The sequence below is a fragment of the Zingiber officinale genome, chromosome 11A (assembly GCF_018446385.1).
Source record: "Zingiber officinale cultivar Zhangliang chromosome 11A, Zo_v1.1, whole genome shotgun sequence".
In the NCBI taxonomy this organism is placed as follows: domain Eukaryota; kingdom Viridiplantae; phylum Streptophyta; class Magnoliopsida; order Zingiberales; family Zingiberaceae; genus Zingiber; species Zingiber officinale.
The window spans coordinates 96,654,275-96,793,300 of NC_056006.1; the positions used below are offsets into that span (position 1 = coordinate 96,654,275).

Here is a 139,026-nt window from a genome sequence, read left to right on the forward strand (position 1 = left end):
AAATGCTTTATGGAATTGGGAAGAAAACAAAGTTGAGAAGAAAGACATTTTGATCAGTACTGACAAAGAAGATGAAATTGAGCCAAGCACACCAGATTCAAGCTCATCTCAACCCAATGACGAAAGCTCAACTGATCCAACTTCATCAAACTCCTCATCCCCGAGCACAACTCCAAAAAGGTACAGATCATTAGATGATATATATGCTACATGCAATTATTGCTCCATTGAGCCTGAGAACTTTGATGAAGCAATCAAAGAAGAATTGTGGAAAAAAGCAATGGAGGAGGAAGTCCGTGTGATTGAAAAAAATCAGACATGGGAGCTTGTTGATAAACCGACAAATAAAGAAGTCATAGGTGTTAAATGGATCTACAAAGTCAAGCACAACCCAGACGGATCCATTCAAAAACACAAAGCAAGACTAGTTGCCAAAGGTTATTCTCAACAGCCTGGAATTGACTATGGGGAGACATTTGCCCCAGTAGCTCGGCTTGACACAATCCGAGCTATAATTGCATTTGCCGCCAGCAAAGGGTGGAAACTTTATCAGCTTGATGTCAAGTCAGCGTTTCTCAATGGTGAATTGAAGGAAGAAGTGTATGTAGATCAACCTCAGGGTTTCATCCTAAAAGGAAAAGAAGGAAAAGTCTACAAACTTAAGAAAGCGCTATATGGACTTAAACAATCTCCTCGCGCTTGGTACAGTGAGATCGACAACTATTTCAACCAAACAAAATTCGAGAAGAGCAAGAGTGAACCAACTTTGTATGTCAAGCAGCAAGGTAATGATGTTCTTATAGTCACTCTTTATGTTGATGATCTAATTTTCACTGGAAGCAACAAGAAGATGATCGAAGAGTTCAAAAATGACATGACTCAAAAGTATGAAATGAGCGATATGGGTCTACTTCGACATTTCTTGGGCATGGAGATCTACCAAGAAGAAGAGATAGTATTTATTTGCCAAAAGATATATGCAGAAAAGATTCTGAAGAAATTCAACATGCTGGGATGCAATCCTGTCTCTACACCACTTATTATGGGGGAGAAATTGAAAAAGGAAGATGGAGGAAAAGCAGCGGATGTCACTCATTACCGTAGCCTCATTGGTAATTTGTTATACCTCACAGCAACTAGACCTGATCTCATGTATGCTGCAAGTCTACTCTCAAGATTTATGCAGAGTCCGAGCCATTTTCATCTCGGTGTAGCAAAGCGCGTCTTACGATATGTTCAAGGGACAACCGACCTCGGTCTAAGCTTTCAAAAGAATCATGCACTTAACCTTGTCGGTTATTGTGACAGTGATCTTGGTGGATCCTTAGACTACATGAAAAGCACCTCGGGGTACTGTTTCTCTTTTGGTTCAGCAATATTCTCATGGTTGTCCAAGAAACAACAAAGTGTTGCACAATCGTCTGCGGAAGCCGAGTACATCTCAGCATCAGTAGCCACTTCACAAGCAATTTGGCTTCGAAGAATCTTAGCTGATCTCGGTCATCATCAAATTGAAGGAACCGTGCTATACTGCGATAACAAATCTGCAATCGCTATGGCTAAGAACCCAGTTCACCACAGCCGAACTCGACATATAGCACTCAAGCATCATTTCATTCGACAGACAATTGAAGATAAAGAAATTCAACTTGAGTTCTGTCGATCTGAGGAGCAATTGTCTGACATCTTCACAAAAGTACTTCCGAGAGAAAGATTTGAACAGCTCCGAGCCAAACTTGGAATCCGACAACACATTAAGGGGGAGTGTTAAAGTTAATGTGTTGACCATCATTATGAGGAAGTTGGACCATCACTCTTCCATCGTGCATGCAATTGTTGTATGAATCAAAGAGTCACCTTGATAAGCTAAACAGTTACTTAGCGTTTAAGCTTACTTACCCTCTAAGTTTCTTTCAAGTCTATATAAAGGCTTTGTAATCAAAAGTTTAATATACAGAAAACAAAATATCTCTTTCTCCTCAAGAGTTCTACCAAAATTCTTCAATACTCTCCAAATCAATCATCTTCTTTGTTGACAAGTCCTGTAAAAGACAAAAAATCAAGAAATAAATTGATCAAATAATTTAAAGACTTAGTTATCTTACTAACGGATAATATCTGTCCTTTGTGATAGTAAGATTTTAACTAAGTTTTGCAGATGCAATGGAAGTAACTTACTTTATTTCCATTAGGTAATGCAACAGATGAATATAAAGGTATGTTTGTATCTAGTAATAACTTAGATGATAGCACCACTATCAACAAACCAATTCCTAGGAGTTTTCAAATTAATATAGCATGAAGAACAAAAGGGAATGATTGAACCTATAACATTTGCCTTGGCTTGAGTTTCACCATTGTTTAAGAGAGTAAAGAGTTATTGATTTTGTTCATGTGTGAAGCTTGGAGTATCTGACTGACAATTATTTGCAAAAGATTTTTTTCACTGCATTCTTCTTATATCTGACAGAGAAATCATGTAAGCACTAAAAATAATAATAATCCTAGATAACTTCACTCATTATTTTTGGGATAATCAATCTGATCCCATAGAAATTTTTAATTGACCATCAAGATAAATCAAAAAGTGCAAGTCAACCTAGAAGTCCAGCATCCTTTGGTTGCACCCCGCATTTAGAGGAAAAATTCATACAAATACGCCATAGCTGGGGATCAAACCGCAGATACCTATATGACAACTTGGATGTCTTACCGTCGTGTCATAGCCTCGAGGAAAAAAAATTGATAAATCCAGTTAGTCTCATTGACTATCCCTGGGTTACCGGCCCTGTCTCACGGGAATTTTCCACCGACCAGTAGGGTAAATCGGAAAACATTTGCAGCGAGCAACCAAGAAATTTGACATGATCCTTGCTTGCCCGTCCTATTTGGAGGAAAAATTACTATAAATTTACCATAACTGAGGATCAAACTATGAATATTTGGATAATAACTTAGATACCCTAATGCTGTACCATAATCTTGGGGATAAAATCATGCAAGTAGTAGCTGCTGGGTTCGGAGCGCAGCGGAAGATATATATTGAATCATGGATCTTTCGTGGTACATATAGTTTTACACAAAATAATATAAAAATATACCTCGAGTTCTCGATAGGTGTGGATAATATCACAGACAGATAAGACAGATAAGAGCCCCACGTGTGACTCCTCTAGTGGTATCCACGCGCACTAGATCACGAACTTGACACGATCCGTTAGGTGCTAGCCTCTTGGATCGACAAAGTCTTGGAAATACTATGATCTCTTTCGAACGAACAAGAAGTTAACGAGGGAAACTCAGAGAGAATCAATTCCTTTCTCGCATCTTTCCGAGGATGGCTACTTATAGCCTCCAAGGAATACGAAGAGTCAAGTTATCAATAAATTCATCATTTATGAACTTCATTAATTAGGAAGATGAAGAGTTATATGCTCAATAATTAAATTCTTCATTTATAACCTTCATTATGATAACTCTTCAAATTCTTCATTAATTATCATTATTATGACTCTTCGAATTATCCATTAATCATCATGATTATGGCTATTCGAATTCTCTCTTCTTTGTATCAAATAAATCCATATTTGATCTTTATCTCGACTAGCTTCCGATACCATTGTTCATGTCTACGTGCTATGCGTGGGACCCTCTAGGTTTTATACACGAAGGTAGTGTAAATCCATACACAGACTAAGGTAACCGTCTAACAACAATTTTTAGTCACCCAACACGATAAAATTAATATTAGTTATAAACTGTAAACCACTATGAATCAATTACTGTGTAATTCAATCTCTTCATATAAGCCTACATCCCAATTAATTCGATACATTATGCATCATTACCAAATTAATTGTTTTACTTGATTTCTAAGATATAATAGACTCCTCTTGAATGATAAATCATTCCTCCCATAGCCATGGATTTTGAGTCACTAATATCTCTATCAAGCGGCCAGGATGTTAACTCCTAATCCAAGAGAGCGATGAATCCTCTATTGACTCAACATTATTCTCTCTACGCTTTGTCATACACCTAACTACCGTATTAATCACAATCCGATTAAAGACTACTTTTAACGATGTCAAAGCACAAAACTCCACGCATAGAATAAATGAAGGTCTCAAGTTAAAAGATCAGTTACACTCATTCATAAGAAGAATAACCAATAATGCTTAATATGTGGTCTTCTCTTGAGCGGGTCGTACCCAGTGTACCTCTAAACTCAAGGCACCCCAAGTACAACTTGGATATCCATCCCTCCAGTCTATCTCGACCTAGTCATATTCAGCGTTGATCTAGATATCCATGCCCCCTCTAGATATCTGTCCGATCGAGAACTATTTTCAGATTAGTATACCCATTAATATGTGGGACTTTATCATTAATTATATACGTATAGAAAAGTAAATAATTAATGATAAATACTTATCTTTATTAAATAATTATCCATAAAATATATAAAAAGTGTCTTGACATATAAGTGCACACACTAATAACAGCATCTATCAATGTACTACCGTATCACTTGGTTTTACTTTATTTGATGAATGAATTCGATAATGAGTTTTACATGCGTCTATCAGCATGACCTCATTAGAGACCATCTAAGTTTCTTTGTTTCTCTTCATTTAAAATCATGGAATAAACTCTCCCAATAGTAGAGAGTGGTTGCATAAAAAGTATTTGATCACGAATTGAAAGATAAGATTGATTCAGTCTCATAAAAAATTGCATTACCTTACCTCTTTGATATGATTTCCTCTGCTTTCTTCGCAAGTGTCAATAGGAAAATCATTATAAAAAAAAAGTTAATCCCACACGTTTTTTAATTTAGTGAAATAGACTATAATAGACGTGGAATCTTGGGGTAGCAAGGCGATGTCTCTCTCTATTTAAAATACTTTAGGCGCATTATTTTTTAGTTCTGATAAAAAATGTCATAATTGAACGATTTATTTGTTAACGTTGAGAGTTATACTCATTGAACGATTTCAAATGTCATAATTGTCACCATTCAAATGTTTGTAACTAAAACGATTCCGAGATGATCAAAGTGTTGAAGAAGAAATGAATAGAAATATCAACAATGTTTCTTTCGACTTTGTTTAATAAGAAGTCGAATCCAACGTATTAGACAAATAAACTTCCTAGAAATATATTGATTGGATACCATATAAAAACAAATATAGAATAACGAGTAAATAATAGAAATCTGAAAAAATATTTTTTAATATCTTACTACTTTATTAAAAATTTCCTCCTTTACTAACTAATTTTGGTGAAGCCTAAAATGCATTTACGTTAATGTCCTTTTTTCTATTTACACTAAAAATAATTCCAAAGTTTATTAGTAATTCCACAAGCGAAACAATCAGTGATCTAGAGTTCGAGACTCAGCTACAGCGTATTATTATGAATTTTTCTCATCATTAATTTTCTCTGGTTGTTTTATATAAAAAACAAATATAGTTCTGTTTAATCTCATATTTTAGAATTGACAACACTATGATCAAAGAAGTTTCTATAAATATTTTAGGCCGAAAATGTTAAAAAATATATTTTTCTTAGTTTTTTTTACTAATACAAGTATAATATTAAATTAAAATAATTTTTTTACATAGGGAAGCCCGTTCAGTACATGGGTCTGACGAATAATTAATTCTTGATTTATAAGGGTGACACTAGAAAATTCAAACAATTCGAATTTTCAAAGACCTAAATAATTTATATATTATTATATTACACTCGTATATATATATATATATATATATATATATATATATCGGCTGAAAAGGAAAAATAAAAGACAATATTTACATTTATCACAGTAAGATAAATAAGGAAAATAATAAGCGGATAATTTTTTCCGAATAACATATTTCAATATCTTTCTCAAATAGCATATTGTAACATGAAACCACTATTTCTAATAATAAGAACCCACAACAACGGCACGGCCAAAAAAAAAAAAGCATATGAGCAATGATATGTATAATTTTTTTTAAAGAAAATACTTAAAAATAGATATATAAATTTAGGGTCTATTATTTTATTTTTTTAGATCCTATCATTTTATGTATTTATCTTTAAATATTTCTTAAAGATTCTTTCTTTAAATATATCATTTTTTTCAAAAAAATATATCATACACGAGAAAAGAGGACCGACGGTCTCATTCAAAATCGTGATATTTTCTCAGAAAAATTATACCAATGGACAATAACTCAGTCTATCAAAGTGAGACTATTTTGAAAAAGAAATATCATGATAAATGGATATGAATCAGATTTTTTATTATTTTAATTATGACTAAATTTTTTTAAAAATATATTATATATATAATGTTAATTAAAAAAAAATCGGTGCGGTGGCATCCGTCCCCAGCTGAAGACGCCACTGCATGCAGCCACGCCACCCGCGCTTACACGCGCCGCGAACGAGGTATCGCGCGCCACGGCGCGTGTCCAACCGCATCGTCCACCCGCAATAATTTATTCATCTTCCCACGCCGGGACCTACGATAATTGTGAGAGGAATGGCCCACAATACACAAGGCCCCACAAGTCATTTTTAATTCCGGATCATAAATAATGAATCCAAAATCCAATAGCACCCTCAGAACATGCGCCCTCGTACTTAACCCCAATCCTAATGTCTGTCTATGTTCTCTCGTAGCTTCCTTTCCCAACCCCTGGGCGAAAGCTAAAATCCAATATGTATCCTCCCCTTTACATAAACATACCAAACCCGGGTGCCGTTTGTCTCGAACGTAATTAATTAGCTCCGTTAGCAGTCCCTTTCTCTGTGTGACATTGTGGATAAGAACCATCCGCCGAGAATGAATATTAAAAAATAAAAGCTGATGAATGTATCTTAAATATGATGTGTCATTGAGGTATATTTTATAACTCTATAATTCTGCCTCATGATGCACAATTATCGTTATAGCGTCCTACGGATTCATGGAGTTGGTACTGATATAGATAAGTATTTCAATAGATGTCGAACTCAATTTTTAATAAATATAAAATACCTTGTTATGTATTTAATTTTTTCATATAAAGGATCGTTATGTTTTTCCCCTTTCTAAAAGTCTAAGGGAGCTCTGAAACGGCCGTTAAGGTGACAGTGTCATCTTTGCTCCAACCATTGTTATTAACGTAGCAAAAGATGATAATCTTTACTTCTTGGGCTCATCGAGAATTGCTCTATGTGATCTGATAAATCATGGAGGATTTTGTCAAGCACAGTGGCCCACGATGTATTTTACCCACATTAAAAATTGGTCTATGATCTATTGGAAAAATATCATGATCTTACTCAGATGTTCTCCAAAAAGACTCATCAGTGTGTTAACAAAAGAATTGACGCGATTGAGTAATATTTTTTTTTATTACTTTCCTTTAATACAATTTTCTCTCAAACCTTTAACATTTCTGGTTAATGAGATTGTATTTATTAAACAGAGTAATGAACCAATTATTGATTCATTAATTATAGGAGATTTTTTGTCTCCTTCCAAACTTTTAACAAGACTATGATTGATGACATAATAAATACACATGACTATTAATTTGCTTCTTCCGCCTAACCTTCTTTCTCACATATCTATGAGCGCATAATAAACACTAAATATAAGCGGCGTAGGTCACAATAATATATTGAGTTAATATAGTAATTTCATCAATCAGTGATTCGATAATTTACCTCACGAGTAACCGGATATCCGAATTATAACATGATTTTCTCAAAATTTAAAAAGGATATCTGAGCGTCGAACGATGACTTTACCTTAAATCTGTTCGATAAGACTTAAAAATGATAAGAACGTTTCTGATAAAATGAATTACCCATTCTTCGTTATCTGAACGATTTATCTCCTCTTTTCGATCTTGACTTTGATTGTCATTCACTTATTACATTGACTTTTGGAGCGACGTGAAACCTCCTATGAATCGTCACGTCATATCATCAACAACTGTGTCAATCCAGGGAAGGCAACACATAATTGTTATCACTGATTTTAATAAAATATAGATAAATAAATAGAGAGTTTAATCTTGTCATAACAATAACACAGGTAGAGGATAAGATAATCCGCAGAACCTTTGCACGCTGTCCATCACCGTGAATGGATGAATTGTCTACTCGGATAAGATTTAGGTGCGATTTGTTCATATTTGTCGGGAATCAGAATGAATGTCCTTCGTTGATGGTCTTATGATTTTAATTAAAATTAGGATTTTGTAAAAATATTAATATAATATGTATATAAATTCGTGAGTAGCAATGTAAGAATATAGGACAAGAAAATGACCCCTTTATTTTCTAAAATAAGAAGCCCCTTAAATATTATAAAAGGTAGCGTCTCATATTATATTATATTATATTATATTATATTATATTATATTATATTATATTTTATTTTACCCGTGAAACATTGTGCATGAAAAGTTTACGATATGATAATGAGTTGGATTTAACATGCATGCATGTTGACTCCGGAACCATAGTGACAAGGCGTCTGTTCAATTTTTTAAAGTATTTAAGGATTACATTTTAGTTTTAATTAATTAATGGATAATTTTTTTTTAATAGATGATTGACTAAGATGTTAAATTGATAAGTCATTAATACTTTTAATCTATTTGGTAGCTGATAGTAAATTTTAATTAGACTGAGTCAATCACTTTTAAAATTAATTGATATATGTAAACTCGCCAAAAATGAGTAAATCATGATTACTTTTTTTATAAATACATTATTGTTTATTCTTATTGATAGAACTAGCGCCAATGGATAAGATCTCAATCCAAATAATTAATTGTCCATTGAAAGAGATAGCTTAATATACTCATTAAGTCTGAATGTCTCACAATGCCATAGCTATCTCAATGTGCACCAATTGAATCACTTGTATTCCTTATGCACAACAGATCTTCAGATTTTGTGGATGGACTAATTTTTGGAGTGCCCTGAAAATGACGAAAATTAAGGAGATTATTTGCAATAACAATTGATTGGATTTTATTTTTTATTTTTTGTATAATTCTAAAATTGTGGAAGATGTATAGTGCTTTAAATACAGATGAAGTAGGAAAGAGATCTTATTTATTTGGTTGGAGAATTTTGTTTTTTTTCACTATAGAAGTTAATTCGTAGCATCAGTATTATCATACATTTAAGATAAATTACTTTAGTGTTTTTAATTATATTCGTATTTAAAAAATTATTAAAACAACATCCTACATGGAATAACTCTGAGCTTTCCCTTAATTTTAGAATAATCTTCACTAAAACTGCATAATTTTAGATACAATTGTTTAAAAGTAGTGCAATTTTAATCAAAACTGATATGCTTTTAACAAAAAATTGATCCATCCTTAAAATAATATATCTAAAGATGAAATAATTTCAGTTAAAGTTGTATCACTTTGGATTAATTTGACCAGTTTTGATCAATTTTAATCAAAATTACTCAAAAATATTATAATTTTAATCAAAACTATTCTAAAATAGTACAATTTTGATTAAAATTGATCAAAGTTGACATAATTTTGATCAAAATTATATTAAAATATTACTCTAATCAAAGTTGTGCTATTTGAGATATTAAATTATGGGTGGAATACTAATTTAATAATTTATAAAAAAAGGGTATATTTTAACCATATAAATAATTAGGGGTGTCTTGTTAATTTTTTTTTTAAAAACACATGTTTTCACAAAGATGGAAAACCAGAGGTGCATTTTGATAAATCTTGCCATACGAAAAATTAGGCGGTGAGATAACCGACACCACAGCCAGAAACGCATAACGTAGAAGATATTCCCTTTAGGTGCGATGCGGTGACGCTACACGCTCGATACCGGAAGCATATTCTATGAATCCTAATCTCGTCTGTACTAATCAGTTTACCAAACAGGAAAAACAGACTTCTCATTTGCCAGCGACCCGGGTCCCAATTCTGCTTTGTTTGACCGGGTCTACATTCCCCGAGCTGGTGTCTGTTAAGAGATAGAGACAAACGTGGAAAGTGGGTGAGAAATAGAGAGAAGGCAGAGCGGATAAGGGAGGCAACAATTCTTGAGGCGGAGACGCTGACGTGGATCCGCGTTGTGATTTATACCTTGTTCATCCGGCCGGGGACCACAGGCCAAACCAGGCCAACCAAACCTCGCCACGTGGACAATCGAGCTGTCCAGACATGTTCGCGGCGTCCCGTTCGTCCGCTGAGTCGTTGTCGGGCTTCCTCCGTCGCCCGGTATTTAAGAAGCGACGAGCAGGGCCGTCAATGCCAGCGGAGAGAGGCGGAGCGGCCACCCAAATTCAAAAGGGCGTGGAGAAGGTCGACATGGGCGTGGAGGCGGGGGATGGCTGGATGAGCCTGTCGGAGACGGTTTTCAGCTTCTTGGAGGAGGGCGGGAGCTCCGACGGGAGCTCTCACGGCGACCGGGGCGGTGACGACGCCTTCGAAAGCGGCGACGAGGAGGGGGGTCGCGAGAGCAGCGCCGCGGAGAACAAGGCGTTTTGGGAGTCGCAGCAACAGCTTCTTCACGTAAGTTTTTTCGTCGATTAATTCCCAGCCAGAAAAATCTGTGGATCTCTTTCGCTCTGTCCCCTTCTTTTCCAATGGGGGAAAAAAATCACTTTTTTATTAAAAAATTACAGATTTTTTTTACATGTTTTTGTAGTTACGTTAGATGATCCTAATCAATTCTGAAAAATAATATGTTACAGGAAGCCTTATCACGGATTAGCTCTGCAGAGGTTAAATTACTGCAGCGAACAAAGGATGCAGTAGAGAAGATGCAAGCGAAGGGTATCGTGTGCTCATGCTCCAATAGAATGGCCAAAGAATGCCGGAATTGCGCATTGGCATACATCGCCAAGGAGCTCCGTGAGATAGGATATGACAGCAGTCTGTGCAAGTCCAAATGGAAGAGATCGCCGGACATTCCTTCAGGTAGTCAACCCCCCCTCGACTTGTCTTGCGAGTCCAACTTTTTATTGCTAAATCTCTCGACTACCAGCAAAAAGCATCGCAATCTAAATATTGTTGTTCTTTGTCGCCTCTGCGTTACTGATTTTATGTGGAGCAATAGTTGATATCGCTCTGTTTTGATGTCTAACAGGGGAGCACACGTACATCGACGTGAAGATGGAAACTAAGAGCGGCAAAAAAGGGCCCGTGAGGCTCGTGATCGAGCAAAATTTTCGGGCGGAATTCGAGATGGCGAGAAGCAGCCAGGAATACAACCGCCTGGTGATGTCCCTGCCGGAGATCTTCGTCGGCAAGGCGGAGAAACTCCGCGGCGTCGTGAAGATCGTCTGCGCGGCTGCGAAGAAGTGCATGAAGGATAACAAGATGCACTTGGCGCCGTGGAGAAAACACAAGTATATGCAGTCGAAATGGCTCGGGACGTCGGAGAGGATCGTCGGGCCGGCTATGGATTTCCCCACGGCGACCGTCTCCGATCAGCGGCAGCCGCCCAAGCTCCGGGCGTCCATGCTGACGTTCGACCTGCACCGCATGGTGGTGGAGGTGGTGTGAGTCGAGAGGAGGGACGTGTGGATGTTTGGGAAACTTGCTGCGGCTTTCTACTCTGCTTCAGTTTTGCTTCACGACTTTCGATTGACTATTAGAGTGTAATCTAGCGATAAATTTTATCTAATTGAGTGAAGATATAAAAGAAACGAGATTTAGAAAAGCAAAAAAAAAAAGAAAAAAAGGATTTCGTCTGTTTTCGCTTTCTAAATGTTGGAAGCGGCGGGTGGAATAAATGCGGACACTTGTTCATCTTCCACAATATTCTTCCGTTGTCTGTAGAAGAATAGGAGGAGAATATTGCTTGTCTTGTGAATGATTGGAGAAGCGGTAAAGCTTCGTTTTCTGTAAATCTTCTCAATATCAGTTATTAAATATATCGTCTGCAATAATTCAGTGGACAAGGAATTGTCAGTAGCAGCTACCAAGTGAACAGGGAAGTCAAAATCCAGGAGAAAAGACTGGACTCTCCCCTAATTTGAATGGGATAAGGAATGTTCATTAATGAATTGGGAGGTGAAGTAAGGAATGTTCATTTAGAGGGAAGTGAGGAAAATAAAAATTAAATATATAAAATTATAAAAATACTCTCTTTTTTTTTAAAATGAATCTATATATCAAATGAAAAAATAAGTATAAAATTAGAATAAGCACAGATAATCTTTATCCTTCTCTTCTTTCCCTCCATAACCCATTCCCCCCAAATAAAAATAAACATTCTATTTTACCCTGTATATCCTTTTCTTCCCTTCACTTACCTTCTCCACAAGGGCAAGACTCATTAGGTAAATGTCAATTTTGTTTCCTTTCGATGAGCTGTTCAATTCAAATGGATAAATTAAATTTAGGAATGAGTTAATTTTGTTATTATTATTATTATTTTAAAAGATTTAGAAAAGATTATAGATTTAAAAGGATATATGATATCTTCATTGGCATAAGATCTTTTAGGTAGTGATGTGGCGATAAGGGAGAGTCCACCTGTCATGGGTCAAGCGGCACGGTGTCAGCCAAATCTCCAAGAGGATGTCGCTCGGACGATAGCCACATGCATGTCCTGCCAAAAGTATCATAATATTTCGCACCGACCGACCAAAGAAATGAAGTCATCCATGGTATTTTGCCCGTTCGACCAATGAGGCATGGACATCGTGAGATCATTTCTCAAGGTGACAGGCCAGCGAAAGTTCCTGCTCATTGCTGTAAACTACTTTTCAAAATGGGTGGAGACTGAGCCCCTGACAAAGATAAGTGAGCAGATGGTCATCAAGTTCATCTGGTAGAACATCCTTTGTCAGTTTAGCATCCCCCGTCGGCTCATCTCGGATAATGGAAGACAGTTCGCGGGTCAGAAGCTGAGGAAGCGTTGCGAAGGCTATGGCATCCAGCAGTCCTTCACCTCAGTCGCCTACCCCCAGAGCAACGACCAGGCGGAGGTCACTAACCGGGAGATCCTCCGAGGCTTACGAACTCGGCTCGACCACATAGGAGGTAGCTGGGTCGTTGAGCTCTCAAGCGTCTTGTGGGCACTTCACATGACTCAAAAGGAGGTGACCAGCGTAACACCATTCCAGCTGGTGTACGGAGGAGAAGCGGTGGTTCTTGTAGAAGTTGGAGTAGAATCCGATCGGGTGCGACTCTACGATGAAAGAAATAGCGAGCGAAGGTTAATGGAGCTTGACTTGGTGGATGAAACGAGGGATAAAGCGGTTGTTTGGCTAATGACTTACCGATAGCAGATGAGGCAGAACTACAACAGGAGGGTGATCCCGAGGTCCTTCCATGTCGGTGATCTGGTGTAGAAGAAAATCAAGCCGGTCGGTGACGTCACCAAACTTGAGGCACTATGGGTGGGACCGTACAAAGTTGTACAGAAACTCCACTCGGGAGTCTATTACTTGGAAGACGAAAATGGGAGACGACTCAAGCGGTCGTGGAACGCTAATCATCTCCAATCCTATAGGCCTGGGTGAGGTGCGTGAGCAAATATAAATATACTTATGTATATGCCTTCTGGATGCATGGCTGACATGAATAAAAACCAAAAACTTTTAAGACTCTTGTGCCGATCAGGCCAAGTTAAAAGTCGAGCGGCGACTATAAACCCTTATCTTCATCAACAATCGAGCAGGAACCTTAAACTCTTGTCTTCACCAACGGTCGAGCAGCAACCTTAAACCCTTGTCTCCATCAACGGTAGAGTGGCGACCTTAAACCCTTGTCCCCATTAACGATCGAGTGGTGACCTTAAATCCTTGTCTCCATCAACGACCGAGTGGCGAATTGTTAGAGTGTATACTAAAAGTCTAGTTTTTTGTAAACATTTATTTTGAAATAAAGAATCACATTGGTCAAATGTCTACATTTGTATGCTAAGTGTAGTTGTTCAATTAATTTATATTGTAGATAACATGGTGTGTGGTGTCACACACAGAAGATCATGTTATCAATTCTTTATAAATTATAAACGGCAGCTCACGACTATGATGGAAAGGAACAAACCATTGGAATAGTCGTAGTGTAATTTGGTGTTAGTTTATCTTAACTATAAAATTACACTAGTACACTCTGAGTGTATTGAGCAGGATCATTTAAGGTAAGTTTTTTTTATCTTAATTGAATAAAAGAACAAGACTTTTTGGTATTATGGAAGTGTGTGCTTTTAATCTGGATATAATAACAAACACATATATCTAATATTTATTTATTTGACTTATCAATGGGTGAGATTTAGTTCGATAAATCAAGAGGCCCGATAAGTTGGGAAATGATATTATTTATAGTATGTGTTGTTGATTATAGAAGGAAACTGTGTCCTAGTAATTTAGGTTGATAATGTCCCCAAGAGGAGCTCATAAGGATTGTCATGTAAACCCTGCAGGTGGACTCGATCTGACATGATGATAAGGTTGAGTGGTACTACTCTTGGAGCTAAATATTAATTAAGTGAGTTGTTAGTAACTCATTTAATTAGTGGGCATTCGATATCTTAAACACAGGGAGATTAACACACTCATGATAAGAAGGAGCCTAAAATGTAATTTGAGATTGATGCGATAATTCAATAATAATTCTTTAGTGGTATCAATTATTATTGATGAAATTAAGTTAGGTGTTCAGGGCGAACACGGAAAGCTTAATTTCATCGGGAGACCAAAACAAATTCCTCCTCTCAGTCCCTATCGTAGCCTCTTATTTATAAAGTATTATACCCACTCATACCCATACCTACCTTCTTACCCACCTTAAGGTGGCCGGCCAAGCCATGCTTGGAGCCCAAGCTAGGGTCGTCCAAACCAAGGTGAGTTGGTTTCATTAGGTGGCCAGCCCTAGCTTGAACCCAAGCTTGGTGTGGCCGACCACATTAAATTAAAAAGGATTTTATTTTTTAAAAATCTTTCTTATGTGGAAGCCATGGTTTTAAAAGAGAGTTTAAAATTTAAATATTTTTTTATAGCTTTCTACAAAATATTAAGTGAAAGGTTTGATATCTTTCCTTATTTGTAGTTAAAAGGAAGATTTTAATTTTTGATAAAACTTTCTTTTTTTTTAAACCATCCTCGGATTTAAAAGAGAGTTTTAAAATTAAATCTTTCCTTTTATAGTTTCTACAACAGATTAAGAAAAGATTTGATATCTTTCCCTATATGTAGATTGAAAGGAGGTTTTAAAGATAAATTTTTATTTAAAAATTTCTGAAAACAAATTAGAAAGTTTTAATTTTGTGTTTAAAACTTTTCTTGTTTGGAGGGATTAAGGTGGCCGACCATATAAAGTTTGAAAGGGAAATTTTATTAAACTTTCCTTTCATTGGCAAAGAGAATAAGGAAGTTTTAATAAAACTTTCCTTATTTGCCAAGACCAAGGAATATAAAAGAGAGGGTAGAAGTGTCTCACCTCATAACAATATCTCTTCTATTAGTTCCTCTCTTCCTTGGTTGTTGGTCGGCCCCTCTCTTCCTCTCCATCTCCTATTCTTCTTCCTTGGCCGGCGACATCTTCATCTCAAGGAGTTTTTGTTGGTGGTCGGATATTGTTAGAGGAAGGAGAGATAGGAGGCTTTGTTTCTAGCATCCCTTGGAGTTTGGTGGTGGCGGCCGAACCTCATCTTCTCTTGGAGTTCTTATTGTTGGTTGCTACTCGGAAGATTGTACCGGTTCCTCTATACAAAAATTTTGTACAAGTGTCGAACATTTCTAACAACCTATTGTGTTCTTTAGAAATTAAACTTGGATCGCAAACGGAACTTAACATTATTGATTCTAAGTTTAACTTATTTGTTCTTTTAGATTTAGACTTGGATCTCAAACGATGCTTAACATTATTGATCCAAATCCACCCATGTTACAAATTCAATTGAATATTAATTTCGAAAATCGGTTCCCAGGAGAAACATGGCGAGACACTTGGCATTCTTGGATATGAGAACATCCACTACTGCCTCGACAAAACCTCTTAACAAAATTTAATATTTAATTTCCTTATATAACCGTAGGTTTTACCAAAAGGAACAATCGAATCACAAATTCGAAAAATAAAAAAAATACAAACTCGAATCACAAATTCGAAACCTAGAATCATATGTCTCTTGTGTTTGGTATTTCAAAAACTATACAAAGAAAACTAGTATGATGCGAAAAATAATTACTAGTTATACCTTTATTTGTACGTAACAACCTTTTGATCTTCTATCGTATTCCTCTTCTTATCTCGGACGTTGTGTGGGCAACGATCTACCAAGATGAGAACCACCAAGACAACTTCCTTCTTTTATGTTTCGACCGCCAACCTTCAAGCTCCAAGGGATGCAAGAGCAAAGCCTCCTTTCTCTTATTCTCCAAGCAAAATCCGGTCACCACAAGAGCTCCAAGAGATGTTGAGGTTCAACCACAAGAAGAAGAAGTGAGAAGAGAATAGGGCCGGCCACACCAAGGAAGAAAAGAGAGAGGAATAATAGAATATGTGTTGTGAGGTGAGACACCTCTGCCTTCTCTTTTATATTACTTGGTCTTGGAAAATAAAGAAATTTAATTATAATTAAAATCTCCTTATATTCCTTGCCATAGGTTAATAAGGAAATTTAATTAAAAATTCCTTTTAACCCATGCTATGGCCGGCCATATCACATGCTCCAAATAAGGCAAGTTTTAAACACAAATTTAAAACTTCCTTATTTGTTTACGAAAATTTTTAAAATTAAAATTTCTCTATTAATTTTTCCTTCATGGTTGGTTATAAAAGGAAATTTTATAAATTAAAATCTCTCTATTAAAGCATGTAGATAATTTCCAAAAATGAAATTTATCTTTATTTCCTTATGAGCTCCTGCATTGTTTACATGACAATCCTTATGAGCTGCTCTTGGGGACATTATCAACTTAGATTACTAGGGCACAGTTTCCTTCTATAATCAACAACACACACTATAAATAATATCATTTCTCAACTTATCAGGCCTCTTAATTTATCGAACTAAATCTTACCCATTGATAAGTCAAATAAATAAATATTAGATATATGTGTTTGTTATTATATCCAGATTAAGAGCATACACTTCCATAATATCAAAAGGTCTTGTTCTTTTATTCAGTCATTATAAAAAGAACTTACTTTAAATGGTTCTGCTCAATACACTCAGAGGGTACTAGTGTAATTTTATAGTTAAGATAAACTAATATCAAATTACACTAAGACTATTCCAACAGTTTGTTCCTTTCTATCTTAGTCGTGATCCACTGTTTATAATTTATAAGGAATTGATAACATGATCTTCTGTGTGTGACACCACACACCATGTTCTCTACAATATAAATTAATTAAACAACTACACTTAGTATATAAATGTATGTTGGGACTGAAAAGTAGCTAGAGGGGGGGTGAATAGCTCATCGCGTGCTCGTGTGCTTCGTTGCTTGTTTCTTCAAGGATATGCAGCAGAAATACAAAGAAACAAAAGCATACAACGTTAACAAATGGATTTTACTTGGTATCCACCTCACAAGAGGTGACTAGTCCAAGGATCCACGCACACACACACACCCTCCACTATGAATAACACTCCTTTATGGTAACTACCAAAGGCGGGGAAGCCCTACAACACTCTCAATACAAGAAGAAGGAAAGGGAAACAAAACACAAGCAAAAGCTTACAAGTTATGCAGCAAAAATCCTAACCCTAACTTCTTGTTGTTGCCCGCCTCTTGATCTTGGATCACTAGCAAACCTTGCTCCAAGAACTCTTCAAGAACTGGCGGTAGAGTGGAGAAGAAGTGTGGAGAGCTGCTGGAGAGGATCGGAGATGAATCGTAAAGTCTCTACCGAAAGAAACGCTCGCCTGCAGCTAAATATAACGCCAATAGTCGGATCCCGATCGATTGGATTGCTCCCAATCGATCGGGGAGGCTTTGGATCGATCAACCGATCGATCCAGAGCGCCTCTGTGCTTTCTGGAATAGCCTGGATCGATCCAAGGCTTATCACGCACAAACAGCAGCTCCCAATCGATCCACTGATCGATTGGGACCTCTGGATCGATCCACCGATCGATCCAGAGAGGTTCTGTTCGCGGGGACACACCCGATCGATCGGCCGATCGATTGGGCATGATCCAATCGATCGGCTGATCGATCCAGATCTGCTGGATCAATCGGCTGATCAATCCAGATCTTGGTTTTCGCCCAAAACCAAGTCCAAAGCCCCCTAAACCAACATCCAGTCAACCATGACTTGTTGGTACATAAAACCTAGCATCCGGTCACCTTGACCTGCTAGGACTCCATCACCAAGTGTCCGGTCAATCTCTTTGACCCACTTGGACTTTTCTCCTTCTGCCAAGTATCCGGTCAATTCCTTTGACCTACTTGGACTTTCCAACACCAGATGTCTGATTAACCTTGACCCATCTGGATTTCCCTTGCCTAGCTTCACTCACTAGGACTTTCCAACTGCCTGGCTTCACTCACCAGGACTTTCACCTAGCTTCACTCACTAGGTTTTTCACCTGGCTTCACTCACCAAGATTTCCTTCTGCCTGGCTTCACTCACCAGGACTTTCCTTCTACCTAGCTTCACTCACTAGGACTTTCTTCTGCCTGGCTTCACTCACCAGGACTTTCACCTAACTTCACTCACTAGGTTTTTCACCTGGCTTCACTCACCAGGATTTCCTTCTACCTGGCTTCACTCACCAGGACTTTCCTTCACATCTCAAGTGGTCAACCTTGACCAAACGGGAATTGTATCAACAATCTACACAAATGAACACCTGCACCTGCATTGCCCATATCATCGAAGTCTTGTATTGTCAAACGTCGAAACCCAAACCAAGACTCAAGGTTGGTCAACCAGGTCAACCTTAACCTGAGGGATATTGCACCAACAATCTCTCCCTTTTTGATGTTTGACAATACCACATTTAAGTTAGGCTAATCTCATAGCCTCAACCTCCTTCATGCCACTAGATAATGAAAGCATAAGATAAACCCTTCATTCTCCTCCTAAGAGGGCAAACTCCCTCTAGGTAATGAAGTCCTAACTTAAACCCTTCATTCTCCCCCTATTGACACACATCAACAAATGTCCCATCTTTGAAAAACTCTCCCCCTGAAGAGTTGCTCATCGTTGTTCACAACTTCACTCGTTGTGATCAACATGATAATGAAAGTCTCATACCCTTCATTATCCTTAACCCTACATTCTCCCATTAATGTAGTCAAATGCTCATCCTTGAGCATTTTTAACTGAAATCACTTGAACAATGAGGATATCCACTCCCCATTAAAGTTCAAACGTTCCACCTTGAGCATGTTCTGAAAAGAAGGTTAATCACCTTCCAAGGTTCAAGAAAAAAAATAGTTTTCATGTCTTTAAAGAGTCCCTCCCCCTAAAGACATAGTGGTAACTTTTGTCATTGCACCAACAATGACTTGGAATCCCTAAACCTTTAGGAAACCCAAATTTAGAAGTTTTGAGGTTCATAAATTCAATAATGAAATCAAACCTCAACCTAAACTTCAATTTAGTCTTCCTCAACCAATTCATCCTTATCTTCAACATGAAAACACCCTTTTGATGTATACAAATGTATTTTGAGGGGTTAGGAATGGTTTCCTAGACTAAACTTGGTTTGGAATGCTGAAATCAAGCTTTCCCAGCCAAAATCAGCATCTTCAATCGATTGGAGTTAGGTCCCAATCGATTGAACTGTCTTGAATCGATCCACTGATCGATTCAGCCAGTCTGGATTGATCCATTGATCGATTCAACCAGTCTCGATCAATCCACTGATCGATCCAACGAGCTTCTGCTCACGAGATTTGCCTTCTCAATCGATCGCCCGATCGATTGAGGCACTCCAATCGATCGGGTGATCGATTGGAGTTCTAATAGTTGCTGAAATTTCATTTCAGTCAACTTCAGAAACCCCTAGAAAATTCTACAAAAATCCAAAAATTGTGAAAATTTGTGTAGACACTATTTAGGGCATATATTATCATGAAAAAATAGTTTTCTAAGAAAATATTTCATATTTTTAAAGATTGACACAAACTAAAGAACTTGCAAAAACTTTAGTGTTTTTCTCTAGTTTGTGCTCAACTATTCAATGATGGTCACTATCAAAAGATAGTCTTCATCAAGGTTTTCCAAAAACATTTTAAAATGATTTTCAAAACCAATATCCCACCATGTTCCTTGGGCTTAATGCACATGACTTGTACATTAGCTTTCCCAATGATGGGAAAACACATAGATATGTGTTTTGATGAACTTAAAACTCAAAAGAATGCACTAAATCAACATCTTGATTGTTGTTCATCATCCTAACATCTCACTTATATCTAATGTGCACTAAAACACATACAAGTCACCTTATTGATCTTTGTGAGATGTAAAGTTTGGTTTTGCCCTAATCTAGGGATCATGCATATCTATCTAGGCATTTTCGAATAATAAACATCCACCAAGGATTTTACTTGTTAATTAATGTCATTTGTCCTTAAATGTAAGGAATTAAAAATTAATGCATGAAATGATATGACATACATCAAAATGAAATATTTTTCAAAAGAAATTTTCTATAACTATATGATGTATGGATGACATGACATTGTATTTTTGTGTTTTTCATAATAAACCATGAATGCAAAAGCAAATAAATATGATGTCATGACATTTGATGGGCAAGCAAAGCGTGACAAGTTAACATAGATAAAATACCTAGATTACCTACCTAAGTATACTTAACTCTTAGCTAACTTAAAAATTTAAGCCTTAGATTGCCCACTATTTTCCAATAAAATGTCAAAAACCAAATTTGACATTTCTTTTGCTTTTCCTAATTTGTGCCAATTTAAATTAAGCATATTCCTCAAATTTTGGCACGCTTTACTCTTTTGAAAAGTAATCAATTGAGTTAAGGCTTAAATTTGTCTTTAACTTCCTAAAAACATACCAAAAACTCAACTTGGTAGTTCTTATGATTTTCTCAAGTTGTGTCATTTAAAATTTCATTCAATTTCTCAAAATATGACACATGTTACTCTTTCCAAGAGTGAACCCTTTATCCTTCTCATTTCAAAGGTTAATAATAACCTTAAAAATACTCCTTGAGTGTCAACTTCATCATGATTGGGTTAACTACCCTTCCACTTAGAGTTGACACTCTCTAACCCATCTATGGGGTAGAGAAGATGCTCTTAGGAACCCAAAACCTATTGGTGCTCCTTGGATGCTCTAGGTACTCACTAGGGATAACTTCCCTAGATACCTTCCTAGAGACCTTGTTTAGCTTCTTAGAAGCATTGGTCACACTTTCTAAGTCAACCCTAGGGATTGCCTCCCTTGTGACCTTCTTTGTGACTTTCTTGGACTTCTTAGAAGTCTTACTCACATTTGTTGTAAAAATACTCTTAGGGATGACCTCCCTAGTATTTTTGGCTTGTCCACTAGGCCTAGAGTCGGTTCCATAGCTGTATGGAATCCTATGGTAAGTAGGTACATCCTTTTTAATTTTAGGTTTGTATCCCAAACCTCTATGACCCTTGAATAACCCTTGTTGTCCTAAACCTAGATTTTGCTCATTTTGCCCTTTAAGGATATTTTCCATCATTTTTAGTGTCTTTTCCATTTTATCAAGTCTTGACCTCAAGACTTGATTTTCTTCCCATAAATCCCTAGATTTTGGTTTTCTATTTAATCCTTGAGTGTTTTTATTTCTAGGCATATAGTTATTGATCTTAGTGTTCTTGCCTAGATTTTTATCTACATTCCTAGCCCTAGGTTGAGAGGTTTTAGCATGAAAAGCTACATGATTTTTCTTAACTTTATCATGCCTCCTATTTTCATGGTAAATAGCATTAAAATGATATAAGTTAGAACTAGCATGCTTTTTACCATAATTTAAAGGGGTAGGCTCAATAAAGGTTACCTTTCTTTTTACCTTGGAGGCTCCCCCTTGAGTTGAGCTTCCTCCTTGAGCCTTGACCACCTTCTTCCCCTTAGGACATTGACTCCGGTAATGCCTCTTTTGATTGCATAAAAAGCACACAATGTGCTTTTTGTTCCGGGGATGGTCTCCTTGGGCTTCTCCTTGCCCTTAGGTGCCACTTGGCTCTTTTTCTTGGCCAAGTTGGGACACTTGCTCTTGTAGTGCCCATTCTCCCTACACTCAAAACATATAATATGATTTTTGTTATTTATTGAACTATTTATACCTTCTTGTGTAGGGATGACACTTGGTCCTCCATGTGATGTGGATGTAGAGGCTTCCTCTTGATCCGATAGTGATGCTCCTCCATTAGATTTATCTTGACTTGTGGAGGTGGAAGCTTCTTCATCCCTTCTTGACCCGGATGTGGAGACTTCTCCTTCTTCTTGATCCGGTGTCACCAAAAATTGTTCCCCCTCAATCCTAGAGGTGGAGGCTTCATCATCTTGTACATGGAACAAGGAGTATGCTCCCTCCTTGTTCTCTTCATTGCATTCCCTCGAAGATGAAGCTTCTTCTTGGACTTCTTCTTCGGAAGTTGAGCATCTCTCAACTTCGGAATCCTCCTCTTGGTCTTGATCCAATGAGTCGCCCTCTTTGGAATCCTCTTGATTCGGTACAGTGGAGGGGATCTCATGGATTGATGCCAATTTGCTCCAAAGCTCCTTGACATCCTTGAACTCTCAAATTTTTCCAAGAATGTGGCTAGGCAATAGATTGACCAAAAGTTTGGTCACTTTATCATTGGCCTCACATCTTTGGATTTGCTCTTGGCTCCAATTGCTTTTCTTGAGGACTTTGCCCTTTGAATTTCTTAGAACCTCGAAGCCTTTCATTAGAGCAAACCATTGCTCTATCTCCACCATTAAGAAGTTTTCGATCCTTGATTTCCAAAGATCGAAGCTAGTAGATGTGTACGGTGGAGCCACCATTGTGTCAAATCCAAGTCCATCTTGGAATTGCATCTTGAAGTTGAGCTTCTTGAATTCTTTAACTTTGATGAATTTGCTCCAACTTCTTCACCCTCTAGCTTTGCTTGTTTTGTTTGCCCCTTCCGGCGATGATTCCGGTGAAGAGCGGCCTCGCTCTGATACCACTTGTTGGCAACGAAAAATAGCTAGAGGGGAGGGGGGGTGAATAGCTCGTCGCGTGCTCGTGTACTTCGTTGCTTGTTTCTTCAAGGATGTGCAGCAGAAATACAAAGAAACAAAAGCATACAATGCTAACAAATGGATTTTACTTGGTATCCACCTCACAAGAGGTGACTAGTCCAAGGATCAACGCACACACACACACCCTCCACTATGAATAACTCTCCTTTATGGTAACTACCAAAGGCGGAGAAGCCCTACAACACTCTCAATACAAGAAAAAGGAAAGGGAAACAAAACACAAGCAAAAGCTTACAAGTTATACAGCAAAAACCCTATCCCTAACTTCTTGTTGTTGCCCGCCTCTTGATCTTGGATCACTAGCAAACCTTGCTCCAAGAACTCTTCAAGAACTGGCGGTAGAGTGGAGAAGAAGTGTGGAGAGTTGCTGGAGAGGATCGGAGATGAATCGTAAAGTCTCTACCGAAGGAAACGCTCGCCTGCAGCTAAATATAACTCCAACGGTCGGATCCCGATCGATTGGATTGCTCCCAATCGATCGGGGAGGCTTTGGATCGATCAACTGATCGATCCAGAGCGCCTCTGTGCTTTCTGGAATAGGCTGGATCGATCGACTGATCGATCCAAGGCTTATCGCGCACAAACAGCAGCTCTCAATCGATCCACTGATCGATTGGGACCTCTGGATCGATCCACCGATCGATCCAGAGAGGTTCTGTTCGCGGGGACTCACCCGATCGATCGGTCGATCGATTGGGCATGATCCAATCGATCGGCTGATCGATCCAGATCTGCTGGATCAATCGGCTGATCAATCCAGATCTTGGTTTTCGCCTAAAACCAAGTCCAAAGTCCCCTAAACCAACATCCAGTCAACCATGACTTGTTGGTACATAAAACCTAGCATCCGGTCACCCTTAACCTGCTAGGACTCCATCACCAAGTGTCCGGTCAATCCCTTTGACTCACTTGGACTTTTCTCCTTCTGCCAAGTATCCGGTCAATTCCTTTGACCTACTTGGACTTTCCAACACCAGATGTCTGATTAACCTTGACCCATCTGGATTTCCCTTGCCTAGCTTCACTCACTAGGACTTTCCAACTGCTTGGCTTCACTCACCAGGACTTTCACCTAGCTTCACTCACTAGGTTTTTCACCTGGCTTCACTCACCAGGATTTCCTTCTGCCTGGTTTCATTCACCAGGACTTTCCTTCTACCTAGCTTCACTTACTAGGACTTTCTTCTGTCTGGTTTCACTCACCAGGACTTTCACCTAGCTTCACTCACTAGATTTTTCACCTTGCTTCACTCACCAGGATTTCCTTCTGCCTGGCTTCACTCACCAGAACTTTCCTTCACATCTCAAGTGATCAACCTTGACCAAACGGGAATTGTATCAACAATCTACCCAAATGAACACCTGCATCTGCATTGTCCATATCATCGAAGTCTTGTATTATCAAACGTCGAAACCCAAACCAAGACTCAAGCTTGGTCAACTAGGTCAACCTTAACCTGAGGGATATTGCACCAACAATGTAGACATTTGACCAATGTGATTCTTTATTTCAAAATAAAATGTTTACAAAAGGCTAGACTTTTAGTATACACTCTAACACTTGTGGTGGCTGAAACTTATTGGAGAAGAAGGAAGCTTGGGTGGTTCTCGTCTCGATAGATCATCGCCCACATGACGTCCGAGATAAGAAGAGGAATACGATAGAAGATCAAGAGGTTGTTGCTTACAAAGAAAGGTATAACTAGTAATTCTATTCCACATCATACTAGTTTTCTTTGTATAGTTTTTGAAATACCAAACACAAGAGGCATATGATTCTAGGTTTCGAATTTGTGATTCGAGTTTGTGTTCTTTTATTTTTTTTTCGATCTTGTGTTTCGATTGTTCCTTTTGGTTAAACCTAGGGTTACTATAAGGAAATTAAATATTAAATTTCGTTGAAAGGCTTTGTCTAGGAAGTGGTAGATGCTCTCATACCCAAGAAGGCCTAGTGTCTCGCCATATTTAACTTGAAAGCCAATCTATGAAATTAATATTTAATTGAATTTGTAACATGGGTGGATTTGGATCAATAATGTTAAGTATTGTTTGCGATCCAAGTCTAAACCTCTAAGAACAGATAAGTTAAATTTGAAATCAATAATGTTAAGTTCTGCTTGCGATTCCTAATTTAATTTCTAAAGAACACAATAGGTAGTTAGGAATGGTTCAGGACTTGAACAAAATTTTTGTACAGGGGAACCAGTACGATATTCCGAGTATCAACCAACAATTGGTATCTATAATAATTGTGCTACATACTCACCCATTCTGCCTCAGTTGTAAATAAAACAACACAATACTTTTTTCTACTAAACTAGCTGATAAGTGATAGTCCAAGGAATTGACATCCACAACTTGTATTTTTTCTATCTAATTTATAGCAAGCATAATCTGAGTAAGAATATCTTAAAAGGTCAAAGTTAGTTGTTCTAGGGTACTACATTCTTATATTTTGTGTACCTTTTATATATTTGAAAATAATTTTAACAATTTTTAGATGGATCCCTTAGTATAAGTTTGATATCTAACATGCATACTAACTGCAAATAGTATGTCAGGTCGGCATGAGGCCTTTTGAGTAAAGCTCATAAGCAAAGTCATGAGAGCTTAGGTCCAAAGTGGACATTATCATGTTATTATGGAAATATGTGAATATTCTTCGGAAAAAACAAATGACCTGCTTTGAGCCTCCCCACGAGCATTCGGTCAAGCTGACCTGCTCCAGGTCTCCTCACAAGCATCCAGTCACCTTGACTTTCTCCGAGCCTCCCCGCGAGCATCCAGTCACCCTGACCTGCTTCGGGCCTCGCCACGATCCTATTACCTTAACCTACTCCGGGCCTCCCTATAACTTCGTTCAAGGTCACCCCACATGACATTTGATTTGGATCATGACTCTGATACTATTTGTTGTATCCAAAGGATATTCACATATTTTCATAATGACATGATATTATCCAAAGGATGTTGCATCACAGAATGCTTGCGGGGAGGCTTGGAGCAAGTTAAGAGTGATCGACCGTGAATGCTTGTGGGGAAGGCCCGAAGTAAGTCAAGAGTGGTCGGATGTTCGCGGGAAAGAATGTAAGATATCTCCATTGACATGAAACCTTTTGGGTAAATTAAAGGTCAAGAGCAAAGTCATAAGAGCTTAGGCCCAAAGTGGATTAATATCTTATCATTGTGGGGGTATGTAAATATCCTTTGGGCATAACAAATGACCTGCTTCGGACCTCCCCACGAGCATCCGGTCACCTTGACATGCTCAAGGTCTCCCCGAGAGCATCCGGTCACCTTGACCTGCTCCGGACCTCCTCGCAACTTCGTTCAAGGTCGCCCCACATGACATCTGATCTGGACCATGACTCTAATACCATTTATTGTGTCCAAAAGATATTCACATATCTTTACAATGACATGATATTATCCAAAGGATGTTGTATCATCGAATGCTTACAGGAAAGCCTGGAGCGGATCAAGAGTGAACGGACGCGGATGCTTGCAAGGAAGGCCCTAAGCAGATCAAAAGTGATCGGATACTCGTGAGAAAGTCCGGACCATGAGAGTAATGATGATGATTCATTTGAGAGGAGGATTGTTAGGATTCAATTAAAATCTAACATTAAAAAGATTTTAAAAAAATCATAAATTTAAAAGGAGGTATAATATCTTTATTAATACGTTATCTTTTAGATAGCATGTAAGTGTAAATCACGAGGATTTAGATTAAAATAATAATATTATATTATTATAAAAATATAAAATTACTATTATTATTATTTTAATTTCACCCTCCTAACGTCCGTGGACCTTGGAGTCTCTTTAATCCCACGTTAATTAGCGTTTACATCACTTTATAAAACCAACCAAACCGCTCGTTTTCTTCATCTCCCCGACAACTTCTCCGCGTTCGAAGCTTCCCCAATTTCCTCGTCTCTGCGGTCCTCGCCGAGATCGGCCATCCAATTCCTTGCTCGCTTCCTCTTCCTCTGCCTTCGTGCTCCTCGCCGAAGCGTCTCCTTCACAATTCCGTTACGCCTCATATTTTGTAAGTTGTTGGATCTACCCTTTTTTGAGGTTTTCCGGGTGGTGGTAGCTGAACGTGTCGCCCTATTTCACTGGAAAGGTGTGTTTTTTTGTGGTTTATGATCCAACAAGCATCGCTCTTCCTCGGATCTGGATTCGGTTTCCAGTTTTTTTTTCTCCCGTTTTTCTTGAAGGGCAAACGATGTAGATCGAGTCGCGATCTTCAGATTTGTCGTCGATGTTCCATATTCGACGAATTGCTCGACTGTCATGTGTAATGCAGTGATCTAATTTGTCGCCCGGGTAACCCTTTTGACTATAATACTTGTGGTTCTAGTTACATTTGTACTGATCAACTCTATAGGGTTTTCCCCCACAATTTCATATTTAGATGATCGTTCCTGGTTCCTAGATGTGCGTTAATTGACCTTTTGCTTCGGATCTATAAATTGGTGCATACTTCCGCCTTTGTTATTAAATGATTGAGAGAAAGCCAAAAAGATACGATTTTCATCCTTTCACTAAAATATTTTGCAACGCTGTTGGCTGATCTGCAGGCGATCTTGTCTGGGATTTTTATTATTCGTGTGTTGCTAGTCCTTGCTTATGGCTGTAAATTGTGCATTGAAATTAACGATATGACTTGCTTGGATTTTGTGCAGAATTTGGGTTACAAATGACGGAATACAAACCTAAGAACATCCTCATTACTGGGGCCGCAGGCTTCATTGCATCCCATGTCGCAAACCGCCTAGTCCGAAACTATCCTGACTACAAGATTGTGGTGCTTGACAAGCTTGATTATTGCTCCAACTTGAAGAACTTGAACCCGTCGCGATCATCTGCTAACTTCAAGTTTGTGAAGGGTGACATTGGGAGTGTGGACCTCGTCAATTACCTCCTGATCACGGAGTCCATTGATACCATCATGCATTTTGCAGCCCAGACCCATGTTGACAATTCTTTCGGTAACTCCTTTGAGTTCACTAAGAACAACATCTATGGCACTCACGTCCTCCTCGAGGCCTGCAAGGTGACTGGTCAGATCAGGAGGTTTATCCATGTTAGCACCGATGAGGTCTATGGAGAGACTGATGAGGATGCTGTGGTTGGAAATCATGAGGCATCTCAGTTGCTGCCGACGAACCCATACTCAGCAACAAAAGCTGGTGCTGAGATGCTCGTTATGGCTTATGGAAGATCATATGGCCTACCAGTGATTACTACCCGAGGAAACAATGTGTATGGGCCAAATCAATTTCCAGAGAAACTGATTCCAAAGTTTATCCTTTTGGCCATGAGGGGGCAACCATTGCCTATTCATGGAGATGGCTCTAATGTCAGAAGCTATCTATACTGTGAGGATGTTGCTGAGGCCTTTGAGGTTGTTCTTCACAAAGGTGAGGTCGGCCATGTATATAACATTGGAACGAAGAGAGAAAGGAGAGTGATTGATGTGGCAAAGGATATTTGCAAACTCTGCTCATTAGATTCCGATAAGGTCATTAAGTTTGTGGAGAATAGACCCTTCAATGATCAGAGATACTTTTTGGATGACCAGAAGCTGAAGAACCTAGGATGGTCAGAGAGGACTGTCTGGGAGGAGGGACTCAAGAAGACGATGGAGTGGTACATGAACAATCCAGATTGGTGGGGAGATGTTTCGGGAGCATTATTGCCTCATCCACGAATGCTAATGATGCCTGGTATGTTTGAGGGTTCTGAAGAAACAAAGTTCTTGGTTTCTCAGTCTATGAACACTAATACACAGAACAAAATGTTGGTTCCCACTCCAAGGAGCAGTGTGTCCTCTCCTAAGAAACCACAATTGAAATTCCTGATATATGGTAGAACAGGATGGCTTGGGGGCATTCTGGGGAAGCTATGTGAGAAACAAGGCATACAATATGAGTATGGACGGGGGCGGCTGGAAGACCGTTCCCAGCTCATATTGGATATTCAAAATGTGAAGCCAACTCATGTTTTCAATGCTGCTGGTGTGACTGGCAGGCCTAATGTCGACTGGTGTGAATCACATAAGCAGGAAACAATTCGCACTAATGTTGTGGGAACTTTGACTCTTGCAGATGTCTGTAGGGAGCATGAGTTGCTATTGATGAATTATGCTACTGGTTGTATATTTGAGTATGATGTTGAACACCCTGAAGGATCTGGCATCGGATTCAAGGAAGAAGACAAACCCAATTTTTTTGGTTCCTTCTATTCAAAGACTAAAGCAATGGTAAGTTTCCATTACTCATTCAATCTGTTTACACCCCATCAATTATGCTGCATATACCTTAAGCTAACAAGGGAATTCTCTTTGGTCTAATGAAGGTTGAAGAGCTTTTGAAAGAATATGAAAATGTATGCACACTTCGAGTCAGGATGCCCATATCGTCTGATCTGAGCAACCCTCGGAACTTCATCACAAAAATCAGTCGTTATAACAAGGTTGTGAACATTCCCAATAGCATGACGATCTTAGATGAACTTTTGCCTATTTCAATAGAGATGGCAAAAAGAAACTGCAAGGGCATATGGAACTTTACAAATCCTGGTGTGGTGAGCCACAATGAAATCTTAGAGATGTACAAGAGCTACATTGACCCCAGCTTCAAGTGGGTCAATTTCACATTGGAAGAACAGGCCAGAGTCATAGTTGCAGCTCGAAGCAATAACGAACTGGATGCTACAAAGTTGAAGAATGAGTTCCCGGAGCTGTTGTCCATTAAAGAATCCCTTATCAAGTATGTGTTTGAGCCAAATAAGGTCATTTCTAACTGAGAAGCTCACTCGAGATCATTTCATTACATTTGTTCTAAGAATTAGTGCCATAGACTTTATTATTCTCTCTCACTGCTATTCAGTATAGTCATGGAGGGATGATTATTACGCTAAGCTCTGTGTTAGTGTCAGAAGAGTTTTATATAATCAGATGAGCTATATAAGCTGATTTTGTGTTGGGAAGACTTTTCTAGACGAGAAGAAGCACGTTGATCAATATCTTTTTTGTTTTTTAAGTTGTAAGCTTCATTGATAGTCCAAACGATGTGCCGTTATTCAATACATTTGATCAATGCACTCAACTTATTGTTTTGAACATCTACAGTTAAATTTGTTCACTCGTACCCTTTATATAGATGATGCCTTTATACCTATCAATCACTCATTGCGCTTGCTGTCATGGAGATCATGATATTGAATATTCAATTGTTTAAAACTGTGTAGATTAAGGTTAAGAACAAGAACCAATTTGTGCTTAAAGACTAAAGTTAATCAATTTATATTAAGCTAATGAAATAACTAAATCATGCTAATGCAAATGTTTAGACTATATTTGATAATGATCCGCCTAGTTACTTGTAATGTTATTAATCAAGTAAGAACTTATTAAATTAGCTTTTCTTTATGACAGGATAATTAGGTCGATCTATGTGATTCAAGAGTTAATCAACGTTTTCAATTCACCATTAAGAATTCTAGCAACTTGATTAAAACTTCTTTGATCATTGTTAAGGTATCGTTTCAAATAAATCAAGATAAACGTCATGGTAAATTAATACGAACCCCTGGCTATAACGTGGGAGTCGAAGTCCTCCAAAGTAGTCTTTGGATGCCAAATACGAGAGAATTTCTTTTCAACTGGGTTTATCCGATATTTTTTTATTTTACCGAGATATATCTTAGTTATTAGTTTTAAGTTGCAAACAAGTTAAATTCCAAAGCTTGCAATTTAAATGAGATAACACCATCAAAAGCATAATTTGGATCATTGCTCATTTTTGGGTTGTGAAACTGCACAGCAACAGCAGATACAGTCATCAAATTCTACAAAATAAAGTTTACATTTGATATGTAATTTGTTCACAGCTATGCAGAATTTGCAATGCAGACCGTACAATTTTCACTGCCTAAAAACCTACAAGGAGTAGATAGAAGTTCGATCTAAACATAAAAATAGGCGATAAAAAACTGAAGTTGAATGTGTGATGAAAGAAGAAATTCCAGGTGTACATAGCAAGCACATATTCCAGTTGACTACGACTGCTTACATTCTAAAAGAACTTTGATACTTCCATGAAATGATATGCTTGAAATATTGAAATTTGAGAAGAACGAACCCCCCCAAATTTCTGCAGCTTAGATGAACGGAGGAAGTATTACCCAACGTCGTGGATACCTAGGCCGCCCCTCTTTTCCATCAAATAGCTGCAATAAAAGTAAATCAGACATAGGCATAAACAATTAAAGGCTTGCTTGCATGTTAAATATGCTTTAGTAGGATACAATTTGGGAAGCTATGAAATATGAAACCATAGGAAAAATAAGCAAAAGATACATGTATTGAATCAAGCATAGTGATACCTTCTTGAGTCGCCGGTGCTTTGCAAGGGCCCAGTTAGTCATAATGAGTGTAGCCACTACGAGGAACACATAACCTGCTATTGTTTGAGTAGCAATATTGAAACCAAGCCACTGGTATATCTCTGTGGTGTAGTTTGCACAAGTTACTATGTTGAACAAAAACCCACCAGGAATCTGGTAACCACCATTACCACTAGGGCTTCTGAGGTTCCTCAAAATGAGATGGCAGTACAAGTTTGAAATTTGGCAAATCAACCCAAATGTGAAGCCAATCTTCATTTGCAGATCACTGACAGGTGTATACAGTGGATGATTCACATGGTAGGCAATGTATGTTCCAAAAGTCCAGTAATAGGCACAGTTTCTGAATACATTGGAGAGAGGTGAAGTTGCATGGCTGAATCTATGAATGAAGAAAGTCTCCATGATACGCTTGAAATAATGGAAGCACCAATAGTACAAAGCATATGTCTGGACTGGGTAAACAACTCGCTCACCCTCATAACCAAAGTACTTGTACACTGGAAAGTAGTAGCAGATGGGGTAGATAATTAGTGGGCCCAAATACTCCCAGAAGAAAAGAGTGCTGTAAGAAACTTGTACGCCTAAATCCTTGAAAACAACAGTTAGGTTGTTGGTATTCCCATCGCAATAGTCTGCCAATTTATTCTTTGGAATAAGCACAGTTGGTTTTCCTTTACTTCCAGCGAGAAATGGAAGGGTAAGGCGCTGTCTCGAAGGATAGTATTTTTTAACTGCAAATGGAGAGGAATCATATGGATGATTAATGTTAAAGACGTAGCTCAAAATTTTAAGAAAACATACATATCTCAAGGTAAGAAATTGAATAGAACCAGCAAATTAATATATCATATTTCATAACATTATATATTAATAACAATGGTAAAAGCGCTTAAGTTCAGTCTCTTAGTTGCTATTTAAATGTGTTAAGTTGGTTATGCTGCTTACAGAGGCAAGAAAATAGGATCTTCATACTCTAGTCAGTTCTCAGATGCATTTTGAAAAAAAATGACAGAAGTGCTTCTACGGTATGCTAACTTAAGGTAACTTCAATATGCATTATTATATACATGAGGATAAAGTAAATCATAATTTCATAAAGAACAAAAATGAATCACGTCTATTTAAGATTGAATTTTCTGATCACCAAGCATGATACAAAGTCATGTTATAAAATATTATGTCACTGACATTAATATCTTCTAGTATGCTGAGTTCCATTTAATATCAATCTATCACTTGCACCTAAACTATAATTAATCAAATTCAGAATCTACCAATCATCAAACCTGATTTTTCCATATTAACCTAATTCCTCTTTTCAATTTTATAATCTACTAGAGATACACCTACTACCAGTCAATAACATACTTTAGAATCTGCTTCCTAGTAATCTCACTTGTCGCTCTCATTATTCTCATTTCTACTACATAAATTATTTGTATGTGTTGCTTGCTGAGCTTATAGCTTAGCTTTTCTGAACAAGTCAACCTGTAACATTTTAGCAAAGTGATAGCTAGGACAAGCTTTGTTTTGTGCTCCTGCCACAATAGCGATCAATTCAAGCTCTATGTTGACAACCAATTATATTTAATCTTAATTATAAGTTGTAGTTCATAACAATTGCATTTAGTTCTAGTATGCAACGATCCACAATGGACAAACGCATCAGAAACCATTTACTTTAATAATGGGTAGGTTCTTATTACATTGCTCTTATAGAGCAACTCTAGGAGTTAGCCATATATGTAATGTTCACATAAAGGGCAGTCAGGTGCACGGAACTCCCGCCAATGCAGGGTCCCGAAGTTGGGTCTATTGTATGCAGTCTTATCCTGCATTATAAGAGTCTATTTCCATGACTCGAACCCGTCATTTCCAGATCACACGACAACAACATTACCTAGCATATGTAATGTTCACATACAACAATGAAAATCAACTAAGTATAATCACAAAAAAAAATTACCATCTATTCCCTCTTTTGCTTTAGCCCTCTTCCAAGAAGATTAGTGTGCTCTTCTAACACTATCTTTCCTTGATTGTGGCACTCGATTCTTGTTGTTCTTAACAAGATTGCATAGTGTGTTCTTTTGTTTAACATATGATTTCAAGCGAATTATTTACAATAATTTCTTTACACTCTTTGTGAAGCTATAATCTATTATCTTCTTTTATGGAGTTTGGGGGAGGCACGATACAAAAGTAAAGATTGGACTCTTACCTATGACTTCATGTTTCAGGATAAGTGATCACTTAATTGAATTTAACATTTTATTGATTTGGTACATAACATTCAAATCTTGCCAATACACATAACTAAGGAGAACTGCCCCAACTAAGTAATTCCATGTGATGGGAATATGCTAAAGGAAAGGAGCTCAATCATGTGAGGTAAGGTAATGAAAAATACAAAAGGATAAGTTGGGATTTTTCCCAATATCTTTTGCAGTAAATAATCACTTGAACAATTTAGCAAATACTAAAGTCACATCTTTGAACTTAGTCAAAGTTGCTATGCTAATGAATTTCAATACAAACATTAAACAAAAATAAACATTTTTCTAGATCCATCTTTCATTTCCTAAAGGTGTTTCACATTCACTAGATGAGCAAAATATAAGTGCAGCCAGTCCTCAGAATATACATAAATAACAATTTGTTTGTTTAAGAAATCAAATGAATAAAGAGACGGAAACTAGAGCAAAATTTAAAATGTGACCACTTAAATAGTAAAGGCATAAATATTATAACCTAATTTTACATATATAACAGGAACATTTGGAATAAAATTACAGTTACAATTTTAGAACTATTAGATTTGAGGTATTCTGAATTACCTTATTTTGCACATACTTATAATTGATTAAAACACTTGGAGATAAACCAAGCCCATTTATTATTATTTTTTACATAGGCACAATGTCAAATTACTACCTAAATAAAAATTATATATGAATGAGACGGGCTGGATGGGCATGCCAAATTACCAAGTTTATAAGCATAATTTTTAGGTGTTGTGTTCTAGCCATTCTACTCATCATCATTGCAAAATAGTTTAGCAAGTTCAAATATAACCATCTCACTTTTTCCATTTGGTACATAATGGGTGCTACTACATTTTTTTTTTTTTGGCTGTAGTGGGTTTTGCAATCTATGTGATGATTTATACTAATTACTCTACTCTTTTTGTTATTTCAACGGGATTGATCTGGGAACATGAATATAATAGCGAAGAAATTAAGCCATGAAGAGACTTACTTCGAGCATGTATAGCTTCCTGTAGATCGTTCACAGTAGCCTGAAAACGCACGCCAAGAAACAAATTTTTAAACTCAAATCTACAAACAAAACAATTAAATAAGGGGGAAAAAAGGGATCTGAACACTTCTAGTGAGCACATCGAACAATTAAACAAGATAAAGAGCAACAAACTGGAAATACAAAACACTGAAACAACCACAAAGAAAGACCTTAAGAATGACTCTTTGACCGGTTGCAGAGGACGATAAATCCCTCCGACAAATCATAAGAAACATGAATTTTGCTTATCAGACAGAGAGAAGAGAGGGGAAAAAAAACCTCATCGGCGAGTTCAATCCCACCCTTGATGACCTCCCTCCCACTGCGAGACACAAGGGTTACCTTCATCCTTCTCTGCCTCCGACCGTGCCCACAGACGTGAGACGAGGAAGAAAAGAAGTTGGCAAGGCAGGAGGCCAGGAGCAGATCACAAGCCGGGCATGACGACCCATCCGTGGCATTTATTCCGAGGCATTTCGACTTGGATCATCCAACGGCGTTGATCGGATCATGGAAGATAAAATGACAAAAAAAAAAACAATCTTTTTTCTGCTACTTCGAATTCCACGCCCTGAGATCTATTAGGACCGTTGGATGGGAGATCTCCCTCCGCATCCGCAGTTCATCGCTCGCGTCGCAGGTCGATGTACGGATAGGGAGGCAAGTTTATGGTTGGGAGTGGGAGATCGAACTAACCAAATTTATCCGAGAATTGAATAAGGAACATCTAAATTAAAAGAGGCAGTTGGATGAACCACCTACTTTCATAAAACACATACGCGTATTAATATCGTACTTATTTCCATGAGAAAAAAAAAGAAATTAAAATATTTTTCTATCTTTAATTTCATTAACATCCGTATGTCTATGTCAACAATCCATTTTCATCTATCATGCATTTTATTTTTAATACTGATAGAGAAAAAGTAAAAGAAAATATTAAAAAATGCACTTTGCTTTCAAATCTACCACCAAAGAATGAGTTTCCTGAGTACTTTGCATGACCCAAATAAAGTAATTCTGATTTTTTTTCCCGTAAAATATGAATAAGTGGATGAATTGATGACCTCACATGTAAAATAAATAAGGATCATCATTTTCCATCAATGATGGAAAGTAACACATCTTTTGATCCGCGTTTTACGGATCAAAGGATCCGTGTTTTAAAACAACTTAGATCCTCTAGTCCATAAAGCGCGGACTAAAGGATGGGTCACTCTCCATCATTGGTGGAGAATGATGACCTCATGTGTAAAATAAATGGGTTCACCACTTTCCATTAATAGTGGAGAGTAACTCATCCTTGGTCCGTGTTTTGCGGACTAGAAGATTCGCGCTCTAAAGCAGTTCAGATCCTCTAGTCCGTAAAACATGAACCAGAGGATGGGCCACTCTCCGCTATTGTTGGAGAGAGTGATGGTCTCACATATAAAATAAGTGGGGGTCATCACTTGCCATCAATAGTGGAGAGTGACTCATCCTTTGGTCCACTTTTTGCGGACCAGAGAATCTGCGCTCTAAACAGCTCAGATTTTTTGGTCCGTAAAATGTGGATCAGAGGATAGGTCACTCTCCATCATTAGTGGAGAGTCATGGTCTCACATGTAAAATAAGTGAGGGTCATCACTTGCCATCAATGGTGGAGAGTGGCCCATCCTATGGTCCGCATTTTGCGGACCATAGGATCCACGCTCTAAAATAGCTCAGAGCTCAAATTTTCTAGTCTGTAAAATGCGGACCAGAGAATGGGCCACTCTCCACCATTGATGGAGAGTTATGGTCTCACATGTAAAATAAGTGGGGGTCATCACTTTCTATCAATGGTGGAGAGTGATTCATTCTCTAATCCGTGTTTTGCGGACCAGAGGATCCGCGCTCTAAAACAGCTCAGATCCTCTAGTCCGTAAAACGTGGACCAGAGGATGGGCCACTTTCCACCATTGGTGGAGAAAGTGATGGTCTCACATATAAAATAAGTGAGGGTCGTCATTTTCTATTAATGATGGAGAGTGACTCATCTTTTGGTCCACGTTTTGTGGACCAAAAGATTCGTGCTCTAAAACAGCTCAGATCCTCTTGTCCATCAAAATACGGACTAGAGAATGAGTTACTCTCCATCATTAGTGGATAATAATGATCTCACATGTAAAATAAATCAAGGTCATCATTTTCCATCACTGATGGAAAATAATCCAATTCTCTAATCCGTATTTGAACTACAAGAAGATCTGCGCTCGAAATAAAGGACATTTCAGAAGACCAGTGTGGAAGTTAACATACGTGCTGTAAGATGACTTGGGATAACTGGGCCATCGGCCCTTCTTTAGCCAGTCTCCTAGAGTGCTATTTAATGAATGGGAGGTTGATCAAACGTGTGAGTTATCTGTCCTCAATTTATGAATCTTTGAGTGGTTAAAAGGATATTAGCAAACTTCGTCTGGCCACCTGCACTTCGCCTGGTTAGCTACTTTTCGAATTTCAGTAATTTGTAATCTTCATCTCCATCTAACCGCGATATTAATGTGACATCTCCAGTTGACCAAATCCCTCCTAAGATGCTAATATTCCCTCAAGCTTTATCCGTTTCAATAACAATTCAATCACTCTGGATAACTTAGTCTCTTCCAGTTGACTGAACGCTCTTCGATCGCTGAAATCCAATCACTTGGAGTTCTCTCGGTCGGAAGTCCTCTTGATATATCGTCTTTTAAATGTTTTCTTTTTCACAATTTCTCATACTTCATTTTCAGTATCATCTTTCTATTAGAATTGATATGCTCCTTAGTCATTATATACTCCTTGGTCATCAGATACATGTATATTTTTCTAAATTCCTGAATATTTATACCCATTAAAACACCATGAGGACTTTACCTCAAAATATCACTAAGAATTTAACATGCTGGTGCAATGCACTTGGCTTCTTGTCATAAGTAACAAGGAGGGTTCTCGTTGATGTCGAAGAACACAAACGAGGACGCCCCTGGATTTGAGAACTAACATTCATCGAGCTTATTCTCATATTAATCAGACTTGAGAATGATATATAGCAGCTGGAAAATTAAACGAGATAGGACTTCATTTTAGACTGATGCATGCTAATTCCTCTCATCGACTTCAAAATTAGAGCACGGGCTTGATCTAGCTACTTGTGAGTTCGCCCTTCATTTCTCGACTTGGGCTTCCTTGGCACGCATCGACCACGTACCTCTTCGTTCTCCTTCGCAAGATCATCCATCTCCGAGCCCCTGTTTTGATCTTGTTCTAGTAATCAAAGTGTGTAGTAATGGAATGTTTAGCCAAGCAGACAGAATTGGAGCAGAGCAGAAGCTTACCTATCAGCGTTGTAAGATGAGGACCTCTTCAAGCTTGGCATCTCGTCGCCGTTCCCGCCCGCCGCCGGCTTGTTGGTCTCCACCAAGCTCCCACTGAAGCACACCTCCTCCACTCTCATGGCTCGAAAGCTCGGGAAGTGTCCCATGGACTCCGCTCGGTCCAGCCCTCCGCTGTACTGCGGCATCAACGACAACCCGCTGGTCCTCACCGAGGCCGAACCGCACGAGATCAGATGCATCAGCACCTCCGTGGCCTTCACTCTTCCGCTTAAGCAGCCGCCCTCCGCCCTCCCCTTCTGCTCCGGCTCTGCCGCCACGATTCGGTAGTTGTCCGCCTTGATAAGCGCTTCTAGAGTCTCCGGGCTCGACGACGACAGTGGCGGCGGCGAGATCTCGTCTTGGCTAAGTTCGGTGGCGGGGTTCTCTACCGTTGTCAATGTCTTTGGCTTCTCGTCGGTCGGAGTAGCTCGCCGGCGATGCCGCCTGTGCTCGTCCGTCTGGGTGGACGCGTCACTCGACTTGACGGTGGAAGAGACAAAGGTGTCATCTTGCGCGCGTTTCGAGGCTTCGACAGACTTCCCGGAACTGATGGAGGAAGAGGCGGAGCTTTCCACGGAGGCCGAGGGAATAGAAGAGAAGTAGAAGTCCAGAATCCGTGTTCCTTTGAGCACGTACTCATTCCGATGAACAGGGTGGATGAAATCATCTTCCAACAGATCATGCCACACATAGCCATTTCTGTAGCTCCTGACGTGCAACAGAAAAGGATTGAGAAGATGCAGATCATCGAGATCAACTCACACTCCTTCAGCGATCTCACCTCTTGCAAGACCAGGAGTACATGTCCGCCATGGCCCGGCCTCTGAGAACATGGAGACGGCTGATGACGTCTGCAAACAAGTCGCTCGATGAAATGCTCGCAAGGAATTTAGATGAACCAGTTACGCTTGTTTCGCTCGATGTCTACATAAAGCGTTACCTCTGAGGTAGAGCCCTTCTACGGTAGAGAAAGGAACCTCCACGAAATGAGGTTGCTCGAGGTTGCCATTCCTCGAGAGGTAGTAAACCACTTGAGCTTTTGCTCTCCGCTTCGGCTCAGTCCACACCATTGTCCTCTCTGGGCTCGTCTTCGACGTAAGCTCAGCTCTCCCTCTGGAAGCAACTGCCATTGCTCAATCGCCCCAAAGGTTTGACAGGGTTCCTCCAAGAAAGCTAGCTAGGAGTTGAAAAGTGGCAGCATTTGCCGAACGCAAAGCGTATTTCATTTTGCATCTCTATTTTGTTTCTATAGTTTGCATAATAATACTAAAACCCTTTGATATTTTGTTCTTGCACATCTTGGTCATGTGACATTAAACTGAGGGTAATTTTTAAAATACCATTTAAATTTTTATAGCACAGACTGCAGCCTGCAGGTGGCGCCTCGAGTTTCCCGCGGGTCCACTCGGATTAGGTGCACTTTTGAAATAACCTGTTTGTTTTGTGAACAGTTAGAAAGTGAGATTTTAAATTTTCATGGGTAAAAAATAAAAGGATGTTTTCTTTTAATTTAATCTTAATTTATTATTAAAAAGATGCTTTTTTCTATTTTTAATGTAAAAGAGTTGCAAGAATCTTACTGCTCTGCCTCTGACGACAAAGACAAACAGGAACAATTTGAAAGAAAGGAAGCTAGCGACTGCATTCCGTGCCAATTCTATTTTAAAATGCATTAGAGGATTCGAATTCCAGCGGGAAAAAGCGGAGCATGAGAGCCGTGTAACGTGGCTTGTCACCGTTAGATCATGCACAATCATTGCAAAATAACAAAGTCGAAAATATAATTTAAGGTCCTAGTTAGGTCGTTTCTTTGGCTGTATCATCAACCTCATCCATGATGTGGGGGAGAGCCAGCACTTGATCTGTCTCCAGGGAACAACAGACAAATTTGTGCCGAAAGTGTCCGCCATGTGACCTTAATCTGGAAATGAGAGCTTACGAGTGGGGTGAGTCATCAACTCAGCGAGCTGGCCGTGTCCTTTTGCCAACAGCAAGCTGCGTGGTTCGTCACTTCGTCACAACATGGAAGAAGATGACAACTAGTGACTGAAAAGGTGGTTTATATATACACTTCAATTTTTATCTAGTATTTTTTTTTTTTTCAAATTTCTTCTACAAATATTTGTGGTCACACCGGATTAAGAATCTTGGTGGAATCGACCACTAAAAGAGTTGATCATCCACTAAAAGCAAATATTACCTTTAATTAATACAAATTAAGGAGTTTCTCTTCGAAATCTACTTACAAGTTTTTGCACTGATTAAGCTATCTTGTGGCCTTGGCAGGGGCTGCCAACCTGCACAAATCTGGACAACTTCTTTGAGGCAATCTGATGCAGCTTCCATTGTCCATGCTTCATAGCATTCATGTGCCTCGAACACGTTATCAGCACCGTCATCTACTACTATCAAACAAGGTTTTGCGCCATTAAGAAACAGATCGCCCACGGACCTTACACTCCCACTAGCCCCTTCTTCCTTATCTCCTGCCTGCTCAAACACCACAAAATTAAAAATTTAATTCAATGTGGAGCCTGCCTGTTTAGTTTTTCGACAGTAATATCAAAGGTGTTTGGATCACTGGTACCTTCTCTGTCAGATATTTGAAGACCGTCTTCTTTTCCCCTGCTTCGTATATATTGCACTGAGATAGAATCTGAAGTGAAGAGAACAAGAGGTGGCCATCAAGTTCAACAAAGGGCACACATTTGCCTTGTAAGATTTATCAGACCTGTGACTCTACACTGGCACAGACAGCGTATATGCCCCAATTTCTTGTGTAATTGTTGTACAGGTGAACCTTGCCGAATCGAACACGAGGATGCCGCTGCCGCGTTCCGTCAAAGAAGCAGTGATGGATCGTCACGCCGATGCACCTGTCGGCGATGTTGCAGCTGTTTCCCCCAATTAGAATCGTTTTGTTGTGCTCTGAGAAGTGGCATCTGCCATTGAGAAATAAGAGCTATCAACTTTAAGGTGCCGGTAAATTGCCGAGGGGAAGTACCTTGAAATGGTTATGTCTGTGCTTTCGCAAGTAATGTCGATGAGTCCATCAGTGTAATCGCGAAAACTGCAACGGTCGATCCAGATGTGCCTTGACTCGGGCTTGATCTGAATGGCATCGACATCGTGCCCCCTTCCACCTTCAAATTCCAAATTGCAAACGATGACATGCTCACAGGCTTTCAACTGCAGCCCCTTCCCTGTCACCTTAACCTTCTGACCCCTTCCGTCGATGGTTTTGTAGGATGATACTCTCAAGAAGGAAGACAGGTGAATAGTTCCCGATACCTCAAAAACGATCCACAGAGGCTTATGGGAACGGCATCCTTCTCGAAGTGAACCGCAACCATCATCTGCATGGAATTAGCCGGCAGAAGATGAGGAATTAAGTGTTACTTATTCGAAATGATCGATGAAAATTACTGTGAAAATTGATCATAAAAGAGTAGAAAACCAAAAGGTGGGATGTGCAAGACATACCTTCCAAGCTGGTGACAAGATAAAGGTCTCCATTTAGTCCTCCTATGGCAAACCGGCCAAAGCCCTCGGCTCGACCGGCAAGGGCGCGGAGGCTGTCATCAGCCTCGGCGTACGGCAGGGTTGGTGTTCCCTGAGCAATGCGTGGTTGGCAGATCAGGACGTCCATGGCGTAGATGAATTGAAAGGAAGAAGGCCCGGCGGGAGTGCAATTCGTACACCAAAATCATCCAATAAGAGTAGTTTACACGGTAGAGGAAATGATGTAAATATAGATTTGAGAACTGTCGCCGTTGAAGAGTAACCGCATGGCGTTCAGTATCCCATAATTCGGATGTTACGCGCTCTCTTATAATAACCCGAGAGAGTTTCTAATTAGAGAGGGTTTAACGGCCTGGTGGCCAACGATTTTCTTTTTAATTGTTTGTCTTTTAAGAGATTAGAATTTTTGAGTGAGCAGTAGACCTTTTCCTTTTATATCTATTAAACTTTGCGATATCAATATGATGCACGAACATTGATGTCTCATATACGGAGGTTTGCATGAACTTCACAAATTACTTACATGACATTGCTAGCTGGGCTGAAATCCACACATTCAGACGCAGAGCGTTGGACATAAAAGAGAATTGTTTAAGGATATTGTATAGCTAATACATAACTGCAAGCGAACATACGTAGGTGGGTGATATATACAGGTTAACAAGCTCATAAAATTCAACATACTGTCTACCAGCATAGTCCCAACATTATCAGACTAAGTCATGGAGGTAATTGATGTCTGCCAAATGAATTTCAGTTTAGAAATAAAGTTGCATTAGACCATAGAAAATTCTTAAAGTCAAATAGTAGGGTTTTTTTTTCGATTTAATGTCCCGTGATCTTTACTCGGTATCTTTATTATTATTTTTAGGGAATTAATAATTTTTGATATTTTTGATAATTTCTTCTTTTATATTTTTTTAGATTTTGAATTCGTTTAAAAATTTTAGGATTGTGAGTGTTATAATTTTTTCTTTCTTTACAAATTAGAAAGTATAATCTATATATTAGAATTTCTTTCTTTTATTTAAGTTTTGAGATTTTGAATTTATATAGGTGATTTTTTAGCTATTTGAGGGTAGATCCTCGAATATTTTTTTTTTTGAAAAAATTTAAAGGACGACGATTATCTCTTCTTACCTTCTCCTTAAATCCCCTTCTTGGCAGCCCTCAGAATATCGCTATCATGTCTTGTGTTAACATTGGTGCTAGATTTTACAAATTAATTATGTTGAAAACTGAATTAATAGATATTTTATTAGTTCAATTTGTTTGATTTTTATTGGAAAGTTCGGTTAGTTCGACTAGTTTGAAATTTTTTAAATTTGTTCAGTTCGGTTTCGAATTGATTGCGTTAGTGCAATTAACCTCTAAGGTTTCAATGTTTGACAATGTACCTAAGTTTGGTTCGTTTTGACTAAGAGTTGATTCATATAGGATTTCATGTTTGAAGAGAGAAGTCTAGTTTGGATGACTAGCAAGGGCACCTCCTAACTGCAGGTTAGGAAAGACAAACTCCAGGTAGGTTTGTAGGATCGGATGTCTGGCAAGAGTCAGTCTTAACTGGAGGTTAGGCAAGGCAAAGTTCAGACAGATTTGTAGAACTAGATGTTTAGCAAGGATAAATCCTAACTGGAGGTTAGACAAGGTAAAATCCAGAAAGGTTTGTAGAACCGGATGTCTGTTAAGAGTAAGTCCAACAAGGTCAAAGGTGACTAAAGGCTTGGCAAAAGGAAATCCTGAAGGAATGAACCTTGGGTGGTGAGATCCTAAGGAGTAAGCTTTAGGTGGTAAAGTTTTAGATGTAACCCAAGCATGAAGCCTAGTAAGTCGGGTAGACTTACAAGAGTGCAGCTTGAAACTAAGGGATTGACCCTTAGGTGGTAGACTTGGAGGTGGAACCTTCAAACAAAAAGTAAGCCTAATAGAATGTCAGGTAAATTTATAGGAGTGTGGTTTGACCCTTAGAGATTGACATTTAGGCGGTAGACTTGAAAGAGGGACATCCGAGCAAAAGGTAAGTCTAGTAGATCAAGTAGACTTACAGATATAGGCCGGGTTGCTTTTTATGTTCTGTATGATTGTTTTGCAAGAACTTAGAGCTAGAAGCAAAATAAAAAATAGACAAACACAAATGGGTGAACCGGACTTGACTCGGGTTGAACCAAACCTAAATTGATTCAATAGACCAAACCAACAGTTTGATAGACCGACTAAGTTCGATTTTAAATTGCTGAGTTGTTAGAAATGTTGATATAGAAGCTGATGTGGAAAAAGATCAGGTTTAACTTGATGATTTGGACGAGAATAAGGATAAGTTAGATGATGTGGATAAAGATGAGACTTCATCTAGATATGCTTTCATCTAGATGAAAGTTGATCCAGATAAGATTTGATCCAACCAGGGGCGGGCCACCCTTGGGCTAGGGTGGGCTCCAGCCCCACCCAATTAAAACAAAAAAAAAAATAGCCCTATGCTAGTATGCTTTCATCAAATTAAACCTATTTTTTTACCTTCATCTCACGTCGTCGCCGCCGCAACACCAACGTATGCTTCATCTCACGATACCGCCTCCACAACGACTCCTTCATCTCACGATACCGCCTCCACAACGACGCTGCTACAGACCCACAACGACTGCTTCATCTCACGCCGCCGCCTCCACAACGACGTTGCCACAGCCACAGGCCCACAACTACAACACACACAACTCTCTACTTGCCGCGTGACAACCTACACCAACGTCGACGTCGCTTTCCTTGTCCCATCTCATACGCATCCTCCCTTCTCCCTAAACGCGCAAAATATCTGGGAAAGGAATTGGCTCAGAATTTGCTTGAATTGCGTTTTGCAAATTGGTTGTTTTGGGCTCTTTGGGATCGTGATATACATATTGTATTGAGGAAAGATTTTAGAACTGAGGTACAAGAAAGATACTTTGATGAATATGAAATTATTCGAGAATCGATATATCATTTAAAATCATTTGTTGCAGGAATTTTGTTTGGTTGCTATAGAGTAACATATTTCAAGTCTGAATATGTTTGGGATGAGAAAGTGAAGCCCCAATCCTACTGCCGAGAACTACAGCCAAATCAGGTAATTGAATTTATTTTAATTAATTAGTTAATTAATTAAAGATAATTTAATTAGATAATTAAATATTAATCAGTTTAATTGATTTTTAAGTAATACTTAGTTTAATCGGTTAGATAAAATGATTCGATGACATATAGATTAGATCATTAAGTTGGTTACTTTTATTTATATACTTGGTTATTTTAGTTATTAATGTTTTGATATTAGCAACATATGACTTCGTATTATGTTGTATCTGATTTGTTATTAAGGGATATTTTCTTATTATTGGACAATGATAATTTCTATATTTATTCACTTTAATACAGAAAACTCAAGGAACGAAGAAAAGAAAAACTATTAATTCTTTTTTTAAAGCACAAGAGGAGATATTGACAAGTTAAGAGAATTCTTCATCCAATATTGATATATCAAATTCAAGTGATCAACAATCTAACAAATCTCCTATAACAGATATTGATATCAGTTCTCTTGAACCTGATCCAGGATTACGTACTCCGATATGGAAATATCCTGTTAATCAAAGGGATGAAATTAGACGAGCTTATATTAAGATGGGGTCATATCAGCCTATTAAGAATGAGTATCCACCGACCAAATTCGGAAGTCAAAATCGACGATTTCAAAGTCATTGGTTTAAAAAATTTACTTGGTTAGACTATTCTCCTTCAAAAGATGCTGCATTTTGTTTTCCATGCTTCTTGTTTGATCATAAGCATCCTCGTAATCCTGCATTTACGACGGATGAATTCAAATATTGGAAGCGAGTTAATGATGGTGATAGATGTGCATTTTTGATGCATATAGGATGCAATACTTCACCACATAATAATGCTATAGAACATCTTGATAATTTGATGAATATACCTCGTCATATTGATAAAATGATGAATGCACAATCTTCAGAAGAAAAGCAGAAGAACAGATTGCGGCTTATAGCAACTATTGAAAGCATTCGATGACTTACTTTACAAGCATGCGCATTTAGAGGGCTTGATGAATCTCCATCTTCTAATAATCATGGAAATTTTATTGAGATGATAAAATTTATGGGAAAAATGAATGAGAATATTGGGGACATCGTCTTAGAGAAAGCTCCAAAAAATGTAAAGTATACTTCACCAGATATTCAGAAAGATATTTTGAATATTTTTGCCAATCAAGTGAGAACTAAGATTCGTAAAGAAGTCGGGGATGCAAAATTTTGTATTTTAGTTGATGAAGCAACAGATACATCTAACAAAGAGCAGATGGCTATTGTATTAAGATTTGTGGATATTGATGGTTTTTTACGAGAGCGGTTCTTTGCTATTGTACATGTGACTGACACAACTGCTGCAACACTTAAGAAAAAAATATCTGATACTCTTGGCTGTTATGACTTGCATATCCACAACATGCGGGGACAAGGATATGATGGTGCTAGCAATATGCGTGGCTCTTGGAATGGATTAGAAGCTCTATTCTTGAAAGATTGTTCATGTGCATATTATGTACATTATTTCGCTCATCGACTTCAACTAGCATTAACTGCAGCTGCTGAAAAAGAGGTATCCATTTGGTTATTCTTTTCAAAACTGAATTCCATTTGTAATCTCTTTAATGCGTCTCCTAAACGTCATGCTAAGTTACTTTCTGCTCAAAAAGCTGAAGTTGCGCATATGGTAGCTATTGGTGAACGTGATACTGGTAGAGGATGTAATCAAATTGAAAATTTACTACGGCCTGGAAAGACTCGCTGGAGTTCTAATTTTGACTCAATTTGTAACATGATTGATATGTATAGTTATGTGATTACCGTATTAGAAAACATGGTGTACGATGGGTCCTCTAACTCCATCCGTGGTGAAGCTAGTGGTTTGCTGATAGCGATGAAGTCTTTTGATTTCATATTCATATTACATTTGATGCAAAAGATAATGGGGTTAACAAATCTGCTTTGTCGAGCATTGCAAGAGAAATCTTTAGATATTTTAAATGCAATGGACTATGTTATAAATCTGCTACAGGTCGTTCTTGTCAACAAAATGATTCAATCACAGTTGAGTGTTAGGATCTACGGTCGCGGCTAGAGAGGGGGGGTGTGAATAGCCGACCCCAAATCTTCGTTTCTTTCTACAAGTTGACGTTAGCGCAGCGGAAAATAAAACAAAGAAACAAAGACAAGAAGATCAAACCTCAAGCACAGCGATGTAACGAGGTTCGGAGATGAAACTCCTACTCCTCGGCGTGTCCGTAAGGTGGACAAATCCTCTCAATCCGTCGGTGGATGAGACCCCGGAAAACCGGCTAATAATCACTCATTCTGGGTGGAGAAACCTCGCCACAATGTCTTGCAACAGCAAGATAAACAGGAGTACAAAAATACAGCAAGAAACTAAGTACAATACAAAAATGTAATAACCCTAGCTTGCCTTCTTGTCGACTGGATGAAGCAGCAACTTCACGGGAATCCAACCACAGCACCAACTGTCCAGTTGAAGTCCCAGCCGAGGGAAGCTCACGCGAAGCTTCAGCGAAGAAGAGCTCAACAAAGCTCAAGCAGAAATACTTCAGCAGTCAGTAGAAAGAAGAGGAAGAAGAAGATATTCTGTAGTGCCTCTCGATCCTTTTATAACCTCTGATATCCTGAGCCAACCTGCGAACCTGCAAGGCAAAAAGGCCAGAACATAGAAGTCCGAAATAGCCTAGCCGTTGAGTCACAACGGCTAGGCCTGGACCGATCAGGCTCCACCCTGATCGGTCCAGGGTGCTGCTGATCGGTCATGGGGACCGATCAGGCTCTATGCTGATCGGTCCCTAGACCGATAAGCTGTTCTTTCCCAGCTCTGTTGCCTCTTCTGATCGGCCTCCTGATCGGTCTTCAGTCCGATCAGATAACACACAGAAGCTCACTGTGTGGTTACTGATCAGTCTGCAGACCGATCAGCCGTATCACTGGATCGGTCTGCTGACCGATCAGGAATCCATGGTATCAATGGATCGATCCACTGATCGATCCAGAGCTTGGTTTTCCTCAACACCAAGTCCCAAATCTCTCGAACCAACATCCGGTCAACCTTGACCTGTTGGCACATCATGCCTAGCATCTGGTCACTCCTTTAACCTGCTAAGACTCCCCACCAAGTGTCCGGTCAATCCCTTTGACCCACTTGGACTTTTCTCTTCGTGCTAAGTATCCGGTCACTCCCTTGACCTACTTGACCTTCTCAATACCAGATGTCCGATCAGCCTTGATCCATCTGGATTTTTCCTTGCCCGGCTTCACTCACCAGGACTTTCACCTAGCTTCACTCACTAGGGTTTTCACCTGGCTTCACTCACCAGAATTTCCAATTTGCCTGGCTTCACTCACCAGGACTTCCAAACTGCCTAGCTTCACTCACTAGGACTTTTACCTGGCTTCACTCACCAGGATTTCTCCGTCTGCCTGGCTTCACTCACCAGGACTTTCACATCCGGTCCAGAGAACGAGCTACCGAGCCCTCTCTGACTACAGTTCGGGGAACGAGCTACCGAGCCCTCCGACTTCCATCCGGTCCAGAGAACGAGCTCCCGAGCCCTCTCTGACCACAGTCCGGGGAACGAGCTACCGAGCCCTCTCCGACTTCCCATGTGCCAAGCTTCCATACTTGGACTTCTCCGTGCCAAGTCCCTGCTTGGACTTTTCGCATGCCAAGCTCCCTGCTTGGACTTTTCTGTGCCAAGTCTCCATACTTGGACTTTTCTCGTGCCAAGCTCCTTGCTTGGACTTCTCGAAATAGATCAACTCAAGTCGGGTCCACCAGGTCAACCTTGACCAAAGATTGCACCCGCAATCTCCCAAGTTTGTATTCTGTCAAACATCAGAATACAACTCTTCTATTCTCGTCAAACATCAGAATAGAACTTTTCTATTCTCGTCAAACATCAGAATAGAACTTTTCTATTCTCGTCAAACATCAAAATACAACTCGAGTCAGGTCAACCAGGTCAACCTTGACCTAAGGTTGCACCAACAAGCATCACTATCGATTTGATGTATTTACTGCTGCAATAGATTTTCAAGTTGAAGAGCTTAATAGTAGATTCAAGGATGAGGCAGTGGAACTTCTTAAGCTTAGTTGTGCTTTGGAACCTAAAGAAAACTTTAAGCTTTTTAATGTTGATCACATCTATCGACTTGCTGAGAAATTCTATCCTCTTGATTTTGATACACAAGATTTACACCACTTGAGAATGCAATTGGAGCACTATAAGATTGATATTGTTGGTCATGAAAGATTTCAAAATTTATCAACTATTTCTGAATTATGTCGAAGATTAATTGAAACAAACAAATCAGGAAGTTACAATTTGATTGACAGGTAATTTTTTTCTCATTTATTAGTTTATATATATTATAATTATATCATTTACTTATATATTGAATGCAGTATATTATTTAATTGGCAGGTTGATTCGTCTTGTTTTAACTCTTCCCGTCTCTACAGCAACAACGGAACGAGCATTTTCAGCTATGAAACTTGTTAAAACAGCTCTTCGTAACAAGATGGAAGAAGAGTTTTTAACAGATTCTATGGTCATCTATATTGAACGGGAGTTAGCGGAAACTATTGATAATGATATAATAATTAATGAGTTTGATTCTAAGAAAAATCGAAGAACACAACTTCAATAATATTTTTATTCTATGCTTTTGAATGTACTGAATATTAAATATTTTATGTCATGTTTTTGAAAAATTAATATTCACATACTTTTATTTGTATTTTTGAATTGATTAATTTTTTATATCAATTATAGTCAGCCCCAAGTATCTTTGAATCCTGGCTACGCCCCTGGATCCAACTATATAAAAGGAGACGAAGACTCTATGTTTATAAATATTAATTCTCTACTCTATGGTCTTCAACTCTGCAATCAAAATTAGGGATGTAATGAACAAAGTGTTCGTGAACAATCTTGGTGTTCGGCTTGATAAAAGTTTGTTTATGTTCATTCAATATACACAAGATCAATTAAATAAACAAGCTTAAATAACTCGTTAAATTAAACAAACAAGCTTGAACACGTATGTGTTCAGCTTGTTAACGTTCATGAATAATGTTCACGAACCATATTTATTAATAAAACTCTTATCAATATACTAAATAAATAATAAAATAAAATAAATAAATATATTTGAATTATCAAACTCAATAACCAATCAAACAACTAAAAGTTTCAAACAATCAAACAAGCTTGAATTGAGAGCTCGATAACATCTAAACGAACCAAGCTCAAGCCAAGCTTGAATTTAGAGCTCGATAACATCTAAATGAACCAAGCTCAAGCCAAGTTTAAACAGGCTCAAGCTTATAAAAAAATAAACCAAATAAAGCTTGACAATCATTTCAAAGGTTTGGTTCGGCTTGGCTCAGCTCGGTTACCTTATCAAATAAGCTTGAACACTCGAAAGCTCGACTAGGCTCAGCTCATTTATAGCCCTACTCAAAATACGACAAGGCTCTACTCATGTGACCGATGAAGCGCTAGGAAGAGTGTGAGATACTCAGGACTTTCGGACCGATCGATGACACTTTGTTTGTATTTTTCATTACAATTTGTGCTTTGTTTTATATCTCCTGTGCTTGGGCTTAAACTGTTAGATTGTTTTCTCTACCTCCGAAAAACTTATGAAAAAGAGACCACTAATGGATGGTTGCTTTCCGTGATTAGACCTTGGACGTACTGACCTTGAGGGTTGGGAACCAAGTAAATCCGTAAGTCTTTCTTTCTGGTTTTGTTGATTATTATTCCGTTGCGTACTAACTCTGATAGAAAGACGAGCAAACAAATGAAGAAATTGAAAAGAAAGATGATCGATATTCATCCCCCCCTCTCTCGACGCACACCCATCCTACAATTGGTATCATAATCTGGACTGCCCAATCACCAATTGTGTATAAAAGGTATGGTCTAATTGAGTCATGTGAATACAATATTAACCTCTAACAAAGGAAAGCTCCCGTGTTTGGATCAAGAGGGTCAAACACCAAGCACGAAGTCCTGGTAGACAACCAAACAGAAAAGTTATAATTGCAGCTAGGTAAGGAAGATCTAGTAAGTCAGTTGGACTGAGGGCAAGGAAGTTCTATTGGGTCGGGTGGACCGAGGGGCAGAAAGACCTAATAGGTCGGTTGAACCGAGGGACAAAAAGATCTTGTGGGTCGAGGATCAGACGTCCGCTTGAGGGGGGTCCTGTGGTCCTTCATTTAAGGGGAGATTGTTAGGGTTGTAAGACTACAAACAAAGTCACACTTTAAAAATACATGGGAAAGATCATGAGCTTTTATAAGGAAAAGATAGTCTCAAAGTAAAGATAATATTATATCATTATGGAGATATGTAAATTGTTTAATTCTTTTAGTAGATTTCTCTAATGTCAAAGTGATTTTCGATATAAATAATATTGTGAAATGATATTATATTAAATTTTTGATATAAATAATATAAAATTTATATCAAATTTTTAGTACAGTTTGAGTATAATTTCTTTTATATTAAAATTTTCTATAGGATATTATATGCAAAGTTTTAATATACAGTGCCGGTCTGGTAAAGATGGAGGTATGTTATTTGGCCATTCGATGGAATCTCTACCACTAGATATTTTCACGTAGTCCTCGACCAATTTTTGTCATGAATCTTGACAATAGATCATCTAAATTTACTATTCAAAACTGACAAGAATTCAGGCTTTGTTTCTTTAGCCCATGGGTCTTTAAATCTTTACCGTCGAAAGCATTGAGCTTAGCACAAATCCAAGACCAACATTGGTTACTGAGAAACAACTCCTATTGAAAAAAAAAAACTCTTATGCATGTTGCTCGCTGAAGTTTATCTTTTCAATTTTTGAAAGGTTTATCTATTTTTCTATAATTTAAGGACGGAATTACTTTTTTTCACTATAATTACTGAAGTTTATCTGTAATTCAATCAGAAAGGACAGCAACACCATCACGTTGCTTGAACAGAATGGCTTAGAGGGTGATTTGTAAACTCGTTGACATATTTGCGATGGTCACTCAGTAGTCAGGTCAGTTTTACTTCCTAGATTGTAGTGAGTAGCGGTTGGTGGAAAGAAAGCATCAATCAGACTCGCTAATGGGGAAGCCAAAGCTAAAGCTGCCACTGAGGACTTCATGTGGAAATCCCTTTCTCCATGGCAAAAGTGGTAGCACCGCAATCCTCTAGCCAAATGCGAGTTGAACACTTCAGCTTCAAACAAAAAACTAGTGCAAGTTGAATTCTTTTTCAACTGCCACTCTGTCAGGAAACAATTCGCTCGATCAATGTGGACCCGAACATTGCACTGCTTGACAGTCAGTGATCCACTTGTTCTGAGTTGTTTTATAGTTAGTAGATTGTGAATGGAGCAGAGTCTCGTGCCTTTTGAAGAGCTTGCGCATGATTTGGAGATAAGATATGTTTTAATTCACACTATGATTTATGATATAATTACATAAAATATATAAATATATATAATGAATATAATTTTGCTATAGGTATAAAATAAAATATTATTATTCCTGTCCGAAAGCTGAATTGATGGACGCTGGGGATGTGGTGTTCCCGTTGACTGGTTGAAGACTCTGCAAGCGTAGATCTTCCGTCGACGTGGACCTGCAAGCACAATACCGAGCCGGGGAGGGGTTCCCGGGCGATGGTCCTCCGATGCTCAAGTAAGATCTCCGGTAGAAAAAAGTAGAGCAAAGGGGAAACGAGAACTGTAGCTACAGTAAAAAAATGAGCATACCTCCGTCAAAATCTGGAGATCCTTATATAGGGCTCACCAGAGGCATGCACGTCCCCCGAGACGTACACGCTCCTCAAAACATACCTGGAATGGATGTGTTAGAAAAGCGTGTCTGACATTATACCTTAATAACACGAGCATATCTCTGACGTGACAGTGGAAGTTTCCACTGTACGATTTTCTGTCTAACCATGCCACCAACCAGACCTCTTGTCGGTGGTACTGGTTCCTAGGAATATATCACCAACTACTCCCTTTGTCCTTTACCGTGTCGAGCGAAGGAACCGCTCGGCTAGCACATTCCCCCGGCCGAGCGGAGGAGCCAGTCGGCTAACGCCCTCGAGGCGACACCAAGGTCGAACCGATTTGGCTGTCCGCTCGGTCAATGATTTGATGTCCGACTCCACTTTGTCGAGCAAGGGATCCTTAACTGTCAGGTTGATACCGTGTCCTTTGTTAGCCGAGCAGGATGGCCGCTCGGCCTTCGTATCTTCTCGTTTTGTCTTATAAGCGTCGGAAGCTCGGTGTCAGGCCGAGCTGTCGAGGTGTTGGGCCGACTACTCTTCCTATTGATCGGGAAGGTAGCTCGTCCGATCGAACATGTACTCTAGATGTTGACCACTTTAACTTCCTACCGTACGGGTTCTCTTTTACCACTAGATCAATTATATTAATGTTTTAGAATTGTAATAACAAATCAAAATTAGAATAGATCTAGAGGAAAATACTTCTAACGACAAACAACACCGTGATTTTTTATTTTTTATTTTTTTATGAATAAGCAATTTGTATTCCGATACGGATCGAATCTATCTTGTCCCAGATCCACCATAGTCAACGCAATCGCACCTCAATTAATAAGAAGGCGGGCGACGCAAACGTCGTTCACTCTGCTCGCCATGTTCAGTTTCTCCCCTAACCACTCTGTCTTCTTTCATGAGGCGGCGGGGGCGGGGGCGGCCCCTCACGGCCTTCTCCCCGACGGCAGTGGCTCCTCTTTCCAGCTCCCGCAGTCTTACTTCGACGGGAGCAGCAGCGCCCACTCGCTCCTCCTCCACCACCACGTCGCCGAACTCATCTACCCAACCTACTCGTCGTCGCCGACGTCCTCCTCCTCCTGCGACTACCTCGACTTCAACGGCCAACCAGCGAGGCGCGTCCTAGGCACCAGAGACCTCCAGGTCGACCAAGTCGCCAACTTTGTCCTCCCGTATTTCCTACAATCCCATCCTGACTCGTTTTTCACGTTCAAAACCGTATCTTTGTTGGGTTCGTGTATCAGGGAATGAATTGTCCGGACGCGAGCCATCGAATGGCGCGATACAGCGCCGAGGAGAGGAAGGAAAGGATCGAGAGGTATCGGAGCAAGCGCAACCGGAGGAATTTCCACAAGAAGATCGCTGTACGCGCACCGATTCTCTCTCCCGTTTCAATTTTGAAGTATCATGGTAATTGCTCGATCAAATCTTTGTCCTTGTCAGTACGCATGCAGGAAAACATTGGCAGACAGCCGGCCGCGAGTGAAGGGTCGGTTCACGAGGAAGGAAGAGATGGAGATTGAGAAGGCGGAGACCGCGACGGCAATCGTCGTAAACTTATTTAGCCATGATACCGGCGAGAGGAAACAGAGGAACAGTCGCAACGTGGAGGTGGACTGGAGGAGCCAGTTGCAGGCGGCGCTGGCGACAGAGGACGAAGCCGACAGCTGCTACAACGAGGAACTCATTGCCAGCTTCACTGACGCCTTGTCCGTCAATCTCTACTCCTAAATACTCAAGAAGGAAATGTACGACAGATGGTAGATTTAGTTGCAGCTGTTGAAACAGAGTAGATTCTGAAGCTGAGTGTTTGAGTCTGTCAGTTGCTAATGTACACCTTAAGACCATAGGAAATTAAAGATTTTCGTGATCTCTCACTAAAAACGCAGTTCATAATTGTAAAAAGAGAATCCAAGCGAGTAGTTCATAAATGCAGCTGCCTGTTACACGAACAGAAGAAAAAGGAGTAGCATAATCTAGAAAAAATAACTAATCTAACAGCTGCCGCCATTAATTCTCTAGAGTTTTCACTCGCTCTAAGGACATATGTAATTATTTTATTAAACAGAATTTTGTTACTCATACTTGACACTACTTCAATTATTATATGTGGATCAATGCAATTTCAGTGCAATAAAATTGATTCTAACAGCAACTCGTATATTAATTATGGTCAAAATTATTATGTGAATTCAAATTTATATTAGTTTTCTTGTTTAAATCAGCTAAATAAAAATTAAATTTAAATTAATTTCGATTCATGAGACAAGCAAAGGAGAAAGGAACCGAAATGTTCTAAATTTAGATAACTCTATAATTTAGATTGCTATAAGGTTGGAAGATAAAGTTGTAACTTTGAATTTTGGATTGACACAATGTAATTGAATATGTTTTTATCAATTTTCTAAGTAATTTTGGGTCTTAGCTAGTCTAGGGATAGGGGTGGAACCATAATTTCACATAAGTTTAATTAGCTAATTAAATATAGTGATGTTCTAATGAAGTTCATAATGAAAAAAAAAAAAAAAAAAGGAAGTTAAACCGGGTTTTGCATGAGACGCGATTGTGCCCACGCCCTATGCCTGTAGTCCTCTCCCTCTCGGCGACCTTTTTTGCAATAGGAAGATGCAACCGGCCATGCCTTCTCAACCTTTTGTTAGTCGACAGTCGAAGATCAGGGCTCTGATTGAGCGTGTGCGAAGGAAATGTTAAATAGGTAAATTTTAGGATAGAATTTTATTTCAGTCGCTAAAGGAATTCTAGTGCTAGATGTCTTGCAAGAGTTTACAGTTGCATGAGAGACAATGATTTCTAGATTTAAAGGAGTTGAAGACGATAATTGAGCACAAGTCTGACAAAATCAAGAGACATTAATTGTATGATGTGTGTGGAATAGAAATTAGTTATTTTAAATATTTTTAATTTATTTGAAATGTATGATTGTTTCAAATTAATATTTAGATAAGAAATATAAAAATAAAATATAATAAAAATTAGTGATAAATTTTAAAACAAAATTATACGTGGTTTTATAAATAAATTAAAATTATATTTGAATGCTATTTGAGACATGTTAACTATAGATTTAAAATAAAATTAGGGATGAATTTTGTAGTTGAAATTAATTTCATTTGATTAAATTAAAAATAAATTTATAAATGTCTTCTTAATTCATTTTTAAAGTAGAGATAGAATATTTTGGGGCTTTTAATTACTAATAGATTTTAGAGAGAGAATATTTTATATCAGACTTTCTTTATTATAGAAAAATAGCTTTCAGTTTTCATCTTTAAAACACTATTTTCTTGGAGTATATTTTAATAACTATCAATAACTAAAACATAATTATGTCACTCAGCTAATCAAAGATATGTGACCAAAAGGATTATTTAATAAATTGATTTAATTTATGAACAAGGACCTAATTTTTTGGTACTATTTTTCTGCAATTCAATTTTACTACAATTTTTCTCCCAATAGATAGGTATATTCTAAAAGCAACTCAATTCGTATAATAATTATGGTCAAAATTATTATAGTAATTCAAATTTTTTTTAATTTTCTTGTTTAAATCCCAAAGTATAAATTAAATTTGGACCAAAATCACTACTATAAATTCAAATTATTAAAATTTTCCAAATAGAACCTTTAAATTATTTTGACAGTTCTATATTTAAATCAATTTCAATTCATTGGACAATAAAGGAGAAAGGAACTGAATTACTGAAATGTTCTAAATTTACGTATTATACCATAATTGTAACTTTGAATTTTGGATTGACACGAATTAGGTCGGTTAGGGTGTAAGTATAATTTCACATAAGTCTGATTATTTAATAAAACATGGTGGTACTTTAACGAAGTTGATAAAAAAATCCTATTTATATGAAAAAAAACAGAATATTAAATAGGTTTTTGCCTAAGATGTGGCCGCTACCCTCATGTCCTCTGTTTGTCGTCCTCTCTCTCGGTGATTTTCTTTTGCAATTGAAAGCTACAGCTAACCATACCCTCTCAACTTTCTCTCGGGCTGTTGAAGATCAATCGTGGGGCATCGTTGCCGGAGAAATCAGGATTTAGGGCTTCAATCGGTCACGTGCAAAGGAAAAAATGAAGGGGCAAATTTTAAAGATTTTTAATGATGAAATTAAATTTTGTTGATATTTAGTGACCTAAATAAATTTCAATTGTTAATTTAGTGACCGAAATTTATTTAGGTCACTAAAATTAATAACCGAAATAATATTCAGTCATTAAATAGTAACAAAATTTAATCATATTTGATCATATCCGAGAGCTGAGTCAATAGACGCTGGGGATGTGACGCTCTCTGTTGGCTCCGCGTGCACTCCGGGATGAGGTGGGCCTCCGGTGAACCTGCAACAAGGTCGAGCCGGGAGGGGTTTTCCGACGACGACCCTCCGACGCTCAAGTCAGACAGCGAAGAAGAGGGGCAGAGTAACGCTACCGTAGCTACAGTGATGAGAAAATTGCATACCTCCGATGAAGTCTGGGAGTCTTTATATAGGACCCCGGAGAGGCGCGTGCACGCTTTTTGAGGCGTGCACGCTTCTCCAAACACACCTCAAACGTGGATGTCAGAAAAGCATGTCTGACGCCATTCCGCAATCGTCCGAGCGTATCTCTGGCATGACAGTGGAAGCTCCCACCGTACGATCCTCTGTACGGCTTGGCCGCCGACCATGCTGTTTGTCGGCGGCCGGTGTCTCGGGGCTGATATCGTCAAGCTACTCCTTTTGTCTCCTTCTGGGTTTTGTCATCTAATGGTCCGGTCGGGACGACCACTCGGTTCTCCTGGCGTACGGGGATGTGAGTGTATCGGACCGACCGGGAAAGTCCACGGTCACCTGCTCGGATGAGATTGCGCCTTCTTGGTCTGTGATTTTTCCGAGCGCCCTGGCCACTCGGAATGGCATTTCTTTTACCTTGAGCGTCGGAAACCCGACCCGTGATCGAGCCGTCTTCCGTCCGGCCTGGGGGGATTTCCGGCCGGGGATCGGATGACCTATCCGCTCGGCAGGACTTTAGGGTTGACCCTCCTGACCTTTGACCTCCACGCATCCTTACCACCGGATCACGTGCCTCCCTCTCAAGTCTAGTTGAAGGAGGCGCTAAGTCCGACTGACTGGACTGTGAGTCTATCCGAGTGACAGCCGATCTGCCACTTTCGATAATACCCTTCTGTCCGGCCTAAATGGAGTCACGTACTGTCGTTCGGCCGACTACTGATGATTATCCTGCCGACCCGCTGGCGGTCAACCCTGACGCCTCTCGGATCTCTTTGGAATGCGTGCAAATCCTTGCCATTAAGGCGGAGCACGCTACCTCTGCTCCGTAATGGGGCTGATTAAATGCGCTCCTGTGACCAGATGCCACGTGGTGCTGCTGCCGTCATCGTACGGCAACGGCGTCGCATCCGATGGGACATTCGGCGGTTTGAAATGAACGGTCAGATATGGGCCTCGGGTCCCGTGACCTGAATCCGACGGTTCGGCGGGACCGAGCTCAACCTTATAAAGCTCTCGTCGTTCTCCTCCACCGCACTTTCGCCTTCGCGTGTCCAGAAGCCTTCTCTTGCGCTCAGTGCTCCGGCGACTTTGTTCCTCGGCATTCCGGCGACCCCTCGCCCTCTTCTTTAGGCCGCCCTCTTTTCCGTAAGGATTTCTTGCCTCTTGCTCCTCTGTTCTCGTGTTTTTTCCCGCATTCTTCGCTGTGTTTGTGCTCCGTGATTACTGTTCTTATCGTCTTTCCGTCGAGCTCCCTGCTCTTCCTTCTGCCTTTGGTCTTTCCACTATTCCGGCAATGGCCAGCTCTTCCCAGCCCGCAGACTTCACTCCTAGCCCATGGTATACTACCATGGAGTCACGGTTCGATCGGCGTGACGCAGAGAACTTAGTTAACGCCTTTGATCTCCCTTCTGATTTCGAACTTATTTTGCCCTCGCCTTCCGCTCGGTCGTACAAACCGCCGCGTGGCACTATTTGTTTTTTCCGCGATCAGTTTACAGTCGGTCTGCGGTTTCCTCTTCATCCCTTCATCGTCGAAGTCTGTAATTTCTTCGGTATTCCAATCGGCCAGCTGGTGCCAAATTCCTTCCGCCTTTTGTGTGGGGTTGTTGTGTTGTTCAAAATTCACGACATTCCCCTCTATCCGGAGGTTTTTTACTACTTCTATTACCCCAAGCAATCCGAACTAGGCACTTATCTGTTCCAGTCTCGGATCGACTTGGTCTTCTTCGATAAAATGCCCACCTCCAACAAACATTGGAAGGAATACTTTTTCTTCCTCCGTTTTCCCGGACGGCTCCCTTTCTTGACCAAGTGGCAGGTCGGACCACCCACCTCTCCCGAACTGAAGAGATATAAGACCCGACCGGACTACCTTCAAGCGGTGAATATGCTAGCCGGTCTGAAGCTCGACATCAACAAGCTCCTCCCTGAAGGAGTGATGTACATGTTCGGCTTAAGTCCGAGCCGAGCCAAACTCCCGAGCAGCTTTGGTAAGAAATTCACTTGTGCATTTGCCTTGAGTACTAACTGATTTCCTTCTCTTTTCTTTGTAGCGAATATCGTAATGGAATCTGTACTGTTCGGGATTCTGAAGAAAAAGGCGGAGGCGATCGAGGCAGCAGCGACTAAGGAAATGGAGCAGATGGGTATTGCTCCGGTCGGCTCTCACGAGGGTGAGAGTGAGACCAATGTGGGGGAGTCAGCTGCTCAGACTTATCCCGTGGAGGTGACGGGTGGTGCAGCCTCCAGCAGGGAACCAACCGTTCGGGAAGAAAGCTCTTATCCGGAGGATGAGCTCCCACTCAACAAGAAGAGACGGCACACTGAGATACCACTTCGTTCGGCTACCTCCGCGGTGCAAGCGTCCGAGCGGACGGGCCCTCTGTCCCCTCGCGGCCAGGCTCCTTCCGTAGAGTCCTTGTCCTCCGATCGGACTCCGTCACAGCAAGAGCCCACTCAGGACCCCATCGTCGCGCAGCTAGTTAGCTCCCTGCCTCCGGTGTCTCGGAGGCCTCGCTGCTCGGCCATACTTTCCAAGTCGTCCGCCCCCGCATCTGAACCCTCCGCGTCTGCTCACACGACGCCGGGCGGGCGCCGCACCATTAAGACCACTCTGCATCTTCCTACCAAGGACTACCTCGCGGAGTCGGATCGGCCCAAGGCCCCTGAGCACATGATCGCCATCCGGGGGCCGCTCGTCGAGGTATGGGCGGACGCCCGAACCCGCGTCGCCACAATGCCTCCCAGCCTGCTGGCTAACAGTCACATGAAGCATGCCACCGGCGTAAGTTTTCTGTCCCCTCAAACTTCTTTATATCGCCCCCTCCCCCCGTTTGGCATTAAAAAAACTCTTTTTTTGTCAGCGATGGGTGGAAGACGTAGCGGTTGCCGCTCGTCTGGCGCTGTTGGAAGATGAGCTGAAGCATCTCAAGATTTCTAGCGGTCCGTCCTCTTCTCAGGGTCCTTCATATGCCGAGCTGCAAAAGGAGCTGGCCAAAACCAAGGAGCAGCTAGAGGCCGAACGGAAGAAGACGGTCGATCAGGCATACATGCTAGACCAGCTCGAAAAGCAGGTCAAAACTTATGACCGCAAGATAGAACTTGCAACTACTCGGAAGAATACCGCTATCGCCGATTTGGAAGCGAAGAATGTGGAGGCTTGCGCCTTGGAATAGCGGGTAAAGGAGTTGGCGAATCTGCTGGACCGCGAAAAGAAGGGTTGTTCAGTCGAGGCAGCGGCTCTCAAAGACAAGCTGAAGACCTTGTAGGAGGTTCTCGAAGTCTCTCGCTCTACTCTTAAGGAGTATCAAGAGGCTGAGCCAAGCCGGTTCGCCGCACTAAGATAGAAGTACATCCGCTCGGCTGAGTTTGTTCAGAAGGTGTGCGACCGGCTCGTCCTTGCATTCGAGTTGGCCATCACCGCCATTGCGGACCACCTGAAGGCCCAAGGTCACTTGCAGGAGTCCTTTGTCATCCCAGTCCGGGAGCATGCAGCGCTTCTTACCAACATACCGAAGAGCGTTTTTGATTATCTCGAATGAAGTGTCTTTGCCATTTTTGTATTTCTGCTGCTCGGTCGGCCAACTTTTGTTTTAACTTCTACTTTTGAATGCAACTTTTGTTCTGTTAGCTTGTTTTCCCCTATTTGTCATTAGTAACCTTATGGCCCGAGTGGGGTCCATGCTCAAAATGCTTCTATTCGTTGGTCCCTTCTGGGATTTAGGATAGTCGCTCGCCTGCCCTTAAGTGTCGGGCTTTGATGCGGCCGCACGACGGCCTTCCGAGCGGAGTATTTATGGTCGTCACTTCGACCCTAGAGTTTAACGTTGCCGCTCGATGGTCTTATGGCCAGGGGGTTTATAGTCGCCGGTCCGACTCTAGAGTTTAACATCGCCGCTCGACGGTCTTCAAGTCGGGGGGTTTATAGTCGCCGGTCCGACTCTAGAGTTTAACGTCGCCTCTATTCAAGCCGGAGGATTTATAGTCGCCGGTCCGACTCTAGAGTTTAACGTCGCAGCTCGACGGTCTTCCGCTCGGACGTTTATAGACGCCGGCTCGTCTCTCGATATTTAACGTCGGAGCTCGACGGTCTTCCGCTCGGACGTTTATAGACGCCGACTCGTCTCTCGATATTTAACGTCGGAGCTCGACGGTCTTCCGCTCGGACGTTTATAGACGCCGGCTCGTCTCTCGATATTTAACGTCGGAGCTCGACGGTCTTCCGCTCGGACGTTTATAGACGCCGGCTCGTCTCTCGATTTTTAACGTCGGAGCTCGACGGTCTTCCGCTCGGACGTTTATAGACGCCGGCTCGTCTCTCGATTTTTAACGTCGGAGCTCGACGGTCTTCCGCTCGGACGTTTATAGACGCCGGCTCGTCTCTCGATTTTTAACGTCGGAGCTCGACGGTCTTCCGCTCGGACGTTTATAGACGCCGGCTCGTCTCTCGATATTTAACGTCGGAGCTCGACGATCTTCCGCTCGGACGTTTATAGACGCCGGCTCGTCTCTCGATATTTAACGTCGGAGCTCGACGGTCTTCCGCTCGGACGTTTATAGACGCCGGCTCGTCTCTCGATTTTTAACGTCGGAGCTCGACGGTCTTCCGCTCGGATGTCCTCCGCATGATCCTTGATGTACCTCTTGGAGGATGTAAGTCGGGCGGCGGATCATTGGGCCGATCGGAAGGAGTGGCTACAACTATTTCGTGGTCGGGCGGAATTTCGTATGTTCGAATGAGACGCAGTGCATCTTCTTCATCGAATCGGTTCTCCATAGTCGTATACCAGAGACCAGGAGCGCCGACGGTAGGCGTAGAAGTACTCGCCATGGTCGAAACAGAAACGATAATCGACAGAAAAACTAAAAGAAAATGCCGACAGAATGCAAAAGGAAGCAATACAGGAGGCGGGTAGCTGGAAAGGAAGGCTTACGGGTACAAGGAAGATCGAGGAAAGGGAGAAGATGGCGAGCGCACCAAACAGGCGGTGAGTAAGGATCGCCGGAGCAGAAAGAGCAGCGTGAAGGCGAAGGAGGATGAAGCAACAGTGCGGCAGAAAATGAGTCGCGAGCTTTATATCGCCGCCCGGGAGCCACCTCCACCGTCCGATCCAGGTCGTGAAAAACGAGGTCATCATCCAGCCGTTCATTTCAAACGGCGGCTGTCCCATCGGAAGTGACGCCACCGCCATACGCTGACAAACGCACGATCGCCACGTGTCAGTTGGATACTGGTCGCATTTAATGAACGCCCCTTACCATGCGCAGCACACGTGATGGGCAGTAGAGAAGAAGGTTCGGCATAAATTCCAGGCAATACAAGGAACGGGCAAGGTACAGCCGAACGGATGAGCATCCCTAAGTCTAGCCGAGCAGATTAATGTAGCGGTCGTTACTCAGTCAGATCGGCAGTCCAGTCAGTCGGACTTCGCCTCCTTCGACTAGACTTGAAGTGGAGGCAAGTGATCCGGCGGATAGAACAGGGGGCCCCCGTTCTATGGGGTCGCCGCCACGTGGAAATCAGAAGGCCAGGTGGACCGGACGGCTGACCGGAGAAGGTTGGGTCGACCTCCCAGCCAGCCGGATAGAAGTCGGGATACTGGCGCTCGAACGAACAATAATGAGGGGCCGAGCGGAAGTCATGCTTGGCCGAAGATATAAGGTAACATAGCGCTAACAGTCCTTGCATAGCACCCTACTGAAATCTCCCCAGCGTATCGATACCAACGGCAGGTCGGACGTGCCGTCCGGCCGGCGCGTAAGATGAGGGCCGTCCGGACAGCACTCCCCGTCCAGCCTGCCGGACGAACCCACCGGCCTGTGGTAGGTAGAGAAAGACAAGAATATCTTATGACAGCTATCAAGCCCTAGGGCTAGGCCATACTCCTAGTCTGACAGCTAGGTGTTCTCCTGTCCCATCGAAGACGTGCTTGGACTGTAGCAGTATGGCGTCAGGTAAGCTTTATGACAGACACATACCGAGGTATGGGCTGCGGATACGTATGTGCCTCGGTGGACGTGCAGGAGCTCCTTCACCACTCTATATAAAGAGCCTCATACTTCGCCGGAGGTACGCGATATACAACCTTGGAGCCACTTTTTTCACCACTTGCTTGCCTGACTTGAGCGTCGGAGGGTCGCCGCCGGGAACCCCTTCCCGGCCCGACTTCTGTGCAGGTTCGCCGGAGCTTCGTACGACCAGTCGAAGACCCACGTCAGCAACCGGAGAGCGCCACGTGCCCAGCGTCCGTTGAGTCAGCGTTCGAACAGGATCATATAGAAAAAGAAGTTAAATAAGGTTTTGCTTGAGACATAGTTGTCACGTCCATGTCCACACCCGCGTCGTCTGTCTATCGTCCTCTTCTTTCGGCTACTTATTTTGAAATAGTAAGCTAGTGTCGACCATGCCCTTTGACCTTCGTTGAGTCAACAACGGAGATCAGCCGTGGGTGTCACCGTTGGAGAGAAATCGGAATTTAGAGCTTTGCGTATGGGAAAGAAAAATGAAAAGATAAATTTTAAAAGTTTTATTAATAAAATTAAATTATATTACTATTTAGCGATCGGAATAAATTTTGATCTATATTTAGTGATTGAAATAAATTTTTATCATTATTTAGCGATTGAAATAAAATTTGATCATTAATTAATGATAAAATTTAATTTTGTTATTACTCAACGACCGTAATAAAATTTCATCACTAAATAGTAACGGTTAAAAGAATTATTATGGTTTTAAATGTCCATTATTTTTAAATTTAAATTAATTATTTTAAATATTTTAAATTTATGATTCTTTCACACTACTATTTAGATAAAAATATAAATATATAATATAATAAAAAATAATGATAAAACTTAAAACGGAATTATATGTGAATTTATAAATAGATTAAAATTATATTTGATTTGATATGTTACTGATTTCATGGATTTAAAATAAAATTTGGGACAAATAATCAAAATTAATTTCGGTTAAATTTAAAATAAGTTTATAAATGATTTTATAATTCATTTCAAAATTAAAGATTTACATTTTTGTTTCAAAATTAATTACTAGGCTTTCACTAACAGATTTTATATTTCATTTCAAACTTTCTTTTTAAAGATGTAATAATAACTTTCGGATATAATTTTTTTTTTCATCTCTATAACTTTTTTTGTTCTGATAGTGTATTTTACTCAACTCATGGATGAATAAAACTTAATTATGCCACTCATACTCAGCTAATCAAAAGATATGTGAACAAGAGCAGTATTTAAGAAATTGTTTTAACTTATGAATAGAAGGATCTAATTCTTTGTATGGTACTACTTTATACAATTAAATTTGAGTGCAATTTTTGTCCCAATAGACTATAAAGTTGATTGTAAAAGCAATTCAATTCATATATTAATTTTGATTAATTTTATTATATAAATTCAAACTTCTATAATTTCTATTAGTTTTCTTGTTTAAATCCCAACAGGTTAAGTAGAATTTTGGACCAAAATCACTACATGAATCCAAATTATCAAAATTTCACAAATAGAATCTTTAAATTACTTTAATATTTTTAAATTTAAGGAACGAAATGTTCTAAATTTACATAATACTAATTGGTTTAATGTTGGATGATAAAATTATAATTTTGAATTTTAGATTGACACAATGTAATTGAATTTGTTTTTATTAGTTTTCTAACTAATTTAGGATTTTAACTGGTCTGTGGTTAGGGTGGAATCATAATTTCACTTAAGTTTGATTTATTTTTTATTTTTGTAAAATATGGTACTCTAACAAAATTTATAATAAAAATTTGTAATTGTATGAAAAAAAGGAAATTATATAGGGTTTTGCTTGAGATGTGCCCGCCGCACCCTCACTCATCGCCCTCTCCCTATCGTTTCTCAAATTTTTTCACAATCGGAAGCTTTCAGTTGTCAGTCGCAGTCCTAGCCTTCTCCCACTTAGTCGTGGTCTCATAAGCTATAGTCAACAACCCTCTGTCTATCATTCTCTTCCTCTTGCTATCTATTTTGCAATAGTAAGCCACAGATAGTTATGTCCTCTCGACCTTCTTTTAGTCAACAACCGGAGATCAATGGTATGATGTCGATGTTGGAGAGAAATTTGGATTTAGGATTTCAATCGGGCGTATGCGAAGGAAAAGGTGTAGGATAAATTTTAAAAATTTTAGCTACGGAATCAAATTTTATCTCTATCTAGCAATTGAAATAAATTTTGATCTCTATTAGTGATCGAAATAAAGTTTAATCATTATTTAATGACAGAAATAAAATTCGGTCGTTAATTAACAACAAAATTTGATTTCATTAATTTTGTTATTATTTAACGATTCTAATAAAGTTCAACAATAAAATTTAATTCGGTCGCTAATTAAGAGAATTAAGTACTAGATGTCCATTGTTTTTGAAATAGAAATTAGTTATTTAAAATATTTTTGATTTATTTAAAATTTGTAATTATTTCAAACTAATATTTAGATAAGAAATATAAATATAGAATATAATAAAAAATAGTGATAGATTTTAAAATGAAATTATAGGCAAAATTATAAATAAATTAAAATTATATTGATATGTTCTTAGTGTCATAGAGATTTAAAATAAAATTAAAGACTAAATTTATATTTAAAATCATTTTTGGTTAAATTAAAAATAAATTTGTAAATATTATTTTAATATGTTTCTAAATTAGATATGAATATTTTCATTTTAAAATTAGTTATAAGGTTTTCACTAATTGATTTTAAAGATGGAATAAAATCTATTTTTTTTAGAAACATAAAATTAACTAGTATTTAAGAAATTAATTTAACTTATATGAACAGAAAGATTAATTATTTGTATGGTACTACTTTATATAATTAAATTTGAGTGCAATTTTTGTTCCAGACTATAAAGTTGAGTTTATTATATGAATTCAAGCTTCTTGTTTAAATCCCGCTAAGTAGCAATTTGGACCAAAATCACAATATGAATCCAAATTATTAAAATTTCACAAATAGAATCTTTAAATTACTTTAATATTTTTAAATTTAGATTAATTCCTATTCATATGACAAGCAAAAAAAGAAAGGAACTGAAATGTTCTAAATTTACATAACACTATTGGATTGGTGTAACGTTGGAAGATTAAATTATAACTTTTAATTTTGGATTGATACAATGTAAGTGAATTTGTTTTTATTCGTTTTCTAATTAATTTATAATTTTAGCTGTTCTGTAGTTAGGGGTAAAACCATAATTTCACTTAAATTTGATTATTTTTGTAAAATATGGTGATCTAAAAAAAAGTTATAATAAAAAATTAAAGTTGTATGAAAAAGAAAATCACATAGGGTTTTGCGTGGCCGCCCTCGCTCATGCCTCTCCCTATCGTCTCTCGAAAGCTTTCAGCCCCAGCCAGTAGCACCAGCCGACAGTCGCCAACAACCGCAGCCTTCTCCCTCCCCGTCGTGATCTCGTAAGCCACAGTAAGCAGCTTACTATCTCATATTCTAAAAGCAACTCAATTCATATATTAATTTGATCAATTTTATTATATGAATTCAAACTTCTATTAGTTTTCTTATTCAAATCCCAATATGTTAAGTAGAAATTTGGACCAAAATCACTACATGAATCCAAATTATTAAAATTTAACAAATAGGATCTTTAAATTAGTTTAATATTTTTAAATTTAAGGAACGTAAATGTTCTAAATTTACATAACACTATAACTTGAATTGGTGTTATGTTGGATGATAAAATTATAATTTTGAATTTTGGACTGACACAATGTAATTAAATTTGTTTTTATTTGTTTTCTAATTAATTTAGTATTTTAGCTGATGGGCGGAATCACAATTTCACTTAATTATTATTTTTTGTGTAAAAGATGGTGCTCTAACAAAATTTATAATAAAAAATTGTAGTTGTATGAAAAAAAAGAAATTATATAGGATTTTGCTTAAGATGTGGCCGCTCCACCCTCCCTCATCGTCCCCTTCATATCGTTTCTTGAACTTTTTCGTAATCAAAAGCTTTCAGTCGTCAGTTGTAGCCCCAACCTTCTCCCACCCAGTCATAGTCTCATAAGTCACCATCAACAGCCCTCTGTCTATCGTTCTCTTCCTCTTATTATTTATATTTTGCAACAGTAAGCTATTGATGATCATGCCCTCTCGACCTTCTCTCAGTCGGCAACCGGAGATCAATAATGGGGCACCGTTCTTGGAGAGAAATTGGGATTTAGGACTTCAATCGGACGTATGCAAAGGAAGATGTAGGATAAATTTTAAAAATTTTAGCTACAGAATTAAATTTTATCCCTATCTAGCGACTGAAATAAATTTTGATCTCTGTTTAGGGATCGAAATAAAATTTGATCATTTAGCGAAATAAAATTCGGTCACTAATTAACAACGAAATTTAATTTCATTCATTTTGTTAGTATTTAGTGATTTTAATAAAGTTCAGCGATAGAATTTAATTCGGCCGTTAAGTAAGAGAATTCCTAAAGTGCTAGATCTCTATTGTTTTCGAAATAGAAATTAGTTATTTAAAATATTTTTGATTTATTTAAAATTTGTAATTATTTCAAACTAATATTTATATATATAATATAAATTTTAAATGTAATAAAAATTAGTGATAGATTTTAAAAAGAAATTATAGACAGATTTATAAACAAATTAAAATTATATTGATACGTTATTGGTGTCATAGAAATTTAAAATAAAATTATGAACGGAATTTATATTTAAAATCATTTTTGCTTAAATAAAAAATAAATTTATAAATATTTTTTATTGGTGCCATGGGGATTTAAAATAAAATTAGGGATAAAATTTATATTTAAAATTATTTTTGGTTAAATTAAAAATAAATTTATAATTTTTTTAATATGTTTCTAAATTAGAGATGAATATTTTCATTTTAAAATTAGTTATAAGGTTTTCACTAATTGATTTTAGAGATGGAACTTTTTTTAGAAACATAAAATTAACTTTGGGAGATGAATTTTTTACATCTCTAAAATCTAATTTTTTGATAGTGTATTTTACTCGAGTTATAGATGACTAAAACATAATTATGTCACTTGTACTTAGAATTTAACTTATGAATAGAAGGACTAATTCTTTGTATGGTACTACTTTATACAATTTAATTTGAGTGCAATTTTTATCTAGATAGAACTATAAAGTTGATTCTAAAAGCCACTCAATTCATATATTAATTTTGATAAATTTATTATATGAATTTAAGCTTTTATTAATTTTCTTGTTTAAATCCCAATAGGCTAAGTAGCAATTTGGATCAAAATCACAATATGAATCCAAATTATTAAAATTTCACAAATAAAATCTTTAAATTACTTTATTATTTTTAAATTTAAATTAATTTCAATTCATATGACAAGAAAAAAAAGAAAAGAATCCAAATGTTCTAAATTTACATAGCACTATAACTTGGATTGGCGTAACTTTGGAAGATAAAATTATAACTTTGAATTTTGGATTGATATAAGTAATTTGTTTTTATTCGTTCTCATTAATTTATAATTGTAGCTGTTCATGTAGTTAGGGGTGAAATCGTAATTTCACTTAAAATTTATTATTTTTGTAAAATATGGTGATCTAAAAAAAATTTATAATAAAATTTTAAAGTTTTATGAAAAAAGGGAAATTAGGTTATGCGTAACCGCCGCCCTCGCTCACGCCTCTCCCTATCTTCTCTCAGCCCCAGCAGCGCCAGCCGCTAGCCACAGTCTTCTCCCACCCCGTCCCGTCGTAAGACACAGTCAGCAGCTTTCTTCCATCCGCAGACGTGACCTCCGCCCAGTCTGTGCGTACTGTCTCATATTCTTTGTTCTATTTGCTTTTTTTTTTCAAGCCAAAAATTGCTCCATTACTACAAGTTGATGATCTATCTTTCGGTATCAAGAGTTTATCTAAATGCAAATGTTATAAATTTCTTGACTACTAGAATATTTGGCATATGGAAAATTGGAAAAGGAAAGTAGCTTCGTTTATTTGAGATGTTAACACGCTGTATTAACTTCTAATAAAATTATGGATTTGATGGCGATGAACTTTGTATATCCAATTCAGTTAGATTAGTGTGTCAGAGATATGGAATATTACAAAATTCACAACATTAGAAAATAAACTATATGCTAACTCTGTCTTGTATATTGCTTGTTTATTGAGCCTATTCTGAAGTCAACTTGCATATTTGAAATGAAGACATTCTTGGTTATTTTGACTCCCTCCTATTGCATTCATGTAAATATCATGGTACAGGGATACTTCCAAATAGGTAATTAGGTAAAGATCCATGTTTGATGTTTCTATTGAGGAATTCTCCAAATTGGGAAAAACTTGTACATTCATTAAGTCTTTGTAAAGAGTGTTTTATAGTGGACATGGTTGTCTTGTTAAAATTATTTGTATTATGTATGTTGGCGTCTTGCCCAGGAGAAAATTTTGGTTCTATCAGTGTTGATGACTCTTGCCAATTGACAGTGAGAGCCCATTAACTTATTTTAGGGACAAAATTTCACCATAATTATCATGAGCTTTGATTGCCAGTAAGAGCTCACATGTTTCTGTTGTGGATGCGGAAATTCAAAGGCATATGTACTTTGTGTTGCCGCTGTTTTACACAATTTTGACTTTGCAGTGTTTACATTTCGTGTAACATTATATTTTGCTGTATTTGTATGATTTTGATGTTCTGTGGTGATGGATGAAAAAGGTGTATGGAGTGTATGAACAAAGTGAAATTACATGTGATGGATGAGAGGCAATTGTGGTTGTGTACTAGTAGTGTTTGTTGAATCAAGATGAGGAAATGAGAAAACGGATGATGAGGGAAGATATGTTAATAGTGTCTGTGAGACAAGGGATACCTTGTTTGTTTTGTTTTAAATATGGCCTGTTAAAAAAATTAGGATTAGTTAGCTTGTTATGCCCAAAGCTCACTGGTTCAGTGATGCTGCTAGTTATGTGGTGAGTTTGGTGACTGCAAATTTTTTTTCATGATATTACTATGCAAGTCCCAAATCAGTTACCTAGACACATACACCATGGAGAAACAAATAAAAGAGCTATAGAAAATTCCTCATAGCATGTGAACCTCAGAATATCCTAATACAGGCCAATTTGATGAATTTTATTTTCTGGCTTCATTAGATTGCTGAGATTGGATGGATTCCGACACGAATGACGTATTACCACTCCAAGAACTGTCTCTTGATGAAGCAATTACAGAAGTAGAGTTGGAAGAATCATATGAGGAAGATGAAGAGGATGAGTTAGAGGAATATGTAACACTGGGTACTATTGAGAAGCCCAAGCACCCTAAGTTCCTCCTTCGCCATCTATTCCCAAGTAAAACTGGAGGCACTCCTGTACGTGTTATTCTCTGATATCATTACCTTTCTTAAGTAATTTCAGTTACTCATCTAGCTGCATCATTTTAGGCATGGTTGGACCCAGTGGAGTTGCCCACGGGGAAGTTTTCCCGATGTGATTTTTGTGAAGAGCCTCTTCAGTTTCTTCTTCAGGCAAATATATTTCTGTTTCTGTTAGTGTATATCCTACTTAGTTATGGTGATGCCATACTATTTAAGGTTCTATTTATTAAATTATTATTATTATTATTGCAGATTTATGCTCCAATTCCTGAGAAGGAATCTACTTTCCATAGGATGTTATATGTGTTCATTTGCCCATCCATGTCATGCCTTCTTCAGGATCAGCATGAACAATGGAAGCGCAGAGAAGAAGATCCTAGACGGAGGTGTGAACAGTGTTCTTTGTAAAGAAATTGCTTATATATTAACATTATTCAAATTTTGTTGTCTCGCTTCCAACATTCATGTTCCCTTTGTTTTGAGATTATTTGTTTTTGAAATGATTTGAAGTATAAAAGTCTTCCGGTGCCAATTACCACGGTTGAATGCTTTTTACTCAAGTGAGCCACCAAGGAAGGATGGCAATGACAAACCATTGAGTGTTGGAGGTAATTAACTTCGTTTCCCTTATTTTTAGTTTGTCCTGGTTTGTTAATTTGTTTAGATATCCCTTTAGTTGATTGAATTGTTCTGTTGATTGTTTGATACAACAGTTTCATGTTAAAAAGGAGGTATATGAGCCTAGAACTCTATTGCAATGATGTTCTTATTAGTTTTGGACTTCATTTATGATTAAATATTCACCATGGGTTTATGTTGAAAAGTTTTTTTACTTTTGCTTTTATGGTGGATTTTGTAGCTGCACTTTGCTCTTGGTGTGGCACATGGAAAGGGGAGAAAGTTTGTAGTGGTTGTAAGCAAGCACGTTACTGCTGTGAGAAACATCAGGTAGCTTCAAAAAGATATGCTGATTGTGACTTTTCTCAATGATAACTTATTTTGTTCTTGACTATAAGGCTATGCACTGGAAATCGGGGCATAAAAATCGGTGCCATCATATTATACATAACTTGGAATCTATTAGTTCCAGTCTCCCAGGAGAAAAACTAAGTCGCGATAAAGGTGGGATGCATATTTTACATTAACATGCAATCAGGCGCCTATTTTAACTGTCATATTTTGGTGATTTAGTTGCATGTAGTTCACTATGGCCTGAATATGAGATTGCCATAGAGGATGAATGTGCTTATGATGCGGAAGCTTCTGAAGATGCTAGTTATGAAGCATCATCATTGGTGACTCAACATGTAACAGATGACACATATCAGTTCTTGTTGGACAAATTTGAGGTATGGTCTAACTTCTATTTTGATTTTGCCATCTCTATTTGGATGATTTGTTTGGCCTTCGTGTAATAAGGCTGACGACAATAAAAGGAGCTGGGCATCATTTCAAGAAAGAATTTCGAAATGTCCTAGCCAAGTCTTGAGGTGAGGGTTAAATTTGTTGTTCAAGAATTTCCAGATTATTTGTGCTGACTGATGTATGAGTGAGTAGTTCAGTTTAGATTTTCTATCTCCGCTATTCTGATCAATCACATCATGCTAACATGCTTCAGATGTAATTTTGTATCTGTGTTTTTTTTTGGTGCAATTTTTGTTAGTAAAGAGTCCATATTGATTGTGGATGATGTAATTTTCAATAGATATTCTCGAGATTTGATGGCGAATCCACTGTGGCCTTTGTCAATTGGCCGCCCCACCATGACAAATATACCCAAGTGCAAGTACTGCAATGGCTCCCTATGCTATGAATTCCAGGTTTCAAACTAATCTAAATTTTCCTATCACAAGCAAATTGCCTATGTGACTATGTTAGATACTGCTCCAATATCAAATACTTGATTGTTATGGAAGTTGGAAGGGGAATCAAAATTGAAGTTTAACTAATAAATGATATGTAGAATCCACATGTTCTGCTAGATATTTCACCATTGAGATTGTAATAAATGAATGAAAAGCAAGATGGCATTGTTAGCTTGATATTGATAAAATTGAAATGTAAGAGGACATCTATTGGCACAACTGAGCTCTTTTCCCTTTTTATTCTTTTCATAGCAAAAGTTAGAGATTACTCATTCTCGCATAATGCCTATTTATAATGGTAACTCTTATATAGTTTTTGTTTCTATATTCAGATCATGCCTCAGATACTTTATTACCTTGGTGTGAAAAATGATTCCGACTCGCTTGATTGGGGAACCATTGTTATATATACATGTCTAGCCTCCTGTGAAGCAAGTGCAAGATATAAAGAAGAATTCATCTGGGTTCAGCTATATCCTACAACGCCAATCAGCTGAAGGTGTTGCTATGCTTCTCTTGCTCCTGTTTTTTTTTTTGAAGAATGCAATGGACTATTCGGAATAAGAAATATTGTACAAGAATTGGTATTGTAAGTTTAATTTTTTACTATGCGCATGAATCCTTGTTCTCTAGGAATTGGATATAATAGTTATTCTTGTAGATTAAATGTCCCATGAGTGCATGAAATACAGTAAAGATAGAACAAGAAAAAATATTCTTTATTTGAGGAATATTTCCTGTTTAATTAATTCCATTGTCTGGTTTTGTAGATACACTAACATACATTTGCAAGAACAGACATGAAAGTGCAAGATACAAGTGAGAAAAATTCTCTTAATTGTGGCAAAACACTTGATAGTTCCTTGCAATTCCTAAAAGCATTTGTAGCCTGCATTCAAGTGCTAGTATATTTCACCACTGGGCTACTCCAAGCTTGGTGCTACCTCAGTTGGATTAGCTTCAAACACATCAGCATTTGATGCCTCTGATTCTTCTAATAGCTCCTTAGTCTGAACTGACTCCTTGTAGACAGTTGTTTGCCTAAAATCAGTCGCGCCTTCATTGTATGTGGTAACAGCAATACCACAAGCAATCAGCTGTGCAAGTATTTAACCCTGTTAGGTCGACAGATGCAATTCCAAGGTGCATTTTTGATACGCAAGAGAATAATTTGTTTGATAGTAAAGTAAATAGATGAGAAATATATTGGCTAAACAGCTTGATAATTTAGCCGAAACTTATATAGCTCCAAGTTAACTAATGCATAACAAACAACAGGATATAAAAATCATGAACAATTAATGTAATCATAAATAGCCCAAGCCAAGACACAATGAAAACATTACCAGCAGAAATCAGAATGCTAGCAAATATTGCTCACATTACAACTTTGGAAAGTCTACAATTAATAGTTCATAAAGTGGATGATTGTGTAGAGCCCAAACTGTTTAAGGCTGAAGACAAAAAATTGTTGATTTTGTGGTTATGTTTCACAATTTGAACATGGCCTTGAGTGGTGGCTTGATAAAGGTTCTACCAATATTTCCTGGACAACGTAGACACACTTCTTTTATCTCCATCTTCTTGATATGATTCCTAGAGGGACATAGGGAGTAGACTACTGCTTGCAGTTTCTATAAACTGAATTCAGCAGCAGAAAACTGATCGCTATTACTCACACAAAGACAAAAAGAAAAGTGCTTTTGGATGAAGAAAATAAAAGAAAAGAAGAAAAAAAGGGAAAAGACCAGCTGAAGATTCTTAGCAAAGGGTTAAGGGAATAATACAGCGAAGCCGACGCCGAAGGCCCATAGGTATTGGATGAAAAATCCGAAGGCGTTCCACTGCGATCCCTCCCAGAAGTCCTGCTCCTCCCCCGGCAGCACCGGCATCGGCGTGGTCGAAAGCTCGAATCCCTCGATCCCTTCAGTACCGGCGCCGGGACGCTCCAGGTAAGGAGCCCCATCTCCAGAAATCTTATCCTCTTTCTCCGTGGCGACGCCTCCGCCATCGTCCTTCTTGTTCCGGTTGTCGAGACGGCGAGAACGCGACAAGCCCTTCCTCGCACGCGCGACGTGCGTGGCAGAGCGCGAGGCGCGAAGCGGAAGAGAGAGGTAACAAACGGGGAGGGAATGGTAGTGAGGCGCAAGGGCAGCGAACACGCAGCCGGCGCCGGTCATCTTGGGGATGGAGGAGAGTGACATAGTTGGCACTTGGGTCTCCGGATTGGAGTGGTCGGAGACTTGGGACAGCGTGAGGATAAGAGAGGTGAGCGTTTTGTTCTTTGGAGAAATTTACAAAGGACGCCACTGCGGTCTCATACTTCCTGTCCACTTAAAAGTCCGTTGGGCCGGCATAAGTCAGGCCCGAGGGATCCTTTTTCTTTTATTTATTTCGGTCTTAGTAAAAAAATTAATTTAATATTATATTTAATATTAGCAAAAAAAATTAAATAAAATATATTTTTAATATTGTCGATCCATGAGAGTAAAAAGAAAGTGTATATTTTTTATATAAAAAAATTAGAAAAATTATTTATTTTTTATATAAAATAATTAAAAAAATATTAATTCAAAATTATTTTCAGTGTGAAAAAATATATTAATAATTAATGTAATTTAATTTTAGATTTCCACATTCTTAACAAAATAATAAGTAATAAGATATATATTTTTTATATTATTATTTATATAATTTTTTAAAAATTATTCTATTTCTAATTATTTTTTTTAAATTTTTTTTAATTAATGTCATGATCTCATTTTGAATATAAGATATTCTAAACAACATTTAGAACTTTTTATATTTTTAAATTTATAGATATTATTCTTAATGTAGTATATTCCCAAGTTAAATATGTATGCATTAACATTTATTAATTTCGTTTAATAAATTATTTAGATTTATCTATTCAATTAATTTTATGTATATTTGAATATTAATATGGCTATTCATTTATAGTGATGATTACTTACTCTAATTTAAACCTTAAACTCAAGGTCTTCAGGTCAAACTGGAGCTGCAGAAGGTTCTGCTTAGACTCGTAAAATTGATGGTTCTCGACTGCCTACGCTTAGCAACGCAAGTCCAACAGACGTATTTGGGAAATCAAATGAGTCTCGGACATGGTTTTTATCGAAGAAGACCAGAATCCCATTCATCAATTTGGTCGAAATCTTAAACCTATTAATTAGTATTATTTTTTGAAAAAAAATAATACACTACCATATTATTCATCCATCTCTCGGATCCCTCTGATCAATTTTTTATAGATCAAGAGATGGTCTATAATACAATTGTGATATGATCATAATCACAATTTAATTACAGTTAATTGTGATTCTTTTCTAGATTTATTTTCCCAATCAATTTATAGTTTGAGTCGGGATGAATAACTTTAGGCCGCCCTCCTTAGGCACCTGATCATTCGTTCATTGTCAGCGGCCTCCGAACGATTTTGAATTGTTCATCCCAATTTAAATTATAATCTAAATAGAGAGATAAATTTAAAAAAGAATTATAATTATGATCTAATAATAATTATATTACGGAGCATGTCCTGATTTGATAGACAGAATCATCTCTCCTCTTTTCCGGGCTGCAACGTTAATTTTCATGGCCATGCGTCGCATTATTCAAGTGGGCCACGGTGGCCATTATTAGATGACCCATCTGCCATTTGTTGACTCCGTATTGATCGTATGTATAGTCACAGAAGATTTGATTGGCCAAGCCATCTTCTACACCTATTTTTTGCTCAATTTCTTACTGGATATTTAATAGTTTATGTCGCGTTTTAGATTTTTTAAAAAAAAGCGCAGTGGACTTTTTGATAATTTTTTAATGATGATTGCTGTTACATAATTAGGGAAGCAAATGAGGTAGAAAAGGAAACAATCTCAACTACAGCTGGCATTATAATTCATACTGTTGCACAAATGCCGAAAGGTTGCTAGTCAAACCGATCGCGTCGCATCTATTTCATTCCGTTCCGATGGAAAATCAAATCAAATCGAATAGAAAGCGCCGCAACCACCTCAGTCATCAGTTTGTACGCCCACCGCTGACCGCACCACGTGTTTCTTTCCCTCTTTCTACCCTGCGCGACGACCGGCGACCGCCTTGTCCATGTGCTCTGGTCGAAATGCCACCGCCAGCCCACGCCGCGTCGCCTTCTCCGCGTGGAGGGAGGATGAGGATGATGAGGAGGAGGAGGCGCGGCGCGCCAACACGACAACCCCAACACGCAACCCTGCCTCCGTCGCATGCTCCGCGCGTTCCGTTTGACTAATCTATCCCCACGCCGCGTGTCGTCATGCATGAGTCATCCTTTGGCGCAGCCACTTTGTCGCGTTGCGCCCACTATCGTGCTCGGCCATCCGCGTTGGTCTCTCCTGCCAGCCAGCCAGCCTGCCTGCCATACTAGAACCGTCTTCTCGGCGAGGCACGAGGTAGCCTTCCTTGAAACGCCTCCCCAAACAAACCGCGTCCACACGGCTTTCAGTCAGCCCGCGGCGCAGACATATATACCATCCATGTTCACATTTGGTGGGTGGGTGGGTGGATGGTCTTGACTTCTCCGTCCGTCTAAATTCCTCTTCTTAATCTTTTTTCGAGCGCCTCCGTCGATCGGTCCGTCGAACTGAGACTTTGGTTTATTTTTCCATTGTATGAATAGCCAACCGGCCGCCGCCGCCGCCGCCACTGTCGAAGACGACTTCTCCTTCTACATCTCCTTCTTTCAGGATTCGACCTCCGGCTCCGCTGCTACGCCCAAGGCGGGTTCCGATATGCCCAAGGGCGGGCGGAAGCGGGAGGCGGGCGGTAGCGACGCCTCCGACGAGAGGCGGAGGAAGAAGCGGAAGTCAATCGCCACTCTGCTGACCTCCATCGCCGCTATAGACGCGCAGGAGGAGTCCGAGCGGCGCGAATCGGATGTGGCCTCCAGCCGGGAATTATCCCTCCTCGAGGAGAATCACCAGCGGAAGAGCGAGGCGATGCTCGATTCCTACTCCCGCATCCAGGACAATTTCTCCGCTGTCGACGACGAAGCGGATACCCTTCGATCGAAGCACGCCCGCCTGGTTTCGTCCGCCGTCGCCGTTGCCGCTGCGGCTACCGCTTCCGCGGAGGGAGACGCCGGCTCCAGCGCTCCCGCTGCTGGAGGAGCGGGCGGCCACCATCAGAGGCGTCTTTGGGTGAAGGATCGGTCGCGAGCATGGTGGGATCAGTGCAATCACCCTAACTTCCCCGAGGCCGAGTTCCGGAAGGCTTTTCGGATGGGGCGTGCCACGTTCGACATGATCTGCGACGAGCTTGGCTCTGCGGTGGCGAAGGAGGACACGATGCTCCGAGCCGCGATCCCTGTCCGGCAGCGGGTGGCGGTTTGCATCTGGCGGTTGGCCACCGGCGAACCGCTTCGCCTCGTCTCGAAGCGGTTCGGGCTTGGCATCTCCACCTGCCACAAGCTCGTACTCGAGGTGTGCACCGCAATCAAGACCCTGCTCATGCCGCGCTTCCTCCAGTGGCCCGACGGCCCGCCTGATGTAAAGCTTCGAGAGCATCTCCGGCATCCCCAATGTGATTGGATCCATGTACACCACCCACATCCCGATCATCGCCCCCAAAATTAGCGTGGCTGCCTACTTCAATCGCCGGCACACGGAGCGAAATCAAAAGACCTCCTACTCGATCACCGTCCAAGGGGTCGTAAATCCAGACGGGGTTTTCACGGACGTCTGCATCGGCTGGCCGGGCTCGATGCCCGATGACCAAGTGCTCGAGAAATCGGCTCTGCACCAGAGGGCCGCCGCAGGGATGCTCAAGAACACATGGATTGTAGGGAGCTCAGGTTATCCTCTGACGGATTGGGTCCTGGTGCCGTACACCCACCAAAACCTGACCTGGACGCAGCACGCCTTCAACGAGAAGATTGGGGAGGTGCAGCGTATTGCTCGAGAAGCCTTCGCGAGGTTGAAGGGACGGTGGACATGCTTGCAGAAGCGAACTGAAGTGAAGCTGCAGGATTTGCCAGTCGTTATTGGTGCTTGCTGCGTGCTACACAATATCTGCGAGCTAAGGAAAGAGGAGATGGAGCCGGATCTCAGATACGAACTGGTGGACGACGAGATGGTGCCAGATAACAGCATTCGATCGGTGACTGCATCGCAGGCCAGGGAGAACATTGCCCATAATCTATTGCATCATGGCCTCGCGGGCACAGCTTTCTTTTAGTTTTATGAAATGGAAATTCATTCGTTGGTTATCCTTTGGGCTATTTTGTTGGTAGGAATGTAAAGCAAAATTGGTTGTGTGGAATGGTACCAGGTTTTGGTATTAGATTAGGGTTGTTTAGACAGACAGACAGACAGTGGGAAACAATTGACAGCGCAAAGAGGGTTTTGTTGTTTAGATACTTTTCAAAAACTAAAGATTGTTTGTTATTCTTTGGGATTAATTGGCAATGCCTTGCAAGCTTTGCTGCTACTCAATGCGTTTCCATAGATGATTGGCAGATGGCCTTCTGAAAGTCTCAACTTGTCGTTCTAAATTTAACTTTCATGTTGGGCTATGAAATTCCAAAGATCATTCAAAGGCCAATAAAATTTAGTTTCTGTATGTTGGTGCATCTTAAGCTGAGTTATGCAGATATATAATAAGAAGGCTAATACAGATCTTTAGTGAGTTAAGAAAAATAGCGAGCACAAACATGTGATGAAGTAGCAACATCCAGTTCGTCTCTCTCTGTTTCTCTTTTCCTAATTCTTTTAGGTAGTTTCCACTCAAAGCAAGTATTACCAGTTGGTGTTTTGGATGTTAATTAGTCATCGGTTGAAAATTTGTGGAATTCAACCATTTAATGTTCTGAGACAAATCTTGTTGTTCATTTAGCTGGAAAGTCTGATAAATCTTCAAACTAGATTCGTTGCAACATACTAGATGTGAGTCGAGTAGAAAAAAAGAGGGTATATTTTTCTTTCTTTGAAGTATGGATTCAATTCTTTTTTTTGAAAGCTTGGAAGTTGATACAAAAATTGCAGAATGATACAAATTGGCTTTTAAAATAGCTTGGTTAGCTTTGGTGGAGAATTGGAAGAAAGATAAACGGTATGGAAAAAATTACAAGAATATTTATGAATTCTCTTTGATTCATTCTCTCCCCTCTCCTCTCTTTCCCCTCGGAGAGCATTGGAACCGTACACTAGAAATCTAGAATACCAATAACACACTGCACGAACATTGTATAAGGTAAAAACATTTCAACTATTGATGATAGTTGCTCCACATTTTTTTTTGAACAATAACCTCGAACTAGAGAAATTTATAGCGCTAAAAATATCAAGTTCCAATCTCAAATATATGTGATTGAGACCATTGTCAAACGATTGAAAAAGCTGGATTGATCAATCTGATTGATAAATATAGATCATAACCTAGTGATCACTTTGTATCTTTGTTGACTCTACTTCTGCGCCAATTTCTTCAGCGTGATTGTCTGTCTCTGATTTTTCACCATTGGCTGGAGCTTCATGGTCGGTCATTATGGCAACGGCTACGGCCTCCACTGGTTGCTTAGCTTCCTTGCTCACCAAGGAATCTTTCAATCCTCTGACAGGAGGGGTCGCAAACAGCAGACTTAGACAGTCTAACATACTCCTGTGCTCCATGATCAAGGATGCTCCATTTGGATAGCAGCGGTTGAAACAAGTGGCACAATATGGAAAAGCTACCTGGGAACCACAAGTGCCAGTCATGCAATTGAAGAACACGGAACAAAAGCTAATATCGATTAAGAACTCAACAAACCTCCACGAAAGCGCGACAAAGAGACAAAAAAAGAGTAGATTCGTTTCCTCGGAGCACCCGCATGGCATTGTACCTCACCAAGGAGTCAGAAACTGCCTGTAGGCCTTGGACAACCTCTTGAGCCAGAATGTACTTCAAGCTTACTGGAGCACATGGTCGAAGTTCGTTCATAGCAGCAGAAACACCTGTACAGTGTCAAGATAACATATCAGCTGCAACAGAACTGCAGAAGCAGAGCCCTAAGCTGCAACTTCTTCTGCATAGTAAAATGAATCATCTGCATATGATTGTACTGCCACAAGGTATTTAGTAAAACTTCCAGTGCAAAGAAACAAGATCAACAATGAATGTTATCAACAAGTGCTTATGCTTACCATTGACAAAAATGGCTATAGGTGGATGCTCCATCAGTGCAGAGGGTGGTGCTACATCATCATTGCTTTCATCCATTGATCCATTACTTGCAAAGCCAACGGATGGCAAAGGGACCCAACGGTGCGAATCTAAGACAATCTACAAATACCAGAGAAATTGTTCAAGTCCTTTCACTAGAAACTTTCTTTTCAGTGATAGTAAATTATTTAGGGATGGTACTTTCCGTAAAGCTTTCTGAAATAGGGCACACACACATTTATAGGCCATAATGCTATGCAGGATAATCAGGAAGGATAATCAACCCAATGCCAACAGTTTTAATTTAATCACTAAATATAGCATTTGAAGGTTTCTGAAAAAGATAATACTGTTGATGAAGCCTAAGTAGCAAAAACAGACCAAATTTCTATGCAGGTAGCCAGAATTTAACAAAGCATTCTTGACAAGGGAATTAATTTCAACTAAAACCAAAAGGAAAGGAATTTACAAATTAAGTTCAGCAATCAGAACTTGAGAAGGTATATATGCCAAGTCATAAGCTCATGCAAAGGTTGCCCGGGTACCTGAAAATTCTTGACTGCAGTACTCATATTCTTTGAGAATAAGTTGATGACTGCACTGTGATTGATGAGAATGTCAATGATACAAAATAATACATTTATAATTCATTACTAAATTGAGTGATAAAGAGTTGCTCATTTACCCTTCAAAAAGTGGAGGAAGCAAGCCTCTAAAATCAAGTCCAACTAAGCCCAGGCCCATTGCACAGTACTGAATGCAGCAAAAGCTAGCAATATGTTAAACTCACATACAGAAGAACACATGGAAGCAGTTGAAACTTGAAATTCAAAGTTTGTAAACAAGCAACAGCCAAAAGAGGTAAAATGTTGTAAATGAAAATTGGAATGCCAAAGAAGCTCTAAATGTCTAACAAAGAACTTCCTTAAGCGCTTGGTGTTATAAAATTGGAAAAAAAAAAACTATCAATTGCAGAAATGAACTCACCATACACTGATCAAGAATATTTGACAAGGATCCACCTTCAGTGATTTTGGGAAGCATAGCTTCTAGAGTGCTTAGGTGATTTCTTATTTGATGCATGGCCCAACTGAAAAGAAGTCCACCATCATAGTTCTCCTCACTCCCAGATTTATCATTGTTGAAGATAGCCCTATATTGGTTAACAACATCAAATAGATGCGTCCTGTGGCAACTGACCATCCCTTTCAAGTACTCATAAACATTTCTCTGGTCTAAGTCATCCAGAATTCCAGAAAGCCACGTCTCTCTGCACCTCAAAAACTGTTCAAGCAACAAATGGGATAAAAATGCATAGTTCAGTTAAAAAGCAAACACTTAATTGATCTGCATAATTTGTACATCTCCAGAGCCACATCAAATAAGCCAAAATTAGCACTCAAACAAACATACTCTTTATCTTTATCAACCATTCAAAAATTCAAATTTTAGAAGAAAGGTTCATGAAAGTCATTGATTACCAGTTATAACACCATAGTCTTTCAAAGGTAATTGAAACTTGTATCCCCAAATATTTATTTGTTCCTAAATATTCTATCACAAACAAATCAAAACATTCTGGGGTGTTGGAGGCACAAAATCCTGTATTCGCTCACAATGGAAGAGAACTATCTTCTTCAGCAACATCTCTAATATACAAACTCCATAAGTTTTCATATGATGTATGTCAATAGATTAAAAATATATAGTTCAGACTAATATTTGTCTACTTCAGCAATCAGAAGCCATTTTTACTGCATAAGCTAACAACACAACAACAGAAAATGGAATAGGAAAAGAGAAACCATACCTGCAAACGTAACTCAGATTCAGTGAATGCTCCTATTCGACGAAGATGCGCAACAATCCGCAGACATTCAGGCAACTGTATGACATTTTTGTTTTCAAGAACTTAGTTATGTGATTCCAATGAAAGGAATTGTCTTTCAGAAGATATGCGACAAGTAAAATGGAATGAACCAACATGATGCACTATAAAACGCTAGAGAGATCTGAAAATGTTTAGACAAAACCTGAATGTTTGAACGAAGTTTCTGAAGAAGCTGGGATAGCATAGATTGCATCGTCTTTCTAACTTCTGCTTCCAATGCCTGAATGACAGGCAACCTTCATTCCAAATATCAATGCATAGGTATTATCATGAATGAAACCAGCAGACTATTTCATTACTCAATAACAATGGTGCAAGTTTTGAATCAGAGAGAGACTTACTCGACATGCATTTTTGACAACTTGCTGACAAAAGCTTCAAGATCAAGGGCTTCCTCATAGTTGCCATTCCTTATACATCTGGAACACATGAATGCATGATTACATTTTACAGCAATTAACATAGATTCACCAAATAAGCATATGATTAGAGTATGGGTGATTGGTATGCTGCGTGATCATCTATATGTACTCGGTACTCCAAATTTGGATGGACAAAAAACAAAGGATGAGAAGGGCTTCCTCATCTGCACAAATATAAATAACCCATCCTATCTACTAACCATCTACCAACATATCTGCCCAAGTTAATAGGCCCTAAACAAAAGGTGTAATTTGGGGAAAAAAAACATGATTGAAGAATGGGCATTTCCATATGTCAAATGTAGTGCCTTAAGAAATGAATAATAACAGATCTAAAGTGGAGGTATGCACATCATATCAAAAATGTTGTGGCCATGATTTTAAATGATCAAGATTTGCATGGGTACAGCCAAAGAACCAACAAGATAGATACTAGGAATCATACTAGGCACATAAACTAAAGTTTAATTTAGAGAATGTGTGCATACGTGTCCATTAGCTGGGGGATTTCAAGCAAATCAAGCAAAGTGCTGTGATGCGCAAGTAGCGTCTGGTTGAACTTCCTTTCCTCCAAAATTTGCTGTGCTGATTCAATAAACTCTGTGCAACCAGCTGTAAGATTTGGGATCTCTGTTATCTGCAACAAGTATATAACAAGAATGAAACCCTACTCTACTTCATATCCCCTAAAATCATATTTGAACAGAACTTAATTACATAATTGACAAGTATTTCTGCAATTTACTAAAGTGAGAAGAAGAAAAAACAAATCAGTTTTGGCTTCTCAAGCAAGCATGATATTCTGCTGATTTTAACAAGGGGTAGGCAAACTTTAATTGAAAGGAAAATTGACTCTCTTTATATACTTCAGTATTTCCTTTGCACCCCTCCGGTATACGTGCATGCTTTGCTAGACTTAAGTCTACCCTCTTCCAGTTACCCCTTGCCCTCATGGTCTTGAGACAGTTCAGTTTGATCTATAATTGGTGTTAAAGGGAGAGATTTTGGTACCAACTCCAGTGTGAAGGGAGTGGCTCAGATCAACCTATGTGTACAGGTTGGGATGCCACCTAAAATAACCATGTATCATTTTGGAGTCACAATTAATATTGTTGTGACCCATATGTAACCAAATCAATATAGCATCGAGCATACTTTCTATCACTATATAATTTAAAGCAAGGTAGACACTAAGTTATCTGTGAATTCATAGGTGAATAGTTATCCAGAGAAGAAATATGTGAATTCACACCAGTGAACAAGATTGTATCAGTACGAAGATGATTCAAAACCAAATGTATCTATATGTTCTCGAAGGTTGCAGTTTTTCAATACCACAAAGGTATGCAATTGCTACTCAAAGTCCCAAATGGCAGACGAGAGTAAAATAATGCAAACCTAGAATTAGACAGACGTTGTTTCACATCGTATATGTTATGCACATGGTGTTGTTCAAGCCCGCTCCTACTTATTCAAGAATGCTAGCACCTAAAGTACCAAGGGTTACAAGAGATTGAGCAGGGCCTCGAATGCACAGCGACAAAAATAGGGTTTACAGGAGGTGTTAAAAGGGTACCAAAGAATCAAGGTGTTTATCGAATCCAGAAAGCTGCTCCTTGATGAAGGAGACGGCATCTGCAGCGGCAATGAAGGCACGGTAGTTACCGACGGCCACCTCCTGCATCTGCCTCCGAATGCGCTCCGCATCGATGCGAAGAAGCTCTGGCTCCTGCAAAGTCACCACGTCTTTACCAGATCTGACACCACAATTGAAAGACGGAGGAGGAGGAATTACCTTGTGCAGGCGATCAAGGGTAAACGAGAGGAGCTCGGAGACGTAGTGCTGCTGCGCGGTCCCAGCAAAGGGGAGGAGTCGAAGCGCCGACACTGTCGTCGCCTCCTCCTCTTCTCCATCTGCTCTTCCGGATAGGCTCCTCATCTGGACTTCCATGGCGAATCAGCACGTTGGAAAACGGAAGTCGTATCAGATCTCTGCTTGCAGATCTGCTTCCGGTTTCCTTCAAGGTCCTGCGTGCGAAAGTAAATTATAAGTTGCAAGAACTTTTTTTTTTTCTCAAATTAAAAAAAAAAAACATAAGCGAAAATTGAAAAACATGCCCTTTTCCGATCCCATGGTTTTCTTTTTTTTCCCCATTTTTTTTAAAAAAGAAAATTGACATTTTATATTTTATGAAGTCCTATGCCAATCTAAATCAACTTAGAAACCCAATTTTTAGGCAAAATATTTTATGAAGTCCTATTTCACAATTATTTCATTTAAATATTAGTTTAAATAACAAAATTGCATATTTTATATATCATGATTTATTAGATAAAAATTAAAAAAAATTATTAAAATATACTTATTACCGGGGATCGAATCGAGAATACTAGATTGATAATCTAAATATAATTATATGACACCATAGTCCCGAGGACTATTAGCTATGATTCATAGCTATTATAATAGGAATATTTTAATTATGATTAACACTGATAATACTTATAGTTTATAATCATTACAACCTAAACATTTCATATTAACACTAATCTAATCAACATTATATTATAGTAGCTATGAATCATAGTTACTATAATATAAACAATTTATATTATATTTATTTTGATCAATATTATATTGAAATAACTATGGTATATAGTTATAATAGTTATGAGATCGGAACTGTATTATAAGTATAATGGTTATAATTATGTAATAGATATGAGATTGTAATTGTTACAATTGTATAATATATATATGGTTCTGTAGCTATTATAATTGTCTAATTAGTATAATTCTGTAATTGCTATAATAAAATTAAAAATAGAGATATTTATAAAATTAAAAATGAATTGAGATGGAATGAAATACTATTTTGATAATATTTTGACGATTTCAATAAAAAATAAAAGATCTGCTTTTAACTTTTACTTATTTTATATAAATCAAATTATATATATATATATATATATATATATATATATATATATATATATATATATATATATATATATAAAAAGATCTCCTGCGCAGTTTGGTGCGGCGTGCATCAAAATTAGTGCTGGATCGATCCATTCATCGATTCAGCCCTAGTTGTCTTCTCGCGCCCGTCGTGCCAGTCATGCCAGTCGTGCCCTCCCACCGTCGTCAGCCTCCGGCCTGAATTCGATCGCGATCCGGCCGGAATCCGACCGCGACCGGATTTCGATCGGATCGCAACCGGATTTCGACCAGATCACGATCGGATTCTGGACGAATCACGACCAGAATTGGCAGCGCTGCGTCTGCTAGCGTCGCGATCGATTTTGGCCACGAAACGGCTGGATTCCGACCGCCATCTGCTCGGAATACGATCGCAATCCGGTCAGAATCTGGTCGCAATCGGATTCCGATCGGATCGCAGCCAGAATCGACGGTGCTACGTATGCTAACGTCACGACTAATTTGAGTGGATTGATCCAGCAGGGTTGAATCGATCCACTAATCAATTTAGCCCCGCTTCGTCTTCTCGTGCCTGCCGGATCAATCCACTGATCGATCCAGCGGGGCTGAATCAATTAGCGGATCGATCCACCGCATCGATCCGCACGGATGTGTGCCGCAGGGTAATATTTTCGTGTGTATATATATATATATATATAAAGTAAAAGATGATATCGTTTATTCCAAACAACTTAATATTATAGTCCCATTGTAAGATACAAGTAGGAAAATCAAGCGGCATTTTGTCTTAGGACATCTCCAATGAGGAATATATAGAGGAGATATTTCTTTAAATATCCTCCCTCTCAAATACCCCACATTGTGGGGATATTTGAGAGATAAATAGAAATCATCGGGGATAAAGTTATGCCCGGTGATTTTATTTTAGGTGGCATGTAAGTGGACCCCGCAAGGGATAATGATTACTTTATTTTTTTTAGTTTTTAGTTTAGGCGGTATGCAATAGTTGGTGAGATATTTTATTATATAATTTGAAATATTTGAGAGTAAGATATTTGATAGGTGGAGCTTATAAATATTTAATTGAGGGAATATTTAATTATATGATTTGGGATATTTGATTGATAATGTGTACTGTGAGGACTATAAATATTTGAGAGAAAAATATTTAGTATTATTATTAATGCTCTTAGTTAGCAAAGTGATCCTTTACCTACCCAATAAAATATTTTACATTCAAAATTTACTTAAGCAAACATTCATATAGATACAACTTGCGCTAACCAATAAAAAAAATTGGACCATTTCTCAAAGTTATGGGTATCATCTTTGCACAAGGGGTTTCTGTATCATTTCAATTTTATCAGATACGTCCCAAGAGACGAAATAACTTTCTTTGATTTGAACTTATGACCTGTAGCTAGATGGAGGTTGGGGGGGGGGGGTGAATAGCTCAACGCGTGCTCGGTGCTTGATGTTGCTTGTTTCTTCAAAGATGTGCAGCGGAAAATACAAAGAAACAAACTACAACGCTAACAAATGGATTTTACTTGGTATCCACCTCACAAGAGGTGACTAATCCAAGGATCCACACACTCACGCACCCTCCACTATGAAACACACTCCTCTACGGTAACTACCGAAGGCGGAGAAGCCTTTACAAACTCTCAATACAAGAAGAAAGGAAAGGATATGAAATACAAGCAAAAGCTTACAATAAACCCTAACCCTAACTTCTCTTCTTGCTTTTGATCCGCCTCTTGACTTGGAAGAAGCTCCAAGAATCTTCAAGAACTGGCGATCTGAATTTGAGAGAGAGCTGTGGAGTCGCTGGTGAAGATCTGAGATGAATGTCGTGAACTCTACCGAAGGAATCGAACACCTGCAGCTATAAACGACGCCAACGGTCAGATCCCGATCGATTGGATTGCTCCCAATCGATCGGGGAGGCTTTGGATCGATCAACCGATCGATCCAGAGCACCTCTGTGCTTTTTGGAATAGCCTGGATCGATCGGCTGATCGATCCAAGGCTTATCGCGCACAAACAACAGCTCCCAATCGATCAGTGGATTGATTGAGACCTCTGGATCGATCCATCGATCGATCCAAAGGGATTCTGTTCGCAGGGACTCACCCGATCGATCAGCTGATCGATTGGGCATGATCCAATCAATCGGCTGATCGATCCAGATCTGCTGGATCGATCGGCTGATCGATCCAGATCTGCTGGATCAATCGGCTGATCAATCCAGATCTTGGTTTTCGCCCAAAACCAAGTCCAAAGCCCCCTAAACCAACATCCAGTCAACCATGACTTGTTGGTACATAAAACCTAGCATCTGGTCACCCTTGACCAGCTAGGACTCTCTCATCAAGTGTTTAGTCAATCTCTTTGACCCACTTGGACTTTTCTCCTCTTGCCAAGTATCCGGTCAATCCCTTTGACCTACTTTGACTTCCACCAGATGTCTGGTCAACCTTGCCCCATCTGGATTTCCCTTGCCTGGCTTCACTCACCAGGACTTTTCAATTGCCTAACTTCACTCTCTAGGTCTTTCACCTGGCTTCACTTACCAGGATTTTCCAACTGTCTGGCTTTACTCACCAGGACTTTCTTCTGCCTGCTTCACTCACCAGAACTTTCTTCTGTCTGGCTTCACTCACCAGTACTTTCTTCTGCCTAGCTTCACTCACTAGGACTTTCCAGTCAAGTATCCGGTCAACCTTGACCTATTTGACTTCCCTTCACATCTCAACTGGTCAATCTTGACCAAACGGGAATTGTATCAACAATCTCCCCAAATGAACAACTGCACCTGCATTGTCCATATCATCTAAACTCAATATATTGTCAAATATTGAAACTCAAACCAAGACTCAAGCTTGGTCAACCCGGTCAACCTTGACCAGAGGGATATTGTACCAACATATACTACAACGACTTTGTTAAAAAAAAAATGGTTATGCTAATATTCTCAGTATTAATGTTTCATATATCAATTGATATAATTTTATATTTTATATATGATTTATTCTTGTCCGAAAGTGGAGAAGATGACAAGCTGAGGATGTGGTTAGAAGATTGATGGGACGAAGACTCCACGTCACTCTTCAACACAAAAGGCGTTAGTGCCAGGTCAGAAAAGAGTTTCTGGCATTGATCCTCCGACGCTCAAATCAGTTTCAGATGAAAAATAATAAAAATACTGTAGCAAAGAGCATGTGAAATAACGAAGTTGCACATAGCTCCACTTGTAGATGATAACTCCCTTTTATGTTGGGACCTTGACGTCCGCTAGAGGGGGGTGAATAGCGTCTCACCCAAATCATCACTTCTACACTTGTTAGTACGCAGCGGAAAACAAAATACAAATACTAACAATAGAAAGCAAACCTAACACGTTGATTTAACGTGGTTCAAAGATAAAGCTCCTACTCCACGGCTATCCGTAAGGTGGACGATCCCGATCCGTCGGTGGATGATTCCCCGGAGAACTTCCGGCTAGCTCACGTAGCTCCTTTGGGTGGAGAAACCTCGCCACAATCTCGTACAAGCACGCTAGATCACTTGGGCACTTGGAGACTCTAATTAGGGTTAACCACTACTAATTTCGTCAACCTTAACCAAGCTTCCAATGCTTGGTTATATAGGCCACAAGTTAGAAAACTCCGCCTACCAATCGACTGCCAAAACTAGCAGTCGACTGCCCTCTATGGAAATTTGACCGTTACACTTACATCCCAACGGCTCGATACCAGTCGACTGCCAAAATATGCAGTCGACTGCTTCACACTGACCAAACGAACAGAACCATGCTGTTCTCACCCAGTCGACTGCGCGGTCGACTGTATCAGTCGACTACTAAAACATGCAGTCGACTGCTACAGTAGCGCTACAGTACTGCTACAGTAAACCCTAAATTTAGGATTTTACCCCGAGTACAATCTCTCAGCACTCGTCCTCGCCCGACCAACTTAGACCTAGCCTTCTAGCCTCCTCCATCAGCCTTGCGTCCCTCGGATGTCTCCCCATTCTTCACGTCTTGCCTTATGGAGCTTCCATTGACCTTGTCATTGTTGTCGGGTCTTCCCTTGCCAAGAGGTCGTGCCTTCGGGACTTCATCCATTGCCAAATCACACTTGGACTTACGTTGCCAATACTACATGCTTGGACTTACACCGCCAAGACTCATCCTTGGACTTTCCTCCTTTGCCAAGATCATACTTGGACTTTCCTTGTTGTACCTATATCCTACACACTCACTATGCATATCAAATACAACAATAAACCTAACTTAAACCTTTGCCCAAACATCAAAATTTAGGGTGCCCAGATTGCTCCAATATTTTATAGTGTCACTGTAGTGTCTACACACGCATCACAAAGCATGTGCACATTATCCAAAACGTCTTAGAAAAAGATAAGTCAAAAAGTATCTCTGACACTCTTCCTTAAGCGAACATGTAAATCTTTGATGTGATAGACTGAAAGCTTTTAAAATATGATTCGCTTAATGGACATGCTCTGTTATCAGTGGTACAAACATCTAAAAGAGTATGAGGAGATATGTAGGTAGGACCCACTATTGGCCGACCGCCCCCCGCTCAGAATGGCTGTTCTCGATCAACCATGCTGAACAAAGCAATCTCGTTTCACTTGACTGTCCTTATTGTCGGAGGGCTGGTTTTCATTCGATTGGACGTGCCATCCGATCGATCGAGCTGATGGTCCGGGGATTTGACTGTTGTCTCTATCATTCCATCGCGGGTTTTTAGAGACTAGCCGTGCCGTCCTGCCTTGACTGTTTGCTCGGATAAGGAATGTCGTTCGTCCAGCTTTGCTGCTCCGCTCGACCATCTTCGCCTGATCTATGGACCATATCTTTTTTATTTTGACCTTCATATCAGTCGTTCTTCCTTGTTTTGACTTATTTTCGATGGAGTCCCCTTTTCATTACCCTATTATGCATGGTCCTTGTGGATTATAAAAATTATATATAAAATTATAATATGATAAATTTTATAGTTTATAGAATTGTAGTTTATGATAACATAAAATCTTTATCTGTGGAATAAAAAATATAATCAAAGTATATTATGTGTTTGTGATCCAATACATTCATAATTTTCAAATGCAACATAATAGAAGGCTTTACAATTTATGCTAACAAGGTAACTATCCTCCCTAATCCTCAGTAAGCTCCTGGAAGGGACCCCATCCAATTTGTGTCACAATTAAAAAGGGCATGGTATATTATGTGCACATTTTTATTAATCTATATAGTTTTTTCCTTAATTTAAATATACTAAATTGAATATAATTCCAAGGTCGTTACTTAGTAGGTGCAAGAATCTTGATTAAAGCACCCCAAAACAAACATCAATCAATCTTCAACGGGTTATTAATTGCCCCGGGCAGGATCTCTATGTGTATTTTTCTAATTTACTTATGATAGTGGATGGAAAACTTATGTAAGACTAAACTTCCACTACACGATTAGTCAAGCCAAAATAACTTAGATATCCCACTAAAAAAAATAAACAGGTTAATTAATTATAACTAAAGAAAACAATGATATAATCCTTGATTGAAATAACAACATTCCACAACGTATGCGTGGACTTATTCATCACAGAATGATGGAAGTGACTAACCCAGCTAGCTAGTAATATTACTCTGGAACTTCCTGCATGCAAGCGCTTTGTTCGTTGCTAGCTAGCTAGCTGTTTCATTATTCTAGCTGAACGTAGTACGTAATTAACAGCAATCAGCAGTGCAAGCACAGAAGATAGAGGAGATGCGATCGACAGGCGTGGTGATCGATCAAATGACAGATTCCCAGTCGAAGGCCGACCCGCTCGCGCTGCTGCTTCCGGTTCCATCATCGAGCAACGCGGTGGGGAAGTCCTCCTCGAAGGCGTAGCTCAGGCCGCATCCATACGCCATGCCGTTCATCCCTTCCGCCAACGGCAAGAAGAGATCCGAGTATCTTGCTCTGCCCACCACAATATCGGGCAATATGGAGTCAAAAATCCCCTCGTCCACCGGGCCAACGCGAGCCTCTCTCTCAGCCTGCTTCTTCGCCCGAATCACCTTGTAATTAATCAATGCCCGATATGCGTTAGAATCAATCTAAGTACGTAATCCATACGAGAAGCAAAGAACAAATGTATCATAAATGCACCGCTGTTCATACATAACGGTCCTTGCTATCGTCTTTGTATATCATGACGAAATCTCCAAGCTGGAGTCGATGTTCCTTAACATAATCGCCTTAAACATTCAAAATCCAAACAAACAAACAAAAAAGAAGTTAGATTATGGTATAGGACTGTAGGCATACAGAAACTCGACGTCGTCACCTGTGTTCTCCAGTATGTACATTCTGCTCCTGTTATTAGGCCAAAACCTGATAATGATATAAATGGCAAGCTAAAGCAACACGCAGAGATTAAAAATTTGCGAGCTTGTCTTGGAAATTGTGTTAATGAAACCTGTATTTGAATGTCCAAACGTGAAGGTTTTCCAAGTCGTCCATGTTTATAGCGATGCCTTCCCTGTAGGTCAGATTTGGAAGGTAGGCCTCTGCTTCTTTCTGCGAATTTCATATGCGCAAATGAGAATGTTTTGCCACAACAGAGATGAAAAATTAGGGAAAAGAGATATGATGACCTTTGGAAGAACAATTCTTCCTAGTTGGCTGACGTCACTGTTCCTGAGCTCCTTTTGCAGAAGAAACCTCAAACCAGCCACGGCTTGCTGAGGAGGATTAAGATGAAGAAAATTTCTCAAACATTTGCGGGTTGTATATATGGAGGAGGAGAGAGAGAGAGATGTGACGTACGTCAGGATCAAGGGCTGGCACATTCAAATCCAGCACAGATCCCTGTTATAGTTAAAAATATTGCTAATGCTTAAGTAGTTGAGATAAAAAAAATCGCTAAAATATTGTAAAATGCCACCGAAGTACAGAACGATCAGGCGAGGAAGAATGGAGTTGATCGTGGTGGCAATGGTGGTGGATATGGTGGTCTATAAAGGCCCGGCCCAACAAGTCTTGAAGCCCATCAAACCTCATGTATAGATTTGGACTGAGGTTGGAATTCGATGGGAGAGAAAGCAGGGCAGAGTCGGGGGGGGGGGGGGGGGGGGGGGGGGCTTACGGAGGCAGGGTTGGTTTCGGACGCGGGGCGACGGCGGGATCTCCGGCCGCGTTGCTTGGCTACCATCTTCCTTCTCCGGGTGGCGCGGTGCTCTGCAGCGGCGTCGGTGCCGCCGTCGACGTCGTTGGAGAGAGCGCAGGAGGAGGATCCGCTGGCGGAAACGGGCGCCAGTCGTAGCTTGCTCGCCCCGTCCATGGAAGGTAGAAGGCGTGCCAAGTAATTGAGCAATCTGTGGCGAATCTTGTGGGGGAAATTGGAAAGGGAGAAGCGGCAGAGGGGCAGAGAAAACGAGAGGGGGAGCGAGGTGGGTGAGGAAGTTAATGCGAAGGGCATAGGGGGGAGGAGAAAGAGGAGGAGGAGAAGAGAATGGGGAAAGAAAAAGAAAGAAAGCGGAGGTGGGGGTTGGGGAACAGGTTCGTGAGTGGTGGACTCTTGTGAGGAAGGACAGCCAAGTGTTGCGAGGGCTCTGACCTCGCTGCACCGGGAATCAATCAATCAATGCGCTCACCACCATCTCTTTACACTCGGCGTCCACTGCCTCTTCCCTTCCCGGCTTCCGTCAATGGCCGGAGGAGAGAGAAGATCAATTAACAGACTTAAAAAAAAGCAATAAACCAACTCGTCGCGTCGTTACTGGGCTGCTACAGCTGATTTCTATGGGCTTGTGTCCGCCTTTCTGTAAGGTTTCAGGTTTCATCTTAATCCATGAAAATTTTATTTTTCTGTCTTACTCTGATTCTCATGTGTTTAACCACTTCTATATATTCTATGAGTCCCATATGATGGTGTCCTTGATATTTCCAGCCAATGTGAAGGTGAACCTTCGAGTACAAAATCCACTTGAAAGGAACTAAAGATTTACATGCTAAAGATCATGAAAGAAGTGCTAATGTGGGATGGTAAAGGTTGATGCTCTTTGGCATGCCATCATTAAGTCTACTTCAAACTTTATTATAATCATTCTTGTATAGTTTGAGACAACTTCATCTTCCTGCCTCCTAGTAGTTGTCCATGATGATATTTGACTTGTTCAATATTTTTTACTGAATAATCTGAAATTGGTTTTTGTATCAATTTTTATGTTCTTGTAGGGCTTCTGTTTCTGTTGATTTATGCACATGGGAAGTTCATGTTTGTCTTACTAATTCAAGGAAGCAACCTGAAGGTGATTCTTAGATGTAAGTTAAAAGGAAATGAAACTAAAATTAAACAGAAAATCAATCCCATTTGTTAAAAGAACACATGATCCTCCTATGATCCTATCCCTATATGAACATGTTACTTTTAATCAAAGTCTAACGTACAGACTAAAACATATAGATATGCATGCAGATGCCTCTCTACTAATGAGTGGAGGTTGCTACTTTTTTGCTTTGCATTTAGTAATTAAACGAGTTTTTACAAGTAATCCTTTTTATTTTTATTGGCTCCATAAATGGTCTATTATGATATCATCTTTTAGGAGATTATATGACATTTTAGATGGAATAATTAGTGTACTACCACTAGTTAATTGTGGTGGTAATTATCACTTATTATGAAATTAACCATGTTTTTAATCTATCATACATTAATTTGCAACGTCATGGGCTAGGCTAATCCTACTTATATGGGAACTTAGAACAGTCAGCACCTAGAAAATACCCTTCTATGCCATTAGTTTATCTCAGAGCGTTTGGCTTTAGGACACCCTGTGTTTGCTACTGGTACTATTAAGAGGTGGCTAAGGCAGGCACCTAAATGCCCTCTGGATGAGGGTTTTGCTTAGGCATCTCACCTAGAGGTTTAGGTTCAAGTGCCCAATGGAGCATAAAACTTCCTTGCTCTGCATAAGCCTTTAATCAATTTAGGTTCAATTGGTTATGTAATCAGAATGTCCTCTCATATAAATGCCATGGACAAAGTCTGATGACAATTATCTCTCATATATAAACAATATTTGTCTGATAAGATTAACACAGACTGGCAAATCTTCACTCATACCCTTTTTTTTCAAGAGGAGCTACCCTTTTCCCTTTATACTACTTCGGGTAATCATGATCTCAATCAATAGTGCTGGATATGACAAACTCAGATATGCTATCTACGCTAGAACATTGTATCAGATAATTATAGCTGTTTTAAATTCTCATAAAAGCCTGAAAGTAAAAGACATCAAGTTTTATCCCTGGACAGTCCAATTACCTTAAATGGTTTTCACCTTAATTAAAAATAAGATTTCCATAGTACGCTGGAATTTTTTATCAGGCAGATTTTAGAGGCTATGTTGCTTATTTCAGGTTCTTCACAGTTCTTGGTTCTCCAGTGAAATTATTCACGTGGAAGATGCCTATAAAATTGCAACGCTAATTTCCAGCCACAAGCCATATATCATGGAAGGTGCCAACCATTGTTATACTGAAACAACAGGGAGGGCTGCATCTGTTCAGGTAGTAAATTGGATCCTAGAGAAGAAAGTTCCTCTTGATTGTCGACTTCCACCAAGAGTTCAACATTTACACCTTTATCTTATCAAGTTCATATAGTATCAATTATATTACTTCAATCACCTTCTGAGTGTTCGATAAGAGTGTGACAAGTGCTACTTACCTTATGTGGATTCTTCTATAGTTATATCTTTTAACATGCTCGAAGTACTTCCTTTGATTACAGGGCAGGATACCCCTAGAGCATTATGATTTCATCTAATTATATTATAGTTAGAACTCTCGATTTTACAAACCTTTAGTGTATCTGTTGGCTTGCAGGAACTTTTTTAGCTTGCGCTCCTTTAAATTCGCTGCCTCCCTGAAGAAAAACATTAACCTTTTCAAGTAGGTTAAGTTCTTTTATGGCACACACCTACAAGCATAGTGTGTACTATAATTGTTCTTGAAAAGTTGTTTATTATTATGTGCATTCCGACTCTTTAAGTTGCGTGCGTGATTACGAAATAAGTTTGTGTTCCCGCGAACTGTTTTGTTCCGATCCGATTAATTCTGAAGGGCAAAATGGACTTTTTGAAGCCGATGGCTTGTGGACAAAGACCTCTTTACTTTTCTTCTTCTTATTATTATTATTTTGAATTATGATTATCTAATGCAACTTGGAAACGAAACGGCTGGCGGATAGTGGAAGGCAAGACGGACACTCGATCGAAGATTCGAAGGCCCGTAGCGAGTCTCCGAGTTCCGAGCCGAGGCAATCAATCCTCCTTGCTCCAGTCATGGCCATGGCAGCGTCCTCCTTCTTCGTCTTTCCCCTCGATGTGCGCCGGAACAAGCTTCTTTCCTTCCCAAGCCCTAGCCTCACAAGGACTGTAACGAACTACAACAAGCGGCAGCCGATGGGAAGGAGGCGGCCGCCGCCGATCTCCGCCTCCTCCTCCTCCTCCTCCTCGTTCCGCAATGGAACCCCACCGGAGACGGACTGCCCCGTTCCGTTCGATCAGCTGCCGGTGAACGAGTACCAGGCCCTCTCCACATCCTTCCCCTTCTCCTGGGCTGCCGCCGATCTCCGCCTCTACTCCTCCCGCCTCGCCGTCACCGGAGGCCTATTCGCTCTCCTCGTCGGCCTACCCGTCTCCGCCTTCGGTACCCGCAGCCTGTCCGATCCGCGATGCGCCCTCGGGGCCGCCTCAGCTGGGCTTCTCGCCGTCACGCTCGCCGTCCTCCGGATGTACCTCGGATGGGCGTACGTTGGTAACCGCTTGCTCAGCGCAACCGTCGAGTGTGAGAAAACTCGTACCTTTAAGTTTCCCTTTGCTTATTTGCTCGATTTGATTGGACTTTTTCTGTGGGCGTCACAGATGAGGAGACAGGATGGTACGATGGGCAGGTATAATATTCTCTGCTTGCATTCTTTCTCGTTGTTCGTGGTATTCTCTCTTGAATTTGAATTTTTTTTTTATTGTGTGGGTGAATCATATAGGAAAAACTTGACACCGTTTACAAATTATGAGCCTTCTATTATTGCTAAACTATAGATTAAGCTATACGATTCCACTTGCGTATGAATTTTAGTTGTTGATGAGGTCCATTCTTGCTAAATCTCAAACTTATCTTCAGTTGCACTTTGATCCTTCAATTGTTATTACTCTACGATCTTCTTCGAGCTAATAATTTCTGATTAAGTTTAGACAAATTAGTTCATAATCATTTGTGGCTGTATTGGCTATGACAGAGTAGGAGCAAAATGTAGGGGTGAATGAGATCTATCTGTTTTATGTCATGCAAATGTTCTTCAAAGAAGGTACTGCATAAGATTCAAATACAAAACGATGATCTGGAATTCATGATAATTTTCAAGTGAATAAAATGACAAAAAACAAGTGGAAGCGTTCAAAGATTTAGGTATACTGACTGCACACTTAAGTTATCCACTCGTGCAACAGCCTATGTGTGAATTCAATCCTAAGGGCGCGTTTGGTTCAAGTTATGACACATAACCTTAGTTATGTGATTACCAAGTAATCGCATAATCAAGGTTATAGGGAATGAAACATAACCATTGGTTGTTTGGTTCAATTTAGGTAATCCAATAAAATCTTATTTGTTTGGAGGTTTTAGTATATAACTTAACGTGATATTTTACCATATTATCCTTGTTTTAATAATGATAATATTATATTATTAATAGTGATATATATATATATATATATATATATATATATATATAATTAGATTTTTTTTGTTTATTATTTTATGTTCCCTGTGTGCCTGATCCTGTTCCAACTAAATCACAAAAGTAAACATAATAGATAAAGATTAGATTTTTATGATGGAATTAATTTAATTGAAGAAGATTTAGCTCGCTATACATGGAGATAGACAGATGGGAGAAGTGTTCTTGCGGTTTTTGCAGTGTTCTCAGCGGACCAGACTGTGACGAACTTCCGTATAAAAAAATACCAGAATCTGGCAGTATGAAACGGGAGCACCAAGGGGACTGCAGGTACGGCGGGGCGGTTGAAGGAGGAGAGCAGGAGAAGGTCCGGTCATCGGACATGGCGGATGTCGCACACTGGAGCAGGCGGAGATGGTCATGGGAACCAGCATCGCAACCAGCAACGACGCTCTACTTTCCCACCTTGCAGCTGACACCGTTCACATCTCGACTTGGGTGGACATCCTCTCCGAGCTTAACGCACCTCCTCCCCCACTCTCGCCGCCCCTGCGTTTCGACGATTCCTCTTCCCTCGGCCGACGGAATCGCTTCCTCGAGCTTCCCCTTGTCACGCAGCGCGCATCGACGGAAGTTTATGAGCCGATGCCAGTCCCTGCTCCCCCCGCCGAGCGTGCAACAGGGTGATTCGCCTTTGGCTCTGATTCCCAATTGGATGTCGCACCGTCGCCGAGGGATTCGAAAAGGATCAAGTTCTACAGCTCGCCTCCCTCATCGTCGTCCTCGACGACGGATGCGGCGACCTCGGTTGCGTCCCCTCTGCCGGTGGTAGTAGTCGACACGCAGGAGGCTGGATCTGCCTCGTCCACGCGCTGTTAGCCTGCGCGGAGGCGGTGCAGCAGGAAAACCAGAGAGAATGTTGTCCAAATGGTAGATTGAAATTTGATAGATCTTTAGGGTTATTTTTGTCTCAAATGGTAAATAATGAAGGGTAATTTTGTCTTAAAATTTTTATTAACCCCGGAATCCAGGAAAACCCCACTTTTCTTAGGTTTTGTGATTCCGGGTTATATGCCCAAATTGCTGATGTGTCAGGCATCCATCATGACTTAGGAATCATCAATTACTTAAACCAAACAAGGTTATCAAGGATAACCTTGGACGGATAACCAAGGTTATCAAGGATAACCCCGAACCAAACGCGCCCTAAATGTAATGCAGAAAAGGGTTGATGTATGGAATATTCTACTCATATCTCACTTTAGTTAAATATGGTTTTATTTAGACTCAGTTAGGTGCCAAATCCATGCAGCTAAAATATTCTTTACAATTAATTAAAATTGGAAGTTTGAGTAGAAAAATGTCTGCAAAGGATAGTAACATAATCACCAGCATTATTGACTCATGAGGATTTATATTTCAGTCCATTTAAGTAGCTAAATAATGTGAATTTTTAGGAACTATTGTCTCAAGAAGCCCTTAATCTAAGATGATTTATATTCCTTGACTCTTACTTTGCAGTGTTACTGCAAGTAGGCTTACTATACAAAATATTGAATGTGAGAATAATTCCTATTTAGCTGTTCAAAATATTAAATGCAGCGACACTTGCTGGTCCATTTACATTGTCTGTTCCTCAAGAATCACTGACTTGCTAACAGTCTATTTTGTTGGCCTGCGCTCCCTGAATTTTTGATACGGATGACTTTTGTCAAATTTCTACCACTTTGACAAAGGTGTTTTTCTTTGTGGTTTATTTTTATTTTTAGATGGATACTCCTATTATTTCTTCATTTAAGGCTCTTAACTCATGCAATATGTTTGCACATGATTGCCAGATATGGGTGAAGACGCCTGAAGTTCTAGCTCGTGATCGTCTTCTGGGTTCATTTTCTGTAAGAAAAAACTTACAAATAGAGTCCATATATTTGCGATGATCTATTCTTTTCATTTCGAGCAGAATCTAGTGATTGCTTCTTTTATTCATTGTCTCAATTTCCTCAGTTCCATGTGGTTTTCTGATTTTCGCTCATCTGCAGGTGAAACCTGTATTAAGCAGAGTCAAGCTTACTTTGGTTGGTCTGGCGGTCTCTTTATTTGTGTGCGCCCTGATTTTTGTTAACATCGAGTACCACCCAGCGTCTGCACCTGGAGATTCTGGGGGACAAGCACGGGCTATACCTGGGGCATACAACGAGGAATCAGCGAGGTCATTTGAACCAGATGCATTCTGTGGTGAATCTGATTTGTCACTGACCTTATGAATCATTGAGAAGTAAAAGGAAAAAAAAATGCACTGACTAAATTGACCACGCATGGGCATATTCATTTATGTACAAAGAGCAAGGAAAAAATTTCCATCCCTTATGTCTTTTATCAATGTTTCTATGTTTTATAAAAGTGTACAGTGTGTAAAGATATTGACAGTTATACAAATTCAGGTGATACCTTATTAATTACTCTAGTGGCGTTTGGTACACTGATATAGGAATGGGAAATTGGCTCATTCTCAAATATGTTTGATTGATGGAAAGGAGGACTAAGAATTTGGAATGAACTTAGGTATTGATGGAACCTATCTCCTTCCTTGAGTGTCATCATATCTAAAAAATTAAATATCGTCTAAATTATTTTAGATGAAAATGTTTTTAATATATTTTTATTCAATTTTTTTTATATCACTTTCTCTCTTTTTGTACTTTTTAATCATATTTTCATTTAATTCATTCTCTTATCATATTTTCTTTCTCATCATATTTTTTTTTCTCCTCATTCTTTTATTATAATTTCTCTCTTCTCATTTTCTTTTATCACACTTTCTCTATCTTTTTCTCTCTCATCACGTATTCTTTTTCATCACACATTTTCTCTTCATTCTATCATCACACTTTCTCTCTCCTTATTTCCTAACATTTTCTTTCTCATCACGTATTCTCTCCCATCACACATTCTCTCCTCATTTTTTTTTAACACTTTCTCTCTCTTCATTTTCTCTCATCACAATTCCTCTTCATCCTCTTTCACCATACTTGTTCTCTTTTCAATCTCTCCCATCACACTCCTCACTTTCTCTTATCACGCTTACTCTCTAATTATTCTCTCTCATCATGCTTTCTCTCTTCTTAATCTCACCTATCACACTCCTCACTTTCTCTTATCATACTTACTCTCTCATTATTTTCTTTTATCATGCTTTCTCTTCCCTCACACTATCTCTCCTCATTTTCTTTCATCATATTTTCCCTGTCTTTGTCCTCACAGGTTTAGCTGAGTTGGTAAGTGACAGGTTGATTGCCACATAAGATTTTGGGATCGAATCTTAGGGTTAATGGGGCATAAATCCTTACAATCTGTGTAAACTCACCCCACTTGCCACTTGCCTTCTCAGCCACCACGATTTACCTCCACCGTGTTGATCCTGGAACGAGCTGGCGAGGGCGAAGGAAGCGAGTGTATTCACTTTTATGTGGCAAAAGACGAATACACTCTCATCGCACTTTCTCCTTAATCTTTCTCATCACATTTTTTCTCTCCTCATTCTTACTCATCACAAATTCTCTATTTTTTTCTCTTATATTTTTCTTACACATCTAATTTTTATCTTATTTTCCTCTTAAGGGTAAAAACAAATTTTTGATTCATTCTAACAAAATATTATTTAAAAAAATGATATTCATGCTCATACTCATTCCTATTTCCTATTCTACAATACTATCAATCTCATTCCCATTCCGATTTGTCACCTCAATCTCTCAATCTATTGTATAGATATTGAGAAAACCAAATGATGCCAACACTATGACATTGATTACTCAAAACGATCCATTAGAGCACCCCCAATGTCTTTGTTTGCTTGCATTTTATTGCCACCAGCTCAAAAGTTCAAAAGTTCATCCTTGAATATCACAAAATGCTCAGCCGAAACGAGAGAAAAAACAAAGGCGCAAGCAAACACCAGCGCAATACAACAGGAATGGTTACAGTGCCCCATACAACATACAAGCACTTGTCTGACTCTAACGCTATCGGACTCTTCCATTAGTTCACAAGTTGGCCATGGTTTTTCCCCCCTTGTTCTTTTAGGTCATGTACCTGTGTTTGGATGAAACTCCTTTCTTTCACAAATCCATGTCATCCATCCTTGGAATGCGGCTGACTGGTCGACCACTTCTCCCATCAGGAAGCTCAACAACTGCTGCTTCAGTTGTTGTCAACAAGACGGAAACACTGCCATCAAAGTTGCCAAGTCAGGTACGTTTCAAGACACTGCTTGATGATCAGCACATCAGGTATACAAATGGATTCTTTTTACCTGGCAGCGTCAACTAATGCAGTTCTAATGACCTTTAGGGGATCAACGATTCCAGCCTCTACCATGTCAACGTATTCACCTGCAGCAGCAAGCAAGACAAACATCTTACTATAATTTTTAAGAACAGAACACACAGAAAAGGAACATTAGCTGGTAATTAAGGTCACTTGGGATGGACGCATTCAGTTTTACAACCTTTTCCAAACTTCTATAGGCTATAGGGGTATACTTTCTTGATGGTAATTAATAATTAATGCAAGAAGCTTTACAGGTACGTTTGTAACCTCAAAACCATCAACAAATGAATCTCAGAATGACAGGATAATGAAATGAATATTTACAAATTCCATTTTGATATCTAGGATTAGAACTAAACAGCCAATCCAGGGCCGAAGGTATAAAAACATCCTTCCAACCAGTAATACAGACAAGGATGAAAGCAACACCATATATGCAACAAATTTGGTGTCTGAAAAATAGAGAAATCAATTGGAGAATAGACCAATCAGTCTATTGATACGAGATACCATGAAAATTTGGTGTCTACCTCAGTGCAGCATTTAACCTAGACAATATACCAATTTGAAGATCGAAACCTAAAGAATTTGAAGATAGCAAAAGATGGATAGAGTAATAGATGTACAAGGTTTCTTTATCACATTTCTAAGTTATAGAAGAAAATAAATAGATACTTTTAAAAGCAAATTTTGATTAAAAAAGTGTCTCATATTATCGCCAATGATTCTAGGTAGTATTAAGTATTTACCAAATAACAGAGCTAAAAGGTACTATAACACAAACCTGTAGCAGCATTATATCCTAAATTCAGATTCTCTTGTTCAAGCAATTTGCCAACAATTAATGCACCATCAACACCAGCATTTTCAGCAATAGTCAAAGTAGGTGCCTACAAACAACCAAGCCCAGATAGTGAAATATGTCACCGGTTACACTACAGTGTGACACACAAATCATACGGGTAAGGACCTTTAGAGCATTTTTAATGATCTGAACTCCAATTTTCTCGTCATCATTGGATGTTTGAATCTTATCAAGCTCCTTTGCAGCATACAAGAGAGCAACCCCACCACCTATGGACACAAATCAGGTAAGACCATCATAACAAGGGCATGTTTTCCCACAAGGGCAATGTTACCTGGTAAAACTCCCTCTTCCACAGCTGCCCTTGCAGCGTTTAGAGCATCTTTAACCCTGTCCTTTTTCTCACCAACTTCAGCCTCGCTTGCTCCACCAATCTACAAATTGATGAGCATGAAGTGGTGTTCAAAAATGGAACAAAACTACTATAAATTTCATCAAACAGACCTTAAGAATGGCTACTCCTCCAGAGAGCTTTGACAAACGTTCTTGTGCTTTTTCCTTATCAAACAAAGCTGCACTTTTCTCGATTGCTGTTCTAAGCTGTAGAAACGTACAAGAACAGTCTTAAATATTCAGTCACAACTAATCCTAAGCTACACTTGTAGGTTACAAGAGAATATTTTGGTTACATGAAAAAGTTTAGTTAGTGGGCATAAAGAAATCAAGCAATTATTCTAGTGAAACTAATGCAATAAGAAAATGCAACCTACACCAGCCTACTTGAGATGTGACTGGATAAGGAATCCAAAATGATGGCCAGATATTCTTTAACAGTTTTACAATATTAGAAGAAAAAAAATCATTACCGTTGCACATCTTTCTTCAATCAGTTTTTTGTCACCTCCACCATGTAGAATAATAGTATCATCAAGAGAGATAGTTACCTAAAAGAGTTAAAAAATTAGTTTTATCTGTAGACAGTATTTCACGCAAATCATTACAAACCTTTTTAGCTGTACCAAGTTTTTCTAGTTTGACTTTGCTAAGGTTCAGACCACGATCCTCTGTAATTACCTGCAAGTTTAGATACTAAAATAAGGCAATGCACTCAGCACCAGTGTACAGAATTTTTTTTTTTTTGAAAAACTAGGAATCTATTATAGTGATCATGTAATTTGGAAACCAAGAGAAACATGTAACCTCCCCTCCTGTAAGTATGGCAAGATCCTCCAAATTGGCACGTCTATTTTCACCAAAACCAGGGGCCTTAATAGCACAAACCTAAAATTTAGGAGGCTAATAGTTTATAATAGAGAAGCTTCGAATAATAGTAAAATAATTCCAACTTGCAACACAAGGTCAAGTAGTGTAACACAGAATGTATTGCCAACAAAAAAAAGGATGTAAGAACTGTTGGACAAGAGAGTAAAGTGTGGTGTGCATGTTTATTTTGGTTGATTTGAATTATTATTACCTTAAGACCAGCCCGGCGCTTATTCAGCAACAGCATAGCTAGAGCATCATCTACAACATCCTCACTAACAATTAGAAGTGATCTTTTTGTCTAAAATACACATAAAAGCAAGCATCTTAGTTTGCTTAGCTAGGATTTTTCTTATGCAATCATTTGACAAATTAATAAGGGGAATCATAGTAGTATTACCTTCAAAGCAATCTCCAATACTGGTAAAAGAGAATTCATGTCTGAAATCTTCTTATCGTGAATAAGAATCAGTGAATTTTCTAGCTCCTGGAAACATTATCTTCATGCGAAAATTAGTAAAGAACAAGTAATGCAACTTCTAATTTACTAACTCACAACCAATTCACTTCCAAAATGATATTACAGAAATCAAAAGTTGACAGTAATATTGGCAGTGGAGTACATTTGCTCTGTGAAATGATACCAAACATGAGTCTAAAAAAAAGTATATTTAAGACTGACAACATAAGATTTCTGAATCACATGGGTAGACTAGTCAATCTGAGAAATGTAATCATATTGTTAAGTTTGCCAAACTTCTTCCTCCATTAAGAGTATCTTACTTGAAGATTCAAGGCAAGCACTTCATTTATGCAAATTCTTGAATGGAGCTGTACTGGTCATGTTTTACCACAATAGAAATATATCTTAGCAGAAATGAAGGATCTCAAAGCACTCACACATTTTTGGGTCATTACATCCGTAATGAAATATGGTGATATGTAACCCCTTCCAAGTTTCATTCCTTCCACCACCTCCATCTCATTTTCTAATGTATTTCCAACCTTGCAGCAAGAAACACCAGAAGTTCTGAGCATTTTGATTAAGTTTAAACTGTGAAGTATGTTTATGTTTCAATTTAACAGGTACTCACAGAGACAGTGATGACTCCATCTTTTCCAACTTTGTCCATCGCTCTAGCAATCAATTCACCAATTTCTCGTTCACTATTTGCAGAAATGGTAGCAACCTATTACGTGCGTTAAATTAGACTAGCAAAAACAATAGGCATGTGGATGTCAAAAGATAATTGAAAAACATGAAGCATCAAATAGCAGTATGCAATCTAAGAACTGAAACTGATGATACTAGAGAAAACTTTTAAGAATGTACTTCATGGATATTTATCTTGGTAGTAATATTATAGTTAAACAGTAGGCAAACAAAATTCATTAGGCAGGCTAAAACAAGATAATTCATTAAAAAAATATGAACTATCATTTATGAGAATGTAAAATAATCAATATGACAGCAAAGAATCTATCATGAGAAAGCTATTCACCTGAGTAATTTCTTCTGAACTACTAATCATCCAGACTTGTTTTCTCAAATGAGAAATAACAGCATCAACTGCTATATTAATGCCACGACGCAAGTCCATGACATTAACCCCTGCTGCCACTGATTTGCAACCTTCAACTAGTATTGCTTGAGTTAGAACAGTCGCACAAGTTGTACCTGTTGTCAGTCAAACTTGGAATTTAATGCTGTTTGTTATATTCCCATCTCAGTGCATGCTTTAGAAGCTAAACCATGAACATGATTCATTATAAAGTACAAATCACTTCATAGCTGAATACAAAGAAATAGCCTCAAAACTTGGACAGGTTTAGTCCACAAGCTAATGCATATATTGAAAAACAATGTATCAGATATGACAACAAGTGATAACATCATGTTCACCACATTAAAAGCTCCTGCAAATGAACAAAGTAGTCTAATATGAAGAGAAATGTCAATGAAATCATTGAAGTTTGTCAAAGTTACACAGCTAGAATAAACTTTAAAGGTTATTTTTTCTTGAAAGTTTCCCAAATGGTTGAGTCAGATCCTAGTTATATTCTTCATTTTAAGTATAATTTTGAGAATATATTCCATGAAAAGAGATGCCAACATTTGTGTATTCACTTCAAAAGATAATATTTCTCATCACTTAGAATCAACTTCAAATGATTGCCCATGGTTAATTGGGCAATAATGAAGACAAATAGAGGATTAACAACAAAAAGAGAATAAGATTAAAATGCAGAATCTTAGAAATATATATATATCCAACATTACCATCTCCTGCAGCAGAGTTAGTGGCCTTAGCAACTTGCTTCACAAGATCTGCACCAACATTTTTAAATCTCTCCTTAAATTCAATACTTTTGGCAACGGTTACCCCATCTTTTGTAACTTTCACATCTCCTCGATTTTTCTCAATAATCACAGTCCGACCCTGCACAAGACAAGCTGATCTGAATACCACATAACACATCACTACTTGCATTAGCTTTACAGGCTAGTGGAATGATTGTTAGGTGAAGTTATGCTATATTAGAAACTAGAAAGATGTAGCAAACAAGCATCCATCCCAATTTGATTTACTATTTAATAATTCATCGGCTATATGTCTTCGACATAACTAATACCCAATCCACCTCACAAACCATAAATTTAAACACAGTGAAGGAGACATGCAAGCAATCAGAACATACTTAAGAAGGAATTGCTATACTCTTGTTATGAAACTGAAAATTATGAATTCTATGAAAAGAACAAGAACTATATCAACCTCAACAAACTTTCCCTTTATCCTGTAATCCCTAGATTCCACCAAATCAGTATCTATTTGGGGCAATTAATGTTGTTGGAATTTGTCATTGTCAATCCAACTAGCACCGGTTGGACAACGAACTTGTCGACTAGCCGGTGGATCAGTTTGATGGAGTCATCGGTATGACGGCATAGGTCACGACTAGTTGGTCAATGCACCCTTTTGGATTAGTCAATGCACCCATTCAGGTTTGTCAACACACCCATTCAGGCATACTTGTCCCTGACTTAATGTCATCGGTCATTAAATCATTCATGATACTGACACACCCTCTCAACTAAATGATACAGTTGAGGCAAGAGCTGAACCATTTCTATTTAAGTCAACATTGTCATACTCAAATGCTTACGACATCCACCAAATGTACCAAGTTCAAGCAGCGAGGCATCCACTCAAGTTCAAGTGACCAAGGTACACTCACCTAATGTTGCCTGTTTGGTGCGTGTTAGGCACATGCCCTTGGCGCTGCCCCTACAGTGTGCATGAGGTGTATCCCTCTATGTCACCTGTTCAGTGTCCACATAACATGTTCCTCATCTGTTTGGTGCTGCAACACATCCATGGATATTATCCTCCTTGGTAGTTCGGTTGCGAAATATGATAATCTATCTAACTGAGCTCAAAATTTGATTACTAATTAAGTACAACCCTCATTCCGGTCTTCATTCATAATCCACAAATTGAGGATTAATGATCCCTACCTTTTTAGCCAATGACCCCTTATTACTTATTAGTCTTATAAGACTTAACATTCATATATGCTCAAATTAACATTCGTGTATTTATGTCCATGGACCAAACCAATTTCCAATTATTAGTAATTGCCAAGTCGTAATAAATAAAAACTTATATCGGAGAAGTGCAACCGTACACAACGAAATGGTACCTTGGGGCCCATGGTAACCTTAACAGCCTCAGCGAGTTCGCTGACTCCTTGTAGCATTGCAGCCCGAGCTCCTGCTCCAAAGTTTATGTCTTTTGCAGCGTAGCTCCGTGCGAAAACAATTCCACCACCATTCCCAATCTTTTTAAGCATTCCATTTCATCCCAGTATTACAGCCACCAAAAGGAATTCAACAACGATGGAAGGAAGAATACGTCGGGTCATAAATGCAACCGGTCGAAACGTACCTGTTTCCACGACGAGGATCGCCTGGTCGACGCCCAAGAGTGAAAAAAGATCAGGAAAGGTTGCGAAAGCAAGAGAAGGAAGAAGGGGAAGTACGAGAGCGGACCTGAGCGCAGAGGAAGCGACGGCGGCGGCTGCCCGATACATGGCGTAAGCGAAGTGAGAAGCAACGGAACAGCAAAGCACGCCAGCCTCGCGTTCAGTTCGAGGGTTTGGGGTTTATATTAAGTAGAGCATGTCCAACGACGATCTATCGTGGGCCTTACAGCCCATTTAAGCCCATTTAAAGCACTGTAGTGGACTTCAGTCCGAGTCCACTCCAGTACTATCATAGAAGTCAGCAGAAATACTAAAAATTAAAAGGTTTTTGTTATTATAAATTAAAACTGTTTTATTCTAAATTTTATATCTAAATTATCTTTTTTATCTTATTTGAGCAATCTGTTACTCTGATAAGAGGTTGTTTAGGAAGAAAATTTAATACAAAATACTTTTTAAATATTTAATTTACGGCATATTGCTTCATGTTAATCAGACATGTACAACAAGAAATACAAATATAGGACAGAAACAAATTGAAATTGTGCAAATTACTGATCAGAGACTTCAGTCTTAGAATTAATCACTGAATATCATAGCACATCTCTGTAAGCAAACACTAAGAATATCATAACACATCTCTGTTCTGTAATGTAAGCCTTTTGGTCTCAAATGATGAAGAGATTGTAATGGTCTACAAAATCTTAGTAACCACATTGCCAAGAATGGCATTAGGCAGCTTTTTCAAAATATGTTAGCTTACACAAATTGGCATGTCTAGGTCAGCCATCAAAAGATGGAAGTGCCGTCATCTACTATTCTCGGGCTTAACCAGATCTTCCACATGACTTCTATACTTCATAATCAGATCCCTGATAAAAAACAAGCAACAGCCAGGATTTGTAAGTTAAATGAGATTAGAAACGTTTGATGACTTGAAAGAAACTTCAGACCTCCTTTGACCAAGTTGTCGATTAGTTTCTTCCAACTTTTGGTTTTGTCCTTCAACAGTCTTGGATGCACAAAAAAAAAAAAAAAAAGAGATTAAAAGTAACGAACCAAAAGTATAGATCAAAGGAAAACGAGCAGTTCCATATGCACAATTAGATCAGTCAAAACAAGGAATCATGTTAGCTTATAGAAGTACAGACACGGAAAGAATAAAGGAACTTTCTTTTTTTTATTCTATGATCAATGATGTTTGCACAAAAACATCATTTGAAACAATTTAATAGGAAGAGTTTTATTATAGAGAAAAAAAAACATGGACTAATAGGAGCTGTCAGGATATAGAGGTCCCTATGAAAGAACACATCATTTGACATGCCTTTGAAGCAATTTAACATGAACACCCTGCCTGCATCTTGCTGAGCCTGCTTAGCCTTAGCTAGGTAAGGTTAGGTCTTCAACCAGAATTATGCCTTACAACCAATAGTAAAGATTACTAGCGAGCAATAAATGTGATCCCTCAGAATATATTGATACAGCTGCTTTACAAGATTGGTGAATATAAGAACTTGAAAGTTCCAAATAATACAAATTCTATTTCAAGCATGTATTTGTTTTTACAGTGTATAAGATGTTTCTCTTTATCACTTGAAAGTTGGAACACAAGATAGGCAATTAGATCAAATTCTATCTATTATTGATTCTTAGTTTTTCTTCGGTTACTCCTGAGTACAGGGAATTCACTGACTAATTGTCTAGGAACTCTGACATCAATGATTTGGCAATTAGGAGCCAAGAACCTAAGGTCATGTTAATCATAAACATTATAGGAATTGTCAACAAATCCATTCAAGTGGACACACATTGCAATTAGAGGTAGCACAAATTATAATTAGAAAGAAAGGAAGATGAAATAAGTTGACACTTGGCAGCATATAATGTGTATGGTAATGCTAGAGTGAAAAGGGCCACTACTCCTGAAATAATCTTTTTAGTCGCCTCTTATGTGCCTGGCCAATGTGTTCAGCAAAATGCTAAACAGATGGAAAATTCCCAAGATTCTTATCAATTTCGGAGCAGATTAAATGAAATTATCCACAGAAAAATCCATATTTGCACCTTTAGCTTAAATGAAAATATATGCTCATATGCTTCTCCATTATATCCAATATTAATGTATAGTTACAAGATTTGCCTTTCATTGGAAAAAAGATATCTCAACAATCAAACTACATAGGTTTCACAACTACAATTGGGTAGGGATTAAACAAGTTATGCCACATATTATTACAGGGTGATTACAGTATATCCATCAATGGTAATTACGATCACCCCAGGCATCCCTCACAATCCGTCCCAAGGCTATGTGAAGGGAGGTAAATCACAGGGTCAGCTTATAGCGACCATCAAGTGGCTAGAGGGTGGGAATAAGGATGACAATTTTTCCCACAGGTTTGGGGCCCCATGGGAAAAATCCAAAATGGGGGTAGGTTTAGGGAGACATTTTGGGTATGGGTTCGGGTTCGGGTTCGAGGGTGGGTATGGGAATGCATCCCTATCACCAAACCTGCCCCAATATAGGAAAAGCTTATGATTTTTAATCGGGGAACCCCCATCTCCAACCTCGTGAGGTCAATGGGCATTTAAAGCGGGGATGGGGATTTAATTCCCGCAGGGACGGGGACGGGGACGGGGACGGGGATGAGGATTCCCCGATTAGATGGGGATGAGTTCAAGGGCGGGGATATATTTCGGGGGCAGGGATGGGGAGGGCAAACCTGCTCCCGCCCCACCCCATTGCCTATCCCTAGGTGGGAGGAGTTTTTTCCCAAGGGTATGCACTCGTCAGGAATTAATCCCTATCCCATTGTAATAAATCTGCCACCCTCTAGCCAACTCAACACCCCTATATCCATCAATGATTTTGTATAAAATTATTATGATATTTTTATCACCAATGCTACATAAATCAATAACTCATGATCCGTGTGGTCATGTAAAGATAATGCAACAATTTAACATTAGCTAAAGTCCCCTTACTTCTAGGAAGCCAATAACAATGTCCATATTATTCAAATATTATCAACAACTTTAGACTATAATCAAGACACTCCAACAGCAATTGTTCTACCAAGAAAATCACTTTGATTTAGCCTAGAATATGTACCAAAAATTTTGTAGAAGATTGTATTTGCTCACCATAGATTTTGAACTGATGTTTTCTGAAATAGAGTCTAAGAGTTGCTGACACTTTTTAAATTGTGTATTCAGTTCAGTAACCTGGAAATAAAGGAAATATGAAGTGGCTGTGATAGCTGCAGAAGACTGGTAAACATCCTCGTTAACTCATCTTTAGAGAATAGACGAGATGAAAAAACATCTTACTGAAATTGCTAGGTCAAAGAGAGAAAACTAACCAATGACTCGTAGTGTTGATCACGGTTTCCAATATCAATTGCTTCTGATAACCGTTCTACTAACTGCAAAAGAATTTTTTACAAAAAACTTAGAAATGACTTGCCATAACAAATTATACATGGCCAAACGGGGCAAATTCACGTATTTCCATGATCAAGAAATTTTCTCAATGATAAAAGTTTTTTCGGCCATTGAAACCTCATTAGGGAGGGGAAAAAAAAAACTTGAGCTATAGCGCTCGTATGATCGACAGCTAAGTGAATAAATAAGCAAAAAAGACTCAACGTACAAAAGAACAAGCAAATTCTCTGTCAGTACATCTACGCAGCCAAATTCTATAACTAAAACCAAATGAACATTTGATCTCGTTCCCAATTGTCAAGCTGCAGCATGACACACTAACAACTACTTTATATTTACTGAACTCCTAGCTCGGACCACAAGCTCTGGAACGTCTCCGGTTAGGCCCAAGTTCTAACGAGGAAGTGAGAGGCTTACAGGTAGAAGATGGAAGTGAGAGGCCAACGACGGGTGCTGCTGCTGCTGGAGCGGTGGCGGCGGCGGTTGTTGCTGCGACGAAAATTGGGGCTGGAGTGAATGGAAGTCATGACTTAGCGGATTCTGAGTCGGGATCATCATCCAGCTCCCACCGCCGAACTGATGATCCATTTGCGCGATCACCACCCACACGCCTCCCTTCGCTGCGCCGCGGCTCCTCTCGTCTCCTTCCGGATCGATTTGCTAACCTTGGTTCCCAATTGGTCATTGCTTTTGATATATTCATGAACGTGGGCTGCTACGGGTTGGGCTCACCGGTCTCAATAAGCCCAATTCGCTTCGTAATAAAGTTAGGAAAGATCCGCACAATGAGTCGGATTTGGATTGGCATCGAATATTATATTTAATAAAATAAATTAAGGAGAAATATATATATATATATATCGGACACTTTTCATGTCTGATACAGGATATCCATCTGGATGTTCCGACTCAGGGCACATATTTTTCACATGATCGGACATCAGGATATCTGTTTGGGTGTCCCGACTAAGGCGGATATCCGAGCCCCCGGATATATCAGGAGCGTCCAAAAATATGGACGATAAGAATGTACAAATTAAAATTATATATATATAATCAGATATTAAGATTAGATATGAATAAAATTATACTAAACCTACCTCCATACCTGAATATACATATCTAATTATTTAATCGGATAAAAAAATATTTCTCCATATCTTCTGCTTTCTATTCAGATCGAATATCGAGTCTTTCCATTTGTAGAAAATTATTATTCCTGCCCCCAATTGACTCTGTCGATCATAGCTCGCCTATATTTAGTAAATTTTTTTCATTTAGTTTAGAAAGTACTTTTTATCCCTTAAAAAGTAAATCTTGAACAAACAAACAATAACCTTAAACTGTAACACACGTAATCAATAGCCAATAACAAGAGTAAAAGTATCTATGTATACATCTCAAATGCCACAAAGCCAATAACAAAAACCAAATGGGCATCAATCTCGCTTCCATTCTCTTATGAAGCTGTGTTACACACACCAACATCTGCTTCATATTAACTGAATTCATAGGTTCAGACCACAATCAACAATGGAGCATCTGCACTAAATAAGAGGGTCTTGAACCTTCAGCTACGAAGACAAACAAACAATCAAAGACGTATTATCATCACTACTACTTTCTCATCATTGTGTTAGCGGACTTGTGTATTCAAACCCTTGATCGGATGATGAGGTTACACTAGAGGATGTATCTGAGGTTGCATTGCTGGGTACTCCATTCCTATATGCTTTAGACTCATCATCTTCCTGTTTCCTCTGACCTGGTGGAGCTGCAGCTCTTTGACCCTCGTCTGCTAATTTCTTAAGGATGTTCATCACTGTTGGGAGAAACTTTGTGGATAAGGAGAGAAGCCCCGGAAGCTGCCAGATAAAAAACATTGTCAAGACTCAATATACATATCGGCTTCACCAAAAATGAATATAACTTGAACTCTGAAAGACTTCACACTCACAGCGCCATTGCGAAATTCACCGGGTATATCGAGCTGAACCCAAATGGCTTTGCCAACTAAAAAGACAACAAAAATGACACCAAGGTACAAAGGATTTCTGCAATGTAGTGTGCAAGAGCTTATAAGGAGTTGGGGAATGTAATACTAAAATTCATCCAAGTAAATTAATCACCTAAGAAGAGTCATAAATTCATTAAATCCCAAGACTAACATAGCAGCAATTGCCCATGGAGGAGGTAAAACACTGTTGTTACGCTTATTGGCTTCCTGAAATCAGCAAAAAAAAACACGTGTCATGAGTTCTTGAACATTGCTGGTTTTATTGTGCCACAACCCAACTCTGTGCATAAAAGAACTAGTAAATTGCATTCATTATGTTGTAAACGAAGGCTATTGCTGTGAATTTTAGTATCAAGATGTTAAACATATATTTTGAACAAGAATTAAGTACAATTCATGCTTGGAAGTCGTTGAACTTTTAATAATATCATAGTCATCTAAGCTACCCAGAAATTCAAAAATCTCCTATCTCCTGCTTAGGCAGCATATATATATATATATATATATATAACCATAAGTTATCAATAATTTCAGTGCTGGAGAAAACAAACAACATAAAATTTGTACAAGATAACCAGTTAGTCTTGCCTGAGCAGAAATGGCCTGAGTGACAGTGTATTCTGTTTCTGCCTTGAATTGCCTCCACAAATTTTGGCACTGGACGGGAGTAATCAAAGTTGTTGCAGCTGGAACCTGATCAAAGAATAAGTTAAATAATATATGAACAATGCCTTATTAATAATATGTGTGCTAAAATTTGAATGCAATACAGACACCAGACATAGTGATGCATAAACCTCAGCAAACTTAAATATGGCTATCAAGGTCAAATGAAGAACATTGTTGCAAGAAAAATGATGCCAATAATAGTCCTTACAAACACCATTGTTATTATAGCTCTGTGCATCTATAAACAAACCACACCGCAATAAGAATCGAAGGCGGGTTAAATATTGCACTTTAAACATAATGCTAGGAGCAAGTTACAGCTACAACTTGGGTAGTGGAATGTACAAACCAGTCATAGGCATTTATAGAGTAGCATGCTTAAGTGAATGTTTTCGATGACTATGACTTGACTTAAAACAATGATCAAGCTTTCAATGAGCTAAGCAATGACTTGTGCAGATACATGAATCAATCTTCTATAAGACATTAGATTCTAAAAATGACAGCTGCAAAATGCTAGATTTGCTAGCTCTGTATGTCAGTGCTCAAACCAAGTACAAGTGAGAAGAGCATTAATAACCTCTTGCCACGAACTTGAAGCTAACAGATCCGTGGTTTGAATGCTTCTATTTTTCACAGCACTGTTTGAAGTATCCATCAAAGCAAGTGAAAGAGTTTCTGCGATTTTATCAGATTCATCATCCAGGCGAGTAGCAGCCATTACAGACAGCAATTTTAGAGACTGAAAAATACACAAGAAATTTCAGTTAATTAAAAAACATTAAAATGGAATTGGAGGGGAAAAGGAGTATTAGATCAGTAAATAAAAATGTTAAAGAAAATAAGACAAAATGGTCCATCATACTGCAGAGCGAGCAGCTTTTGTGATTGCTTTTATGTCTTCTTTTCCTGTCCAAATTCTTGGCATAGAGTCTTCATCACGACTGAACAATGTAGAGAATCTGAATACAAAATTAAGAATATACTCAAGTATCTGGCGTCTTTCAAAATCCGTGACAGAATCTGACAGAAGTTAAACTTTCAAAATGCACTACCTATCCTTCATACGAATCAGAACTCTTCCGGCCTCTTCTCTTGCCTTAGATTCAACCACTGACCTTCCATATTGTTTAAGTCTCTCAATCATTTTATCCATAGTTGCCTGGTCAAGATCAAATGTTGCAAGGGCAGAAGCAAATCCAGAGGTTGCTGATTCAGTCTCTCGCTGAAGAAGATTTTTTATTGAGGACCAGGTATCATCAGCAGCTGCATCAAGAAGAGCTTCTACAGGTTCTGCAAGGGCTTTATTAAGTTGGCCCTGTGATCATATAAAATGAAATCATCAACCTATAGCCATCCAACTTTGAATCTGTTTTGGTTTAAAATAAGTAGAATTTACAATAGCACCAGAACCCTCTACACAAAGTAAAGAAACACAAAATCTTAACATACCTCATACAGTGCATTAAGCTGGGAAATTTTTGCAGACCGAACTGAAGCTAGATGAGCATCAATATCACGTCGAAGCTTATCCCGGATCTTGGAAGTATCCCAATCAACTTGCTCAATAGTTGCATCTACAAAACCCCAAACAAATGACAGATCATCAACTCATCTGAAAACATACTTACGATAGGATACTTCTGTAGTTATATATAATTATATATATCTGAATCCGAAAACTATACCTTCACAATCTTTGTCAAACTTTTTCATAAAAGATTTAGTGCAATCAAGTGCAGCACTGGCAAATCCTTCTCCACTTTCAAGGGCCTTATCCAATGAACCTTTGAAATCTTCTAAATTTTTTGAACGTATATGGCCCAACATGGTTTGATAAGAAGGATTTACCAACTGAAAAGTAAAATGCATCAACGAGAAATACAAAATAATACATATTATGATTGCACATGTTTCAGTGAAATTTCAGTTCTTTATTCTCCTCAAGCTTAATTAGCATAGATAGTTAATTTATATTGTCTGGAAGCACAGTAGTTCTTACTTTCATAAGAAGTAATGACTAAGCATACTATGCCCACAGATGCAATTCTTAAAAAGCACACAGAAAATTCCACTAGAAAAATCCTGTATTTTCCATCAATTAAGCTGACAAATATCATCTACACAAGTAACACAAAAGAAGTATTTAAACAATCAGCCATCAAATTATCAGCCAAGAGAGTGCTTTTAGTCAAGTAGTGTCAAATAAGGGTTTATGTAATTCAACAATAATAACCATATAATGAGGAAAATTAACAGAATTAGTAGTAAGATCAAGATGAAAGGTGTTCTAATGGTGCATAAGTAATTTGAAGGGAACCCCGGATGAACATAGGTAGGAAAATGTTGTCAGCAAGATGGCAAGGTGTCAAGAAATTGAAATTTAAACTAACCCAGACAAGAAGACCTTTATAATTGAGGTTCATCAACGAACAAGATAATGGATTTGTATTGAAAAAGGAAAAAAGAAAAAAGAAAAAATACATGTAAAAGCTTTGATTCCAGCTGTTGTCTCTTTGAAGTCCTAACCGCTTCGTCAAAGAAAAAAACTTCTGTGTCGTACCTGTGAGAGAAATTAATCAAATTCAATAGCAAGGAAAAACATCACTAAAGAGAAATAAAAATAGAGTGAAAAACTTTGAAATGGCATATGAAACATAGTATAAAATGCACTTTTTTCAACCAACACAAGCATCCTTAAAATGGTAGTATTGGTAATCATCACAAATAATAAATAGATAGATTGTACAACTAATTGCATTCTTTTAGATTCAAATGTAAATTTCGGTGCAATGACTTAAAATTAATATAGTCTTCAACCTCAATCCTTGCATACCAACACAGTATAAAAACCTCAAGCAAAGATCGTGAAATAACTTTCATTTTATTGAAGATGTTATATGTACAGACACAAACATCGTGAGTTCATGCATAATTCCATGAAAGTGTATGAACAAATACACATCAAATTTTCTAAATTAAAGTCTGCATCATCTAGTATTTCCTGAAAAATGGTTTTGCCATGGCAGGTTTGCAGTCCTTAACAGCCCAGTCTTCTTAAGCTATCAAATAAAAATGATAGTGTTGCAAAATGACTGACGGGGGTGATAATAGATCAGAGGAAGCAGAGAGGAAAAAGAATAGATAATTTAAGTAAACGAAATTGAATCAGAATCACCAACCTTGCTAGTCCTCTCATTGTTATTTTTCAATTCAGTTTAAGTACTGCTTGAAATCTTGAGGGTCTAGAAGGTGAGATATCAGAAAGTGTGGAAGAGAGTGGAGAGCTGAAGGTATGATCAGTAAAAGAGACCTGAAAAATAAAGAGAAAGGAGAAGCGATAAAAAAAAAAGGGAACCATAGGTACTGAGAGACAGAAAACTGGTCAAATATTTGTAAAAAGAGAGGGAAGTAGAAACTACAACTCCACAGTTGTAGCACACAGGTATATATATCTTTTCTTCTTTAACCACTTCTATTCCTCCTCTCCTCTAGCTCTGGCTAGAACCAATCACTACTGAGCTTTACCAATAGCCAGTAAAGGCTACAGGACTAAGCCAGTGGAAAGAAAGAAAATAATTATGGAGATGATTGAGACAAATGATATGTTGTGTTATTTAGTACACACTCCTGGTAGTACAAATTACAAAGTAGATACTATAAAACAATTGCAAGCTAGCTTGTAGTGACGAATAAGGTAGTGAAGACGCACACTACTATGATCATTTAAAGCTAACAATCTAAGGACACTAGATGCTCACAGGAGGTGTCTGACTCAACCAAGAAAAACTAATGTCCTTATGGAGGAAATGACATAATCATTGAAATGAAAGGATTAATTAATATATCCTACTAAGTACCAACTTTATCTCAACCATTTGTGGTGGCATTTAATAATTTGTAACAATTTTATCTTACGATTTGTTGCATTCAAGTTAAGTTATGGCAGTGATAATCTCTCCCACTAACACTTCATCTCCCACTAACATCCAAAATAAGCAGTAAGTAAATTACCAATAGTTCATTTCCACTCCCATCAAATTTGCACATGAAATTTCCTAAGATTTTTGTAGGCAATGTATTACTTTAGTAGAATAAAAAAAAAAATATTTGAAATAATGTGTCCTTTGAAAATACTTCACCTCCACTCACATCAAATTTGCACATGAAATTTCTTAAGATTTTTTGTATGCAATGTATTACTTCATTACAATTAAAAAATCACTTGAAATAGTGTGTCCTTTGAAAAAAAGTATATATATAAGGTAAGTGAGAGTATCAGATTATAACTAGTTGAGACTAAATTGTAGAATACAACTTATCAAGTTTACAAGTTTATGCCAAAAAAAAAAAACTTACAGACACAATAGATTAGGATATGATATGTATAATTCACTCAACAACAAAAAAATAAAATCATGTTGAAGCATCATATTATAAATTCATTGGTGTTCCATCCTTGTAGATGAATGGCAGGGCAATAAAAAAACACTTACCCAGTTAAGCACTTGTCAAGAATGGCAGAAACCTTCTTCCCAAACCCTGGGACTATGCTATGTTGCACAACCTCCTCAAGTTGAAGCCAATCCTAGAATCCAGAAATCATGAACCAATTAGTTCTCACAAATGTCTCTAAAAAAATAGACAAATGGGACATCAGCCAAAGATCACCTCATCAGTGCTAAAGCAAGCAAATTTTTCATTAGCAATTTCTTCACAGCGTACAGTAGCCACCATAACCTACAATTCATCAAAAATAAAACAGATAGACCATCAAACAAGTAAAAAGCTATAGAAACCAAATAATTACCTTGTGTGCTGGAAGGTCAAGGTCTTTATTGTCCTTGATAACCTTCCATATCTGTTGAGCACTAAATGAAAATCCTGAAGCTGGAACAACACCTCGTCGATCCCCAGCAAGCCCACCAGGTGCAATAGAATGATAGAACCGTTGCCTTAAAGTTGCAACCTTGTACATTTCAACAAATTTTAACACAAAAATACGAGAAAACCCTTAACATCACAAGGCCAACTATAGCATGTAAATGTCATTTGACCTAATATCAGACTACAGAAAGAATGGACATGTATACAGATGCTCATACAAAATAAGGCGAGATAAACAAAAGATGGGTAGCCAATCACAATATTGGTTTGCAACAATAGAGAAAATGGCATGTTTCATGATATGAAAAAGTCACACCCTTGCATAACTGTCTTGACTTGGCTCGAATATGCAATACAATTTCGTCCATCAATTTTTAAAGGTCTCTAAAAAATGGTATCACAATATCTTTCATGTTATCCTCATATCATGACACTGCTGTCTCTTCAAAATTGACTTAAAACTGAAGAGCTGTATGAATTAAGATGACTTTTTTTTTTCAAACACTTGATAGATTTCATAGCAATAAACTATTTCAATTATAATCGTGCATAAATACACATTTAGGTAAAATACATGTTGATGTGGACAATTCAATTATGTTATGACAAACCTGCTCCTTGAATAGCTCTTCCTTCTCTTCGTAGCTTGAAAGAGCCACAACTTCTACCTGTAAAGACATCAAATTTAGTTACAAATGCAATTTTATCATAGTAAAATAAATCTACCTCTTACATTGAAAAATTCACTTAGTGGAGTGTCTTTATGAGCTTCTGGTTTGGGTACATTGTCCCATATCTGCAAATCACATATTAATGCAATAGATGCAGATTATTACAACATAGACAGACTGACAAAGTGATAAGTAATGTTTACTTTTTGAATATCCTCTCTCAGAACAGGCTCCAAATTTTCAAGGGGTGTCTGCTCATAAAAAACAATTGATGTCAGCCAAAATTCATGAATGATTAAAGCAATGGAAGATTGAAGCAATTAACCACCTTAGTTTTGTCCCGTATGACGAATAACAATGTTGTTTTTCGTGGACTAAATAATCGCATCATGACCTGACATACACAAAAGAGAAAGTAAAAATAGTAACTTGCTAAAATTAAGTACACATCAATGGTATTCTGCAAAGTTATATTGAAGATTCAAATAACTGAAGAATACAACGATACCTGAAACACTGTCTTTAAGAGAGGCTTGTTTGCAGCTTGTTCTCTACCAATATCATGACACCACCTATGTTATAGGAGGATTCAAATGATCAGTCATTCATTTTAAACACACTTAGAATTTGAATAATGAAAATGAATTCTACATGTTCAGCATCAGACTCACATGTTTATAAGCACTATATCCGAAACTGCTAAAGCAAAAAGGGCACTCTGCTTCTCGAAAGTAGTATCATCCTGCAAAAGAAAAGTGCTTAAACAAGGCTGAAAGTCTCAAAATAATCCAAGGAAATAAAGAAACAACAAATATGGAATTAGAATAGACAAAACTAAAAGAACTGGGTGAAAGTCACAAACAACTGTTGAGTTTACCTTGAGTGTTTTATTCCTGAATGTAGCAGATGAAATTACACCACCAAAAAAAATAAAATAAATAAATAGAAGTTGAACAGAGAACATGTTGCCATTTAGTATTCTCACCAATCACCATAAATACAAATATGTGTACAAGGTGTTCATTCACTCATCAAAGATAGAAATCTTTGATTTAAACCAAAAAAGTACAACTAATTAGAGAAGTAAAAGTAGGTGTTTACAATTTAAAATAATATAATAATAATGCTTGGCCAGCAAAACAAGCTAATTGAAAGATGTTTTAGAACCAGAATCAAGAGAATAAAATTCACCAAGAATTGTTCCGAGTTCCTCTAGCTATTACTTTGTGCTAATTTATATTGTCACTGTTATTGCTAAACAGCATTGACCTAAACCACTATTTTCAGAATTTTCTCAAGTGTAAAATTCAAATCCAACCAAACCATGGTTATAAAGATGTGCCTCTGAAAGTCATAACAACAAAACTCAAATCAGTAAAGTCAATTAGTCAAATGCATACCTCTCCTCTCTCTCTTCCGTCGGTACCTTCCAAATCCATAACAACAGTAAATGGTTCAATCTTGGCACACTTTGCCAACCAAATACCTTTGGTAGTCTGTGACCTGAAGAAAATGAATGTCCACATAGGTAAACAGAATTAAATTAAATATAGTTATAGAAATAGAGATGAATATATAAAATTCACTATTTATAACTTGCCTTCCTCTGAAAGCATCCATCTCTCTAAAGTCAGTACCAAATAAATGGTTTAAAAGAGTACTCTTTCCTATAAAGTTGGTGCCACATTAAGAAGAAAGTAAATGCTCAGCACAACTTACTCAAACGAAAGCCAATGTACACAAAGGGAAAAAGTTCCAAGCTCGATCAAATATGAATGCTTTTATCAAAGTATTATAATTTTTTCCCCAAAAAATGCATTGGAAACTTTCGATGTTAGCTAGTCCACGTTGTTACATATAAATTTCATAGACAAATTGACTAACAAAAGAAATAAAATGATTATAAATCACCATGATTTTTTTTAAAAAAAATGCTATAGCTCTGATATTTCCGAAAGGCAAATACTAAGTAATATAAGAAAAACATAAAAAATAAAGAATCTTAAAATCAATTTGAAGTAACTCTATGCATACCGCTACTCTGTGGACCCATTATAGAGACCACTGCATAGGACAATCCACAATCACCCATCTTTGTTATCTTTGTGAAATGTTCAATGCCGGTAAAATTGAAAGCACCATCTCCATCAATAAGTTGAACAGAATAACCATCTTGATCCATCCCTATCAATTTGGAAAAGGTTAGCTCCAAAAGGAAGGGTAAATATTATAGCATCGAGACAGTGTAATGACAAGAATAATTTGACAAAATCACCAGATGATGACTCTATGATGAATAATATCTAAGTTATATATATATAATTCTGAGGAAATGAGAGATCAAGTTGGATCTTACACTAAAATTGCTTGAAGTGGAGTTCATTTTCTAATCATATTTTCATTCTTTAGTAAGTCAAGAATGAATTCAAGAAAATTGTAACCTAGTGAAAATTAGGCACCAGTTCTTCAGCTGCAAGTTGCAACCTGATGAAAATTACCCATGGATCATGATGAGCATACCAAAATGCATAAGAAACACACTTCATCAGGTATTCACTATCTATTTCAGCCTTCCCGAGCTTTGTGATCTGGCGGTCATAGATCTCGTTAAGGTGCATGGATCAAGGCAATCAAAATGAGCAATATTTCCAAGAAGTGTGTTTGATTAGAAAGTAATGTATATATCATAACAATCTCCTGCTTTGCAAGTCTGTTGTGTGAAAACCCTCCGTCAGAGTGACAACATACTCAGCTCAATCAGTTAAAGCCAGAAGCTACTACTTCATCCCGATAATTAGAGTAAAAACATGGTAAAAGAACAACTTCTATTCCCCTCCTCTAAGCTAAACGACTTCTGAACTTCTGTTATCCAACAAAGAAAGCATTACTCGAATGGCGAATCGAACTTGAATTAAAGATGTAATAGCCACTACATCAACATAGTAAAAAAAAAAAGGACAAATAGGAGTCAATCCCTGGAAAGCTCAAAACCAAAGATGTTCAAACCAGAACCCTTAAACGGAAAAAAAAAAAAAAAAGATATAACTTAAACTGACCATGATTAGTTTAAAAAATAAAACTAAAAAGCAATTCTAATGGACTGCATCTGATTAGATCGGGTAATAAAAGGAGTCCCGGCTTTCTCAACTCTGAATCGTTTCATTCTAAAAATAAATTGATAAATAAACAAAAATAAAAAAGGAGTTCCGATCCGATCGGAGAAGTTAACTTGGAGAGAGTTTGCAGGCGTACCGGCGGAGATCGGAGGAGATCGAGGCAGAGTCGAGGATCGACTGCAAAGACGAAAGGACGAGATGGGAAAGCAGTCGTGACTCGTGCGGACCGATCCAGCTGCGTCGTCGCCGACCTTCGCCTACCCTCTTAAAAAGCAGAAGCCCTGTCGATCAAATCCGCACCTTCCATTTCATTTGTAGAGACGGCAATTCATTATTCAGAAATACGTATTCGGATGGGGTGGAAATACGGCAAGGTACGTCACTGCGAATATTCTCTCACTCGTTCAAATTACTGCGTGGTATTTTAACCTAGTCACGATTTCGAGCTTGCATTCAAATATGTATGGCGGTGGGAGTGGGCTCCAAGCATGTTTGGAGAACGATTTGTGTAGGCCCCAGAAACCGCCCATTTAGAATCCCTCAGGATTTTTCTGCTTTACTACGCGGACCGCCCCAACACCGACCTAGAGTTGGAATTTTCTTTAATAAATGCCAACAAATGCGCTGCTTTTTGCCAACCGGGTTGAACTTTAACCGTGTGGTGCAGTCCGTGTTAGCGTCGACTGTACCTTTTTAGCTTCCGACGCGGACGCAGTCCAAAAGAGCGTAGAGTTCAAATCAACAAGATCGAGGTGGGCGGCTGGCCTTGATGTCAGTGTCGGCCAGATTAGTCAAATGCTTGGTTTTCTAAAGGAACGTGGCAGGTTGTGCGCTGGTTTGAGGTTTGCATATATGTATAAAATGCTTTAGGGACGCATCAAAATGAGAATCCAGCAGTAAAAAGATATTGCTTCCAATAGTTGAGAAGGTCTCAAGTTGCTAATAATAGGCGGTTCAAGTATTCAGAATAGCTTACACTTATATTTTACAACATTTAGAAGGCATTAATAAGGCAAAAGCATGCTAAAAATGCAGATTCAGACCTGCTATATAAATAAAAAGATGGTGAATTAGGGACATTATATTTTACAACATTTAGAAGGCATTAATAAGGCAAAAGCATGCTAAAAATGCAGATTCGGACCTGCTATATAAATAAAAAGATGGTGAATTAGGGACATGGTTCTACTATTAACTAATGAAAATTTTGCGCTGATCTACATAGAGCATTAGTGTCAAATTAGGAAAGGGATCCCGATATTGACCCTCCAATATTTAAGTCAATGATCAATATTTAGAGAGGAAATAGTAAAGACGGACAACAATAAATGAAGATAGTAAAGACGAACAACAATAAATGAACATGTAAAATTATTGAGCATCGTCTACCTTCACCAGTGAATGGAGTCTCCTTTTTATAGTGTCACTGTTGTATTTACGCATGCATCTTAAAATATTTACATGTTTCCCAAAGCGTTCCTAAGTGATCCGGCAGTAAGGTCAGGGGACCCCCTCCGGAGGGGAGTCAACGTCACGTGGAGGTCAAAAGTCAAAAGGGTCAGCATGAGGCCCGGTCGATCGGAGTTGTCTCGGTGGGTCGACCGGCCGAACGGGTCCGAGCGGAATCAAAGACAGCCCGACGGGGAGTCGGGTTTCCGACGCTCATGGTGAACAAGTTCGCTGGGCCGAGCGGGTAGCACTCTTGGCAGAGGCATAAAGCATTAGTGCTGTGAAGGAACAGTCTTAGCCGAGCACGCAATTGGGAATCTTACCGGTCGGACCAACACCTACGTCCGGTCGGAATGGGGGAAAGAAGAGACAAAAGGACAAGGGGACATTGGGGAACATCTTCTGACAACAGGCATGTTCAACGATCAAGCCATACGCAGAAGTCTACGACGGAAGGTTCTACTGTCCCATCAGATAAGTGCTTGGACTGTAGCAGTATGGTGTCAGACATGCTCCTCTGGCAAGTCCATACCGAGGTATGGTAAGAGAACACGTGTACTCCTTGGTATGTGCGCATAAGCTTCTTCACAGCCCTATATAAGGGCCCTCAGACTTCACCGGAGGTACGCATACACATGATCTCTGATTCTCGAGCCCACTTTTTCGCTTGCCTCTTGCCTGACTTGAGCGTCGGAGGGTCGTCGCCGGGAACCCCTTCCCGGCTCGACTTCTTTGCAGGTTCGCCGAAGACTCGTTCAGCAGATCGGAGATAGAGGAGAGTGTCACGTCCCCAGCGTCCGTCGACTCAGCGCTCGGACAGGATCAAATTGGCGTCGTCTGTGGGAAACGCACCTGTATCCGAGCGGAAGAGATGGAAGAAGCTGGACGACCTCACGCCGTGATGCTCTCCTAGGAGGAGCTCGACGCTCTAATCAAGGCAAGAGCAGCTAAGCTCGTGGAGCAACAGAAACAGAAGACGCAAGCCGAGCGACTGGAGCAACAAGCGACGTCAGCGTCAGGAGGCCGAGCAGCAGCAGAGTTCCGACCGGAGAATTTCTCAGCATGGGGCCGAGATAAGGATCCGATCGGCATCCACGGAGAAGCACCGCCTGCCCCGATTCCATTTCATCAGGCCCTATTCCGTACGCCTCCTGAAGTCACACCAGCTAACCTTGATCGAGGATCTTCATCTGACGAAGCGCCCAGGCGAGACTACAGAAAAGGCAAGGCTCCCCGATCGGACGCCTCCCCCGAGCGGATCAACCGACAGTTTTCAGAGGCCATCCTACGGGACCCTCTGCCAAAGCATTATGTACCCCCGGCGATCGGGGAATACAACGGCACCACCGATCCAGACGACCATCTGGGTAAGTTCGACAACACAGCTACCCTACATCAATACACAGATGGAGTAAAGTGCAGGGTGTTTCTCACTACCCTGTCGAGATCGGCACAACGATGGTTTCGGAGATTGCCGGACAGATCCATTACAAGCTTCAATGAGTTCCGCACGGCCTTTCTCCACCATTTCGCAAGGAGTCGGCGCTACCAGAAGACCAGTGTCAGTCTGTTCGCCATCAAGCAAGAGCCCAGAGAATCACTCCGAGCTTACATCCAGCGATTCAACCAGGTGGCCATGGATATTCCAACGGCCACCTCAGAAACGATGATGAATGTGTTCACGCAAGGCCTCATGAATGGAGACTTCTTCCGCTCACTTGTTCGGAAGCCACCCCGAGACTATGATCATATGCTGCACCGGGCCAATGAGTACATCAATGTGGAGGAAGTCCAAGCGGCCCGAAGAAAAGAAGCTTCAACTGAGCGGCTAGCCCCTGTCGAGCGGAAGTCACTCATTGGCCACCAGCCGCCTAGAGGACCGCGAGCCGAAGCAGTCCGCCCCCACCATGTACGGTCCCACGCCATCCAAGAGGTAGCTGCCGAGCGGCCTAAACCAAAAAAGAAGGTATGGACACCCATGTTTTGCTCATTCCACTGGACCGACACGCATAACACACGAGATTGTCGAAGCCTCCCTCTGATCGCCCACCCCGTCCCCTGGAGTGGCCGTCGTCGATCACCATCGTCTGACAGGCAACAGCGACACCATCAAGCTGGTCGGAGGACATCCAAAAAGTCTCCCGAGCGGTATCATCCTCAGAGGCACGAGGATAACCCCCGGGTGTCTAAGGAACGGCCTAGGCCGTCCGCACAGGAGGAAGAAAACAGAAGCAACACATCCCGGGGCGAAATCAATATCATCGCTAGTGGACCGACCGGAGGCGACTCCAACAGAGCAAGGAAGGCGAGTGTCAGGCAGCTCAAGATCCATGCGGCCGACTGTAGTCAAGAACGGGCGAGCGGGCCCGAAATCAGCTTCGGGCCCAGGGACCTTGAGGGAGTTGAAGTGCCACATGACGACGCCCTCATCATCAAAGCGGTAATAGCTAACTATACTATTCACCGTATTTTCATCGATACAGGCAGCTCGGTCAACATTATATTTAAAAAGGCTTTCGACCAACTACAAATTAATCGACCTGAGTTGCTGCCCATGACAACCCCCCTCTACGGGTTTACGGGCAATGAAGTTCTACCGGTCGGACAGGTCCGACTGGCTATTTCGCTGAAAGAAGAGCCGCTCAGAAGGACGCGGACTGTCAACTTCGTCGTGGTCGACTCTCCTTCAACATACAATGTTATCCTGGGGCGACCAGCACTCAGCGAGTTCCGAGCGGCCGTCTCCATATTCTACCAGAAAATTAAGTTCCCGGTTGAAGATAAAGTTGGAGAAGTGCGAGGAGACCAGTTGGCGGCTCGGCGATGCTACGTCGAAATGGTCCGAGCCGAAGCTAATTCCGCACGGAAGACGCCACGGATCGAGGTAAACGCCATAACTGAAAAACCACCCTCTTTGGTTTATGAAGAAAAAGTGGAGGTGCAGATCCACCCGACCCGATCGGAGGCCACCACATTCATTGCGGCCGATCTGGAGGCGAGCCAGAAAAAGGAGTTGATCAAATGTCTCCAAAGAAACTGCGACGTCTTCGTTTGGTCAACGCATGAGCTACCGGGAATTTCGCCAAGTATCGCCCAGCATGAGCTTCATGTCCGATCGGACGCTCGGCCGGTGAAGCAAAGAAAGAGGGACTTTAGCACCGAACAAAACACCATCATCCGGGCGGAAGTCGAGAAGCTTCTGGAGGCCGGCCATATAAGGGAGGTCCAGTTCCCTAGCTGGCTCGCAAATGTAGTGCTAGTCTCCAAGCCGGGCAACAAGTGGAGGGTTTGCATCGATTTCCGGGATCTCAACAAAGCATGCCCAAAGGATTTCTACCTTCTGCCCCGGATTGATCAACTGGTAGACTCCACAGTCGGGTGCGAGCTGATATGCATGCTAGACGCCTATCAAGGCTACCATCAGGTGCTGCTCACCCGAGAAGATCAAGAGAAGGTCAGCTTCGTCACAGCCGACGACACTTACTGTTACAATGTAATGTCGTTCGGACTAAAGAACGCAGGAGCAACTTACCAGCGCTTGATGAACAAGGTATTCAAGGAGCAGATCGGACGCAATTTAGAAGTGTACGTGGATGATATTCTCATCAAGTGAGTCCGAGCGGCTGATCTTTTCACGGACATGGAGGAGACCTTCCAAACGCTGAGGAAGTATGGAGTCAAGCTGAACCCTCAGAAATATTTGTTCGAAGCAAAAGGCGGACGTTTCTTGGGCTATATAGTGACCGAGCGAGGGATAGAGGCAAATCCCAACAAGGTAAAAGGGTTGCAAGATATGCCTCCCCCAAGAAATCTAAGGGAAGTACAACGTCTGACTGAGCGGATAACTACCTTGTCAAGGTTTATCTCTAAGACTGCCGACCGGAGCCTCCCTTTTTTCAAGATCCTACGCAAAGCTACAAAGTTTCATTGGGGCGAGGAATGCGATCGGGCGTTTGAGGAGCTGAAGACATACCTGAACTCCTTGCCCGTGCTAGCCAAGCCGGCTGTAGGTGAGCCGCTCTGTATTTATTTATCTTCAACCGAGCAGGCAGTAGTCTCAGCATTAGTAAGGACGAGCGGTGAAGAACAACCTGTGTACTTCTTGAGCTATATTCTGAAAGATGCTGAATCTCGCTACATTAGGCTCGAGAAGCTGGCTTTTTCTTTGGTCCTCGCCGCTCGGAGACTTCGTCTTTATTTCTTAGCACATATAATCATCGTCCGGACAAATAGCTCATTGGGAAGAGTACTGCTGAACCCAGAAGCGTCCGGACGGCTCATCAAATGGACAACGAAGTTAAGTGAATTTGACATTCAATATCAACCCCGTTCGGCGATAAAGGCGCAGTCCTTGGCAGATTTTGTTATCGAAGTACAAAAGCCCGAGCTCGAAGCTATGTGAAAAATATTTGTGGATGGATCGTCCACTCGGCTCGGGAGCGGGATTGGTGTGCTATTACTCTCTCCCCAAGGAGAACGGATGCACCTATCCGTCCGGCTGGACTACAGAGCCACAAATAATGAAACGGAGTATGAGGCCCTCATAGTCGGCTTGCAGGCAACCCCGCATATAGGAGCCGGTCGGGTGACACTCCATTCAGACTCCCAGTTGGCCGCCCAGTAGCTCTCAGGCTCTTTTGAGATTAACAACGCTTGGCTCAAGCTCTACGCTGAGGCCTTCAAAAAGCTCAAAACCCACTTCAGAGAAGTCATTATTCAGAAGATACCCCAAGCAGAGAACCGGGCGGCAGATGAGTTAGCCAAGCTCGCAAGTTCAATATCACCGGTCGTCATCCAGTAGCCAATTGAGTAAGTATCCTTGGTGGCGCACATTGACCAGATGGAGGGCCTCGCATTCCCTAGCGATTGGAGAACAGCCATCATGGAGTTTCTACGTTCGGGTGCGACACCGTCCGATCGGGAGGAAGCCCAGCTATTGAGGAGGAGAGCCGGCCGGTTCACACTCGTTGGAGACCAACTCTACAAGAAGGCTTCCTCCCGCCCATTTTTAAAATGTGTGAGCTCGGAGGACGCGGAGTACATCCTCAAGGAAGTGCACCAAGGATCGTGCGGAGGACATCCGGGCGGGCGATCACTGGCTAAGAAGATCCTGCTGGCCGGGTACTTCTGGCCGACCCTGCAAGCAGACGCCGCTCGGACCGTCGCGACGTGTCTCTCCTGCCAGAAGTACCACAACGTCTCCCACCGACCGGCGGAGGAGATGAAAGCATCTACAGTGTCCTGTCCTTTCGATCAGTGGGGAATGGATATCGTAGGTCCGTTCCCTATGGCGACCGGGCAGCGGAAGTTTCTACTAGTGGCGGTCGACTATTTTTCCAAATGGGTGGAGGTCGAGCCACTGGCCAAGATTACCGAGCAGATGGTCAAAAAGTTTATTTAGCAGCATATAATCTGTCGGTTCGGCATTCCTCGCCGGCTCATATCTGATAACGGGCGACAGTTAGTTGAGAAGCAGCTCGAAGAATGGTGCAAAAGTTATGGCATCGAACAACACTTCACTTCCGTGGCTTATCCCAGAGCAACGGGCAAGCTGAAGTGACCAATAGAGAAATTCTCAGAATTCTTCGGGTTCGACTTAACCACATAGGAGGAAGTTGGGTGGACGAGCTGCCAGGCGTCCTATGGGCTATCCGCACGACCCCAAAGGAAGGAACGGGCGTCATGCCGTTCCATTTAGTGTACGGCGGCGAAGCAGTTATCCCAGTTGATGTCGGCATAGAGTCCGTCCGGATCCAGAACTATGATGATGACAACGCCGAGCGGAGGAATATGGAGCTGGACTTAATCGACGAAGAGCGAGCCAAGGCGTCCGTCCGGCTGATGGCGTACCAGCAGAGAATGAAGTAGAACTACAACCGGCGTATGATCCCTAGAGCATTCCAGGTCGGTGACCTAGTGTGGAAGAAAGTAAAGCCGGTTGGAGACGTTGGCAAGTTGGAGGCTCCTTGGGCGGGCCCCTTCAGAGTCGTCGAAAAGCTCCGCTCGGGTGCCTATTATCTGGAGGATGAAGACGGGCGGCAACTGGAGCGACCATGGAGCGTGAACCACCTCCAGCCTTACCGGGCGGGGTGAAAGGTGCGCCAATATAATGTATGCTGTATACTTTCCGTTCGGCTGTATACTTGAAATGCAGGAGTAAAAAATCAGAAAATTAGCGCAAGTATAGGGCATCATCAGCCGAATCGGAAGACCGTCGAGCTCCGACGTTAAATATCGAGAGTCAGACCGGCGACTATAAACCTTCCGGCCGGAAGACCGTCGAGCTCCGACGTTAAATATCGAGAGTCGGACCGGCGACTATAAACCTTCCGGCCGGAAGACCATCGAGCTCCGACGTTAAATATCGAGAGTCGGACCGGCGACTATAAACCTTCCGGCCGGAAGACCGTCGAGCTCCAACATTAAATATCGAGAGTCAGACCGGCGACTATAAACCTTTCGGTCGGAAGACCGTCGAGCTCCGACGTTAAATATCGAGAGTCGGACCGGCGACTATAAACCTTCCAGCCGGAAGACCATCGAGCTCCGACGTTAAATATCGAGTCAGACCGACGACTATAAACTTTCCGGCCGGAAGACTGTCGAGCTCCGACGTTAAATATCGAGAGTCGGACCGGCGACTATAAACCTTCCGGCCGGAAGACCGTCGAGCTCCGACGTTAAATATCGAGAGTCGGACCGGCGACTATAAACCTTCCGGCCGGAAGACCGTCGAGCTCCGACGTTAAATATCGAGAGTCGGACCGGCGACTATAAACCTTCCGGCCGGAAGACCGTCGAGCTCCGACGTTAAATATCGAGAGTCGGACCGACGACTATAAACCTTCCGGCCGGAAGACCGTCGAGCTCCGACGTTAAATATCGAGAGTCGGACCGGCGACTATAAACCCTCCGGCCGGAAGACCGTCGAGCTCCGACGTTAAATATCGAGAGTTAGACCGGCGACTATAAACCCTCCGGCCGAACGAAGACAATAAAGAGGTCAGCGTGTGAGGCGTTTGGCCGACCGGCCAAGTAACCAAAGGTACTTCGTGAATCCTATTTTAAGAAGTGGGGGCATTCAGACGAGCGGCCCGGTTATGTAGAATACTTCGTGAAACGATTAACGAAGAAGAAAGAAGGGGGAAACGCGAACGGCCGTAATTCGCAAGCCGATCGGAAGTCACAAGCATTGAAAAAAGAAAAAAAAAGAAGGAAAAGAAAGAGTAAGTTACTAAAAATACGGCATGTCTTCATTACAAATTAGGCCCTTATGGCCGATCGGAAGGGTCACAAGGAGCACTACTCGAGAAAATCATAAACGGTCTTTGGGATGGAGGAGAGAAGCGCCACATAGTCTTCGGCCGGGATAGCTGTGGAGTCGGGAAGCTGGCCCTTAGACTTCAGGTAGTTAGTCGTGGCGGTAATGGCAAACTCAAAGGCGGTATACATCTGCTCGCAGACCTTCTCAGAGAATTCGTCCGAGCGGATGTGCTGCTGTTTGAGTGTTGCGATCCTGCCTGGCTCGACCTCTTGATACTCTTTGAAGATGGCTTGGGAAGCGTCAAGGGCCTCCTGCAAGTTCTTCAGCTCATCTTTATGCTTGATCGCTTCGCCCAAGTGGCTCGCCTTCTCGCCGTCCAGCTGCTCCATTAGCTCTTTGACCCGTTGCTCCAGGCCCCGCGCCTCGATGTTTTTCTTCTCCAGATCGGCGATGATCGTCTTTTTCCGATCGGTGGCTAGGCTTATTTTCCGGTCAAGTGACTTGATCTGGCGTTCGAGCTCGGCCATAGTATGAGCCTGGGCGGCCTTCTTCTTCCGTTCGACCTCCAATAGATCCTAGGTTTTCTTGAGCTCTTTCTGTAGCTCGGCGTATGAAGGACCCTGGGAGGGCGCGCCGCCCGAACTCCTCAGCCTCTTTAACTCTTCGTCCACCATGGCTAGACAATTGTAGACGGCGATCTCCTCCACCCATCTCTGGCATAAGCAAGATTGTTAATGACTGATCGGAAAGAATGCGTAAAAGACTTGAGAAAATACGCTTACCCCAGTAGCCTGCTGCATGTGGCTGTTGGCCAGATTGCTGAGTGGAATCATAGCGACGCGAGCCCGAGCGTCGGCCCACATTTCGGCTAGAGGCCCCTTCATTGTGATCATGTGCTCGGGCGCGGTTGGACGATCGGACTCGGGCATCAACTCTTCGGTGGGGAGATGCAGGGAGACCCTGATGGTACGGTGCCGACCGGGAGTCGTCTGAGCGGAAGCTGGGGAAGGATCGGAGGCTGGCGCAGAGAACTGGGACAAAATGGTTGAACGTTGGACTTGGCGGGGAGCGGGCGGAAGGACGCTGGCAGGAATGGCCTCGAGGGGGTCTGCGGATGCATCCAGTTGGGATGAGGTCCGATCAGACGAGATCGCTTCCACCGTTGGTGCTTTGCCACGTGAATCGGCTGTGGCCCGTTTAGGTGGCTGGACCGCGGAAGTGGCCGATTGGAGTGGTGTCTCCGTTCGGCGCCTCTTTTATCGGAGATGGCGCTCTTCCTCCTGAGCGGAGCCTTCCTCCTAGACAGTTGGCCCCCCGCTAGGAGTGGCGCCTCTGGCCTCATCCCGGGCGGAGGCTTGAGCGGCCGACTCATGGGTCTCGCTCTCCCCTTCGTGTGAGCCGATCAGCTCAATACCGAGCGCCTCCATCTCCTTGGCAGTTGTGGCCTCGAGCGATGCCGCTTTCCTCTTCAGAATCCCGGCCATCACGGACTCCATGACAATGTTCGCTGCAAAGAAAAAGGAGAAAATCAGTTAGCAATCAAGGCGAATGCACAAGTAAGATTCTTACCGAAGCCGCTCGGGAGGGGAGTCCGGATCGGACTCAGGCCGAATATGTACATCACCCCTTCAGGTAAGAATTTGTTGATGTCGAACTTCAGACCGGCTAGCATATTGGCAGCGTGAAGATAGTCCGGTCGGGTCTTGAATCTTTTTAGCTCAGGGGAGATTGGCGGTCCGACCTGCCACTGGGTTCGGAAGGAGGCCCGCTCGGGAAAACAGAGATAGAAGTAGTACTCTTTCCAATGTTTATTGGAAGAGGGCAATTTATTAAAGAAGACTAAACCGGGCCGAGCCTGGAACATGTAAGTACCCAACTCGGATTGTTTAGGATAATAAAAATAGTAGAAAACCTCCGGTCGAAGGGGAATGTCGTGGATTTTGAACAAGACAACAACGCCACAGAGAAGGCGGAAGGTGTTAGGGACTAAGCTTCCGAGCGGAAGGCCGAAAAAATTACAAACTTCAACGATGAAGGGATGGACTGGAAAGCACAGACCAGCTACGAACTGGTCGTGGAAAACACAGATAGCTCCGCGCGGCGGTTTGTGTGGCCGAGCGGAGGGGGAGGGTAAGATAAGTTCAAAATCAGAGGGAATGTCGAAATTATCTATCAGAATATCGACGTCGCGCCGATCGAAGCGCGACTCCATGGTGGTATACCACGGGCCGAGGGCTGGGTCTTGAGGTTGAGAAGAACTGGCCATTGTCCGAACTGACGAAACCACAAAAGGCGAAAAAAGGCAAACGACGAAGAGAAGAGGAGGATGGATAAAACAGCGACCAAAGGACCCGAACTCGACAAAAAACGCAAGGTTAATGTAGAGTAAAGGAGGGAGAGCCTTATAAAAAGATGGAGGATCGCAAGAACGACGCTGAAGATCACCGGCAGATAGAAAAGCAGGGTCGCCGGAGTGCTGGAAACCAGAGAAGAATGGCGGAGCACGCGAAAGCAAAGGTGCGGCGGTGGAAGAAGACGGAGGCTTTATAGGGTTAAGCCCGAGCGGCCTCAGCCGTCGATTGCAGGTCACGGGAACCGAGGCCCGCATCGGGCCGTCCATTTCAAACTAAGGCGGTCCCATCGAAGGTAACGCCGCCGCTGTACGCTGACGACATCGGGGGTGCCACGTGGCGCAGCGATATAGTTCACATTTAATGAGCACCCTTATCGCGCGCAGCGCGTGTGCTCGGCTTTAATGAAGGGGATTTTGGCGCAATTTCTGAGAAGATCCGAGGAATAGTGGCGACTGATGTCATAGCTACCCCCACATGGGCCGAGCGGAAGAGGATTTCATAGATGCGCCGCTCGGATCTACCTACGGTCCAGTCAGTCGGACTAATCGCCTCCTTCGACTAGACTTGAAGGGGAGGCAAGTGATCCAGCAGTAAGGTCAGGGGACCCCCTCCGGAGGGGAGTCAACGCCACGTGGAGGTCAAAAGTCAAAAGGGTCAGCATGAGGCCCGGCCGATCGGAGTTGTCCCGGTGGGTCGACCGGCCGAACGGGTCCGAGCGGAATCAAAGACAACCCGACGGGGAGTCGGGTTTCCGACGCTCATGGTGAACAAGTTCACCTGGCCGAGCGGGTAGCACTCTCGGCCGAGGCATAAAGCATCAGTGCTGTGAAGGAACAGTCTTAGCCGAGCACGCGACTGGGAATCTTCTCGGTCGGACCAACACCTACGTCCGGTCGGAATGGGGGAAAGAAGAGACAAAAGGACAAGGGGACATTGGGGAACATCTTTTGACAACAGGCATGCTCAACGATCAAGCCACACGCAGAAGCCTACGACGGAAGGTTCTGCCGTCCCATCAGATAGGTGCTCGGACTGTAGCAGTATGGTGTCAGGCATGCTCCTCTGGCAAGCCCATACTGAGGTATGGTAAGAGGACACGTGTACGCCTTGGTATGTGTGCATAAGCTTCTTCACAGCCCTATATAAGGGCCCTCAGACTTCACCGGAGGTACGCATACACATGATCTCTGATTCTCGAGCCCACTTTTTCGCTTGCCTCTTGCCTGACTTGAGCGTCGGAGGGTCGTCGCCGGGAACCCCTTCCCGGCTCAACTTCTTTGCAGGTTCGCCAAAGACTCGTTCAGCAGATCGGAGATAGAGGAGAGTGCCACGTCCCCAGCGTCCGTCGACTCAGCGCTCGGACAGGATCACTAAGAAAGGACAGGTCATAAACTATTTCTGACATCTTTCCTTAAACGAGCATGCAAATCTTTGTGATTTGTCAGGTTATAAGTTTATAAAGTACGATTTACCTGAAGTATATTCTCTATCCCTTATAGCACAAATTTTCAAAAGAGTAAGATATGAGGAGAACATGAGATTGTGTTAGGCCGATCGGCCGTCACTCAGGGAAATCGTCGACTCGGCCCAATGGGTGGCCGCTGATGATCCGATCTTCACTCGACCCCTTCCTTGGTCGTAAAGGAATAGAGTGTCCGATCGGCTGAAGTCGTCGGTCAGGTTACTCAATGCTCCATAACAAGGTTAGCCTGCCTGAATCAGGTTGAGACACAAAGTCCAACCAAGCGTGAGGCCCGGCTGGACACTCACGTCCGACCGACCATGTGGCCCGTTTGGACACGCCTCTACTATTGTTGGTACCTTTTGACCTCTTCTTGACTTTTACCGCTACGTCAGTCGATCTTCCCCATTTTAGCCTGATTTTAGGGGGTCCACCTTTATCATCGTATCATAAGTCTTCCCTTCAAATCTAATCAAAGGAGGCTGCAAGTCTGACTGGCTGGACCCTTAGTATTATTTGTAACTTTCATCTCTAACTGGGGGCTTCGTAGTAAGCAGTCGTTCGGATTGCAAGCCCGCGGTACTTAGCTGCTATCGCCCTATGCTTATTTTTCCTGAGCGGCCTCTAATTTTGTATAGTACTTTTCTTACCATGGTTGTCTTAATTTCCCGAAAATCCATCAAATTCTTTACCATTAATGCAAAGCATGACAAACATGCTTTTTCATCATGTGCCTGATAATCACCTCCATTCCTCATAAATGTATCCTGTGATTGACTGCCATATGTCATACTCTCACGTTGCCAAATGTTCGATGTGACAGACGTGATAGATGACTATTAGGATTTGATGTGACAACTACCTTTTCGAATTTAACGATCATATCAAGTCTCGTTTTTCTAAATCTTTGATTGGACGACCTCGAATAGCCGACGATAAGGTTTTTAGAGCCTTTGTTTTTCTTTACACTGTATTGTCTTTGTTTCAACCTTCGTCTTCCTCCTTTACACTTTCTTCTTCTTTTTTGTTCTCTGTTCGCTGCCATCGGCGATTTGCATTCTAGTAAGTTTCATCCTTCTTCTCTCTATTTTTGATCTTCATCTTCTCCTCCTCATGGCTCCTTCACCTACTCCTCCTACTATCCTCGGTTTGTGGGATACTTCCACTTTGTCTGATTTCAATGGTGACGAAGTGGATCAAATGAGACTTACATACCACATTCCCTTTGATCATCAGCTTGCCATCCCCTCTGCATACGCTCATTGCCACTCGCCTCCTGATGGTTTTCTTACTTTTTTTAAGGACCAACTTTATGTTGGCCTTCACTTTCCGATACATCCCTTTTTCTCCGAGGTCTGTAGATATTTTCATATTTCTTTGCAGCAACTAGTACCAAATTCTTTTAGGTTACTGTACAGAGTTGTAGTGCTTTTCCAATTATACAAAATCCCTCTTAACTCACGTATTTTTTTATTACTTTTATTACCCAAAGCTATTTGAGCCAGGTGTCTTTCTTTTCCAAGCCCGAGTGGCCCTATGTACTTTGATAAAATGTCTTCCTCCAACAAAGGCTGGAAGTCCTATTACTTCTGCCTTTGACTTCCCGATCTAGCCTCCTTCCTGACCGGCTGGCAAATAGAGTTGTCCAACCCTCCTGAGCTGGGCAAATATAGGTAGGAGTCGACCTACCTTTAAGCTGATGTGCAATTGACCAACCTGAAATATCACATCCATAGGTTGCTGATAGAGGATGTTTTGTACATGTTCAAGCTAAGTCCCATTCGTGCACGGCTGCCCAGCCCTTATGGTAAGCAACTTTTCTTTCTATTGTTTTTGGATATAACTGATTTTTTTTCTTCTTTTTTGCAATTAAAGTAATGTTGAAGGCTCTACTCAGCGAATCCGCGAAGTTAGCTTATGAAGAGGTCAAAGCCAGGGGAGCTATTGAACTAGAAAGTCATGGGCTCTTGTTGGTCAAAACCTTTGAAGGGCCAACCGATGATGAAGAAATGAGTTGGGTAGTAGGGAGTGACACTGCTGCTAACACTAAAGAGCTACCTCTCGGACGCCCTTCATTGGTGCCCATATCAGTTGCTTTGGAGTCCGCAACATCCACTGAGTTGTTACTCTAGTGCCATTGTCACAAAAGACACTACAAGAAAAACCCTCATAGACATCGGTGGAACAACAACGGTTTTAAGCAAAAACCGATGTCTTTGAGTATTTTACACCGGTTTTCCAAAAACTGGTGTCTATAAGCGCAGATTTTCGCTCATAGACATCGATTTTTTAGGCGATGTCTATGAGCGTCTTTTTTTCGTTAATAGACACCAATTTTAACAGCGGTTTTTAAAATCCGGTGTTAATGAACCAAAATAAAATAATTTAATTTTTCCACCAATACTTATCCAAAATTTGCAACACTTCACTCTTCCCTCCAAACCTAAACCTAGAGCGCCGTCCACCGTACACTTCACTCTTCCCTCCAACACTTCACTCTTCACTCAGCCTCACCTCCCTCTTCTCCTCTCCAACCTCTCTGCGGAGACAGATCTGAGAGTTCCTGAGATCCAGTCGCTGTCGGATCTTCCTGTCGATGAGGTAAACTTCCTTCCTCGACCCGGGATCTAGGCGATTTCTTCACCGCAATGTACCTCTCTTGCGTTTTCCGTCAAGATCCAAGGACCTACGATTCTAGATCTGTTATTTTTATCTTCAGATTCTTGCTTAAAGTTACTGTGTTTGAATTTTTTTTTCATTATCTTGTTAATCCAACGGTGCCTTGGATCTAACTACCTTTCCGATCTTGTTGCTCCGTCTAATAATTTTTCTTTTCTACTTCCAGATCTATACGATTTTTCTATCGCATTTAGTTTAATTTCTCCTCGGATCCATCTTGTTTTCTTCGAAGAATTTGCTTTTTACTATTTAGGGTTTACTACTTATTGACATGTAGCTGAATGACATCAGAAGTCAACGTACTTGGGTGTGCAAATATATTCTTCCGAAAGATGATTGGACGATTGCCTGAGAAGTGGTCGTCGAAATGCTTGACAGGAAAAATGGGGAGAACGATGTGACCATCAAGATCTTGTACTGCGGAATCTGCCACTCCGACCTCCACTCCGTCAAGAACGGGTGGCAAAACTCCGTCTACCCGATCGTGCCTGGGTAATTTTAGTTATGCATCAATATCTTGGACTCCCTCTGTTTTCGTTTTGATTAACGTCTGGCAGAATTTATCGGCGCTGCAGTCACGAGATCGTCGGCGTTGTCACCGAGGTGGGAGGCAAGGTGGGCAGGTTCAAGTTGGGCGACCACGCCGGCGTCGACTGCATGGTCAACTCCTGCCGCAGCTGGCACGAGTGTGCGCGGCACCACGAGAACTACTGCCCCGGCATGATCATGACCTGCAACGCCACCGACGCCGACGGCACCGTCACCTACGGCGGCTACTCCGACTCCATCGTGGTGGAGGAGCACTTCGCGGTGAAGTTCCCAGCGGGCATGCCGCTCGACCGCAGCGCTCCTCTAC

The 139,026-nt window shown here is 40.1% G+C and overlaps 16 protein-coding genes, 1 long non-coding RNA gene and 2 pseudogenes across 22 annotated transcripts in view; 10 read left to right on the forward strand and 9 right to left on the reverse strand.

Moving 5' to 3' along the window:
- The first annotated feature begins 10,288 nt into the window (after positions 1-10,288).
- LOC122031912 lies at positions 10,289-11,774 on the forward strand. Its single transcript, XM_042591137.1, has 3 exons — positions 10,289-10,565; positions 10,748-10,973; positions 11,143-11,774. Exons 1-3 carry the CDS (start codon positions 10,302-10,304, stop codon positions 11,559-11,561), a joined length of 909 nt encoding a protein of 302 aa, XP_042447071.1. The 5' UTR covers positions 10,289-10,301; the 3' UTR covers positions 11,562-11,774.
- A 923-nt stretch (positions 11,775-12,697) lies between these two features.
- Positions 12,698-13,291, forward strand: LOC122031651. Its single transcript, XM_042590742.1, has 2 exons — positions 12,698-12,757; positions 12,854-13,291. The coding sequence occupies exons 1-2, from the start codon at positions 12,698-12,700 to the stop codon at positions 13,289-13,291; spliced, it is 498 nt and encodes a 165-aa protein (XP_042446676.1).
- A 13,795-nt stretch (positions 13,292-27,086) lies between these two features.
- LOC122031715 (trifunctional UDP-glucose 4,6-dehydratase/UDP-4-keto-6-deoxy-D-glucose 3,5-epimerase/UDP-4-keto-L-rhamnose-reductase RHM1-like) lies at positions 27,087-30,349 on the forward strand. Of its 3 annotated transcripts, none has more exons than XM_042590815.1 (3): positions 27,087-27,342; positions 27,905-29,484; positions 29,580-30,349. In XM_042590815.1, the coding sequence occupies exons 2-3, from the start codon at positions 27,919-27,921 to the stop codon at positions 30,027-30,029; spliced, it is 2,016 nt and encodes a 671-aa protein (XP_042446749.1). In that variant the 5' UTR covers positions 27,087-27,342; positions 27,905-27,918; the 3' UTR covers positions 30,030-30,349. The 3 variants fall into 3 exon arrangements, with proteins under 3 accessions (XP_042446749.1, XP_042446747.1, XP_042446748.1); XM_042590813.1 differs by having other exon boundaries at positions 27,105-27,545; XM_042590814.1 differs by having other exon boundaries at positions 27,105-27,264.
- Positions 30,350-31,069: 720 nt separating this feature from the next.
- On the reverse strand, positions 31,070-35,375 carry LOC122032342 (very-long-chain enoyl-CoA reductase-like). Its single transcript, XM_042591623.1, has 4 exons — positions 35,214-35,375; positions 34,893-34,932; positions 31,611-32,365; positions 31,070-31,454 (listed from the first exon to the last, which is right to left on the reverse strand). The coding sequence occupies exons 1-4, from the start codon at positions 35,280-35,282 to the stop codon at positions 31,386-31,388; spliced, it is 933 nt and encodes a 310-aa protein (XP_042447557.1). The 5' UTR covers positions 35,283-35,375; the 3' UTR covers positions 31,070-31,385.
- A 2,400-nt stretch (positions 35,376-37,775) lies between these two features.
- LOC122032763 (protein SOSEKI 5-like) lies at positions 37,776-42,109 on the reverse strand. 2 transcript variants are annotated; one of them, XM_042592078.1, is made up of 8 exons: positions 41,792-42,109; positions 41,313-41,664; positions 41,040-41,250; positions 40,896-40,964; positions 40,555-40,798; positions 39,249-40,303; positions 38,270-39,159; positions 37,776-38,182 (listed from the first exon to the last, which is right to left on the reverse strand). In XM_042592078.1, the coding sequence occupies exons 1-6, from the start codon at positions 41,955-41,957 to the stop codon at positions 40,263-40,265; spliced, it is 1,083 nt and encodes a 360-aa protein (XP_042448012.1). In that variant the 5' UTR covers positions 41,958-42,109; the 3' UTR covers positions 37,776-38,182; positions 38,270-39,159; positions 39,249-40,262. The 2 variants fall into 2 exon arrangements, with proteins under 2 accessions (XP_042448012.1, XP_042448011.1); XM_042592077.1 differs by lacking the exons at positions 40,555-40,798; positions 40,896-40,964; positions 41,040-41,250; positions 41,313-41,664; positions 41,792-42,109 and having other exon boundaries at positions 38,270-39,016; positions 39,090-39,159; positions 39,249-39,589.
- Positions 40,886-41,295, forward strand: LOC122032764. The gene is made up of 2 exons (XR_006126218.1): positions 40,886-41,023; positions 41,103-41,295. It is a non-coding gene; the product is annotated as an uncharacterized LOC122032764 (long non-coding RNA).
- A 3,879-nt stretch (positions 42,110-45,988) lies between the features above and the next one.
- Positions 45,989-47,002, forward strand: LOC122031652 (zinc finger MYM-type protein 1-like). The gene has a single exon (XM_042590743.1). It carries the CDS (start codon positions 45,989-45,991, stop codon positions 47,000-47,002), a length of 1,014 nt encoding a protein of 337 aa, XP_042446677.1.
- Positions 47,003-53,609: 6,607 nt separating this feature from the next.
- On the forward strand, positions 53,610-54,626 carry LOC122032549 (zinc finger protein CO3-like). The gene is made up of 3 exons (XM_042591857.1): positions 53,610-53,891; positions 53,993-54,112; positions 54,192-54,626. Exons 1-3 carry the CDS (start codon positions 53,610-53,612, stop codon positions 54,477-54,479), a joined length of 690 nt encoding a protein of 229 aa, XP_042447791.1. The 3' UTR covers positions 54,480-54,626.
- Positions 54,627-68,941: 14,315 nt separating this feature from the next.
- On the forward strand, positions 68,942-73,156 carry LOC122031936 (programmed cell death protein 2-like). The gene is made up of 11 exons (XM_042591168.1): positions 68,942-69,109; positions 70,459-70,676; positions 70,749-70,832; positions 70,935-71,068; positions 71,193-71,290; positions 71,542-71,630; positions 71,699-71,804; positions 71,874-72,031; positions 72,102-72,172; positions 72,388-72,502; positions 72,880-73,156. The coding sequence occupies exons 2-11, from the start codon at positions 70,473-70,475 to the stop codon at positions 73,042-73,044; spliced, it is 1,224 nt and encodes a 407-aa protein (XP_042447102.1). The 5' UTR covers positions 68,942-69,109; positions 70,459-70,472; the 3' UTR covers positions 73,045-73,156.
- Positions 73,157-73,247: 91 nt separating this feature from the next.
- LOC122031937 lies at positions 73,248-74,852 on the reverse strand. Its single transcript, XM_042591169.1, has 2 exons — positions 74,335-74,852; positions 73,248-73,644 (listed from the first exon to the last, which is right to left on the reverse strand). The coding sequence occupies exons 1-2, from the start codon at positions 74,749-74,751 to the stop codon at positions 73,471-73,473; spliced, it is 591 nt and encodes a 196-aa protein (XP_042447103.1). The 5' UTR covers positions 74,752-74,852; the 3' UTR covers positions 73,248-73,470.
- A 2,217-nt stretch (positions 74,853-77,069) lies between these two features.
- Positions 77,070-79,004, forward strand: LOC122031886 (annotated as a pseudogene). Its single transcript, XR_006125890.1, has one exon. The product of XR_006125890.1 is annotated as a protein ALP1-like (transcript).
- Positions 79,005-79,789: 785 nt separating this feature from the next.
- On the reverse strand, positions 79,790-85,109 carry LOC122032027 (conserved oligomeric Golgi complex subunit 8-like). The gene is made up of 12 exons (XM_042591270.1): positions 84,855-85,109; positions 84,636-84,788; positions 83,548-83,696; positions 82,979-83,056; positions 82,780-82,873; positions 82,557-82,631; positions 81,734-82,030; positions 81,432-81,499; positions 81,292-81,346; positions 80,728-80,866; positions 80,354-80,538; positions 79,790-80,277 (listed from the first exon to the last, which is right to left on the reverse strand). Exons 1-12 carry the CDS (start codon positions 85,008-85,010, stop codon positions 79,981-79,983), a joined length of 1,746 nt encoding a protein of 581 aa, XP_042447204.1. The 5' UTR covers positions 85,011-85,109; the 3' UTR covers positions 79,790-79,980.
- Positions 85,110-87,293: 2,184 nt separating this feature from the next.
- On the reverse strand, positions 87,294-87,388 carry LOC122033059 (annotated as a pseudogene).
- A 4,441-nt stretch (positions 87,389-91,829) lies between these two features.
- LOC122031653 (B3 domain-containing protein LFL1-like) lies at positions 91,830-93,502 on the reverse strand. The gene is made up of 7 exons (XM_042590744.1): positions 93,170-93,502; positions 92,851-92,892; positions 92,679-92,765; positions 92,501-92,601; positions 92,369-92,415; positions 92,203-92,279; positions 91,830-92,138 (listed from the first exon to the last, which is right to left on the reverse strand). Exons 1-7 carry the CDS (start codon positions 93,500-93,502, stop codon positions 91,830-91,832), a joined length of 996 nt encoding a protein of 331 aa, XP_042446678.1.
- Positions 93,147-100,230, forward strand: LOC122031130 (uncharacterized protein ycf36-like). Its single transcript, XM_042590210.1, has 8 exons — positions 93,147-93,859; positions 93,974-94,074; positions 94,261-94,347; positions 95,449-95,598; positions 96,281-96,879; positions 96,957-96,985; positions 99,610-99,666; positions 99,811-100,230. Exons 5-8 carry the CDS (start codon positions 96,375-96,377, stop codon positions 100,033-100,035), a joined length of 816 nt encoding a protein of 271 aa, XP_042446144.1. The 5' UTR covers positions 93,147-93,859; positions 93,974-94,074; positions 94,261-94,347; positions 95,449-95,598; positions 96,281-96,374; the 3' UTR covers positions 100,036-100,230.
- Positions 100,231-101,556: 1,326 nt separating this feature from the next.
- On the reverse strand, positions 101,557-108,340 carry LOC122031743 (chaperonin CPN60-like 2, mitochondrial). Its single transcript, XM_042590860.1, has 18 exons — positions 108,223-108,340; positions 108,119-108,140; positions 107,874-108,011; positions 106,450-106,609; positions 105,671-105,846; positions 105,263-105,358; positions 105,069-105,173; positions 104,569-104,655; positions 104,380-104,469; positions 104,106-104,186; positions 103,911-103,979; positions 103,772-103,849; positions 103,410-103,505; positions 103,240-103,339; positions 103,071-103,174; positions 102,885-102,990; positions 102,084-102,162; positions 101,557-101,998 (listed from the first exon to the last, which is right to left on the reverse strand). Exons 1-18 carry the CDS (start codon positions 108,261-108,263, stop codon positions 101,890-101,892), a joined length of 1,737 nt encoding a protein of 578 aa, XP_042446794.1. The 5' UTR covers positions 108,264-108,340; the 3' UTR covers positions 101,557-101,889.
- Positions 108,341-108,697: 357 nt separating this feature from the next.
- LOC122031744 (mediator of RNA polymerase II transcription subunit 9-like) lies at positions 108,698-112,269 on the reverse strand. Its single transcript, XM_042590862.1, has 5 exons — positions 112,020-112,269; positions 111,521-111,583; positions 111,303-111,383; positions 109,109-109,167; positions 108,698-109,027 (listed from the first exon to the last, which is right to left on the reverse strand). Exons 1-5 carry the CDS (start codon positions 112,188-112,190, stop codon positions 108,964-108,966), a joined length of 438 nt encoding a protein of 145 aa, XP_042446796.1. The 5' UTR covers positions 112,191-112,269; the 3' UTR covers positions 108,698-108,963.
- A 666-nt stretch (positions 112,270-112,935) lies between these two features.
- On the reverse strand, positions 112,936-123,256 carry LOC122030868 (protein ROOT HAIR DEFECTIVE 3-like). Of its 2 annotated transcripts, none has more exons than XM_042589916.1 (23): positions 123,099-123,256; positions 121,881-122,030; positions 121,447-121,513; positions 121,247-121,349; positions 120,518-120,588; positions 120,355-120,418; positions 120,175-120,240; positions 120,050-120,097; positions 119,909-119,971; positions 119,787-119,843; positions 119,099-119,257; positions 118,960-119,028; positions 118,785-118,876; positions 116,773-116,851; positions 115,977-116,142; positions 115,741-115,865; positions 115,344-115,606; positions 115,154-115,250; positions 114,869-115,030; positions 114,208-114,312; positions 113,732-113,826; positions 113,560-113,656; positions 112,936-113,467 (listed from the first exon to the last, which is right to left on the reverse strand). In XM_042589916.1, the coding sequence occupies exons 2-23, from the start codon at positions 122,026-122,028 to the stop codon at positions 113,231-113,233; spliced, it is 2,433 nt and encodes an 810-aa protein (XP_042445850.1). In that variant the 5' UTR covers positions 122,029-122,030; positions 123,099-123,256; the 3' UTR covers positions 112,936-113,230. The 2 variants fall into 2 exon arrangements, with proteins under 2 accessions (XP_042445850.1, XP_042445849.1); XM_042589915.1 differs by having other exon boundaries at positions 113,533-113,656.
- Positions 123,257-138,521: 15,265 nt separating this feature from the next.
- LOC122031654 (probable mannitol dehydrogenase) overlaps positions 138,522-139,026 on the forward strand; it is a 1,075-nt gene continuing 570 nt past the window's right edge. Inside the window, exons 1-2 of the mRNA XM_042590745.1 lie at positions 138,522-138,662; positions 138,746-139,026. The exon at positions 138,746-139,026 is cut by the window's right edge and continues 387 nt beyond it. Of these exons, the coding sequence (XP_042446679.1) occupies positions 138,538-138,662; positions 138,746-139,026 (406 nt within the window). The 5' untranslated portion in view covers positions 138,522-138,537. The remainder of the gene's footprint in view (positions 138,663-138,745) is intronic.

What these genes read in the sequence shown, in the direction of transcription:
- LOC122031715 (XM_042590815.1), top strand. Translation starts at nt 27,919, where the DNA reads ATGACGGAATACAAACCTAAGAACATCCTCATTACTGGGGCCGCAGGC. An exon ending in ATTCAAAGACTAAAGCAATG is followed by an intron (nt 29,485 to 29,579) that starts GTAAGTTTCCAT and finishes GGTCTAATGAAG; the next exon opens with GTTGAAGAGCTTTTGAAAGA.
- LOC122032027 (XM_042591270.1), bottom strand. Translation starts at nt 85,010, where the DNA reads ATGGAAGTCCAGATGAGGAGCCTATCCGGAAGAGCAGATGGAGAAGAG. An exon ending in ATAAACACCTTGATTCTTTG is followed by an intron (nt 83,697 to 84,635) that starts GTACCCTTTTAA and finishes TACTTGTTGCAG; the next exon opens with ATAACAGAGATCCCAAATCT. An exon ending in TTGTCAAAAATGCATGTCGA is followed by an intron (nt 82,874 to 82,978) that starts GTAAGTCTCTCT and finishes TTTGGAATGAAG; the next exon opens with GTTGCCTGTCATTCAGGCAT.
- LOC122031743 (XM_042590860.1), bottom strand. Translation starts at nt 108,263, where the DNA reads ATGTATCGGGCAGCCGCCGCCGTCGCTTCCTCTGCGCTCAG. An exon ending in TATTGGAGATTGCTTTGAAG is followed by an intron (nt 104,470 to 104,568) that starts GTAATACTACTA and finishes TGTGTATTTTAG; the next exon opens with ACAAAAAGATCACTTCTAAT. An exon ending in TCATTAAAAATGCTCTAAAG is followed by an intron (nt 102,991 to 103,070) that starts GTCCTTACCCGT and finishes GGTTGTTTGTAG; the next exon opens with GCACCTACTTTGACTATTGC.
- LOC122031744 (XM_042590862.1), bottom strand. Translation starts at nt 112,190, where the DNA reads ATGGATCATCAGTTCGGCGGTGGGAGCTGGATGATGATCCCGACTCAG. An exon ending in ATCAACACTACGAGTCATTG is followed by an intron (nt 111,384 to 111,520) that starts GTTAGTTTTCTC and finishes CTTTATTTCCAG; the next exon opens with GTTACTGAACTGAATACACA. An exon ending in CGACAACTTGGTCAAAGGAG is followed by an intron (nt 109,028 to 109,108) that starts GTCTGAAGTTTC and finishes GTTTTTTATCAG; the next exon opens with GGATCTGATTATGAAGTATA.
- LOC122031936 (XM_042591168.1), top strand. Translation starts at nt 70,473, where the DNA reads ATGGATTCCGACACGAATGACGTATTACCACTCCAAGAACTGTCTCTT. An exon ending in CTCTTCAGTTTCTTCTTCAG is followed by an intron (nt 70,833 to 70,934) that starts GCAAATATATTT and finishes TTATTATTGCAG; the next exon opens with ATTTATGCTCCAATTCCTGA. An exon ending in TGTCCTAGCCAAGTCTTGAG is followed by an intron (nt 72,173 to 72,387) that starts GTGAGGGTTAAA and finishes AATTTTCAATAG; the next exon opens with ATATTCTCGAGATTTGATGG.
- LOC122031651 (XM_042590742.1), top strand. Translation starts at nt 12,698, where the DNA reads ATGGACATCGTGAGATCATTTCTCAAGGTGACAGGCCAGCGAAAGTTC. An exon ending in GAAAGTTCCTGCTCATTGCT is followed by an intron (nt 12,758 to 12,853) that starts GTAAACTACTTT and finishes ATCCTTTGTCAG; the next exon opens with TTTAGCATCCCCCGTCGGCT.
- LOC122032763 (XM_042592077.1), bottom strand. Translation starts at nt 39,438, where the DNA reads ATGGCAGTTGCTTCCAGAGGGAGAGCTGAGCTTACGTCGAAGACGAGC. An exon ending in AGAAGGGCTCTACCTCAGAG is followed by an intron (nt 39,160 to 39,248) that starts GTAACGCTTTAT and finishes ACTTGTTTGCAG; the next exon opens with ACGTCATCAGCCGTCTCCAT. An exon ending in TCATCTTACAACGCTGATAG is followed by an intron (nt 38,183 to 38,269) that starts GTAAGCTTCTGC and finishes AGATCAAAACAG; the next exon opens with GGGCTCGGAGATGGATGATC.
- LOC122030868 (XM_042589915.1), bottom strand. Translation starts at nt 122,028, where the DNA reads ATGGATCAAGATGGTTATTCTGTTCAACTTATTGATGGAGATGGTGCT. An exon ending in TGGAATCAAAGCTTTTACAT is followed by an intron (nt 116,143 to 116,772) that starts GTATTTTTTCTT and finishes TTTACTTTTCAG; the next exon opens with TTGGTAAATCCTTCTTATCA. An exon ending in CTCAGGCCATTTCTGCTCAG is followed by an intron (nt 113,827 to 114,207) that starts GCAAGACTAACT and finishes TGCTGATTTCAG; the next exon opens with GAAGCCAATAAGCGTAACAA.
- LOC122031130 (XM_042590210.1), top strand. Translation starts at nt 96,375, where the DNA reads ATGGCCATGGCAGCGTCCTCCTTCTTCGTCTTTCCCCTCGATGTGCGC. An exon ending in CAGGATGGTACGATGGGCAG is followed by an intron (nt 96,986 to 99,609) that starts GTATAATATTCT and finishes CATGATTGCCAG; the next exon opens with ATATGGGTGAAGACGCCTGA. An exon ending in GTCTTCTGGGTTCATTTTCT is followed by an intron (nt 99,667 to 99,810) that starts GTAAGAAAAAAC and finishes GCTCATCTGCAG; the next exon opens with GTGAAACCTGTATTAAGCAG.
- LOC122031912 (XM_042591137.1), top strand. Translation starts at nt 10,302, where the DNA reads ATGCCAGCGGAGAGAGGCGGAGCGGCCACCCAAATTCAAAAGGGCGTG. An exon ending in CGCAGCAACAGCTTCTTCAC is followed by an intron (nt 10,566 to 10,747) that starts GTAAGTTTTTTC and finishes AATATGTTACAG; the next exon opens with GAAGCCTTATCACGGATTAG. An exon ending in ATCGCCGGACATTCCTTCAG is followed by an intron (nt 10,974 to 11,142) that starts GTAGTCAACCCC and finishes GATGTCTAACAG; the next exon opens with GGGAGCACACGTACATCGAC.
- LOC122032549 (XM_042591857.1), top strand. Translation starts at nt 53,610, where the DNA reads ATGTTCAGTTTCTCCCCTAACCACTCTGTCTTCTTTCATGAGGCGGCG. An exon ending in TAGGCACCAGAGACCTCCAG is followed by an intron (nt 53,892 to 53,992) that starts GTCGACCAAGTC and finishes TTCGTGTATCAG; the next exon opens with GGAATGAATTGTCCGGACGC. An exon ending in ATTTCCACAAGAAGATCGCT is followed by an intron (nt 54,113 to 54,191) that starts GTACGCGCACCG and finishes TGTCCTTGTCAG; the next exon opens with TACGCATGCAGGAAAACATT.
- LOC122032342 (XM_042591623.1), bottom strand. Translation starts at nt 35,282, where the DNA reads ATGAAGGTAACCCTTGTGTCTCGCAGTGGGAGGGAGGTCATCAAGGGT. An exon ending in GGATTGAACTCGCCGATGAG is followed by an intron (nt 34,933 to 35,213) that starts GTTTTTTTTCCC and finishes GTGCGTTTTCAG; the next exon opens with GCTACTGTGAACGATCTACA. An exon ending in AGCACCGGCGACTCAAGAAG is followed by an intron (nt 31,455 to 31,610) that starts GTATCACTATGC and finishes CTTTTATTGCAG; the next exon opens with CTATTTGATGGAAAAGAGGG.
- LOC122031937 (XM_042591169.1), bottom strand. Translation starts at nt 74,751, where the DNA reads ATGTCACTCTCCTCCATCCCCAAGATGACCGGCGCCGGCTGCGTGTTC. An exon ending in CCTTCGGCGTCGGCTTCGCT is followed by an intron (nt 73,645 to 74,334) that starts GTATTATTCCCT and finishes ATACTTGCACAG; the next exon opens with CTGATTGCTTGTGGTATTGC.
- LOC122031652 (XM_042590743.1), top strand. Translation starts at nt 45,989, where the DNA reads ATGAATGAGAATATTGGGGACATCGTCTTAGAGAAAGCTCCAAAAAAT.
- LOC122031653 (XM_042590744.1), bottom strand. Translation starts at nt 93,502, where the DNA reads ATGCCCTTCGCATTAACTTCCTCACCCACCTCGCTCCCCCTCTCGTTT. An exon ending in CCGAAACCAACCCTGCCTCC is followed by an intron (nt 92,893 to 93,169) that starts GTAAGCCCCCCC and finishes TAACTATAACAG; the next exon opens with GGATCTGTGCTGGATTTGAA. An exon ending in GTTTGGACATTCAAATACAG is followed by an intron (nt 92,416 to 92,500) that starts GTTTCATTAACA and finishes TATCATTATCAG; the next exon opens with GTTTTGGCCTAATAACAGGA.